This window comes from Tympanuchus pallidicinctus, unplaced genomic scaffold, assembly GCF_026119805.1.
Source record: "Tympanuchus pallidicinctus isolate F22 unplaced genomic scaffold, pur_lepc_1.0 scaffold2, whole genome shotgun sequence".
In the NCBI taxonomy this organism is placed as follows: domain Eukaryota; kingdom Metazoa; phylum Chordata; class Aves; order Galliformes; family Phasianidae; genus Tympanuchus; species Tympanuchus pallidicinctus.
Genome location: NW_026294721.1, coordinates 1,548,139 through 1,691,935, shown reverse-complemented (window position 1 = coordinate 1,691,935; position 143,797 = coordinate 1,548,139). Strand labels below are relative to the sequence as shown.

General features: G+C 45.6%; 2 protein-coding genes across 2 annotated transcripts in view; one reads left to right on the top strand and one right to left on the bottom strand.

Annotated features, from left to right (window-relative positions):
• DNAAF9 (dynein axonemal assembly factor 9) overlaps positions 1-9,839 on the bottom strand; it is a 67,387-nt gene extending 57,548 nt beyond the window's left edge. Inside the window, exons 1-2 of the mRNA XM_052681833.1 lie at positions 9,695-9,839; positions 2,446-2,525 (exon numbers count right to left, since the gene is read on the bottom strand). Coding sequence (XP_052537793.1) covers positions 2,446-2,525; positions 9,695-9,780 — 166 coding nt within the window. The 5' untranslated portion in view covers positions 9,781-9,839. The remainder of the gene's footprint in view (positions 1-2,445; positions 2,526-9,694) is intronic.
• Positions 9,840-54,816: 44,977 nt separating this feature from the next.
• Positions 54,817-142,093, top strand: ATRN (attractin). Its single transcript, XM_052681832.1, has 25 exons — positions 54,817-55,181; positions 86,691-86,774; positions 90,189-90,302; positions 98,145-98,273; positions 100,085-100,290; positions 101,297-101,465; positions 102,761-102,851; positions 104,315-104,558; positions 105,652-105,835; positions 107,452-107,606; positions 112,936-113,020; positions 115,632-115,852; positions 116,771-116,892; positions 117,671-117,809; positions 119,645-119,826; positions 121,366-121,582; positions 124,351-124,536; positions 125,395-125,628; positions 126,498-126,635; positions 132,059-132,152; positions 133,030-133,082; positions 134,158-134,252; positions 135,091-135,169; positions 135,576-135,733; positions 141,166-142,093. The coding sequence occupies exons 1-25, from the start codon at positions 54,832-54,834 to the stop codon at positions 141,193-141,195; spliced, it is 3,759 nt and encodes a 1,252-aa protein (XP_052537792.1). The 5' UTR covers positions 54,817-54,831; the 3' UTR covers positions 141,196-142,093.
• The last annotated feature ends 1,704 nt before the right edge of the window (positions 142,094-143,797 follow it).

Sequence of the window (143,797 nt, the reverse complement as noted above, 5' to 3'; positions counted from 1 at the left end):
GCTAAAAGGTAAACTGTGAGCAACACAGTTTATTTTTAAAAGCGACAGTGTAATTTAGGTAGGTCAATATACTGTTTTCTTAACAGACTGAACAGCAACACAGCCCCACTGAGGTTTCTGAAGACACATCTGACACACATCTCTTCTCCCCTGACCTCCACGTTCCTTTTTACTGTCACTTGCAATGCCTTTGTCCCCAGCAAAGAGTGCACAATGCCACCGTTCAATACTTTAAAATATCAGACCCAGGATTATTTGTAATTAGCCAAACTAAAGCTGGGGCAAGAGAAATCCATTAAGCCCAGGTCATTAAATATAGCCAGGAAAAAATATAACATGTGCTGACTGCTGAAAAAGTGTAAGATTATCTGCTTTGTACAAATGTCAGGAGAAATCAAGACATTTTTGTCAAGCCAAGTATGAATTCGAAGACTGTTTTAAAGCATTTGTAAGAAAGACATTCTTGCTTAACCAGAAGTTATGTGAGAAATTCTTCAGACTATATTAGTCAGGTCAGATTAGACAACAGTCTCATTGTGGATGCAGAAAGAGATTAATGCAGAGCACAAGTTTAACAACAAAACACTTCCTATACTTCCATAAGAGAAATGCTTATTAAGAGGTATGGTCTTATGCATGGTCTTAAACATTCCACATTACTCTGGGGCTTACTCAAAGAGATTCCTTTTAACTGATGTTTTTCAATAAAACAGGTCAATCTTTTGCTTGGGACTTAGTGCAGCTTTAGCATTACCAATAGTCAGGGAGTAATGCAGAGCCAATGGCAGAGATGGCACAACTTGATGCATTTTATGAAGTCAGGCTGGCAGCAAAAGCAAAACCAAGATCTTTATCTTGCATAATTAAATTCCATTGACACAACTACCTTTATAGATCTTCTAGCTGTGAAGCTACTACTAACCTTAGACCTCAAACTATTACAGTAGGAAATGTGGGTTAGGAAGAGTTATAATATACAGACAACATCAACCTAAAAAGAAGTAGGTTCTACTATTTCTTTTGTGGCCCAAGAAAACTTCAAGTCTTCTGCACAGAATCACAGAATGAACAGGTTGGAAGGGACCTCAAGGATCATGAAGCTCCAACCCTCTGCCACATGCAGGGCCACCAACCTCCACATTTCATACCAGACCAGGCTGCCCAGGACCCCATCCAACCTGGCCTTCAACACCTCCCTCCAGGGATGGACGGGGCATCCACAGCCTCTCTGGGCAGCTGTTCCAGCACCTCACCACTCTCTCTCTCAAGAACTTCCCCCTCACATCCAACCTCAATCTTCCCTCCCTCAACTTCAAACTATCTCCCCTTGTCCTGCTGTTATCAACCCTTTCACAGAGTTGACTCCCCTCCTGTCTGTAGGCTCCCTTTAGGTACTGCAGGCTGCAATGAGGTCACCCCGCAGCCTTCTTTTCTCCAGGCTGAACAAGCCCAGCTCCCTCAGGGAGGTCTTTATAGGGAAGATGCTCCAGTCCCCTGATCATCTTTGTAGCTCTCTTCCGAACCCTCCCCAGCAGCTCCCTGTCTTTCTTGTACTGGGGGCTCCAGACCTGGATGCAGTGCTGCAGATGGGGCCTCACATGGCAGAGTAGAAGGGGACAATCACCTCCCTGTCCCTGCTGCCCACTCTTCCTCTGACGGAGCCCAGGATCCCATTTGCTTTCTGAGCTGCAAGGACATACTGCTGGCTCATGTTACGCTTTTCATCTACCAAGACCCCCAGGTCTTTCTCTGCAGGGCTGCTCTCAAGGACCACCCTTTCCAGTCTGTGTTCTTTTGTTCTTGCTGCACCATTAGAAATATATATCCATATATAGACAGATAGATAGATAGACAGACAGATATATATTAAACAGGCCACGGCAGGAAATTCTGCCTAGTATCACTTCTTAATGCAAATCATGTATCCCATTTCCCTCTGTAAGCCAAGCAGGGTGAAAAGCCATGCTTGTTCTCAACCACTGCTCTCCATAACCAAGCACATCATCATTACTAGGCACTCATAGGGTCCTCTCCAGTCCCTTTACTTCCCTGCATTCATGGAATAACCAGCCTGCAACACACCAGCCTTTACCTCTTTACACCAAAACGTCACCCGGATAGCTGACTTTTTGTCCCAAATAGATTAAGTTCTCCTATCTTTTTTCCAGTGTGGAGATGGAGAAAGATTCCTTCTTTCCTCCAGCCACTGAATTTTCTCAAGGCTTGGAAAAGAGAATTGATAATGTTATTATTGCACTAAGCACGCCCAAAATTAGCAAATAGACCTAAGAACTCTTTTAGGGATCAGAGAGTTTAATTATCAGATCGATGTCTGCTTGCTGAAGAACAATGGGCAACAAAAGTAGATTACGTTACTGTTTCTGAAATTCACGGCATCTTAATACAATGAGAAGAAGAAAGAGGGGGAAAAAAAATAACACTAACCTAAAATGCAAAGGATTCCATCAGGTTGAGATTTGCTGCTTTGTGTCAGGATGCTCTGAATGTTTCGCAGGCGGCTGCAGCTGCAAAAGAAAGAGAATTGGTCCTTAAAGAGAAAACTATAACCTATAACTTTTGTTTTTAAGCACGTGCCCTGGTTAATCTCTCACCTCCAGCAAGAACTTCTGTTCATGTTTCCCTGCACCAAGCCAGCAGTGCTCCTTGCTCTACCTTACAAGCAGGTAGCAAAGCATTGCTGGACAGGAGAAGCCCAGGTAGAGGTGATGAGAAAAGGGATTGCAGTGGTTCTGACAGCCCAAGAGGGGTTTGCAGAAGATGGGAGAGAACTCAAACACCCCCAGCACCATCAGACCACTTCCACCCTGTGTTACTACATACACAGACACATTCCAGATTTACTTAGTCCACACTGGGGAAAGCAGAAACCAATACTCTCATAACAAAAGCTCAACTCAAAAAGAGTCCAACTTTTTACTACATATTTGCTTCTGCATGACACAGTAACAGACATCACTTACATGACTGGGTTTCCAGCTCATATAAAACCCAGCACAAAACATGTTCAGAATGAATAATACTTAACACAAGTTTACACGAACTTTCCCCTCCTATACCAAATGAGACACCTGGAACATTTCCCTCACCTTTCCCAAGTAACCTTTAGCTCTTCAACTGAGCTAAATTTATGATATACAGAAATAAGCAAGAAAGCAACATGGAGTATTCCTGTTTTCACAGTTACTTAAGTAAAAAGCAAATATATCTATTTAGTGAGACTACAATTATCAAGCCCTACTTTCTCTGAAAGACAGGAAAGAGATGAAAGATGTCATTAGATGACGTTATAGCTCATCTAAATGCCATTCAAACACTCAGATGAACAGTAAAGGAGAGAGATTAGGAGGAAGTTTTTCACACAGAGGGTGGTGAGGCACTGGAACAGGTTGCCCAAGGAGGCTGTGGATGCCCCATCCCTGCAGGCATTCAAGGCCAGGCTGGATGTGGCTCTGGGCAGCCTGGTCTGCTGGTTGGTGACCCTGCACACAGCAGGGGGTTGGAACTGGATGAGCACTGTGGTCCTTTGCAACCCAGGCCATTCTATGATCAATTGACACGCTCAGCTCCAACAAAAGGCAGACCTGACCAAATAGGTTCATCCTCTGTCAAGAAAAAGCAGCATTACGTGCCCATGCAAAGAGCAGAGAAGAGCACGAAAGGGAAACATACAGGTCAGACTCTATGTTACTTCATAACAAAATATAAGACCATAGACACGTTTATTTCAGCCTTTAACATTCAACAGTCTTTGGCAGGACGTTTTTCCTTGCCTCAGTTAAAGAGGTGGTTTCTATGAAAGAAATCTTTGAAAAAGCTTCTGAGATATTTTCGACATCATTTGAAGTGTGCATCAATCGTTACATTGAAAGGCTGACATTAAAAACAGGCAACTTCTGTGTCTGAAGAAAGATGTTATTCAGAAACACTGAAGGGAATCATTAGAAATCTTCACTACACGCTTTTAAACAATACAGGCTGAACTGTGTATGAAGTCAGAGAAAAAAAATGGCAGTTTCTTGCATTTCACATTAAGCAGTCATCTGACAAAAACACACCAATGGCCCTGGGAACAAAACCCCTGACTTTCCCCACCTCCAAAGGGAGTGCTGTACGTAGGGAACTGAGTCTTCCATTTTGCCCCAGTAACACGATTACAAACAGAATCATAGAACGGCCTGGGTTGAAAAGGACCAGAATGCTCACCCAGTTCCAACCTCCTGCTATGTGCAGGGCTGCCAACCAGCAGACCAGGCTGCCCAGAGCCACATCCAGCCTGGCTTCGAATACCTCCAGGGATGGGGCATCCACAATTCCTTGGATTGCAATGAAGAATGCCCTTTGAAAAGCAGTAGGACCCTTTGGGTTTTGGGATGCTCTCCTTGAAGACTCTGATGTCCACATAGAATCACAGAATCCTTAGAATTGGAAGGATCCTCTGGAGGCCATCAGTCCAACTCCCCTGCAATGAACAGGGAAACCATGACTACATCAGGCTGCCCAGGGCCTGACCCAACCTGGCCTTGAAAGTCTCCACGGATAGAGCACCCACATCTCTGGGCAACCTGTTCCAGCGCCTTGCAGAATCACAGAATCACCAAGGTTGGAAAAAACCTTCAAGATCATCCAGTCCAACCATCTACCTATCACCAATAGCTCTCACTAAACCACTAAACCACTCACTAAACCAATAACTCTCAATACAGAATGCAAACGTTCCTTGAACACCTCCAGGGTCTGTGACTCCACCACCTTCCTGGGCAGCCCGTTCCAGTGGGCTCCTCACCACCCTCCCTGTAAAAGATTTTTATTGATATGTGACCGCAGCTTCATGTTACAGCAGCTCAAGGCTGAAGATGAGCATCAGGCACGTTTGAAAGCACAACCTACTGAGCTCTTCTAGGGCAATCCATAATTCTTGGACTTCAGCAAGCTTCGGACAAGACCTGAGCTGCAAGTTACTTAACTATGTCTACTATAAACACGCCCAGAAAGCAAGCACAGGCAGCCAATGTTGCCTTCAAAGCAGGTAAGGAATTGATGTAGGTGAAGGGAGAATGCTTCCACCACACAATTTTTAACAGCAGATGCAATTTCTACCTTGCTTTATGCCAGAATAAGAGCCCTCGTTGCTGCAAGGCTCTGTCTCTCCCTTTGTATCTGTGCTAACGATCTTGAAGCCACGTGTCAAGTCAGATGAGCTTATGGATCCAAACAAACGCTAGAGCAAGGGATTAAAAAAATATATAATGCTTTCAGTCATCAGCAAGCTGACCTGACTGCTGATGTAGGGGGGGTCAGAAGGCAAACCACAGTGCAGGGCAGCATCTGGCAACAACGCGTGCTTAGGCCAATTAAGAAATTGTTTGTTACCGTAGTGGCTTGATCTCAGAGTAGATGCCAAAAAGGGGGGGAAGAATGATAATCATTAACTTCTAAGAATTAGAAATGCTCATCTGTTCACACGTCTTCATACTGATTATGCAAAATGCCTTTGTAACAGCACTGCCTCTCACAATCTACTGAGAGACACAAGCTGTGCGTGCCAGCAAATGAACACAATTAACAACTGTGCCTTTCTCAATCAGAAAAAAAAACAACCACAAATACGTTTTTAAAATGATGCCACACCGTATTTAACATCCATTTAATTCATGTTTCCACGGTGCTTTATTGCACTCCTTGCTACCAGCTGAATTCATTCTGTGCACAAGCTTCTTTTCTTGTTGTGACCCTATGGCACGAAGGCAGCATCATCAGCATCGATCTCCTATCAGTTCCAGGTTCATCTCTGCCAATGTCTGGGATGGCACAGCTGTGGTTTCCGTGCTGTCGGGGTGATGGATGTGATTTCAGGGCAGCACTGAGCTGAGCATGTTTTGCTCCATATTGGCAGATGTTACACTCCTCCCCCACAAAGGCTAAAAACCCACACGTGATAAAGCCTGAACAGAGAGCAGCCAACATGGGGGAACACCGAGACTCCCCCTGGCAAGACCCAGCAAACCTCCACATCAGCAATCAATGATTTGAATAGATACAGGCTGGCTACCTAAGAAAGATACAGTTTTAACTCAATTAAATACAAAGGAAAGAAGGAACGGCTCCTCCTTTCTCCCAGCTCTCGCTCCCAGTGAGCTGGCTGCTACTACCATCTGTTTCCACTCTAGTCGCCAGAAATAAAATAAATCAAGTTTGTTCTTTGCAAGGTTTCTTTGCTGACCTTCCAATGCTGTTTTCTGTGCAGAGCAGAGCACTGCATTTCCCACAGTCTGACACGAATCCCCAGCTTAAAACATTTACGAAAAGAGAAACCAGAAACAAGGCTGTGCTAAAGGCTCTCAGAAATCCATCAATTTCAAAAGCAGTCTATTTGAAATTTAATATCCAGCTTCAGTAAGACTCGTGGCTTTTTTCCTCTTCTTAATTCACAAAAATAATTCTGTTTTACTGCACAAAAGACAATGGAGCTCGCTCACCTTCAACTCAACACAATTTCCCACCTATTTTCAGAGTTTACCTACAATGAACACAGGCAATTTCATCGCAAGTAGGAGATCCACCACCTTTAGAAACAGTATACCCAGCAATGTTAATTAATTAGTATTTAAACTGGATCTGGAGGAACAAACTTCAACTCAACGTGCATTATACAGGATCAAACTCCTTGCTTCTTGACTTCTGTTGTGTTCTTCTACTTATGTTATGTGGACAAATCCAACCCAAACACTTATTCACTGTAAGCAGACAGAAGACCATGCTTTATCATGTTCTGAAATCAGAAGTGCTACAAAACTAAATTTACTTTCCTGAGACTGAATTCAGTTTCAGAGCCCATTATTGGAGCATCAGCACTGCAGCCATGTGGCCACACAGTACCAAACCAGAATGCACTCCATCATCTTGAGCCCAATGACCTCCAAGAGCTAATGGTAGCAGGAGCACCACATACAGCTGAGTTCATCTCATAGCTCGACTCGTTTCCTTGATGACTTTTCCTTTTTGCTCTATCTTTCCACTTCTATCAACCACACAGCACCACATCCTTTCCAACTTTGGTCGCAGCCTGGTAGTCAACAGACCCTAAAACATCTTAGATCTCCAGTAAGGTAGGAAGCACCTAAATTTGGGAACTTCTCATCTTCTCCATCACCCCTTGAATCATAGAATGGCCTGGGTTGAAAAGGAGCACAATGCTCATCCAGTTCCAAACCCCTGCTGTGTGCACAGTCACCAATCAGCAGCCCAGGCTGCCCAGAGCCACATCCAGCCTTGAATGCCTGCAGGGATGGGGCATCCACAGCCTCCTTGGGCAACCTGTTCCAGTGCTTCACCGCCCTCTGAGTGAAAAACTTCCTCCTAATATCCAACCTAAACCTCCCCTGTCTCAGTTTAAAACCATTCCCCCTTGTCCTATCACTATCCACACTCACAAACAGCCGTTCCCCCTCCTGTTTATATGCTCCCTTCAAGTACTGGAAGGCCACAATGAAGGAGAAGAGAAGGCTCTGGGGAGACCTCAACTTGAGGTCCTTCTCTGCATAACTAAAAAAGAGAGAGCTCCTTTAAATAAAAACCTCTCTTTACCAACCTCTTAGTGGCCTATAGCAGAGGGGTTGGAACATGATGATCTGTGGGGTCCCTTCCAACCCAAAACATTCTGTGATTAAAAATAATTAGGTGAGACAAGCTATTACAAATCCTGAACCCCGGTGTAAGTACACGAGGAACACATGGATACAAACTGTTAATCTTTCAACACAGAGATGTCCCCAGCTACAATTGGTTGGGAAACCACAGCAGCTCTTCCACTCCTGCAGCACTACTCTCCCAAACACCCCACTGACTGCTCCTCTGAAGCTGTAGGAAAAAAACCCACACACTTCACCACTCGGTGATTAAAACCAGAACGGTTTAATATTAGGTATACAGGCAGAGACAATGTAAAATGAGCCCAAGTACTCATTTTGCACTTCCCCACACATAACACAGATTAGTTCTTGCTGTGCATCTGTTGCAAACGTGGGTAACTAACAACAGGGATCTGCCCACTCTATTTCACACAAAGGTAATGCAAAATTAACAAGCTCACACGGATTTTAGATGGTGCTATCTAATGGAGGCTTTGTTCAGAAATGCATGTATTCTCAATTAAAACACTCATTCACTGCAAAACACAGACACACGAAGCATGACATCATCTTCTAAAAAGGCATATCCTTCTTTGGGCATTACTCATCTTTTAGTTAAGGGGTGATTTTTCCTCTTTTCTTTTTTTTGTTGCAGAACTTTCATTCTTCCTTTTGTTGTTGCAATGCTGAGGGTCCTTGTGGTCAACCAGCTCCCAGCACATCATACAGTGCACCAGAACTCCGAACCACCAGGTGGAAGAACTCCAAGAATCATCTCTGTCCATTTCCCTATTCTTTATATAGTCTTAAGAATTTTTCCATTCCTGTTTGGGATTCAGAGGGGGGAGGAGGAAGGGAGGGTAACGGATTGTTTTGTTTTAAGTTATTTTTATTAACTGCCTGGTATCTGCTGACCGCTGGGGAAATTTATTGCAAACACCGACCTCCCTGCCTCCATCTGGGCTGCAAAAAGGCAGCATAAGAACCAATGCTGGAGAGGGAAAAAAAAAAGAGAACAGATGACATGCCTCCTACAAACACACCAAATTGCAGATGCTGTCCAGATCTCCCAGCGGAGCTTGAAAGCTTGCAGATGTTCACTGAACGTTCTCATGACAACTCTGAAACAGGATCTCAAATTACAGAAATGGCTCAGAAAAGAAAGGGGCTTGAGTGGAAACCATTTTCTCTTCCAGTTTCTGCTGGGTTTTTGTTTGTTTTTCCTGCCTGTTGGGTGTTTTGCTACCGATTATGAATTGCAAGATGCTCTCCAAATTCTAAGCTCTTTCTAAACAAGCAAGCAATGGATTTATTAAACACACATATATATATATGTTTGAAAACAGTCGATCCTCCTTTTTTTCTTTCCCTCCTGTGATCAATTTGCTTTCTAAGCACAGGCTGAGAAGGAACACAGCCATCACCCAGCAGCCATATTCACCTATCTCAGGCAAACAGAACGACTTCCATTTCTCTTAGTGCCCAATTTCTCCCTTCACATGCACGTTGTCTGCGAAGCAAAAGCACTTTTATTCCCTCCTTGAGCAAAACCAAAAGCCTGCAGTTCCTACATAGCCGTTTAGCATGGCCAGCTGGTTGTTTGCTGGCAACCTGCAGCATATTGCTTGATTTTACACCAGTGGGTGCTTCCACACCCACTATACTACATTATACTATACTATAAATGTTTGCTGTCCTCGTTGCCCTGGGCTGCAATCTGTGACAGCGAAATACTGCAGGTAATACACTACAGCTTAACACGCACACACACACCTTGAGCCTTTAAAAAGAAACACTGCTCCAGTGACCGACCGACACCTGAGCTGACACCTGAACTCCAGGCAAGCCAACACCATCACCAAACACAGCCCCGCATCCCTCTCCTGTTCAGAAACAGGACAGCAGAGCTAAAAGAGCGAATATCCCTGCCTTCCTGCCCCCACCTGCCTCTGCTTCTGCTCCCCAAATTACACTCCCCATCTCCCGGCGTTCACCAAACGCCCCCCAAACCCGTCGCTAGCACATCCCTGCGGAGTGCCCGCTACCTGACGAACGCCTCGGCGGCCCTGGGGCGGCGCGTTGAGGGACGCGGGGACGGCCGGAGGAGAAGCGAGCGGCCGCACAGCGCCATAGCGACGGCGATGCAGCGCTCGGGCGGCGGAGCCGGCAGCACTGCGGCCACTGCGCCCGGCGCGTACTACCTCAGAACGGGGGAGTGAAGGGGGGGGAAAGACCGGGAAGGCAGATAAGCCGCTCCCCGCAGCACCGCACGGCAGCAGCCTCGGTTTCCTTGTAGAACTCAGCACAGCCTTAAGTTCGATGCAGAACTGGGAAGATTTCGTCAGCTTGGCACAAACGCTGCGGGAAAGATGGCTTCTTTCCTCACATCCTCTCCCCCCCCCCACGGGGAGAATGGACTCATCCAACGCTTGCCCTCGGCGCAGCGCCCGTTCCGCCTCACAGGGGCGCGTCTCACCACACACACACACCTCCCCTCCCGTCTACTCCCCCCCCCCTCCAGTCCCCCGCGGGCTGCTGGGCCGCTTGGGCACCGATTGGCTGCGGCTGCGGTTTCTCCGTCCCCTTGGGCACGGGTTTGTTTTTTTTTTTTGGTTTTTTTTTTTTTTTTTTTTGAAAAGAAACAAACGACGGCGTGTTTTGGAACCCGTCAGCTGTGCGTCCCTGCGCTGGCGCGGAGCGCGTCCTTCTCTTCCTCTGTGAGCCGAGCTCTTGATCCTAAGCAGAGAGCGAGACGAGACCGCTTCTCTGCGCTGTGTTTTTATTCCTCTCTTTGATTTTATTCGCTTTTTTTTTTTTTTTTTGATGCAAGCAGCATAAATCCTTAAATGTACAGCGACTGGGTGCAGGCGCGGGGTGGTGAGATGTCCTCAGCTTCTCCTCAGCCGTGTCACTGCGATCTCCTCAGCCATGACAGGGGATGTTCTCAGTTGTAGCACAAAAATGTCCTCAGCCATGTCAGATATCTTCAACCACATCCCAGAGATGTCCTTTGCTGTGTCGCTGAGATGCCCTCAGCCATGTTAAGGGTCAGGCTGGCTGTGAGGAAAAGGCTCTGCCCCGTAGAGCTGCTCAGGGCAGTGGGCACAGCCCCGAACTGCAGGAGCTCAGGGAGCAATATTGGGACATTGCTCTCAGCCATAGGGTTTTGGGCTTGAGGGTGCAGTGTGGACCCTCAGTGATCCTTGTGGGTTGTTTCCAGCTTGGGATATTCTATGATTCTTTGCTCTCCCCAGCCTGGGCCATAGAGGGAGCAATCGGGGCTCCAGAGCCCACTCTCACCTCACACAAGTGATGGCTTTTTTTGCAGAGGTGTTTCCTTCTTTCCTCAAAAACCAAACTGGACTTCACTCACTACCACAAGGCAGAGAATACAAGATAAATATGCTGGGCTGTGACCCAGCTTCCCTGGGCCAACAGAGAAATGCTTTCACTGGCCTCATTGGTACAGATCAGGTGGCTTGGATGGACCCACGTCCTCAAGTTGTGTCACATCTCCCAGCCCCTCCTCGGGTGCTGACAGCGAGATCATGGGCTCTTCTATGATGGAGACTGCTTCTGTTTTGTCCCAAAATCTTACAGCCAGCAAGGGAAGATTTGGATTGTTTGTACCGCAGTAAAGGAGGCTGAGGGGAGGAGGACTCATGGCTGTCTACAGCTCATAAAGAATCATGTGTACAGAATGGTCTGGGTTGGAAGGGACCTCAAGGATCACGAAGCTCCAACCCCCTGCCACATGCAGGGCCACCAACCTCCACATTTCATACCAGACCAGGCTGCCCAGGACCATCCAACCTGGCCTTGAACACCTCCAGGGATGGACGGGGCATCCACAGCCTCTCTGGGCAGCTGTTCCAGCACCTCACCACTCTCTCTCTCAAGAACTTCCCCCTCACATCCAACCTCAATCTTCCCTCCCTCAACTTCAAACCATTTCCCCTTGTCCTGCTGTTATCTACCCTTTCACAGAGCTGACTCCCCTCCTGTCTGCAGGCTCCCTTTAGGTACTGCAGGCTGCAATGAGGTCACCCCGCAGCCTTCTCTTCTCCATGCTGAACAAGCCCAGCTCCCTCAGCCTGTCTTCATAGGGAGGTGCTTCAGTCCCCTGATCATCTTTGTGGCTCTCCTCTGGTCCCTCTCCAACAGCTCCCTGTCTTGTGCTGGGGGCTCCAGACCTGGATTCTCCTCACAGGGAGCAGAGGGGCAGCGCTGAGCTTTGATCTCTGATGCCAGTGATGGAACAGAATGGTGCTGTGTGAGGAGAGGGACAGGTGGGGGTTAGAGAAAGGGTTTGCTCCATAGGGCATGGAACAGGCTGTCCAGGGCTGTGGGCATGGCCCCAATCTGCTGGAGCTCAGGGAGCAATATTGGGACATTGCTCTCAGCCATAGGGTTTGGGTGGTGCTGTGTGGAGCCAGGGGTTGGACTCGATGGTCCCTTCCAGATTGGGATATTCTATCATTCTAGGAATACTTCCTGGAGAAGGAGTGAAGGGGGGAGAGGAAGGGGTGTCTGGCAGCATGGCTGCAGCGGACACAACATAAGCTGCTGTTCCTGAGTTTCCTGAGCTTCACTGTCCCTCTATTGTTCCAAGTTTTGAAGGCTACAAAAACTGAATGAAATCCATAACAGCTGCCAAAGAAAGGATGATGAATGCAAAGTGATGGGGAAAGAGGGCAAGCTGCTGCTGATGTTCCTTGGAGGGTTCTCCTGCCCTAAATTGCATCCAACAATAAAGCACAAAATCTGGGTAAAGTCTCTGTTTGCTTGGCCTGGATAGGGCTTTCTCATTATGCTTTCAGCCTGTGTAGCTCCACATTGGCATCTGCCTGTGGAAACAGCTGCCTTCGTACCATCTCTTGTGAATACATCCTTATTTTTAGTAAATCCCTTCTGCACCAATGGAGAAAACAATGCTGGAATGAACACTAGAGTCCAAAAATAGCTTTTGTTTGACTCGATATACGCACCTGGGGAGATCCTTCTTTCCTCCTTTTAGGGAACATCTCAGCTTTTCATCCCAAACTGGTGGCCGCTGAGGAGTCTGGAGGCTGTATCTGATAGAAAAACCAATTACCTGTATATCATGCTACTGGGATTTCCCATGCCAAACACTTCCCACCAAAATGTGTGTGCTGCTCACTCTGTTGGCATGGGAGATGGTGGCCATGGGAAGGCTTGGATATCCTTGCCCGTGCCAGCCATGATTCATCATGGACAACTTTCTAGGATGGTGGAAGCCCCATTTTGTAGTTGGAAGAAGTTTCTCCATCCCTTGTGTTCAGGCAGGCACAACCAGGCAGAGGCAGCTCCAGAAACAAAGCTGGAGGGCAGAGCTCTGGCTCTGCTTCTCTCTATGGTGCCAGGCACAGCTGATATCTGGTGGCACTGACAGTGCAACTGTTGCAAGTAACAGCATACAGAAAAGCTTTATGGCTTACACAGATCTAACAGCCAGCCTCCTATAAGCCAAGGCTGTGTCTTTCAAGGCTCTCAGTTTTATTACTTCATTTTATTTTATTTTTTTTATCCCTGTGTTGCGTCAGAAATACAAAGAGCAGCTCTCCTGCTGTAGCAGCACGTTTAAGGAAACGATTCAAACTTCCTAGAGAGAAAAAGCAAAGAGTGCCATACTTCATGCTAAACAAACAAGGCAGCCACCTGCTGTGTTCTGCAACAATTGCTTTTCCTACCTTCCATTCCGATTTCTGGACCCCGCGGTCTTTCTGGGATCCCATAAATGTTTCAGCAGAGTCCACCTTTTGGGCAGCCTCCTCAGAGCAGCGTTTGTGTTCATGCCACGAACAGATGCTCTGCCTAAAGAGCTCTTGATGAAACATTTATGAATAGCACCAGCCAGGGATAGAACAAGACTCAAGGGGGAAAATTAAATGATAAGCAGTGCTGGTGATAAATACTTCCTACCCCATTTATCCAAGCTCTCCAGGCTAGAAGATCTTAGTTCTACCCAAGTGTTATTTTGGGAAGACAGATATGAAGATTTCCTCTACCCTTAAGTCATTGTTTTGCTCTCCTTGCAAAAGGCAGCCCTCAAGTCAAAGACAATAAAAAGGCAAGTTTATTCTCCACCAAGATGAAGACTGTGTGTTTATAGCACCGGGAATCTGGCGCCCATGAAATGCAGGGTGGGGACACAGGAGATGATGGAGACGTGGCACACCAAGATCCTGCAAACACAGGAAAGAGTGCAAAAATAGCATTGCTGACCCCGACTTACCTGGGTGTCTTTGGTGCTGCTTTTTGTTAGCGAAGAGAGATGTGACGTTGAGGGTGACTGCGAGCTGGAAGAGATTTATGGGATGTACTGTGGCACAGAATCGTAGAGTACAGTGGATTGGAAGGGACTCATTACCCCACGTAGGCATGGAAAGCTGAATTTGGGGCTGTTGGTGCTAACTGCTCAAGTTGCCTTGGACTTTTTCATGAGTAATTGGAGCAGGGAAACGTATGCTGCTGAATGGGGGAAGCACTGTCCCTGGGGTAGTTCAGTGCCATGGCTTCTTCATCCCCACGTGGTCTGGGACGTCTCCAGGTGCCAGACTTCTTGATGAAAGAAGACATCAACTCTTTTTTTTGTTCTCTTTCTTTCTTTCAATCTGTTCACCTTCAGTTCCGTGGTGCTGTTCTGTCTGGCTCCGTGAAATAAAATTCAGATCTCTGTTTACTCACAGCATGACCCTGGAAGTTGGAGGCAGCATTTTGACAATGTCAGATTTACATTGTGGGGTTTTGTTTTTTATTTTCTGATGAAAAACAGGAAATAATTGTCAGGAATGGTGTGCTAGCTTCCTTCCTCTAACCTCTGGATGCTCTGGAAAGACTCCACAAGTGGAGAACACTCTGGATATGCCTTAAGAGTTGTATGGAAATTCAGATTGAAGGAACCTTGTGAGGTCTCTATCCCAATCTCCTGCTCCCAGAGAAGTCAACTATGAGTCCAGACTGGGTTGCTGAGAGCTTTATCCAATCTTGTCTTGAAAATTTCCAAGGATGGAAACAGTGTAGCCTCTCTGAGTCCCACAACCCCAAATCTCTGACACCTGCTCCTTCCCAGCTACTTGACCACATCCACCTCCATCTCAGCACTAGAGATGGAAGCAACCGACCCTACACCCACCTCCTTCCTTCCCTTTGACACAGTTACTCCAGCCTCAGATGCACCAAGGAAGCCAGGACCTGCTGTGCTTGCTGTGTGGCCTCCCTGCACCTTGTTATCTCAAGGAACAGCTTCCCACCTCTCCCAGCCCGCTTCCTCCAGGGCTCAAATCCTTCCCTGCACGGTGCTTCGCCCTTCCAGGAGTCTCCTCTGAATGTTGCCTGGGGAAACACTTCCTAAAACATGATTTAAGTCAGCAGCAGCAGTTCCTAAAGCTTTCCAGCTTGCTCTCAAGTCTCTACCTGTTGGCCTCGACCATCAGACTGGGGAGAAGCTACAACTCCAGGCAACGTACTGCCTTCAAAGGCGAAATGTGTGGGCCAAGAGCATCCCTGTGCACAGCAGAGCTCCTCAGCTGGTGGTCCTGGAGAGCACAAACGGTGCCTGAAGAAAGCGAATTTGTCAGCATGCTTAAATTTGCTTTAACTTCATTGCATCATACTGGAAAATTTTTCAGGGCTTTTCAATGATATCATAGAATCACAGAATAATGAGAGAGCTGTGTTGGTGTTGGTGCACCTCTCTTAATTTTGTTCTGCTGAACGGACTCCCAGGAGATGTTTGTGTCTCTCTGAAACCATTTCCTTCCTCTTGTCCTGCACTTTTCCTCCAAAACAGCCAGAATTTCTCTGGCATTTCCACTGATGGATTCTGTTTCCAGCTTGCAAAGGTTTCTGGCTCAGCGAGGCTGTGAGCTGACAAGGCCGGGGATGTCAGCAAGGGAAAATCTGCCTAAGCTTTACATCTCCTTTGCCAACGTTTCATATAACTGATGTATTCATGCTGCCAATGCCAACATCTTCAACTGCTTCCAACCCGCCACCACACTCAGTGCAGTGCTGTCCCTTTCCTACACAAGAAGAAATCAGAAATGGTGCAGTGATAACAGAGACCTGATTCCTCTTAATCCCTTGCTTCTTCTACAAAGGACTTCTATACCTTCAGACCCTCCCATCACTCGTTTCCAACCTGAAGTCACCACTGCCTTTCTATTCCCTTTCGACCCCCTTGTATGACATGACCACATCCCCACCAGGTTTCCCAGCTTTCAGCAAAGCAGCACCACACTGTTTGTCAGCAGCTGGGGTCAGGGGAAGGAAACAACAATGACATCATTTGGAAAGCTATTTTTTTCTGATTCGGCTTGCTCAGTGGGAAGCTCAGCAAATGCTGAGCAGCAATTTCCTTCACCTTCTATGAGAAATTAAACTTAATCTCACAGGACATCATCTGTGAAAGCACAGGTGATAATGCAAGCCAGCAGTGGTCTGGTTTTTCTTCCTCCATCCTGCTTTGGTGCACAGGAGGAAGGCTGAGCTCGCAGCTCCGTTCCATAGTGGGGCCTTGGGAACCAGTGGGGGTCCCATGACTGGGACAAAGCCAACAGCCAACGTCCTGCACCAGGCTCAGCTCCCAGCTTTTGTTCAGTGATGTATGGGTTTGAACACGTTGTACCCCCTGAGCCTTTCATTCACTGGTTTGATTTTGGGCACGGATCCTCATGATCTACAGCACTCGGCCATGCGCTCAGCAAGCTTCTCTGCGTGTCTGCATTCAGCGCTCACGAGCTGCCATGTCCCACTGTTACCAAGACAAATCAGAGGAATATGGCTCATTTTACAGCTTGCTCTACCTTGATCAGCTGTGAAACCACCCAGAAAAGGATTCCTTGCAAATCAAATATGTGGTTCCAAAGATTTGGAAGGGGGAAAATGTATTTGGTCAATGTGCTGCCCCTTGGCCTAGGGCAAAATAGAGCTTGAAATCCAACCTTGGGAAGAAAAGCTTCTCTGTTCCAAGCTATTCTTGTGAACTGTGCAGCAAACGAGTGTAACAAGCCATAAATCTTGATTCACTAATAATTTCTCCCTACCTCTAGGACAGTTGCAGCTGGAGAGTGAAACTGCAGCATGTTGTATAAAGGCTGGGGAAATCTCCACCAGGAATCAGAGCTGCTGGGCAGGCTTCAGAGAAACTCTACTTCAACCCCAGTGAGCAGTCTTTCAGCTTTTCATGAACTGAGCAGCCTTAAGAGACTTGGGAGAAAGCATCTGGAAGCAAGACCCAGTCATGGAGAGCCCATGGGGAAGGCACAGCGTTGGTGTTGCACATAGGCAGCTGCTGAGTCTCCCTGTAGGAAGTGCTTTGGCCACAGGTCTTACACAACAGTGACTTGAAATCAGTCATTTTGGCCCCAGATCTGCTTTTTGGCTGGTGTACTCTGCAGGACTTCATGTGCTGAATGCTGAGCATTGGAGGGGTTTGGCTGGAGCCGACTTCTCCATGACTTAAGCAGCTCCAGGTCTTGCATCATCCCCAGCCTCTTCCAGCATTCATTTCCCTTCCAAAATGACCCTGGGGCTCAGGGAATGGAACACCTAGAGCATCTTTGCAGCAGGGGGTCAGGAGGAGGGTAGGGGGAAAGGAATGAGAAATGGGGAGTTGCTGAGCTGGGGAAGAGCAATGGGATTTGGTGTGCAGGCCTGGGTTTCAACTCTGCTTTGCCTCAAACCTCGCTTGCATCAACCTAAGGAATTGTGTAACTGTATTGCAATAAACCAGCACCATCCTCCTCTGAAGGACCAAGATTTACTGCCCACTGGCATGACAGCAGGGGCAGCAGGAACAGAATTTCTCAGTGGGTGTCTCAGCACTAAATGCAACAGTGCAATTAGTGGGGATCCCCTAGGCACTAATTTATTCATCATCAGTAAGAGCAGCAATACCAATACACCAGCAGGGAGATTTAAACACCCGGTGCACAGGCATAAAACCCTCCCCAGACCCCACAGACGGGCTGGCTGGGCTGTGCTGCTGGTTCTTTCACACCGAGTGATGCTTTTTCCTATCTCACCCCAAACACAACAGCCGTCTCATCGCCCACAAGCCATCCGAGCCGAGTTAAATCCCACGGAGCAAATGCGCTTTGCGCTGTCACCCGAGGTCAGCAGTGTTTGACTGGCGGCTGCTTTGCCCGTTCCCCCAGAAATGAGGCATGGAGCAGAGCAGGCAGCCTGTTCCCAAGGGTTTTCCCAGCGCTCTGGCTTGCCCTCTCCAGCTTTAAGTGGGGAAGGGGCTTTGTCAGCCCTTTCCTGGCAGTCATGCGTAGCAGCAGCTGGGTTATTTATGCGGCTCTGCCTGTCAGCTGGCAGCACAATGCACAAAATGGTCCCTGGGAGCTGCTCGTGCAGGGAAGCAGGGCATGCAGGCCAAGCTGGAATTTAAATTCCATCTGAGCAGCAGCTCTGCATGCCTCTGAATAATAGTAATAATAATAAATCTTTAAGAAGCTCGCGGCCTTTTTCTACTCAGCTTCTTACAAACCTCCTTCAAAGGGAGATTGTGGTGAATGAGCAGCAGCTATTGCAGTCTTTCCTCACGTAAAAGCTTTCTTTCCCACAGATATTTTAAATGAAAACAGAAAAGGCGTCTATCAGCTCCTTTCCTCAGCATCAGATGCAGCTGTATCTCAGCTGACACGTGTGGTCACTCAGCTAAACGCCCCCCAAAACTCAGCCTAAAGACTTTACGATGTATTTGAGGTGCAGTGCTGAATACACAGGGGACGTTTGGGGATGGGACAAGAGGAGATGATTTCAAACTAAAAGAGGGGAAATTTAGACTGGCTATAAGGAAAATGGCTCTTAGTGATAAGGGCGGTGAGGCACTGGCACAGGTTGCCAAGAGAGGTGATGGATGCCACATCCCTGGAGACATCAGGTCAGGCTGGATGGGACTCTGAGCAGCTGATGGAGCTGTGGGTGTCCCTGTTCACTGCAGAGAATCAGATCAGGTGACCTTTAAGGGTCTCTTCCAACTCGAATCATTGTATGATTCTATGGAAGTGCCTACTGAGCTCACTCTGCATCAGCCTTGGGGCAAAACCTGGCCAAGGTGATACGGACACGTTCAAAGTGGAGCTGGGAAAATGGGAAGGAGAAGGATGCCAGCTCACAGCATCACTGATACACTCTCAGATGCATCAAGGAAACAAAATCCATCACCTCCGTGTAATGAGAGCACAGCAGGATCTGAGAGACTCAGTGCTCCTGTGCAAAAAGCTCTGGATGCTCCAACAGAGGGGCTGGTTGGTAATGGCTTTTAGGTGGAAGAGTGCCCAGTGTGCTGCATTTCACTGTTGGTCCCCTGCGGTTCGATCCCCTGAATCAAAATCATTTCTCCAGCTTTTGGGGCAGTTTTGCTGCCAATTTGCCTGGCAATAAAGCTTCTTGCCAATAGCCCTCGGCAGGCACACAGAAGGGGAATTTTGTCTGTAAGCCTAATAAACAGGCAAAAAAAAATGTCTCGGTCTTATTGTACAGTGCTTTTTCGTGGCTTCCTTCTCCTTCTTCACTCAAAAGGGCCCTTTGTATTCGTTTTTCCCCTAAAATAATATCGCTCATCTTAGTTATTACCAGCATTGTGAAGCTGGTAATTACCCCAGAACCATAGAATGACAGCGTGGTTGTGTTGGAAGGGGCCTTAAAGTCTCCCCAGCCTCATCTCCTCCCGTGGGCTGGCTGTTCCTTTCCAGCTCAGGTTGCCCAGAGTCCCATCCATGGCCTTGGACACCCCCAGGGATGGAGCACTCCAACCTATGCCATGATATGGCTGTAGGTCCCCAAAGAGGGATCAGGATCTGTGCACCCTGCGATCCGGGTGATGATGCTTCTCTCTCTGTCCTCAGCAAGGGGGACAACAATGGGGCCAGACTCTGCATTAAGGGCTGGAACTCAGGTAGAGCTGCAACAGCTTTCCCAAAACGAAGCAAATGGGTACAAACAGTGCCCAGGCCTGAACCCCTGGGCTTTGCTGATGTACTGCAAGAAACATATGGGGACAGAAAGGCAACCTGCAGTGTCGCTAGCTGGGAAAACAAATAAACCATAGGTGTCTTGCCTCCGTTGTCTGGTTTTATATCTGGAACTAATTTTGTCATCGTTCTGATGAGTGACGAGATAATTGCCGCAGCTGCGCTATTCAGCCCCATCCAAAGAAACCCATTTGGTCATTAATTCGGGTGGTGATTACACACTCCGAGCCAAATTTCTTCTGCATGTCACTCCATGAAGGCAGCGCCTTTACCCTGGGGACGGCTCGGCCCTCCCTGTTCAAACAGTGCGCTCACGTTTTCTTTGTTCTCCTGGAGACAAAAGAAACGCTTTTTTCCTACATAGAAATTAAGGAAACCTGTTGTCTTTCCTGCACAAAACCAGACACTTGAGATGCAATCAGAGACAATGAGAAATGAGCTATTCCTGCCCCAGAGACAGCGATCTGGCCTGATCTTCAAAATGCATGTGAAATACTCTGTTTTCGGAGGAAGGAGGAGGAGGAGCGGCGAGGACAGCGGGCGTCTGCATGACAGCTATTGGAAAATGTCCCCTGGCCAGCTGGGAGAGCTTTGTGCAGAGGAAGGGCTGCATAAGGCAAGAAAAGAGATGAAAAGGAAGGAGGGGTGAAGCCCCCAGCGCCAATCGCTGTGACAGCATGCGTGGAAATGCCTGCAAAACCCCCTCGGTGGGCTCTGCGCTTTCCTCTGTGCTTGAGCAGCGCTGCTCTGCTGGTAATTTAGCAAAGATTGAACAGTTTGACAAAGACAAAATTTAGCAAAACGGTTGGAGGTTCGGCTGGTGCAAAACGAGGTTTCGTTGCTGATTGCTTTCCGCAATGTAAAATAATGATAAGAGGAGTTCAGACTGCGCGTGGAATTGGAGACTGGGAGACTGACTCGATGATCTTGGTGGCCTTTTTCCACCTTAATGATTCTGTGATTCGATGAAAATAGGTGTGGGTTTAATGGGAATGCAGATCCTGCTTAACCAGCGCAATGATACTCACAACACTGTGGCTAAAAGAGGCTCAAGTGCAGATTGAAAGCAAAGTTCTGTGCTGAGAGCACAGAAATGAAGCTGTCCTATTGGCAGAGATGAGGAATCTCCTGTCTTTGACCTTGACGTTCACCTCGTCTGCCTTCTGCTTTGTTGTACTCGGAGTTTTTCATCCGGGCTTCCCTTGGCTTTGCCCTTGAATGGGAACAATAGGAAGCAGGCTGGCCAGTTAAACTCAATTTATAGCTGTTACCCACCTCCAAAACAAAGCAGTTTGGGTTTTCCTGCCACTGGTTGCAAGCAAACTGCTTTCTGGGCAGCCCATGAAACACAACTGGTTTCAGCAGCATGGCCAGCTTGTGCTCCCAAGGCCAACAACACAAATCTCACAAAGACCAAAAATCTCTTCTTTTTTGTTTGCTACAAGGGATGTTCTTGCAATCAGATGGCTTGCTGGAGATAGCTGGAGTTAGACAGCCTCCATCAGAACGCTGTGTTCATTTTCAGCCCGAATCCCAACGTTATTTCCCCTTCCATGAAAACCAGCACAGTGTCTTGGGAATCTGGGTTGAAATTTAAACTTGGCACAAAATCCCAACAGCTCCAAATTGCTTATGGAACTGGAAACCCACAGAGTGTGCCTTCAGATAATTGCTTGGCAAAGACGTGAAACTCATTTCTTCTTTGAAATGGACCTTACACTTCGATTGGAATCCTAGGATAGAATCATAGAAGCGTTTGAGTTGGAAGGGACCCTTCAAGGCCGCCTGGTCCAACTCCCCTGCAATGAACAGGGACACCCACAGCTCCATCAGGTGCTCAGAGCCCATTCAGCCTGACCTGAATGTCTCCAGGGATGGAGCGTGACTTTGCTGGCATGGGTTTAAGAGATGAAACCAGAACGATAACACGTGTAGTTTCACATGGGAAGGTCCTCGATCTTTAGCCTGGAGATGTGGTTGATGCCCCATCCCTGGAGAATGTCAAGGCAATGCTGGATCAGGTCCTGGGCAACTTGATTCAGCCACGTATGTCCCTGTTTGTTGCAGGAGAGTTGGACCAGATGACCTTTAAAGCTCCCTTTCAACTCTGAGGATTTTATGATTCTGTGATCCACTGCTTTCACTGAACTCAGGCAGCAGAGAGGGGCTACGGGTCACCCCTATCTTCTCATTTCAAGGCAAAAACCATTCGATGCCTTACCTGCAATGGAATGACACGGCAGCCTTTGTAAAGCTCTTGAGGCAGATGATTTGGAACTATCCAAGGGCATGCTGTGGTGGGTCATAAATCCACGACCAGCCACCAACAGCCAGTAGGGACAACTGAATGTCCTCAGCCAAAGCATGGAGAAGGGCAGCAGTTCACCAGGAGGAGCTCTGAGCTCTGCTGCCCATGATTTTCTCCCTGGTTGCTGCTGGGGAATCTTGGGCTGCAAAATAGTTTGTGGTTATTAAGTATCGTTATTAACTTGAAAAACGTTATTAACTGAGTAAAAATTATTAACTTAAACGCCGTTATTAACTTAAATACATATCTCATCTCTGTGCATTCACGGGCAGGGATGCTCCTGGTGGTTGGCTCCAATTTGCTATCGGATAGCCCCGAATGTCTGAGACTGGATACGTGGCAGGTGGGAAGTTGCATGTCTGGATCTCAGTGCCTGCGCTGCCTGTGCAGAGGAAAACTGCAGCAGTTCCTCACTTTGCAGGCACCAGGAGGCAGCAAACGCACAGTAAAGGTACAGAGCTGTGGAACAGCCCTGCTGTTGCTTTCCCTCTTCTCACTGTTGCACAGCTAGAAAAAAAAAGTAGCAAAACGTGTCCTGTTCCCGTGTTTAACTGCAGCATCTTCTTCCTTGCAGACCCACGGATCAGGGCAGAACGTGGCACTGCTTCCACCTGCAGCGTGAAACGCAGCACGACCCCAACAGGAGCACCGTGGCATGAAGAAAAGGCTGGAAACCGCAGGGAAGTGAGCACCTCCCCCGACTTCTGCACGGCTGTGATGCTCACTGTGAGGGCTCGTCGACCGTTTGGTGCCTTAAAAATCAGTGATGGGGTTCGTTGTAGTAGGGTCACTGCATCCCCAAAGCGATGCAACTCTCACTGACTGTTATTTCTGACATCCCTGAAGTCCTTGCAGTGTGTTGGGTTTGTCCTCTCAGCACAGATGTGGCACAGACATTCAAATCTTCCAGAGCTGGCTCAGAGGTGCTGGAAATAAATACCACCTTTATTGAAGTGTCAACCCATGGATTCCCTTGGGAATTTTGCACTTGTGTGCTGTAAGGGGTAAGGCCCTATGTGTCCTGCTGTGGCTGGGTGCTGAGCTTCTACTGCCAGATTAATTGGAGGTTAAAATCACCTGGGCCAGATCTGTACCTCTGCAGGAGCTTTGCAGGGCTTGAAAATCCAATTTCAAGTTATTCAAGCACTGTAAAGCCTTTAATGCTTGCAAAATTCAAGTTAAAAAAAAAAAAAAAATTAAAATGAGAGAAAGAAAAAAAAAACAACAGAAAAAGCAAATAAACCCAGAACAACACACCACCAGCATCTCTACTGGCACGGCAGGATAAACAAATCCAGCAAGGTAATGCAATCAGGTTCATGTCTGACAGGCCACAGAGCTGCATGCCAAAAAGACTCAGAAACTCACATTTGGCATTGATCTCTTGTAATTCCTCCAGGATAAAAGAAGCTTTTCCCCATCCTTGAGTCGCAAGCTTGTGTAGGATGCAGAAGAGATGGGGCTCCATTTTGCAATGGGGCAGAACAGCCCATGCTTTAATCCTGATGTGAGTTTCAGGTTTGAGGGGTGGATTCTCAGCTGCTGGAGCAATGCAGGAAAGCAACGACTCACAGTGCCTAAGACAAGGAGGCAAGCAGTTTCTGGTTTGGAAGGAAAACCAATTCCCCAAAAAGGTCCCTTCAATTCCCCAAGTAATCATGGAATCATAGAACCACTAAGGTTGGAAAAGTCTAGTCCATCTAGTCCAACCATCAACGCTGGTCCACATTAAATTATGTCAATCCCTTTCAGCTCTGCATGGACATCATGTTGAAATGGCTCATTTGCTGTGGGATGGCAGAAGGTAAAGCTGCCAGACATGACCTGTGCATCTCTCCTCTCCGGTGTTGGGCTGAAGCTGTGTGGTGGCAGATCTGAGCCATCTTGGTGACTCCAGACCAGATCACAGAGCAGAAGGAGCTGGACTGCATCCCTCCATTTAGGAGTAAGGACAGCTCAGAACTCAGTCGTTCTCCACTTTGGTTCTCTGATGCTGTTTGAAGACCACTTGTAAAATAAAACAGCAGTAGGCACCCTGTCTGTGCCTCAGCCACCCAGCCAGCAGAGAGAACCACAGTAAGCTTGACTGTAGCATCCAACAGCCCCCAGCAGACCATGGTGAGCTCTTGCATTCATGCTGAGACGAGTCAAGGCATTGCACAGCCTGGAAAAATGGAGAATATTGCTTTTCCACGTAGATTAGGTAATTCAGGATTTGGTTCTGAAGCTTGTGATTGGACTTTGGATTCTTGCCTTGTTTCTCCTTACTGCGGTGTGGAGAAAGCAGAACAATTCCATCTTTAGTTGATGAGGTTTGGGTCCTTTCTCTGCTCACTGCGCCAACCTTTGTCAGCACCTGAACAGTGAAGGACCAATAACTGCCTGGCACAAGGCTCAGCTGTGATCCTCGCTTTGAATTTGAGACCAAGTCCTGCCAACAGCTGGGAGTGCGAGCATCAAATATGGGCTGTGTGTATGAGACATGCACCTCTCTGGACCAGAACCCTGATGCCATGAAGCCTTCAGCAGCAGCACGACAGCTGCTGTTCCAGCAAGTACCAACAAGCAGAACCTAAAAGCCCCAGCGCAGCATGAGCTCCAGCAATCCCACCCTGCACTGCCACGAGGCACCTCCACGTCCCAACCTGTGAGTCTTTTTAGCCTCGTCATGGTGGTTAATGACAACAGCATCTTGGCCCTGTTGCCCCTCGCATGCTCCTCAGGCAATTCTGATTCCTATCTCACCCCCCCACACACCCCTCTCACCTGTTCCTGACAAACCCTGTGTGCTCTTTGTAGTTTGGGGCAGGAATATCGACCTTATCTTCTTCTTCATCTGCTGCAGATCCCTAGATCCCAAAGAAACATTTGGTCTGTGCTGGACAGAAGGGATTCAGCGTAACCTTTTCCTCCTACAGGCTTAGACAGATTCTCTGCTTGGCCTTTGTTACCTGTCCATGCATTTCCCTTCTCCTCTGCTGCCAGGATACAGGCTGCTGTAAGTAATGCAAAGAGCTGCCAAAACCAAAGCAGCCTTCCTTTAGGAAAAACAGAAGTCATTAAAATTAATAATAACCTGTCAGGAACTCACGATACAGTGAATAATTTTAAATCAGATCTCACTATGCTCTCTGCAGCCTGGCCTCAGAGTCCTTGGAAGCTGGAAGAAACAAGTTTCAAATAATTGTGTGTTCATGCTTGGATTTTAATTATATCCACATGCAGACACTGTTTGACATTTTATGAGCAGTTTTCTTAAAGGCATGAGCTTGGGATAACCACAAAATCTGAAGGAGGCAGCGAGTGAATTAAACACTTTACATCCAACATTGTATAATTACACTAATAATTACACTCCTTCATTTCACATACCTTAATGCTCTTTACTCATCCATCCATCCATCCATCCATCCATCCATCCATCCATCCATCCATCCATCCTCTCATCGATCCATCGACCCATCCATCCTCTCATCCATCCATCCACTTATCCATCCATCCATCCACTCATCCATCCATCCATCCATCCATCCGTCCGTCCGTCCGTTCGTCTGTCCGTCCATCCATCCATCCATCCATCCATCCATCCATCCATCCATCCATCCATCCATCCATCCTCTCATCGATCCATCGACCCATCCATCCTCTCATCCATCCATCCACTCATCCATCCATCCATCCACTCATCCATCCATCCATCCATCCATCCATCCATCCATCCATCCGTCCGTTCGTCCATCCATCCATCCATCCATCCATCCATCCATCCATCCATCCATCCATCCCCTCATTCATCCATCCATCCATGCATCCATCCATCCATCCATCCATCCATCCCCTCATCCATCCATCCATCCATCCATCCATCCATCCATCCCCTCATCCATCCATCCATCCATCCATCCATCCATCCATCCATCCATCCATCCAACCATCCATCCCCTCATTCATCCATCGACCCATCCATCCTCTCATCCATCCATCCACTCATCCATCCATCCATCCATCCATCCATCCATCCATCCATCCATCCATCCATCCATCCATCGACCCATCCATCCTCTCATCCATCCATCCACTCATCCATCCATCCTTCCACTCATCCATCCATCCATCCATCCATCCTTCCATCCATCTATCCATACATCCACTCATCCATCCATCCATCCATCCATCCATCCTTCCATCCATCCATCCATCCATCCACTCATCCATCCATCCATCCATCCCTCCATCCATCCATCCATCCATCCATCCATCCATCCATCCATCCATCCATCCCTCCATCCATCCATCCATCCATCCATCCATCCATCCATCCATCCATCCATCCATCCATCCATCCATCCATCCATCCATCCATCCATCCATCCCTCCATCCATCCATCCATCCATCCATCCATCCATCCATCCATCCATCCATCCATCCATCCCTCCATCCATCCATCCATCCACTCATCCATCCATCCATCCACAAATTATGTTTCACTGTGATTTTAAAACCCTCTCTCTGCTGAGACACCTTCCCCGAGATGAGTAAATCCCACATAAAGGTGATGGGAGTAAAAAGCCAGCCCTGAACTGCAGGGTTTGTACGGAGCTCCCGGACAGCTGAGCTGTAAATCACAAGACTTTCATGATCCTATAAATCACGATCCTAAATAGGGTCAGAGGCTGCACGTGCTACACAAAGCAATGCCAGGTCCTGCTAGGATTGCTGGATCCCATGGGAAGAAAGCCACTGTTTCTCTCCACAGCAAATCGCAAATTACTGCAAAGTCTTTGTCTCCCTGGAGCCCAGCACTGAACAAAATCAATCCTGGTCTTTTCGGGATTCTGCTCTCACCTGGCCTAGACATTTATCTCTGGAGGATGAAGACAAAAAGTTGCATTGCCAGATTCAATATCTTATTGTGGCTCGACTTGCAAGCTGCTCAGAGGTTTGCAACATGAGAAGCCCCCAGGGTCCTGGGTGATGAGATGCCTTCAGACCCCTCTGATCTCAGCTGCAGGTTTTGGCATCTCACAGCCTCTTTGCTTCTGTAGGCAGACAGGGAGAGCAGATCGTGACGGGCTGCACATTTCACTGCCTGTGGGAACAGCTGGGTCCAGTCTGAAAGGACAGAGGATGGAGGCCCCATCCCTGGATGTGTTCAAGACCAGGTTGGATGGAGCTCTGGACAGACTGGTCTAATATTAGATATGGAGCTCGGTGGCCCTGCATGAAGCTTGACGATCCTTGAGGTCCCTTCTGACCCAAGTCATTCTATGATCCTATGGTAAGAACAGACCAGGGAGGGAATTTTGGAGGATATGGATCTTTTACCAAATGTGCTTCAGGAACCAGACAAGAAATAAATAAAATGACTCAAACGCCTCTGGAAGTTCAGAGAAGTGTTTAGAACTTATTGTTTGGAGAGGATGGAGGGTTTGGTTTGAGCCAGCCCTGCACCGTGGAGCGCACTGCCTCGAAGCACAGCCCAGCACCTTTGCTCCTTGCCATCACTTGAAGCTTTTCATCTTTGGACTGAATGAGCTCGGTGTTCTTCCCAACCTTAACGATCCCATGATTCTGTAAGGTTTTGCTGGATTTAAGGCATCTTGTTCACTGCCTTCCAAGAAGTGTGAGTGAGCGTGCGGATCCTGGGCAGATTTACGGAGGTCCGACCATTTTTCATTCTCCTTGCTCTTATGAAGTGCAGACAAATCCGCCCTCCGGTCAGGGTAATTTGCAGCCTTTTATGTTGCATTTTGGAATGTGTCATTCTGTGTATTTTGCAGGAACAAGAGCAATTTTAAAGCGGCATTAAATAATAAATTGCCCTAAATAATAGCCTTGCTGATACCACTAAGGACTTGAAATCCCGTCTTTCTTGGGTTAGGAGGTAAAATGCAGCAAGGTTTACTGGTGGATACTTCAAATGTGCAAAAGCAAAACATCTGGAAGTTTAGCTGTGTGATTAAAGAACCTTCTGTGCATCTTTTAAGGTGATCGTTTGGGAGAGTTATTATTTTGGTAAATAAACCCACGGACACAAAATAATACGACATAAATAAACATGCTTAATCTTTCGCTTTCTGTTTTTTATGCCTCTTCACAAGCTGGCATCTGCAAAAGCTAAACTGAGTATTTTTATTCTCCCATCAATAACAGGGCATAAAATATAGAGGAAAATGAAACCCCAGGACCTGCTGGATATGGAGGGACTGATGGCAGAGCGAAATCTGGCTTGATATTTCCTTGTGAACAGATTAGTGAGGTGGATAAGTCCCACCCTCCGACCTGCCAGGGCTGCTCTGGTTGTGGTTACAAAAAGAAAACACAGGAAGACAGCAAAGGAATCCTGAAATGTGAGACTTTAGTGAGAACTGTTGGTGCTAGGTTCGACTGGATGATCCTGCAGGTCTTTTCCAACCTTGGTGATTCTATGATTCAACGATTCTATGAAATGAAAGTAGGTTTGGGTTTTGGGTTGATTTTTCTTTGTTGTTGTTTGTTTGTTTGTTTTGGGTTTACATTCAGACAGGCCGAGCAAAGCTGCTGTCTGGGTAAGAACACGTAAACCAAGATCCGCCACGGAACGACCGCCGTCAACTCGTGATGTTGAAATGCAGTCTGGGTGATGACAACAGCAAGGTAAGCAGCACGTCAGTAATGATGCACCCTAAAATGACCTGCAGGAAGCCCTGCTTCCCCACCTCTGCTGGAGCAGCAGAGAGGAAAGCCGTTCTGTCAGCACAAATCAAATGAAAGAACTGGGCAGACTGGTCTGACTGGTGGGGACAATGGGTGGTGGCCCTCCTTGGCCATTGTCCAAGAAGATTGGGTTGCAAGGTTGATTTGGGCAGGCAGAGCATGGCTGGGAGGTATGGGAGGGTAAAGTCTACAGCCCAGCAGCTCCTCTTCCCCATCAGGAGTAAATAACTGGGCTTCCCATGAGGGCAGCTGGTGGCTCATACGGAGCAAAAGCACTGGCCAACAACAGCAACCAGAAATCCCTGACACTTCCCCAGTCACATTTCTAGGTGCCTTCCTAGAACTGATTTTCCCATGCCTGTCATGATGAAAGATCCCTGTCCTTCTTCCCTATGCAATAATACTTCTAAGAAAACCATCCGTCTTTTTAATTTCCTTTTGATGCCAGCTCCGTGGATTTCTTCTTCTGCAAGAGATCAGTATCTAAATGGTTGTCTGATTTTTACAGCTGCACAGTTCTACAGCTGCAGGTCACCTCCAGGCTTGTTCATAAATAAATCATTGCATGTTATTATTTATATAATGTCAACAGTATGATAAGTGCAACATAAGGCAAATTCACTGTGGCAGCCAACTTCCCATCTGTTTTCTTCTTGCAGATTTCTGATGCAGTGAAATGGAACGCCTTCCCTGCTATTGTTCAGCTCTTCCAAGAGATGAAATCTAACCTCCTTGCAGCCACTTGGATCCAACCCATCTGAGCACCACCTCCTGTGTCCCAGTGCCCATGTCAACCTCGGTACTGATGCCTGCAATCACAGTGTTGGTCAACAGTCAAACAATCTGACTCATAGATCACCACACATCAGCAACGGGGCTGAGGGTTAGGAATTTCAGGTTGGATATGAGGCAAAACTTCTCTGAAAGAGTGGTGATGCATTGGAACAGGCTGCCCAGGGAGGTGGGGGGATCGCTGTCTCTGGAGGTGTCCAAGAACCGTGGAGATGTTGGACGTGGTCAGTGGGATGGGTTGGGGTTGGGGTTGAGGATCTTAGAGATCTTTCTGACCTGAGTGATTCTGTGATTCAGTGAATTACTCAAGACAGGGAGAAATTTTCCATTTCCATCTGCTAAGAAATGAAGGCTGGACACGATCCTGGGCAACGCACTCTGGGTGTCCCTGCTTTAGCAGTGCTATTGGACCAGATGGACCCAGAGGTCACTTCAAACCTCAACCATCCTATGATTCTACACTGCAGCAGGGATGCCCGCATCCTCTGAACTTACATGATCAATGCTGGAGAGACAGGGGTCAAAAGAAATTTGTTCTCACTACACCAAAAATGTCAGCAAATAGGGGTTCCAATTAGGCAGTGCCTCAGCTGCCCAATTAGACATTGTCTTCCAAGGAGTTATTTCCAATGAATAAGTAATTTTTGCTGCTGGGACAGTCTCCGGTGAGAGCTAATGGCAGCAGCTTTGTTATTTTAATTGCTTCATTTGTTCTCTGTAAATATTATCAGAAAGTGACCTTTAGCAACTATCATCGCCGTACAAAATCCTCCCCTGCCCCGAAGGCTGTTCCACAGAGCCTCTGAACTATTTACCTTCTGTTTAAGTCAGCCGTGAGATGTCTGATTCTGAAAGGGCAAAAACGGCCAGTATGCAGCGACCCAACACGTGCTGGGTTTGCACTTAACAGCTCTGCTTGTCCTTTACATATCAAAGCAGCAAGCTCTGGCTGGAAGCTGCTGGGACTTGGGAGCATCCCTGGAGCAGAGCTTGCTTCAGTCCCACAGGTTTTTTATGTGAAGGATGGAGCAGTGGTCCCTACATCTCCATATTTTCTGTAGCATGTAGTTGTTAGCAGAGCAGGCTGAAGAACTTGCATAGGCAAATCAGAGAGGTAAGCTTCCCTGAGACTGAAGATTTAATTAAATCACAGCTAGAAAACCCACACAATTGTTTTCGAGGTATTAAAAGAGAACATTTTAACATTCAAGTGTGAAGCCCTTTCATTTTCTCATTTCTTTTCTCTCTTTTTTTTTTTAATGTCAGTGTCTCGTGGATGTGAAAGAAGAGTCTAAATAGAAGCAGAACATTTTGGCTGACCAGAAGGTTCGGGGGATTTTCAGCGATGCTCACCAGGTTGCAATGTTTTCTCTGATTCAGAGCAGCAACGTGATTTGGAAGTGTGGCATCGTGTCATGCTGAAATCGTGTCCCCCCCCATAACCCACCAGTGACTGCATCCCATTTGCACATCAGGCTGTACCCGTGCAGAACACTACTCAGCCATTTAGGGATGGAAACAAAGAATGATCTTCATCTAATAGAGACATAACGATGGGCTGGGAAGGGGGCTGGAAAATCAGGTTTCTCATCTTCAGCCTTTGGAAGCTATGCCAGCATCCCTGGAGGTGCTTAAGAATCATGGAGATGTGGAACCATGGATGTGGTCAGTGGTGTGGTGGGGGAGGGCTGGGCTTGGGGATCTTAGAGGTCTTCTCCAACCTTAATGGTTCTATAAGCAATGTATCCCACCACATCCCTAGAAGTGATGGCCCTGTACAGGCTCAGGGGACATTTGTGACACTGCACAATGAGTCAATAGAGAAACCAGAAAGCCATGTGCCATTGACATGCTCCTAGGGCTGCAGGCAGCCATGCAATGATCCTTATTTCTTTTCTTCCTAAAGAAAGAGCTGGAAACAAGAAAACAATTCTATAGTGCTGATTTTTTTTTTTTTTTCTTTAATTTCAATGCTACCTGCACTGCAGTTCTGCAAATTAATCTTGTGGATGCTCACACACATCGGGACAGAGAAAAGCTCACTGCAGAGACAGCTTGAGCCACTGCTGCTGGAAGGGAGGAGGGTGTGCTGAAAGCATGGGAGAGAATCTCATCCATAAGAAATTAATCAACCCAATGAACACCTTGCTCCTTCATGAATGCAAAGGTATGCAAAGGGGGAAAGAAAAAGATTGAAATGTAATTTTGCGTGGCTGCAAATGGGAAAGAGGGGAAACTGAGAAAGCAGTGATGGGTAAGGAAATAAGGATGGTGAAGGGGAAAAGGAGAATTTGGGGGCATCCTTGATAGGAAGAATTAAAGCTCACATCCTCAGGAATGCTCCAACCTTACTGATCTATGGTTCTGTGAAAATTCAGGAATGGCTGGGTTGACGTCTGCCCATCAAATCTCCTTGTAGGATCATTACAGCCAATGCAAACCAAAATTCAACTTCTTTTCCATACTGGTGCTGTTCATTGGCTTTCCAGGCATGGGGAGTCTCACTGTGCTGCTCTGCTGGGAGCAGGAGGTCTCAGCCAAGGACAGGGCATATTTGTGCCAAATGAGACCAGAGGAGGGATGGCCTGGTGGCAAAGAAGGAGTCCCGAGAGGTCCAACTCTTCAAGAGGAGGCAGAAAGATCAGAAGTGACAGAGAGAAGCAAAGAGCTGAAGAGGCGGGTGACGTATTTGAGTGAAAATCACAGCAACCATCGCTCTCTGCGTGTCAGGCACTCTCTAGGTGAGAAAAAAAAGAGGAAAAAAAAGGATGGAAGTGGAATTTCAACCCAGCAATTGCATATTTTATCTCCTGCTTTTAGTGCTGTTAACACAAAAGAAGAAAAACCAACACCAGAAACCAACACCACCCCCTCTGTGTGGCTGTGCTAGATGTTGGTGGTGTGCAATGGGCAGTAGGCATGGTGGGGATGGGGGGAGGTTGGTGATCTCAGAGATCTTTTCCAACCTTCGTGGTTCTGAGACTCTATGATTTTATACAAAGCTGTCTCTTATCAGTTGTGGCTGTCACGGTGGGATCAGAGATACATGGCTGTCACGGTGGGACCAGAGATACATGGCTGTCACACTGTGTTTGGGCACAGGGTTGGAGCTGGTGGCCAATTGCACAGCAGCTTTAACGAAGATCTAATGATCTCACTTGCAAAGAAATGGATTTGGATTGTGAAGCCAAGCAGGCAGGAACAAAACCACCTTGGGCACCATCTCCTTCCTGCTCCAGCACGGTGGATGCTGGTGGTTGGCGATGCTGCCCGTGGCAGGGAGGTTGAAACTAGATGATCTTTGAGGTCCTTTTCAACCCAGGCCATTCTTTGATGATTCTTCGATGCTAAGGGAATTTTCAGACCTGGGCAACAAAAGGGAAAAAGTAAAAGAGTCAAAGAAATCAGAGAATCGTTATGGTTGGAAAAGACCGCTCAGGTCACCAAGTCCAACCTTCAAGACATCCCCACTGTGTCCTTTAGGAAGACTGACTGACCTCTGCTTTAAAGAAAAGATGAGATGATGCAGAATGGGACTAATTAGTCAAATGAATTAAATGACTGCAAGGTGGACCCGCAGCATGGCTTGGAGAAGGAAAGGGGAAGAGGAGAGACTGGAAATTGTGTTCCCCCTTTCTAAAAAATGCTGAATTTAGTTTTCTCCTCAACTCAGCCAACCTGGGTTTAACAGATCTGTTTAGATGCCATTAGAAATCCTCGTATACACACAGCAGCCTACCTTGATTTACCCAGAAATTTCTCTAATACACAAACTCTTTCAGTAAGCCCTTCTTTCTGGATTGGAGTTTTACTTTTAATGGGCATTTGCATGCAGGCTGGAGAGACATCACCCCGACTTTCCCCTTCCATCGTGGAAACAAGCAAAGCAGCATGTCATAGATTAGTTCATTTTCCATCACAAAAAGGTCATTTCCTATTAACCATCCTTGTTAATATCTTGCACCGCTTGGTAATGAAATATTTAATGTCGAGGTCTTTATGCTGCCCTTCAACTTGCCAAGACCACGAGGATGTTAATTGCAGCAAAAGAAAGACGAGACCTGGAGAGGTCAGAGAAGTGTCTCAGGAGGAGCCCGGGAGCAGCAAAAGCAGAAATTTTTGTGGTGAACATGTTATTTCCATGGAAATGAGGCGTCTCACTGGAACAGAGAGCAGGTCTGCAGCCAGCCTAACTGGCAAGCCCAACATCCCAAGGGACCCAGTGAAGACAGCTCCACCGTCAGCTCTGCCGCACCGGTTGATGCTTGTTGATGGTAATTTTTCCACCTTTATTTTACTCTCAGAATCCCTCTGTGTGGCAGCAGGAGGCTCCATTTCTCTCAGATCTGAAGCGGAGCAGCCAAGGAAGGGATTACCCTTCATTCCTGCTCTGCCCTTCAGCACGAAGAGCATCAGCGCAGGCAAGTGGATGCTGAACAGGGCTGATATGTAGGTGTAACGTCTAAGGATGTTTTTTTCCTTTAGGTTTCTCTCCATAGAAGGAATGCTATTGATTTTTCTTCTGTTGATCTAATCCATCTGGATTTCCCCTGCGCTCCTGAGTCACTTGTAGCTCAGCAGAGGCAGCGACGACAAGTGATGCTGACCCAACTCCAGCTCCAAAACGAACCCAACCCTCCCAGAGCCCTCAGCCTTCCTTTGCAGAGAGAAGCTTTCTGCCTCTTCTGCTGCCAAGTGGGATTAGAAAAAAATATCTTTTTTTTTTTTTTCTCTGTGACCTGTCTGACTTCATAAATCATTCGTGTAATTCCTGGCTTCTTCGAGATGAAGTGGGTTCAGTTTAAAGCCGTTATGATTGTCTGTGGGCCAGATCTTCAATAGACAAAAGAATGGTTCTTGTTGGCTTTAAGCACAGATTTTGAGGCTGAAGTGGATTGTTGTGTTCGTGTAATTGGGCTCCCAAAAGAATTCAGGCCATAGGATTTGGCTGAATTAATTTGCACCTTGAGCATGCAAGTTTCAGAATGGAAGATGCTATGAACTGGATCAACATGAATCTTCCCTGCCTGTCCATGGCCAGGAGCAGCATCACAGCAGGCACAGCGTGCTCCATCCCTGGGTAACTGCAGGCTCATCTGCAGGCCCCCCAACTTCTGTTGGTGGTCAGAGGATCCCAGCACACCTCATTCACACCAGCTGCCATCCCCTGTTTCAACTCCTCCAAGATATCCCATCCCTCCCAAGGTGACGCCCCTGCCCCTCTGCTTTGATCACACTGGGTATAATTTGCTGGTGGGACCAAATGAAGGACAGAGAGCGCTGCTCCTCCAGAAGCCATGCTCAGCATCGCACTCATCATCCATTCCCGAGCCCTTGACCCTCGTGCACCTTTCTGCTTCTCTTTAGTGGTGCATAAGTACATTAATTTTGTACAAAAAAAAGAGAAAGAAAGATCCCATTTCTTTGGCCAGCCCTCCTCTGTGCTCATCGCTCCACAGAGCAACTAGGAATGTCTAACAGGACCCAACCATCAGTGCTGAAACTAAAACCCATCTGCAGATCACCAAGGATGGACAACCACTTCCCCCTTGGCATTTTTAGGCCATCACATCACACCATCCGCAGGGACAGACAGCTCTCCCTTTCACAACCAGGGTGATATTTCTGTAAAAGTAACTCTAAATGCAATAAAACACAAAATGAGGATGAGAGCTGCTGTAGGTTTATTTGGAGGGCACCAAATTTCTCCTCTGCCGGGCTCAGCTTCAGGACATCTCTCAGGTATGTGCTTAATTGCAAATCCATGCTTAACTCCTTCTGCTGTGAGCACCAAGGAGAATGCAATCTTCGATTTCCAGGGCATTAATCTGGAACTCTTTATGGACCCCAAGCAAAGGGGAAGCACTTAATTTCTCACCAACAAACACATTTCTTTGGTTAATAAAATACGACTCCACCTAGAAGGACTCGAGGAGTCCTTTGATTTGCACTCCTTGAGCAGAAATCAAGCTGCCTCCAGCCGTCCTTGGAGAGGAGTAGTGGATGGGGACAGAATAACTTTATACAGCTGCTGGTAATAAATTATTAAAACCTTTATGAATACAACATATTATCTGTCCCAGTGCCTTCAGGCATTTTCTGTTCCTTTTGTGCTTTCAAAGCAATTAATCTTGCAACTTCTTACTGCTTTCAGAGCCGGTATTACAAGTCTGGAGTATGTGTGAAAGAGGGAGAAATTGCAGATGGCAAGTGGCAGACGAGCTGTGGCGGCCGTCCTGCCCATTGCTGTGGCTTTGCAGGACAGGGCTGTCCTCAGCAGGACGTCTTCTGGAGTTGTGCCTACTGGAAAAAGCAAGTTCCCCATGCTGGGACTTTCCTCCTTTTCTTGCAGAGCTCTTAGAAAGCACATCTTCCTTGCCAGTCCTCTATTAATCATATTATTCCCAGCTCTCTCATCTGTGTGACCCCTGCATCACTTATTTCTTCTTGGCAATGCTTGTGTACTTTCCAGGCACTAAACAGAAAAGAGTGCTCTTATATATATGAGTCTTCTCCTCTCCTCTCCTCTCCTCTCCTCTCCTCTCCTCTCCTCTCCTCTCCTCTCCTCTCCTCTCCTCTCCTCTCCTCTCCTCTCCTCTCCTCTCCTCTCCTCTCCTCTCCTCTCCTCTCCTCTCCTCTCCTCTCCATCACATCAAGATGCCACCCAACCTTTTCTGGCAGGGCAGAAGTGATTTAAATTCAAGTGCTTCCATCCTAACACTGTTTCTTTTGATTGTAGTGTGGGGTTGAAGCCACCCTATGGAGTTGTGAGATCAGTGCAAGGTAGGCTGATGGCTTCACCAGCAAAACAGGGCTTTCCACCTGGAAATCTGGATTCAATATCTCTGTAGGAAAAGGACAGCTTGCAAAGCATGGCTGCAGGGAGAAGCATCCAGGAGTCAGCAGGAGCAGCAGCACTGCCTAGATGATAATGTTCTTGCTGGCGATGTCCCTGTCCCACAGCAGGGTTGTGGAGCAGTGGGGTTTGCAGAGCAGCCAGGAGATGGAGCCCACATTCAAGGCACCAGGGCTGGAGCTGGACTTCTCACCCTGTCAACCCACAGCAAGTGGGGACGTGCAGCTGGGCCCTGGGGTGCTGAGAGGAGAGGAGTCCCTGGGCATCCTTACACTGAGGGGTTGCAGAATGGCTTGTGTCACCTTCCCATCTTCTCAAGGGTCCCTCACATGTAAGCAAAGAGCCACTGTTGTGATATTCTCAGTAGCACCAACATCTCTGACCACCACATGCAACAAGTGACCCGAGCACAGCCCCCAGGCACGGTGTGACTGGTACATGGAGTCCATGGGTGGCCTCAGCCTGCAGGGAACCAAAAGTGGGAGAGTTCCAAGTGGGAAACCACGTGTGTAAGTCTGGGATGAAGACATCTATAATTTACTGCCTATAACAACTCATCCTTCTCTCCAGAGAGCAGTGTTCCCCAGCTGTTAGACGTAATTTATGGTGACAAGTGATCAAAGGAAGTAAAAATCCTTTCTAGAGCTCATGGACCTGAATTGGGGTTGGGGTATAAGTGCTAATACACCACTAAGGTACAAGGGCTGGATTTCACAGAAACATAGAATGGCCTGGGTTGCAAAGGAGCACAGTGATCATCTGGTTTCAACCCCCTGCTATGTGCAGGGTCACCAACCAGCAGCCCAGGCTGCCCAGAGCCACATCCAGCCTGGGATTTCACCAAGTCTTTTGTTGTTGTTGTTGTTTAATACCATTTTCACAGGAAAATGGGATTTTCTTGGTCTGGGCAATCCAACCACCAGCTCCTCTCCATTTCAAGGTTTCATCCAAACTGGGCGAGTCGGATTGCCCACAGCAATTACTCAGCTTCTCAAAGCCCCTGCGAGGTCAGATAGTGATAAGGGCAAGGGGGAATGGCTTTAAACCGTGAGAGGGGATGTTTAGATTAGATGTTAGGAGGAAATTTTTCACTCAGAGGGATGTGAGGCCCTGGCACTTCTGCCCAGAGCTGTGGATGCCCCATCTCTGGTGGTGCCCAAAGCCACGGATGGGGCCTTGAACAGCCTGAGCTGGTGGGGGGCGCTCAGCCCACGGCTGGGGGTGCAGTTGGGTGGACATTGAGGTCCCTTCCAACGCAGCCATTCTGTGATTCTAGGATTCCTGATTCCCTATGGACCAGGAGAAGCCCTGAGCAGGGAGATGGAGCAATGATCCCAACCCAGCACATGGGACCCTGGGGTCAGGCTGGCTCCAGTATAAAACATTTCCTGGTGAATCCTGCTTCCCTCTATGGAGAAACGTCCCAGCACATCCCGCCGCCCGTGGGGCCCCCCGCTCATAATGCCCTTTTATAAGGCTTCACAAAGCCCTTCTTGGTTCACATCCAGGCTGTTAGGAAAGGTTGCCAAGGGTGTCTCTGCAAACAATAAGGGGCCTCTGTTTGTAAGGCGGCTGTGGTCACAAACGGTTTTTTTGTGACCTCCAAATGAAAATAGCTTCTTCTTTCCCAGCAGATCTCCTAATTCTGTGTCTTCAAGTCACATCTGATTGCTGAAGCATACAAGGGCCATTCTGCTAGCAATGATACTACTCGGGGGAAGAGAGTCCTCTCGTTTTGCTAAAGTCCTTGCCAGCTGAATCCTTGCTGCAAGCTTTTTAATTGCTTGTGGAGCCCGAGAGCCTCAAGGAACAGTTGGCTTCACCTGGCAGTGCTCTTCCCAATGTGTCTCTGCCAGTCAATGCAGCAGGACAGACATCCTGCTGGACTCCCTGATGATGTGCAATTGAGTGGACCAGGTTGTGCTTGGCCTCATGTGCCAGTGCTCCCAGTTTGGGGCTCTCATAGGGTGCTCCAATAAACTTCCAGCTGCGGCCACTGCTGCACATAGCTGTTAGAATTTATTAAGCATTTTCATGAAAGCAAGCAGCTCTTCCCAAAGCTCAAACAAATGTCCCTCCAAAGTGAAGGTTCCTCAAAATCTCTCTAGAAAACATTGTCATTTCCTGCAGTTGAACAGGACTTTCCCTTTAGGGTCTCTTCTGTGTTTTCCGTTGCCCTGCGGTCCAACAGCTGATGGTACGCAGGAAAGTACCAAAGCAATGGTGTGAAGCATAGAATCACAGAACCAGGTTTAGATGTTGTACGTGGGGATGTGGTTTAGTGAGCAACATTGGTGACAGGTTGGACTGGATGGTCTTCAAGGTCTTTTCCAACCTTGGCGATTCTATGATTCTATTATTAAGGTTGGAAAAGAGCTCTAAGCTCCCCAAGTCCAACCCCATCCCACCATCAGTGCCACATCTCCATGGTTCTGGAACACCTCCTGGGATGGTGACCCCACTGCTTCCCTGGGCAACTGTGCCAGTGCCTGATCGCTCCTTTGGAAAAGAAATGTTTCCTGACATCCAGACAGAAAAAGGAAGGGAAGCATGGAGATTACAGACAGCCTGCTGAGCCCAGCGGATGAACATGCTGCCAAAATTCCAAGTCTGCAGCAGAGCTGGGTTTCCTGGGAAGAGGAAGGCAGAGCTTTGATTGTATCCTTTAAGAAGTAAGTGTTAGGACTGCCCAGACATGGAAAAGATGCCATTTGGAGCAGAAAGATGTACAGCTCTCTGCTACTTTCCAGCGCTGACTTTCTGCCAGCACATGGGTTCACATGGGGAATTGGGGATAAATGCAGGCTTTTCTCTCCTTGGTTGAACTGCTAAAGCCCTGTAGAGCTGAGAACACTGCTCTGCAGGCAGACAGACCCGGGGATGAAAGATTTATGAGCACATGTTGCTGTGTACCCATCTGACCGATGCTTCTCATCCCGATGTGCTTTTCCAGTCTCGCACCCTAAAGAGCGACATCATCTATTAATTAACCTAAATGGTGGAACACATGCTTTCCTCTTAGCGAACGATAAACAAAACCAGATGACCCGTGAATGAAAAATAAGGTGGTGACATGCTCCAGGCAACGTTGTTCCATGATAAAGAGATACCGTCACTGCAGGATGGATGGTCTTGCCATAAAAAATGAGGCAGGGGAGAGATGGGCTTGGCTTACAGACATAGCTTTTGAGCAACCTGACAAGAGCTTACATAAATCAGTGCAGGAACTCATCAGGGCCAAGAAGGGACCAGAATCCACAATGGCAGTGCAGCGCTGAGCACCGCTTCCAAGAAGCGACCACTAGCTTTGTGCAATGAGTTTCGTGGCCTCCACAGATTGCAGAGCTGTCGTGGTGAGTAATTGTCTCCTTTCCTGTTAATGTTGGAAGGATTCGATGGTGGAGACAGAACCCCTCCCTTCCCATTCTGTGCTAGGTGTGGGATGAACTGCTTGGACAGAGGCTTGTTCTGCTGGCGAGTCCTCCGGGATTCATCTCTGTGTAATATAAATCCATTTATATTGGGAATATTCTCTCCTGACCCACAGTAAAGGGTGACTGATTTCCAGCCTGAAGAACAGCACCGAGGCAAAACAGACCACAACTCTCTGTGCAAACTCTGCGAGTTCAGATGTGCCATAAATTCATGACCCTGCTAGCTCTAGGCAGAACTTGCAGAGGAATTGGAAAGATTTGTCTTTAGATTGTGCTGAGTTCACTGTTTTTCTCCCATTACTGCTTTAATTGTTGTACCTAAAGAATGTGGAGGAAAAAGGAGCAGCAGCAGCAGGATTTATACTTCAGCACAGCTTGCTTGTCAATCCTTCCTTTCTTGTTCTCTATGGCTACATGAGATGTGAATATTTATCTCAATGTTCATGAGATTGATTTGATTTAGGTCTGCAGGAGAGACACCAGAAAGATGTGACTGCTGGTCTAAAACTTTCAGCCATCTCTGATCCAGGCTGGGATGTCACAGCTGACTGCAGCAACTCAAAACGTGCAGCAAGCCTGACCAGCCCCTTTGTGACCTCCCAACAGGAGAGACCTTCTTCACTGGTCATTGCCCTGGATGTTGCTGCAAAGCCAGTTCATGGAATCACAGAGTGGTTTGGGTTGGAAGAATCCTTAAAGCCCACTCAGTCCCAAATCCCATGGTCAGGGACACCTCCCACCACTCCACATTGCTCCAAGCCCCATCCAACCCAGCCTTGAGCACCTCCAGGGATGGGGCATCCACAGCTTCTCTGGGCAGTCTGTGTCACTGTGCCATCATTCTCATGGTAAACAATTTTTGGCCACCTCACTAACGGGGGTTTTATCACCACGGCACAGCCTCAGCCCTTGACTCCTCTGTTATTCTTTCTAGCTCAGTCTTAACTATGAGCTCTCCAGAAGGAGCAGGGAGGTAGGATGAAACACCATCATTTCTATGAAATCTCAGTGCCTCCTGGGCTGAGATTGGGCTATTTAGGAGAAGCAGTGCTTGGAGAGAGACAGCAAGAAGAAAGATTTTTACTGCAGGGTGATACAGAGAATAATGAGGGAAAATGGCAACGTGTCTGAGATGCTTGCAGTGCAGGGTTCTGCTGGCATCATTGATCTAAACACAGGCACAAGTAATAGCACTGTCCACGAGAGAAAGAAATCCACACCTGCGTGCTGCACGGATGTGTGACATGGATGGAAGGGCAGGAACCAGGAATTGTGCCCTTTTAGCAGTGCCAGAACATGGGGCTGCTGCAGTGGTCAAAAGTATTTCCAGCAATAGGGCAGATCTAGCAATAGGGCGTTGGTGTTGCTTTATCAGGACATCCCCTGGTAACATCTACCACCAGCAGCTTTCGAACCAGAAGTGATTAGAAATACCTGTCAACATTTGTTCCTCCACTAAGAAGGAGGGACGTGGTTTGGTGGGCATGGCAGTGATGGGTCAGTGGTTGGACTGGCTGGTCTCAGTGCTCTTTTCCAACCTTACTGATTCTGTAATTCTATGATTCTATGATTCCAGGAAGGATGCCCATTGCTTCTATACAGCTATGCAGTCCATAGGTGCTATTTCCTCTATGAGGGTCTCCATCACGAGCTACTGCACAGAATTTCCTTTGGGACACCACAGTGGCAACCACTTGGTGGTTCTCCTCCATGGAGAAGACTCTTCAGCTGTGCTATCAATGGGACAAATATCCCAGAAACCTGCAGTGTTCCCATTAGTTTTCTTTGGCCAAACACAAGTAACATTGTGGAATCATAGAATCATTAAGGTTGGAAAAGACCACTGCACCCAACCCTCAGGGCCAAGGGTGCCAGGAGCAATGTGGGTGCAGGAGATGAGGAAGAGGATGGAGTCACCAGCAGTTCAGTGCTGAAAGAAGATCTCTGATAGGAGGAATTATAAAGCAAGTGCACAGGTGTTAGTGCAGCAGTTCAGCTCTGGCAATTCCTGACTGCAGGAAAGGAGAGGGTTAAAAGAAAGCAAGGCCTCTCTTGGATGCTCTCAAGGACAAGCTGCAATCTCCCCAGAAGGCCTCCTACCCTTTTGACCAGCCTGGAAAGAGAATGTCTCTCATCATTAAAGTCAATTCTTCCAGGATGGCAAGGAGGGGCATTTTCATGGCTGATTAGCTTTGTGAAGCTCAGGCCAATTCAGCTGTTATAGGCAGATATATTGCCTTTCTGCCTTGCAACAGCCGGAGCAGGCAATCAGTGTGCAGAGAGTGGGAGCCACAAGAACAGATCCAGCTGGGAACTGAATAAAGTCACTGAGCTCGAAAGCCACATTTGAAGTCCTAAAGTTTCCTGGCCACGTTCTTGGTCCCTATTCTGCCACTCTGCAGTGGATAACCATGCCCTCAACCGCACCTGGGGAACTATGCCAGCCTGCGTACAATGGCTGAAGGCAACAAATCCACGGGATCTGGGTGGAGGATCTCAAGACTCATACATTAGAAACTGATTCTCTTCTCCAGCACTGCTCTGTGAAGCAGTGAAGAAAACCACAGGCATTGCTGAGAGCTTCTCCAGCCCCCAAACTTAGAGCCTTCCCAACAAGTGGATGTCAGCTTCCAGTAATGTTGCTCCAGAGGCTTCTTCACCCAGCTGGCACTGAAGCCTCATTTTCTTGATCACGCCATAAGAAACATTCTTCTGCTGACTAACCTCAATGTCACTCATTTCAATTTAAGTTTAATCAACTGGGATGACATCACTAGTCATCCCAATGGGTTCTCCATCCTTTTCTCTGGGAACAAGGACTGACTGCTGATAGCTTCTCACCCCAAAGACTTTGTGTTCAAAGAAATGCCCATCCCAAAACCAAAACGAGCTCCCCTTCCAAAGCCTGTTTAATCCTTATGCCTCTACCATGGGTACCAGGCTGAAGCAAACATCAGCAGTCCCAACTCGTGGACTGTGTGTCCCTCAGCAGCTTTCTGAACTTCTCTACCCATCAGCCAGGAGTCCATCGTGGTCTGTTTGCTCACACAGAAGAAGCTGTAAAAAAGTGTATAGAAATGGGAAGAATACATAAGTGACAGAGCAGCTCTTGCAGAAATATCCACTCTCCCGTGCAGATGCTAGACACTCATTGATCATGGCATGGTGTCTGTGTGCAAATTGAAGGGTTTGGGTGTTAAAGCTATGGCAAAGGATGTGGAAAAAGGCTGGCATCTGGATATCTGCAGTGATACACTTCCCCTTCACCTCTATCCTGACATTTTTATAAGGCAGTGTAAAAAATTTTATATTCAACAGTGGCATTCACTGTTTATTTAAGTAATAACCGTCGAGCTCGCAGACATTTCCTGGAGATAACCTTCTGGTGGGGAGCTTTCGTGCTCTCACTGCTCATCAATCCCCAGAGAATATCCTCCTTTGACACCATTATTGAGACTGCTATACGAGCACCGCTGGGACTCTGATGCCGACGCTTAATGGTGAGTTGTTATTTTTCAGCACTTAATTATGGCCGGGTGCTTGTTGTGTGTCGCTGAAATCACTCCAGCGCAATCATCCCCGCTCCCAACCCTCTGTTCCCACCCGCAGCTCCCAGTGAAACCCATTCGGCTCTTTGTTCCGTTTGCCCCAAAGCAGGTCGTTAGCTCCTGAGCAAAGCGAAAGTGGAAAAAAATCATCAAAATAATTCATGTGCCCGGCTGTGAAAAAGAGCCCCTTTCCATGATCATGAGATTTCTGTGCGAGCCGAAGGGCCGTGTGCTGGCCCGAGGGGCAGGGTTATTTATGGCACCTCTCCAACAGCACACTGGGACTTTTCCACAAACCATCACTGCTGGGGTCATTTTCCACCTCATCCTTCATACACATCGTCCTCGTGATTCCATCCTCGCCCTGCCTCGCAGGCTGAGGCCCGTACCAAACAACAGCTCCTTCTTTTCCATTTTAATTCCTTTCTCCAATGAGCTGCATCCTTTGCAACCCCCAGAGTTTGGTATTTTTGTCTGCTTTTGCCTTAATTCTCACTATTGCTTAGAAGGACATTCCTTACTGAAGTTTGTACGCCACAGAAATTCAGCACATATGGTGTCCTCTGTGAAGGGAGCACAGGAGCATTTTGGCCACCAGCCGTATGCCTACACTGTGCTCGACAACAGAAAAGTTCAATACTCTTGTCACCAATCCATTGCCACTAGAAGTGCATTGATCTCTTTTAAAGCTAATGGCAGGATGCAATGTCCTCGTTCTCATTACCAGATGTGACTCAATAGTGTTTCAAAGAAAACATATGACCGTTAGTCAGTGAAAGTGATGTGGTTCAACCCAAAAGGAGTCAGCTGTCAGCTTCTGGTGGGATACCCTTCTATATAGGGTTCAGGCCAGTTCCAAGCTTATGGTCACAAGCGTATGGGCGAGTGGTAGATTTTAAGATTCATTGTGTAGGTCTGGAGCTCAATGGAGGGCTTCTGGCTTGAGAGATCACCCCACAGCATGCTGCTAGGGCAGCTCTAGGCTTTCCAGACATCATTCCACCACGTTCTGTTGTCTCCAAGCTCTCATGAGCTGACTTCTTTATCCCAGAATCCCTAAAGCCGAGGTTGGAAAGGACCCATCTGGTCCAACTGCTTAAGCATAGAATCATAAAATAGAGTCATGGAATTGGAAGGCACCCTTAAAGGTCATCTGGTCCAACTCCCTTGCAATGAACAGGGAGACCCACAACTCCACCAGGTGCTCAGGGCCCCATCCAGCCTGACCTGAATGTCTCCAGGGAAGTAGTGCTGGTAAGGGATCTGGTGACCTCATTCTGAATCAAAATCCAGGCAAAAAAGAATTTTCAGCTTTGAAAACTGCTGAGAGTACTGTCCTCAAGCGAAGAGGACACATCACAAGCAGCCCAAGGCATTGCTGAGCATCTGAATCAGGAGTACTGGAGCTCAGACTGTGTTATGGGGAAGATGTAATAGATCATCCTCATTGAGGATCAAGAAATTCTGATAGGGGAGCAACACTGCTGTGCTTTAGTTTGTAGTTAAACGCAAGTGAGATCCTTGTGGGCAGCTGAAGGTATCTGCTGTGCAAAGCTGTGTCTGTACGGATTGCTCAGACAGCCTTTGCAACCGCACATAGACAGACCTCTTGGAAATCCCCTGCTGAACTGCCTACGGTTCTCTACTGACCACAGAGAAAACTTCTGGGACTCAAATGGAGACATCTGTGCTGTCAATATCTCATGAGACATGAGAGATGAGTCCCAGCCTTTGAGCAAGAGGCAGCAGTATTGAAAAAATATCCAATAACGTGGAGCAGATGCAGCACTTCTGGGTTGGAGCAAGGACAGCGTTCATGACTTTGCAAAGGCCATCACCGCCCACTCATTGCTGGAACACGGTTCAGCCAAGGAATGCATTTTCTTGGCTCTCCCCGACGGTTCCAGGCTTAACCACAACAACTCCTTCACGCTGATCTCTGCATGAAGCAAGCAAACGTGCTGGTCATATCGATCGTCTGTGTCTCAAAGCTGTTCCTTCGAGGTGGGTATTATTGTATGTACTTAAATAGCGTATTTATCTCCCAGCACCGAGCGCCAGCTGACTCACGGATCTGCAGATAAAGCCTCTATCCGGGGTTGTTTCTAAAACACACAGTACAGCTCTAAAGACACCTCTTGGGAGCATCTCGTTGCTGGAGAGCTCCCTTTCCACCCGCATCTTCTGCTGCAGCCACCTTTGTGTGCACAGCTTTTCAGTCACTGCACGAAGCATTTCCACTCTTTCCACACTAACCTCCATATGCAGAATGTGCTGAACAAGGTTGGGTTTTTCCTCTCCCCCTACCCCTCTTCCCTTCCTGCTGCCTCTGTTCAGACTGGACACACACGGTAACGATGCTCAAAGCAGCAGAAGAAAAGCAGCAGAGCCTTTCCTTGGATGAGTCACAACAGATTTTACATTTTAATAATGTTAAATCCAAAAAAAAGGAAAGAAAAAAAAAGAAGCAAACCCAACTCCCAGCTCTTTTTGGCTTATAATGAGACACTGTTTCCTCCCAAGAAGCCCGAGGGATTATACAGCAATATTCTTCTTGAGCCAAATGCTCTGCTTCCTCAAACAGCTGCTCAGGGCACACTTTGCAGCACAGTGCCCTCGAATTGTGCCACAGCATTGAGCTGTTCCAGCGCCCCGGGGACACAGAGATGTGAGACCCATGGGGTGCAGGTGGGTGGGAGCACAGCACACTCCTACAGTGCTCCTGGATGGAGGCACACAGCCATAGTCCCTCCTTGCCTCCAATTCCTGGAGCCTACCACTCATACACTGTACTGGAGTCACATCCATTCCTTGTTCTTCTCACCTTCCCTTTCTCTTCCACCACAACCCCTCTCCTGCAGATTTTGCAAGGACTCAATCCTCTATGCAGAGCCCATCTGCCCGCAAACCCCACACCCTGCTCACACTGCTCTTGAAGGAGCGACACTGACTGAAACAAGTGCGGAGCGAGCATTCCTCCTTCCAAGTTTCTCTCACTCATAAAATTTCTTTAATCCTCTGTTAAGCCCTGTAATATGTAGGTATTGGTGGCTGTGCTGGAGTTAAGTAACGTGAAAATATTAATCTTGCTTTAGTGGCCAAAGTTGGTGACCAACTATTTATTTTCAAGCCCCGAGCGCTGCTCCGAGGTTTTGAGGGCTGGGAGGGGTTGCACCTGGTGATGCCTTCCAATCTCAGGTTTGCACAAGACAAACACATCCCCAAACACTGTGCGTGCTCTGTATATAATTGTGCACACCCCTATGTATCTTTTTACTCCCCGGTGATGTTCACACTGCTTCTAATACAACACTTGCTTCCACACTGTCATTAACTTGGGCTTCGTTAAACCAATTATGCTTTGCACAACTATTTTTGCGCTGGGGTGCAAGAGGCATTGGGAGAACTGGTTTCAAACCTGGATTTAAAATCAGTGGCTGCATACTGGTTTGTCTCGTCGCAATAGGAGGAAGTAGAACAAGTTGATGCAACCTGGAACCAAGTTCACTGTCTGCTGTTTCATCAGGGCATGAGGAGGTTTCACTCTTGTTAAACTGCAGGCACAAGTTCAACCACAGATGCAGGCACTCCCACGGAAGTCTGACCATTCAGGCTCTTAATTACACATGGAAACATTTGGGTGAAATGTAAATTAATGCGCTCTGTGTAAACCAGAGGAACTTCTGGTGAAATCAAACAAGATTGAGGTGGTTGGACAACACAAAATCATAGAATCACAGAATGGCTTGGGTTGGAAGGGATCTCAAGGATCATGAAGCTCCAACCCCCTGCCACAGGCAGGGCCACCAACCTCCACATTTCATACCAGCCCAGGATGCCCAGGGCCCCATCCAACCTGGCCTTGAACACCTCCAGGGATGGACGGGGCATCCACAGCCTCTCTGGGCAGCTGTTCCAGCACCTTACCACTCTCCTCTTACAGTTGGACCAGATTACCTTGATTGTCTTCTCCAACGTTAATGATTCTATGATTCTGCAAACACAATGCCCAGCCCATGATTAAATCAGTTTAAAGCAGAATAATTTCACTCAAGGAAAAATTAGGGCAAGGCCAGGTTCTGGGCCCTCCAGAGAAGTCAGGACATATGGGGAGTACCCAACACACGGCCTTGGTGATGCTGAAGGAAGTGCAGTGTTCCTGTGGCGAGAGGTTGAGAGAGTTGGGGCTGCCCAGCATGGTGCAGGGGAGGCTCAGGGGGATTCTATCCACGTCCATAAATCCATGCAGGGAGGTGCAAGGGGACAGAGACAGTGCCCAGAGTCAGGCCCATAGGCACTGGGCACAGCCTGGAGTCCAGGAGCTCCCATCAGCACCCGGGGGGGGTCAGCAAGCCTTTAGCAAGCCCCCACAGGCACCAGCTGCTGCCACAACCCCAATGCCTCCAGCTCAGACTCCAGAAACGCATTGCAGCCCAGCCTGTCTTCACTGTTTTGTCGGGGTTTTGCTTCCAACGCACGAAAATGCCTTGCCTCCCTTTGTTCCTGCCCAGAACGCACTGAAGAATCACGGCGGCTCTTCTCCTTTCAGCCCCCAGCTGAACGTGCCACATTGTACCGGGCTGCCTCTGAATGCACGTCTCCATTCTCTCCCTTTTGCAAGGAGAGCAGACAGAGCTGTTTTTATAGCATCCCCAGACTGCATCTGATTCGGTATTGTTGGTCAATGGTCTTTCAGTCACTTCCCACACTCGGGACTTTGCTCTGTGCTTGCAGAAAAAGGCTGCTGTATTCAGAGCGCTCTTTGCAAAGAGCAGTCTGGATGGGGTGGCTACACTGGGCAGAAGGACTGCTTGCAAACAACACATTTCTTTTTAAATAGAGTGGGATTCAGTAAATTTACACTTCTGGAGTAGTTTTCAAATATATCTGTAAGAAATGGCTTCTCAAAATGATTCTCTTCCCAAGAAGTGCAAGTGACTTCCTTTTGAGTTATTATTTTCTTAATTTTCCCTCTTTTCGTGCAACGCTCTGAGTTTTGCTATGAAATTCAAAGTCATCCCAAAATACGCAGAGATTTCAGAGCAGTGGCTTCACAGAGATGATGGCTCTGTCCTGGGATCCCCACTTCCCAAATCCAGACCTAGCCTCTGTTCCAGGCCCACGCACACCCACATTCTCCCAAACACACGCTCTGTTCTCACAGCCACCCAACTCGAGGCGATCGAATGCTGTTTTTCAGAGCCTGCACATCTTCCCACTAACACAGGAGAGATATATGGGACAAATCTTTCCATAAAGCTCTTTCAAGACAACCTGGAAACTGGAGCACTTTTGATCAGAGGCAGCTCAAGGCAGACGAACGTCATCCCGATAAAGCTTTCTAAATTTCGGTCTCATCAGGAAGGCTGGCTCAGGTTTGGCCAGTGTTTGAATAGAAAATCTACAAGAGCAGATGTGCTGCGAGTAACTCAGCCACCGCAGTGCCTTCCACTGAGCTGGGCCACATAGCATTACAGAATTGTATAGCATGAAAGGTGGGTTCTTTTGAGTGAGGCAGAGGAAGCATAGAATCGTAGAACGGCTTCGGTTGGAAGGGACTGTAAAGATCATCTGCTCCCATCAGATCAGCTTGCCCAGGGCCTTGTCCAACTTGGCCTTGAATGCCTCCAAGGATGGGACACTGACAGCCTCTTACAGCCTGACTGCAGCTTTGTAATATTCGGTCATTCTCTGTCTGAATTTCTGCAGCCACAATGAAATTTTATTATGAGTTTCCCCCGACTCCAAAAATAAAAGGATCTAAAGCATCTGTGCACACACAAAGTATTTTACAGCTACTCATCATTAGTCATCACACCTTTGTCCCCTGCAGCACTTTATTTACTATATTACACCCTTTATTAAGCATTTTCTCTAAAGAACTTTGGTCACTACGTTCACATATAAAAAAAGGAAAAATAGAGGTAAATCAGAACTCTAGGAATCTCCAAGCTTGTGCCTATATGTGCTGTAATATGTGGATCATAGAATCATAGAATCATAGAATCACAGAATGGCTTGGGTTGGAAGGGACCTCAAGGATCATCAAGCTCCAGTTCCCCCCTCACAGGCAGGGCCACCAAGCTCCAGATCTAATACTAGAACAGGCTGCTCAGGGCCCCATCCAACTGGCCTTGAATATTTTCAGGGATGGGGCATCCACAATCTTGCCATGAGCCCAACATGCCCATGGCAGGATTTCCCTAATGGTGTTTGGAAGGAAGATCACACAGCAGCTGTTGAGCACAGAGCTCACACACCTCCCATATAGCCATAGTGGTGGTGGTCTGCAATGGTCCCGGTGATGGATGGATGAATATTCTTTTCCCTTCTCCTGTCTTTGTAGTGCAAGGAGGGTATTAGGGTGTGCAGCAAGGACACGCTGTTGGACTGGCCTGATCCAGGTCTAACGAGGGCAGCTGGAAGGCCATTGAGAGAAGGGAGGATTTGGGAGCATGGGCAGAGGCAGGGGGGAAATCAGGTTGGGTGAGGAATAGAAAAACTGGTGATGCTGGGTTGGGAGCTAATTGGGAATAGCTGGTGTCAGGCCCTCGGGAAGGGAGTTATTCTGGAGTTCAGTTCCTTGGTGGAGGAAAAATGCATTTACAAGGTGCTGCTGGGGCTTTGGCTTCACGTGGTTTTTGACCCCAGGTATTGCTCTGACTCGACCCATTGGAGCTGCAGAGATAAAGAGGCAGAGGGACGGCACCTCTGCTGTTTACACTCCCAAGACACCCAGCCCAGCCCTGACTCAGCCCTCAGCAATGATGGTCTGATCCTATTAATATCAATGGAAGTCTTCTTAACGAGGACATAATTTCATCCCAGAGGCCAATGTGTTAACGAGCGTCTCTGGCTATCCTGTCATTGGGCATGTGAAGAGGGTAGCAACTTGACTCAGACACTGTGCAAATATGTGCACAGTAAATACGCATTTAATTTAAATATAGTGACAACGTACAGGGTCATAAAAGTTTGGCAGCAAGAGTGAAAAAGGGACGAATGCAGTTTATAACTCAGCGCTGGTGGTACATTGCCCACTGCAGCCTTGTCTGCAATCAACATCCAAGGAAACGCTTGCTTACCAATTAGCTGCTGCTTTCAAGTTGTGTGACAGCCCCCTAAGTGTTATCCTGATGACATTTTTTTTTTGCTGTGATACAAGAGACTCCTCCGTCTCTCAATAAATCCTCTTGCTATGCATGGTTTGCAAAAACACCATTGTCTTGCTGAGCCTGCTGCCAGGAAAGGGCGTTTTAATCATTCTACTATGTCTATTACAAAGTATTTCTGCTTTCCAGAATAAAAATAGCCTTGCTTGCCTTCTGAGATAACCAAACCCCTCCCCTTCCAACCCGTATTTGCGTGTTGGAAAGTTGCTTGACACACACACACACAGAAAAACAGACTTTGTGAACATTCTTCACATGTTAAAATTGGACAGATTAAACTTAATTTAACAATAATGATCTCCCACAGTTAATGTTTTATTCCAGATAGCAACAGGGCACAGTGTGATCCCTAACAAGGTCAGGAAAGGATTTCTTCTGTTGTGCAACGCTCACGGATGTTAGTCTTCTCTGAAGCATTTGAGATTGGCCACTGGCAGCTGATGAATGCAGAAGGAGCTGACAGATCAGCGTGCCATGTTGTGATAACACTTTCACCCTGCTCTCATGTGCCGGATGATCCCGTACAGCTGAGCTGATCCTCCTAAAGCCTTCATTTAAGAGCTGAAGTTTGCTTGGTAACACCAACCAACCGATCAACTCACTCCAGCACAGATCTGATTCGTCAGTTATTTAGTGGATTCTTTTTTTCTCTTCATTTATCAATTTTAAGGAACAAGTTGCTATAGGAAAAGGGTAGGGAGAGATACAAGGAGAGATGGCATCTTGTGTTGTGCTAACAATTTTAGGTTGAAAAAATCCCCAAGCCATGTAGCACAAAAGCTCTTCTCCAAGTTTGATGCAGAGAAATTCATCTTGAGGATGCGAACAGATTGCCTAAGTTTATTCTCATTGCATCAATCAATGTTTTTACTTTCATCCCTTGTGTTTGGCAAGAAAGGGGCAAGCAGGTGTTCTGAAAGTAAAAGTATTATTCTCTCCGATAAATACAGGTGGGCAGATCTGGGCAGAGGATGGGGATTTTATTTGACAGCAGATGCTGACCCTTGGCCACAGCAGTTAATATCTCCGTCCCAGAGAAATTTGCACCTGTGGGAGCTCTTTGACTCTTTGACTTAAGCTGGCTGGATCACAAGGTGGGTGCATCTTGGAGCCAGGCTGGCTTGTGCTGGCAATTCCCTGGGCAGTGGCAGGGCAGTGGCTGGTCCCTGAACCCCCCCAGGGAATGCTGGCAGTTGTCTGCAACCCAGGAAAATACATGTATATAGAAATATCCCCTCTTTATGGTCCAGAGCGTTTTGGCAGTCTATTTCTCATGTGACCTTTTTTTCCTCCCTTGTCTATCAAGTAAACCCCAGCACAGCATTTTTGAAAGAAGCCAAGATTTTATCCACTTTCCTAGGCCCGAAGCAAAAAAGGCAAACAGAAATTTCATTAGAGAGTTGCTTGACTGTGAAGAAGACACATACGTTCCAGTCTTAAGATTGTTTTCTTTCCTATCTGCTCAATACCTGTCTTTTCAGTATCCCTGGTAACTCACTTGGAAGTCACTGAAGCTCCCACGGAAGAGCCTCTCTCAGCTCAGTTAGCCGGCAGCTTGATTTGTAAATACAAACGAACCACTTAAAGGCAGTGAGTTGGCTATTTTGTCTGGTTTGTTGTCTGTCTCTGCATTGCTGTGCCTAAATCCCGCTGGCCCTTTTTACGGGGAAAAATATGAGTAAAATTTCATTCAATCTCAGCTGCTGTCTTCTTTCTGCAATCGAAACAAGGTTAATTAATTAAGTTAATTACCCAAGTTATGAGACTGGGTCTAAGGAAAAAGTATTTTTGGCCCTGGAGGCAACCAGGGTCAGTCTGGATGGGGCTCTGAGCAGCTGATGGAGCTGTGGGTATCCCTGTTCACTGCAGGGGAATGGGGCCAGAGGGCCTTTAAGAGTCTCTTCCAACCCAAACCATTCTATGATCCCAGCACTGAGATGTCACTTGGGTGAACCCGAGGCACTGTTTGACTCCACCACCTCCCTGGGCAGCCCGTTCCAGTGCCTGACCACTCTTTCAGAGAAGTAGTATTTCCTAACATCCAGCCTAAATCTTCCCTGGTGCAGCTTGAAGCCATTCCCTCCAGTCCTATCACCAGTTACACAAGGGAAGAGGCTGACCCCCAGCTCACTATAAGCTCCCTCCGGGTAGTTACAGAGAGCAAACCCTGAGCCCATGTTCTGCCATTCGCCCTGGTTGTGTGAGGAAATCCTGAGGCTCACCCACCATCACAGGCTGGAGAGTCTATAGCATGTGAAGGAAACTGCGTACAGTTTGGGGCCCCTCACTATAAGAAAGGCATTTGGAGTGTGTCCAGGGAAGGGCAGCAGAGATGTAAAGGATCTGGAGCACAGATCCTGTGAGGAGAGGCTGAGGGGATGGGATGGCTGAGCATGGAGGAGGATCAGGGGAGACCTCATGGCTGTGCACAACTGCCTGACGGAGGCTGGGGTGAGGTGAGGTCAGCTTCTGCTCCCAGCTGACAGCGTTAGGATGAGTGGTGACAAGGGCAACAAAGCTGGTGAGGGGTCTGGAGCACAGGTCATATGAGGAGTGGCTGAAGGAGCAGGGATTGTTCAGTGTGGAGAAGAGGAGGCTCTGGAAGACCTTATTATTCTCTATAACTACCTGAAGGGAGGTTATAGTGAGCTGGGGGTCGGCCTCTTCTCTTGTGTAACTGGTGATAGGACTGGAGGGAATGGCTTCAAGCTGCACCAGAGGAGATTTAGGCTGGAAATATTACTTCTCTGAAAGAGTGGTCAGGCACTGGAACAGGCTGCCCAGGGAGGTGGTGGAGTCACTGACCCTGGAGGTGTTCAAGGAACGGTTGGATTTTGTGTTGAAGGACATGGTTTAGTGAGAGCTATTGGTGAGAGGTGGATGGCTGGATGACCTTGAAGGTCACAGAATCACAGAATCACAGAATCATCCGGGTTGGAAGGGACCTCAAGGATCATGTAGTTCCAACCCCCCTGCCTAGCAGGGCCACCAAACATACACATTTAGATCAGGTTGCCCAGGACCCCGTCCAACCTGGCCTTGAACACGTCCAAGGACGGGGCATCCACAACCTCCCTGGGCAGCCCGTTCCAGGGCCTAACCACTCTCCTTGTAAAGAACTTCCCCCTAACATCCAACCTAAATCTTCCCTCCCTCAACTTGGATCCATTTCCCCTAGTCCTGCTGTTGTCAGCCCTTTTGAAGAGTTTACTCCCCTCCTGGGTGTAGGTTCCCTTCAGGTATTGATAGGCTGCCATGAGGTCACCCCGCAGCCTTCTCTTCTCCAGGCTGAACAAGCCCAACTCCCTCAGCCTACCCTATAGGGGAGATGCTCCAGCCCCCTGCTCATCTTAGTCGCCCTCCTCTGGACCCTTTCCAAAATCTCTCTGTCTTTCTTGTACTGAGGGCTCCACACCTGGACACAGGACTCCAGATGGGGCCTCACAAGAGCTGAGTAGAGAGGGACAATCACCTCCCTGTCCCTGCTGACCACCCCTCTCCTGATGGAGCCCAGGATCCCATTTGTCTTTCGAGCTGCCAGAGCGCACTGCTGGCTCATGTTAAGTCTCTCGTCCATCAGGACCCCCAGGTCCTTCTCTGCCGAGCTGCTCTCAAGAAAGGTCTTTTCCAACCTCGGTGTTTCTGTGATTCTTTCTCTGCGACAGCCTCAAGCTGTGCCAGGGGAGGGTCAGGTTGGATATTAGGAGGAATTCCTTCCCCAAAGGAGCGGTCAGGAAGCAGCACAGACAGCACACCAACCTCCACATTTCATAGCAGCCCACGCTGCCCAGGGCCCCATCCAACCTGGCCTTCAACACCTCCAGGGATGGACGGGGCATCCACAGCCTCTCTGGGCAGCTGTTCCAGCACCTCACCGCTCTCTCTCTCAAGAACTTCCCCCCTCACATCCAACCTCAATCTCCCTTCCCTCAACTTCAAACCATTTCCCCTCGTCCTGCAGTTATCAACCTTTTTCACAGAGTTGATTTCAAACTGAAAACACACCACCACCACCACCACCACCAAACCTAAAACTTTCTTTTGACATTTATTTCTTTTCTTCCCCCTTTCAACCTCGAGGGCTCGGAAAAACGGCTCCCAATCACGGGGCGCCCAACTCCCCCCCGCCCCTCAATCGCCTCAGTTGAGGTGAGAGGCGGGAACGGCGCCCGCCGCGCTGTGACGTCATCGCCCGCGGCCCGGCGGCGCCTCCCGGCTGCGCGCTCCCCCTCCCCCCTCCCCCCGCCCCCCCCTTTCCCGTCCCCGCCACCTCCTCGCGGCCACCGTAGCGGCGGAACACCCCCCCCTTCTCCCCTCCCTCCGCACTCGCCGGCCACCGTCCCGGGGAGGAGGTGCCGTGGCGGCGGATGGTCCGCGTCGTCCCGCCGCCCCCCGGCCGCCCCTCCTCCCGCAGTCGGCGGCGGCGGCGTCGGCGGCAGATGGCGCGGGAGCGCGGGGCGCGGCGGGGCCCGGGCTGGCGTGGAGGGAGGCCGAGACGTTTGCTTTTGGCTCTGCTCTTATTGCTGTTACCCGCCGTGCCGGGGCTCGGGCCCGCCGCCGCCGCTGCCGCCGAAGAAAAAGAAGAGGATGGGGGAACGGCGAAAGAATGCGACAAACCGTGCGCTAACGGCGGGCGGTGCCAACCGGGCAGCGGGCAGTGCGAGTGTCAGCCCGGTTGGGTGGGCGATCAGTGCCAGCATTGCGGCGGACGCTTCAGGTGAGGTCGGGGAAGGGGTTGAGGGGGGGTGACGAGGAGGTGCTGGGGTGCGAGGAGGCCGTTCGAGGGCTCTCAGAGGAGTAACGGGGTGTGAGGGGGGGCGGGGGGGTAAGGCACGAAGAGCCCAAGTGGGGACTCACCGGGAGGTGTTGTGGTGTGAGGAGCAAATATTGGAGCTGAGGAGGGGAGGGGAGGCTGTCTGGGGGCTCTGGAGGAGGTCTGAGGGCTGGGTGTGGGTCTTGCAGGGCGCAGTGAGCAGGTTGGTGTGTTTGCAAGGAGCTGGGAGCATATTTAGAGGCTTCCAGAGTGGTGTGAGAAGTGGATTTGGAGACTCCCTTTCCCAAGAAGCAGGTATTGTAGTCGTAGGGATCAGAACTGGGAGGTTTGTAGAAGGGTGATAGGGTGTAAGGGCTGGGTTAAAACCCAGCTTTCAAGTTGCAAGGAGCCGATCTATGGGCTCACAATGGGGTGGCAGGGGTGTGAGGAGCCCATCTGGAGGTTCACAGAGGTGGTGAATCTCTGAGGTTGGTTGTGGAATGCATGAGGGTAATGGGGAAGAGAGACAGACCCCAGCCAGGATGTTAGGTGTAGGGTTGGTAGTGCTGTTAGAGTAGGGATATTGGAGGCTTGGGTGTTCCCAGCTGGGTCTGGGAGCCGTGGGAAGTGGGTGCAGGGCTGTGGGGAGGAGAAAAGTGGGAGATGGTAGCAATGGATTGGGAGCGATTAGGTTTGATTTGTGTATGGGCTGGAGAGAGAGTGAGGTTAGGCTGATTGATGGGAGAAACGTGGTGGGGGGATTGGGGTTGTATGGGAGTTGGGTGGAGTAGGGGCAGGATCCAGCTAGCAGCAGGTTGTGGTGGGACAGGAAGGTGTAAGGCTGAGGGGGGGGGGGGGTGGCATGGGGAGATGCAGCTTTTAGGGTGGGTAAGAGCAGTGCTGGCTGTTGGGGAGGGACAAGGGAGTGATGGATTGGTTTGCTTGGGGATGAGGCCAGAGCTGAACCAACAGCACTGGGGCCGGTGTGCAGGGTTTGCCTCTGAGCTGGAGCATTTTGGGGGGGGGATATAAGGCTAAAAAGTGGTTCTTGGCAAAGCAGCCCTGCTTGCTTTCAGACAACATGCATGTGAGTGTGTATGGTGCTGAGGAGTGCCTGTGGGGTGATCTCTGGGTTGTACTGTGCGGATACAGCAGTGTTGAGACTGTTTATGGTGGTGATGGGATGCTGAATTGGGCTGTGTCTATCCCACTGTGTGCCAGATTGGAAATCCATGCAGAAATAGGTTGGGAGTGCACCCTGGCTTCACTTACTGTTTGCAGCAGAAGCGTCTGTAAGATGGTTACCTGCTCTGCTTTTAGCAGTGTGTGTCTGCATGTGTTAGGTGAATTCTCAGCAGGGTTGATTCTTGAGGAAGAAGGAAATGAAAACGTTATCCTGGGCAGCGCTGCCTTCTGGGGGAGCTCCTATGGAAAGCACCATCCGCTCTCTGGTGATGCTAAATGTAAATTTGGGGAAAGAACAGCTGCATGCACAAGGAAAAACACTTTGTATGCTTGAGAAGTTGAGGTTCATAAAGATACCTATAATTATTACTTTTTTTTTTCTAATTTATATTTTTATTTACATGGGATGGATGTGCGATGCAGCTGATCATAAAGGGATTTTCCAAGGAAACTCTGGAAGCTGAAAGCTTCCTTTTGAATGTTTATAGCCAGCATCATGATAAGTATTTCCCTCTCATCTAGAGAGCTTTTTGAGATAGCTACTTATGCCTTAGCTTCCTCAAGTACTTGAGGATATTTGTAAGTTGAAGGGGACCAAATCTGAATAGAGGCAGAGCGACGGTGAAGTGCTGCTGGGTAACAAAAGAGCTGGTAGACGTGAGCTGCAGGCTGCTTTTGTCTGTTTTGATGAAGCTCCTTGTTGTTTCTTCACACACGCTCCAGTGTAAAATTTCCACTGAAAATATCAGCCCATGTTCTTCTCTCCATCTACTTCATTTACCTGTTTGCGTGTTGGTTTGTGAAACGAAGTTCCTTGTCATGTTTTTAGACTTTGAGCCTTGAGAAAAGTGCCAGCGAAGGTTTCTCAGCAGTGCTCAGAGCTTTGCAGCCATTGCTCATGTGCATTGAGCTTATACCCTTTCCTCTGTCAGAAATGGCATTGCAGCTTTTCTTTCATTTTTAATTACTTTTTGTGGTTGCCAAGAGCTTGGCTTTAAAAGATTTGCAGGTAGGAATAGGAAGTACGAGGGCAGGTGAAAATTACTTTGTAAGCGTGGCATATTCCACATGCTTATCTGCGTGACTGTGAATTGTAATTAAATTCGGCATGTTAATCACTTTGTTCTTTATCTAGATGTTTGTGATGACTGTATCTGGGGTCTTGGCTGGTTTATGTTGTGTGCCAGAGCTGTCATGACACACAGCCTGTGCTTCACCCTCGCTTCTTCCTATGTTAGCAGCTGCAACCTTGTGGCTTCGTGCTGCAGCCTGTGAACATTCTCTCTTTACACTGAGAGCAAGTCTTAATAGTGGTTAGAAATAAGGTTAGCAATCCAAGGGTGGACTGTTTTCTTTCTTTCTCAAACCCTGCACAGGGGAGATCGCTTGCAGTGCAGTGCTGGGGATGTGTTTCTGTTCTTTCTGAGGATATGCAGTGTGCTGTGACTTCTGGAAGATGATGTGGGAGAAGCTCACCTGCATACGGTTATGTTGGTGGTAGTTTGTAGCTGGAGGAGGCTCAGCGGAGACCTCATCACTCTCTGTTGAGGTTAGAATGAGGTGGGGGTCAGCCTCTTCTCTCTGGTAAGAGTGATAGAATGAGAGGGGATGGCCTTAGTTGTGCCAGGAGAGGGTCAGGTTGGATCTTAGGAAACATTTCTTCTCTAAAAGAGAGGTCGGGCATTGGCACAGCTGCCCAGGGAGGTGGTGGGGTCACCGTCCTTGGAGGTGCTCCAGAACTGTGAGGATGTGTGGCACTGAGGGATGTGGTCAATGGGCATGGTGGGATGGGTTGGGATTGGGCTTGGTGAGCCTAGAGGTTGTTTCCAACCTGAGCAATTCTATGATTCATGGTGCACTTGGGTGTGTGTAAGGATGAGGTTTCAATTAGATGTCCCTCTTCAGGATGAGGAAGCAGTCACCTCAGTTTGTCAAAGGCAGAGCCCCAAAGGTTTCACATAAAACTTTGTGAAGTTTTCTTGTTCAAGAGGTAAAAGCCAGGCTCTGTGACGCTGTTGTAAATGACTTTATTGGCTAGAGGTTGTATTCAGGGTTCTTGCCTTCTGAAAAGGTAACTGTGCCAATTGTGTCTGTAAAATCAGAGTCATTAAGTTTGGAGAAGACATCTAAAATTCCCAACCCATCCCCACCATGGCCATAACCACGTCCTTCAGTGCCACGTCTCCATGGTTCCTGTACACCTCCGGGGCCAAAGACTCCATTGCTGAGCAATCTGATGTATGGTTCTAGTTGGAAATGTGAACAGTTTGTATTTTGAATTCAGAATCAGATAGCAAATGTTTCCAGGAAACTGAGTTTTGTGTGCAAGGGGATTCTTCTCCTTCTCTGGTAAAACTTGTTTCATTTTTGGGGTGGGAGATGGAAAATGCAAAGCAATGCTTAGCAATGGAACAGAACAAGGGAAGGAAAATATCAGAGATGAGCGTATCTTTTAAATGGCCTTTTTATTAATTTAATGGAGGCAGTTACGGGCTGCTGATTGAATGTTATGAAGGAGTCTGCGGTAAGGCAGTTTCCTTGGCCAAAGAATATTACAGAGAAGAGGGATTTTATCTGCAGAAGATTTGGGGTAAATCATCACCTGAGAGAGTTGCAAGCTGGCAGAGAACTGTCACAGTTCCCCTTGTTCAGTAAATGGGAACGTTGGTCGAAAGCTGGTACGCAGAACTGCTTTCTTTACAAAGCTACCTGATGCAGTTCGGAGCCTTAGGAAAGTCAGAAAGCAGCTTAATAAATTAGAGGATGTTGGCAATTTGAATCAAATCATTTTAAGTGCTGAAATTAGATTTGGGTGCTGCATTTGTTCCTGATCCCAATTCCATTCTCTCTTATCATTGTGCTTGAAAATGATTTTCTCTTTCACGTTGCTGAGATTTTACTACGGTTGGTCAGAGAACAAAGACTCCTATGTGAAATAATGCTGTATTTTTGACAAAATATCTAAGTGCATTTATACTCTGCTGAATGGCCATTGTTGTGCAATGATGCACAGGTTTTCTTTTGCCTCTTGTGAGGCCCCATCTGGAGTACTGCATCCAGGCCTGGAGCCCCCAGTACAAGAAAGATGCAGAGCACTTGAAACAAATCCAGAGAAGGGCCACTCAGATGATCAGAGGGCTGGAGCACCTCTCCTATTGAGAAAGGTTGAGGGAACTGGGCTTGTTTAGCTTGGAGAAGAGAAGGTTCTGGGGAGACCTCATTGCTGCCTTCCAGTACTTGAAGGGAGCGTATAAACAGGAGGGGTAATGGCTGTTCATGAGGGTGGATAGTGATAGGACATGGGGAATGGTTTTAAACTGAGACAGCAGAGGTTTAGGTTGGATATTAGGAAGAAGTTTTTCACCCAGAGGGTGGTGAGGCACTGGAGCAGGTTGCCCAAGGAGGCTGTGGATGCCCCATCCCTGCAGGCATTCAAGGCCAGGCTGGATGTGGCTCTGGGCAGCCTGGTCTGCTGGTTGGTGACCCTGCACATAGCAGGGGGTTGGAACTGGATCAGCATTGTTTTCCTTTTCAACCCAGGCCATTCTATGATTTAGGTGTTTGCAGTATGCTCACTTCTGACTGAAGTAACAAGGAGGTAACAGCAGAAAACACAGGCTGGAAGAAAGGCAATGCAGTGCACGCTGCGTCCACTGTCCTCTCTGCTTCATGCACATCAGATGTTGTCACCGTGGAGCACAGGTAGTTGGAACCATCGAGCCGCTCACAGCACAACCCAGGAGCAATGGGAGCAGTATCTGCTTGCCAACTGCTGAGCACTGAGAGCTCCAGGACAGGCACAGGTAGAGCATCATATCTCTGTGCCACCCAATTCCAGCAGCACACCGCTGCCCCCCACCTTCCTGTGGGGATTTCCTTGGCACCCAGCACATGGGGCATTTCTGTCCCATTTCTCTCTCAATATCACCCCGCCAACTGACTCAGTTTAGCAGAAGTTGTCTGACACTGCTCTGGGTTCTTTCCATTATTTCACAAGCTGTTTTTTATTTCGTCGCAGTTCCAAAATAGACCCACAACCCAACTGGGTGTTCGTTACCATCTTAAACAATTTACAGTTAACGTAGATGTGTGACAGATCTCTCCTTCCTGGCTTGTTTCTCTGCACATTTCAAACCTCGAGCTTACTGTGCGTAACGTCTGCGTCGATGATGATCCATGCTGAAAACCCACGATCTGTTGAGATGATGTTGCTGCTGACCAAACTGCTGCATTTCTGCATTAGTTTATGGCCCCCTTGGGTGTTCTTCTCCTAATCAGTCAGTTTCCTTCAAGGAATTCTCTTTTTCAGTTTGAAGTTCCAAGCTCAGCACTTGGAATTGGCTCCTTGATCTGGTGGAGCTTTGCTTTCTTTGTGCACTCAAAGTTTTCTTTGCAAGCGGTTTTTTAGGAGCTCTTAAATCATGCTTACTAAGCCACGGTGAAAAACTACAGTAGAAATGCAGAAGGCGGGATTGAGAGTTAACTTGATTTGGTGAGCAAAGTGGTTTTAGAGGAGGAGCAAGCCTCTGCAAACTGAAGTTTGCCCAAAGAAGAAGGAGCACACCCATTTTATTCATAGACTCATAGAATGGTCTGGGTTGAAAAGGACCACAGTAATCATTTGGTTTCAACCCCCCTGCTGTGTGCAGGGTCTCCAGCCACCAGACCAGGCTGCCCAGAGCCACATATTCCACAGTATTCTAGCACTTTGTTCTTGCATTGCTGTATGCTGAAGGCTGCCCACGTAGCCTCCCCGGTGTCTTGAAAACAGAGTGGAAAACTTGATAATCAATAATGCAGCACAGGACAGACACGATCATTTGCTATTGTGCATGGCTTTGAATCCAATAGTCATGAAGCCACTGAAGTGCTCAAGCATTGGTGATGTATGGTTGTTGCTTCCTGCTTTTGTTCCCTTGCTTTGTTTGTGGCAGATTCTCAGGGAGCTCCTTTGGATTTGAGATCACTGCTAATGTGCTTTCCTCCCTTTCCTTAAAGTAAATGTTTATTTGATATCTCTCTGGACAAATGGTGACACAAGTTGCCAAAAGGATTTCAGTGGGTGTGTTGCATGCACAGGATTCGGGCATGATTCTGACTTCTAAAACCTTTATTCCTTGGGATTCTCAGAAGGAAAGGGACCCATCCTGGTTGTGAAATGGGAAGGGATGGCGAAGGGACCTGAGCTGCACACTGAGCAGTCCTGATGTAAAACCTCATAAGCTGAATTTAGTGTGTCACAACAGTGGAGGGCTTTTAGAAAACTGCTTGGAAGGAAATGCACTAAGAATTTGGGGCTGGTTGTAGCCTTACTCATGTGGAATGTGCTAAGAAGGATTTGAATGGCAACTGATGGGCTGAGCGATGTTCCTGGTAAGGAAGGGCAGCTGGCTGCTAGACCACATGGGATGAAGTACTTGAGGGTGCCCTGCATCTCATCAGTGTGCCTGCTGCCCGTTGTGCCCTGATAGGGTAAAACTGCAGTGTCACCAGGGTCTGAATTTTCAGTTCTCTGAAAATGCAGAAGCAGAATTCACTTGATGTGAGGGTGATAGTTGCCAGCTGAGGTTTTCCAGCATGTAAGGTGACGATGATGATGGTTTTCTCCTGCTGGGTTTGTAGCTGCATACACCACACCCATCATCTCACATGAGCTTAATGGGTGTCACAGAGGTACAGACCAGCACTGTTGCTCTATGTAGGTAAGGAGAGCATTACACAGTCCACTGAGGGGGAGAATTATTTGCACCTCTGCTCAGCTCTGTGCAGGGTGTGCAAATGCAGAGATGACAATCCCACTTCTGCTCTTTGCATTCTCTCTGTGTGTCTCATTTTCCAAGAGCCTTAGTTTTTTGTTTGCTAGCTTCTCTGCTCTGAAAGGATACGTAAGAAGCATGGTGAAGGTAGGAGAAATACCCTTTGGAAGAGTTTCTTATTAGTCTGTGTTTGTATTGCATGAAAATTTAATATCTGCCTCTGAGGTTGTGCTTGTCTGCTATAAGAGGCTCAGCACAGACAAATTAGCATTCCTGTAAACTCATTTTATGCACTTAAATACAGAAGGCCAGGACTATTTTTTCCATTCAGAAAATTTAGCCTGGATTTAATATCATTTCATTGTCATAGAATTCTAAAATGGCCTGGGTTGAAAAGGAGCACAGTGCTCATCCAGTTCCAACCCCCTGCTGTGTGCAGGGTCACCAACCAGCAGCCCAGGCTGCCCAGAGCCACATCCAGCCTGGCCTTGAATGCCTGCAGGGATGGGGCATCCACAGCCTCCTTGGGCAACCTGTTGCAGTGCTTCACCACCCTCTGTGTGAAAAAGCTCCTCTTAATATCCAACCCAAACCTCCCCTGTTTCAGTTTAAAACCATTCCCTCTTGTCCTATCAAGAGGAAAGAGTAACCGTGCCTCCAATGCATACACTTTGAAAGTGGTGTTATTTTTTCCTCCTTGCTGTTGTTCCCCTCCTTAGTATTGCCACAAAGAAATGGCACTGCAGCACATTCTGCTTTGGTGAGTTGCTGCTGATGTAAGGTATGGCTGTGCTCGGTGTTGGGGTGTTTTCAGTATCTTTGTGCACCCAGTGTTATATCCTTCCTTTCACAGCTCTGCAGAGCTCTCAGCATTGCTCTGATGGTGCTGTCACCAGATTCTTTGCATGTGATTGCCTTATCTGGAGAAAATCTATGCCCGAGGTTCGCTTTGCACACAGGTTTTGGATTTCAGTGTTTGCCGTGATCAAGAACGTGTTTGCATTTTCTAAAACAAACTTTCCAAGACAGCTTTGTGAGAGCCTTTCGGTAGCACCGTGCAGCACGTTTGCTGTCAAAGTTGTGCACCAGCCTGTTTAATGATTAATTTATGAGGCTGGTACCTATTAATGCAGGCCAGAGGGTGTAGTGTGAATTTTAGAGCCATCTCGGTGCTTGGGATCTCCAATATCTGCTGTTGTTACACAGCTGTCATCCTTATTTTTTGCTATCTGAGATAAGGAAGGGGTGTAATGATGAGGTCAGTTGCTTGTGGTTTTTCTTTTTCTGTAGAAAAAAGTGAAGCTAAGTTTCTTGTTGTGCAAGATACACTCTGTGCTTCCAAATGCCTTTATTTATAGTTGCTTCTTGCATGCCTGACAGTCTGTTAGTGCACTTCTGAACTGATTGATTTATAGCATCCAAACACATAGCAGGGAGGTCCTTCAATGCAGGTCAGTCGGTGGCTGCTTCTCACAAGCGCAGGTTGCAGAGATCCTTTCAAGTTGCTGTTTTTCATTTTGAGAATGGCAATGGGTGTTTAAATGTGCCCTCGTTCAACTACTGGCGTATGAATCATTTTGAGGAGGTGTTGAAGTAGTTCAAAGTCGAAAACAAGACTTCTTTCCCTATGCACAGTCCCTCTGAAACGTCCATTCTGACACTGCTGGTAACGTTGGGTGGTTTGTTATTTGTTTTATTTTTGTGGTTATTGCTTTGCTGTTGTGTTGTTTTGTTTTGTTGGTGGTTTTTTTTCCTAACAGTGAATATGCTGATATTTTATTAACACGTTTTGAACTCGTGGTATAAATTCAGACAAAAATCCAACCTCATTACTTAATAGCATCCAAGTGTGAATTTTTGGATCGTTTGCTGCTGTTCTCAGGAACCTGAACTGTTCAAGACTTCACATGCAGACACTTGTGGTGTGGATATGTGTGTGATTCCCTAATGGCATAACTCACACTTTGCCCAGGTTTGATATTTGACATGAAGGGGTGGGGAGGTGGTAAAAGTTGGGAATGTGGGGACCAGCTTGTAAAGCTGGAGGGGATTCCATTATAAGAAGTCATGGCTTTAAGTTGCACCACGAGAGGTTCAGGTTGAATATTAGGAATAATTGCTTCTCTGAAAGAGTGGTCAGGCACTGGCACAGGCTGCACAGGGACACAGGGGAGTCACCATCTCCAGAGATGTGCAAGGGCTGAGGAGATGTGGCACTGAGGGATGTGGTCAGTGGGCCTGATGGGGTGGGCTGGGGTTGGACTTGGTGATCTCAGTGGTCTTTTCCAGCCTTAACAATTTTATGAATAGCACCTACAGAAGGGGGAAATGGGGTGAGTGGACTTCAGTCCTGAAAAGACAAAGAGAATGAATAAAGTCCCAATCTAATTTGGAACATCGGTTGGTTTTATAGAGTGCATGAGCTACTATGAAATTTTGGTAAGGTTTAGCCCTTGGTGGGCTGGCTTCTGTTCTGTCCCACTTGTGAGGCCTGCACTGAGCTCAGCTGCAGCGGAGATGGGAAATGGGTGTGAAAATGTGGGCTGCCCTTTGTCACAGCTACTCACCATGAATGCAATGCAAAGATGCTTAGTCTTCATATTGTGTGAGCTGTGGGATTCCCCTCGGAAATGAACTGGCACAGATTGCCCAGAGATGTGGTTGATGCCTTGTCCCTGGAGACTTTCAAAGCATGGCCCAGGAAGCCCTGGGCATCCTGCTGTAGCTGTGCTGTCCCTTTTCATTGCAGGGGAGTTGGACTGGATGGCCTTCAGAGCTCCCTTCTAAGTCTAAAGGATTCTATGTTTCTATTGCAGCCGGCGGTGGTGTTTCATTTCCTCTTCAGTTCTGCCAGAACCAGAAGTGCCACCATAGCAAATGATTTGTTTAGTTTAGAAAACATGCAGGGTGTAGCTTGAGCATCCATAGGATGCAATTGCCTGGAGAACAACTGACTGCACAGTTTCAGCAGTAGAGCAGAACTACAGCTCATCTAATCTTCTGGGTGTACTTTCCCTATCGATGAAAGAAGGATGAGCTATTTATAGGTTCAGAAGATGTTCTGATGAAGATGTTATTCTCACAGAAATGTGAAGGTTTAAAAGCAGTTGTAGTGGCTGGTTTGCATGGCAAGTGGTATTCCAACTTTTGCCTATTGAGACAATTATACTGCCCTACAGAAGAAATGTAGTTAATGTTGCTATAAATACGCCTAAATCAGTGTCACTGAGCCTTATGAAATAGGATGTTCTGTGTTAAAAGGGAGGAAGTTTAAAATGTGATCTTAATTCCTCTGTTCAGCTCTGAGAAGAATTTGTCATGTGGAATTTAAAGAGAAAAAGTCCTGATGCGAAAGTCGTGTTATCTGATCAGAGCAGATCGAGGCATCAGAGCATCTTTTGTGCCCGAGGTTTGCTGCTCTCAGTACAAGATGGGTGTGTGTGAGAGCAGCGTGCGTGAAATGAGATGCTGTGTTGAAGAAATGATCCATTTTCTTACTGCCTGAAACCTGCTGGTCTTTCAGCATCTCAAGGCGCGTAGGGCTGGAACAACTAGGATAAGAGGTAATAGCCTTAAGCTGCACCATGGGAAGCTCAGGTTGGATGTTAGGGATAATTTCTTCTCAGAAGGCAGTCGAGCACTGGCACAGCTGCCCAGGGAGTGATGGAGTCACCGTCCCTGGAGGCGTTCAGGAGCCATGGAGATGTGGCACTGAGGGACTTGGTCAGTGGGCATGGTGGGATGGGTTGGGGTTGGACTTGGGGATCTTAGTGCTTTCTTCCAACCTTAATAATTCTACAGTTCTATCATGAGTGCAGACATGAAGGTGGAAGGTCTCACCCTATGCAGATGTATACTTGGCCTCCTCGAGCAGCAAGCTGGGTGTTAGTATGAGGTTTACCAGGATTGGGGAGATCTTGCAGGACCCTCCCAGGCAATGTTCTGTGGGGCTGGAGGGACCCCCAGGAAAGGCTGAGGGAGGAAGGTTTTTCTTTTTTTTTTCTTTCCTGTAGGTTGAGGAATTGTAGTTCCTCATCCTGGGAAATCAGCATAGCTACTGGGCTACAAGCATAGGCTGTGCCATGGGACTCATGGTGTGCAACTGCTGGCATCTAAGTATTTTTCCTGTTCGCTTTTTGTAACCTTTGCATTCCTCCCCAGTCCATAGGTCTTTGTGCAGCCTTCCAAGAAGGATCAGTGGTTCTGGTCTCCAGACAAAGCATTTGAGCTTTTCTTTATACGCTGTGAGGAGCAGAGCAGCGTGCTTTGCCTGTTGTCTTACAGACCCACTGCAGCTTGGAAATGGTAGGGAGTGTCCCCTTGTCCTCCAAAGACCCCATATCTGTAATGGTACCTGGAAGAGATGTTTCTCCATTGTGTCTACTGTGAAGTCAGCTCTCAGAAACAGTTTGTTTGCTCTTATTATGTGTGTGTTGAAGTACACAGTGGACATGATGGGGATGGATCTACGGTTGGACTTGATCTTAGAATCGTAAAGGCTGGAGAAAACCTCTTAAGATTTCTGTTTAACCTCTAATTGTATACATTTCTTGCTGCTTTAACCTTATGTGCCTTATTTAGATTTCCTTTTAGGAGGAGGTTTTTCACACAGAGGGTGGTGAAGCACTGGAACAGGTTGCCCAAGGAGGCTGTGGATGCCCCATCCCTGCAGGCATTCAAGGCCAGGCTGGATGTGGCTCTAGGCAGCCTGGTCTGCTGGTTGGTGACCCTGCACACAGCAGGGGGTTGAAACCAGATGATCACTGTGGTCCTTTTCAACCCAGGTCATTTTATGATTCTGTGATGGAGTTCTGGGCATCAGATCTGCAAAAGGTTGGACTTCTCATAGCTGAGCTTCTTGGCCTTCTCTTTGGAGCTGTGAGTGCAGGCTGGTTACATCTCTCTGCCTCATGGGACTACAGCACTGGCATTGCTTATTCCTGTAGTGTCTTACAGCACAGCAGCTTTACAAATGGTGTGGCCAGAAGCAACAAATTTGCACTAAAAAATTAGGGGTAGCCAGATGAAGGCCACTTGCTGTCAGTACTGGAGGAAATGCACTGCTGTGAATGGTTTCTGTGGTATCTGTCTCACATCTGAAGAAGAAAAGCTTCTCATTTTGAGGCTAGCAAGCGACATGGAGAATTTTTATGTTCTAATTTACACGTGTAAAGGTGCTGTGTGTAATAAACAGAGTGCTGGAACCCCTGTGGGAGTCTGAGCTGTTGACAGGCTGAGGATTTACAGCAGGTTGGGATTGGGGCTTGGCACAAATTGCTTTTACTTTAATCTCCAGTTAAATGAAAAAATGATAGCTATGATTTTAATGGGGTTATAACATGTATACATCCAGTGACCTTCTGGCAGGTCGGCAGAGGCTCTCCTTTCTGCTAATGACTTAGAGTAGAAATCACTTGATAGCAAAGAAAACTTTCTATAAGCCTTTTCTTTTGGCCAGAAATAACTCTAATATTTAGGAAAAGTCTTCAAAAACAAAATGTGGAAAACTGTAGCCCTGATTTGTCCGGTTTTGCTGTAACAGCTGTGTAGGCTGAGAATAGGAGGAGTTGCAACTTTGTAATGTCTTTTGTTGTTGGCAGTTATCTTCAGGTTGGGTAATAGGAAACATTTCTTCTCACAAGGAGTGGTGATGCATTGGCACAGCTGCCCAAAGAGTGGTGGAATCCCTGGAGGTGTGGAGATGTGAGCCATGGTCAGTGGGTCTGATGGGATGGGTTGGTCTTGGTGATCCTGGAGGTCTTTTCCAGCCTTAATGATTCTGTGATCTTCACCTGTCTTGCAATGTGGTGCAATTGCCCACGTGTGGACTCGGAAATAATTGTGCAGGTCAATTCATGTTCCTTCAGTGTGTAATGTCATAGAATCATAGAATGGCCTGGGTTGAAAAGGACCATGATGATCATCCAGTTCCAACCCCCTGCTGTGTGCAGGGTCACCAACCAGCAGCCCAGGCTGCCCAGAGCCACATCCAGCCTGGCCTTGAGTGCATCCTTGAATGTCCTGGTTAATAATGGGAGGACATATCAGAAAGAGAGAAGAGCAGATCAGTGATGCGAGTTCCAAAGTAGTTTCAGTATATCTGTGTCTATAAAATGGCAAGTATCTTCTTGTCCTCATCTTGTGAGCAAAAGTCTGTTTGTAAAGTAAAATATCTACAAGGCACATTTGCTGTCACTGATACTGTTTGAGGCATTCCCTTACGTGTGCAATAAACTAAACCAACGCTTTCCATTTGAAACATTTTCAAATTAATCCATGCTTATCATCTAAAAATACAACTGAAGTGCTGCTGGGAGCTGCCTTTGTAGGAGCACTACCCATTAATGGTTTGGGAGGTGACCACACTAAGGCAGGCGCCTGGAATTTGAGGTGGCACGAGTATGATGATGTCAGTATGCTGATGCAGCCTTATTTCAGATGATCCTCAGAAAAATATTTCTCCTGCAGCTCAGCAGCTGCAGATGGAGCCAAAGTGAGCACGGCATCCATCTCTGCTGTCTTTGCATCCCAGTGGTATCAACAGCAAACCTGTGGCAGCAAATCACAGCAGGGCTGAAAGCATGGAAAAGGAAAACCCCGTGCATTCCCGTGTCTGTTCCTTTCCAGTTGGGGTTTATACCCTGATTATTTCTTCCTTCTTTTATTTATTTATTGTTTTTTCAGTGAAGATTCAGTTAAGCAGGGTATGACACGTTTCCCTTCGCGAGTGAATTCAAGTGAGATGGAATTACGGGATTGATTTATGAACTGGTTAATTGATTCAGCACAGCCAGTGCTTTGCAGCCCTTGCGGACTGAACCTTCTGAAGCAAATCAGTGCCGTGGCTGACTCAGTCTGCAGCTGATAATTGAGAGCCTTTTCCATATCCTGTTCTGGGGAATGCAAGAACCCTTTCCCAAGGCCCCAAACTTAGGTCGCAAAGCTCATCGTGAGCATTGGAGATGAGAATGTGGCACGTCTGCACGCATATCGTATTACTTATTTGTACTGAGGGAGTATGTAGGAGTCCTAGTCATAACATTTGGATTGTGTTTCCCCTAAAATAGGCTGTGTTGTAAGTTGTCTCGATTATTTGTAGCAAAGAGATTCACGTTCACTGGTTCAAATAAAATGTTCTGCCTTTTTCATTGCTGCTCTTTCGTCTTACCGCCTTGGTCGTGTTTTCAGAAGTTATGTTGAATTCTCTCTATCATTAATTCACTTTTAACATCTCTTCTTCACGTCAGCATTACCAGATTTTGCCCTTGAGCAAACATACACTCGTAATTTTTTAAGAGCAGTTTTAAAGAATTACAAGAGTGAGGAGCTGGTCATAGAGAGTAATGTTAGGTGAGTCTGCAGGGTGCAGAATGGCATTGTGTGCTGTCTGAAAATTTCTGTTCAGGTGAACTTAAGGACATGGTTTGGTAGGTCTGGCAGTGATGGATTCATGGTGGAACAACTGTTGACGAGTGTTGATAGTGATGGGACAAGGGGGAATGGTTTTAAACTGAGATAGGAGAGGTTTAGGTTGGATATTAGGAGGAATTTTTTCACTCAGAGGGTGGTGGGGCACTGTTACAGGTTGCCCAAGGAGGCTGTGGATGCCCCATCCCTGCAGGCATTTGAGGCCAGGCTGGATGTGGCTCTGGGCAGCCTGGGCTGCTGGTTGGTGACCCTGCACATAACAGGGGGTTGAAACCAGATGACCATCGTGGTCCTTTTCAACCCAGGCCATTCTATGATTCTGTGGTTGGGTTTGATGACCTCAGTGGTCTTCTCCAGCCTTATTGTTATTCTGACTTATCCAAAAAAGGCTCACAAACAGTAATTGGTCCTTGAATTCTTATTTCCCAGTGCAAAGCTTTTTGTAATGAGAAGTAAAATAAGAAGTGAGGGAGGGAAAATGTGAATATTGCTTAAAGCACAGTCAGTGTCTCCTGTATGCATTGATCAGGTCTGGTTTGCGTTTTTAACCCCTTGTCACTAACAAGAGCTGTTCTGCCCTTAGTTCAGGGGTGTAGTTGGAGCTTTCATTGAGACTTTTAATGGCTATCTATCAGCAAGTGCTCTCACCTGCAGCTGTTTCTTACCCACACGAGGAAGGAGTCATATCACAGCGTGTCTTGGGTGCAACATTTCGATTACTGGAGGTGCACTTTGCCAGGCATGTGGTGCTCCTCTCGTGTTTTGGAAAAATGGAGCAAAGGACTTTTTTCTTCTTCTTCTTTTTTTTTTTTTTGCAATGAAGCAATCTCCAACGTGTTTTATTTTCTAATTGCTCACATGTCAGTATTTTCCTAAATGGAGAAATATTTTTTGCATTACAATTCTAGCACTGTTACTATGGAACAACAGCCTCAAATGGAAATGATTAAAGGCAAATGATGTGTATTTGCTGTCACTCAGCACTGGTTGACACAACAGCAGGGTGAATGGGGGTTTCTTTTCCGGCCCTGCTTCCCATCAGGGCTTCAATTAAGCACCATTCCTACCTCCAATTCACACTTTGACCAAGTCTCAACTTCTGGGGTACAAGAACTTCAGTTGGGATTGTATTCTTTTTAATGCAGTCCTAAAATTGCTAGCACAAAGCCACGGTATGGCTATCGACTGGTAATTTGTATGTGAAACTTCCCTACCTTGAGACTATGAATAAAACACTCATCTTGGCAGCGTACCCATGTTTGGTCAGTGTGAAAACACGTCTGAATTAAGCAAGCTCCCAAGTTCTGTGCAGCAAATTAGAGGCAGGACAAGGCTTTGGGGCTTGTTTGGCAGAGCAGGATCTGCTTGTTGACAAGTCGCAACGCTGCTCATGTAGAAATAATTCTGTCTCTAGAGCAGTGAGAGTGAAGAGCCCTGGGAATACACTTGGTTCACAGTTCACGATGGACCCAGGTGGATCGCAGGCAGGAGGCAGCTCTGAACCAAGCCCATAATAAATGAATTAACTGTGGCTTTTACTACCTGCTCTCCGTGTGTGAATTGCTTATTGATTATGGTGCCAACCTGCATTAAGAGTATGAAGTCCTTTGCCTTATCGAGGTAGGAAAGTGGCTGTGCAAATAGAATCTAAATTCTATTGGGTTCAGGAGCAAGAGCAAATAGTGGTAGGTTTAACCCATATTTTGTACAAACTCCCTAAAAGTATCTCATTTCCTCCAGAGGTATCTGGACAGGCTGATCGATGAGCTGAGGCCAACGGGATGAAGTTCAATGAGAGCAAGTGTTGGATCCTGCCCTTCTGTCACAGCAGCCCCATGCATAGCTGCAGGCTTGGGGCAGAGTGGTGCAGAGCTGCCTGGGGGGAAAAGAATCTGAAGGTGTTGGCTGATGGCTGATGGTGAGCCAGCAATGTGCCCAGGTGACCGAGAAGGCCAGTGGCATCCTGGCTTGGTGTCAGCAGTAGTGCAATCAGCAGGAGCAGGAGGGGATTGTCCCCCTGTACTCACACAGGTGAGGCTGCACCTCGAGTGCTAAATTCAGTGTTGGTCCTTCACTGTAAGAGTGACGTTGAGGCCCTGTGATGTGTCTGGAGAAGGGCAATGGAGCTGTGTGGGGTCTGAAGCACACGCGGGTCTTACGGGGAGTGACTGAGGGATGGTTCAGTCTGGAGGGGGCTCAGGGGAAGCATTGTGGCTCTGTTCAACTCCCTGAAAGGAGGTTGGAGACTGGGGTCGACCTCTTCTCCCAGGTAACAGCAATAGAATGAGAGGTGATGTCCTGAAGTTGTATCAGGGCAGGTTCAGATTGAATATTAGCAAACATTTCTTCTTCAAAACAGTGGTAATTCACTGACATGGCCTCACAGGGAGTTGTGGGATCACCATCCCTGGAGGTGCCCAAAAACTGTGGAGATGTGGCACTGAGGGATGCTGGCATGGTGGGGTTGGGGTAGAGTTGGACGTAGTGATCTTATCTTCTTTCTTCTTTGGAACATCTGCCCTTCTGACTGGTCATCGAGGTGGAGGAAAAATAAAAAATAATGATGTGATTTGTTATGTGGTTGATAGGAGTGTTTAAATATTGCTGATCCCTGTTGCTTTTGAGGTGTAATTGCCCATTGACCTGCATTTGAAACCAGTGGCAAAGGCAGCGTGTGTGTGTTGTACCTGGGGCAGCTACTGCTTTCTCACCTGTAATATTTAACTAGTGGGGAGTGGCTGATGTGCTTTAATCTTACAGCAAAAAGTTCAGTCCCAGGGAATGCCATCTCTTGGTTTGAGGCTTGTTGGATGCTTGGAATGCTGCTTGTTAAGCTGGAGGTGGGAAGCACAACCCCTAAGCAAAGCAGACGGAGAATTGGAGTATTTCCACTTTCTCTAAAATAAGGATTGTAATTAGGGGGAACAATTTTGATAACAAACTGGTTCGAACAGCCTGGCTTAATCTAAATGAAACCAAAATGCTTTGAGCAAGTTTTGTTTCCCTTCTCCTAAATCAGACTTGAATAAATAAATTAAATAACGAGACGCCAAAAGCTCGCAATAGTGCTGCAGAGCTGTTGGCAAGCAAGAAAGCATCTGTTTCTGCAGGTGGGATAGAGGGGAAAACGTTTGGGTCTCCATCCTCATCCTACATTGATTTTGAGTCAGTGTGCAGTGACAGCTCTCCTTTGTCCCTGAGCTCAGAATGACAGTCTGGAGAGCTGGGCAGCCTGGTCTAGTGTTAGATATGGAGGTTGTCAGCCCTGCCTGCAGCAGGGGGGTTGGAGCTTGATGATCCTTGAGGACCCTCTCAAGCCAAGCCATTCTATGATTCCTTGCTGCTTTCCTGGGAATTGCCTTTGCTTTTTGATCTCTTCTGTGTGCTGTGATGCAGGAGGGCTGTAAGGTGCCCTGTCATGGGAACTGTACCTGGGGGAGCTCATGCAGTCCTGGTTCTTGGACAGGCTCAAATGTGGGACTTGTAAATTCTAAAATTGCAGAGAAAACATTGTAAATCTTCTGATTTTATTTTTTTTCTGGGCAATTAGAAACTGTTGCGAGTGAAAACTGTTGCCTGTGAAAACTCCTCCATCATGTCAGCAGTGGTTGCAAGTGTCAAATCTGAAAATGCATCTGCCTGCCTTTAAATTAGAAGACAGCAGCCATGTGACTTCCTGTTTATTCTTTGCTTAAGTAATCTTCTCATTGAATCATTAAGGTTAGAAAAGACCTCTAAGGTGATCAAGCCCAACCCATCCCACCACGCTCACTGAAACCACGTGTCTCCGTGCCACATCTCCATTCCTGAAGACCTTCAGGGATGGTGACTCTACCACACCCTGGGCAGCCCATTCCAGTGCCTCACCACTCTTCTGGAGGAGAATTCCATCCTAATACCCAACCTCAACCTTCCCTGGTGTAAGTAGTGGAAGACCAAAATGGTTGCAGGAGATATGTGCCTCTGCTGACCTGTATCTTTGTATTACATGTCAAGGAGAGATTTATTACTATGATTGCTTCACTCCTTATCCCTTTTTCTATAAATGAGCTCTGGCAGATTAATTTGAAGTGCATCAGACAAGAGGAAATGACTGACCTTGTGATGCATTGGTGCCATTCACCTTTAATTGTTGGAACTGCTGGGGTTGAGCACTCGATGTCAGTGAGTTTCACCTTCTACTCCAGAGGACTCTGTACAAGTGCTTCTCTTTCACCATTCAGGAAGGAATAATTGAAGTCTCATGGCTTATTTTTTTGGTAATTTGAAAGCAGGAGGGAGCTCTTTCTTAGAGAGTGTAAGGGTGCTTGTAGTATTAATCTCTCACATTATGTACTGGGTCATCTTGGTGATGAATAGAAGTAATGAAATGGCAATCATAGAATGGCCTGAATTGAAAGGGATCACAGTGATCATCTAGTTTCAATCCCCCAGCTGTGTGTGGGGTTGCCATCCAGTAGAAGCTGGGGCAAGGCAAAAGCATTCCTGTTTTTCTTGATGTTAAGAGGAACGGAGTCAACAGAGCAACGTTTGGTGCACAATATCTCACTAATGTGAATGTACTTTTCCTATAGATGTTACCAAAATGAGGAAAGAATTCGTGATAAATAATGATGTAAGATTTTATTTTTTTTATCTTTCCTTGAGAAGTGGCCTTTAAACCATGCTCAGTTTGGTTGTGAAGTGAGAGGTTATTTCCAAACTTTGCATAGGCAGTGTTGAGCCATTGCCTTTGTTTTTGCTGCTACAAATCTGCTGGGAGCAGATGGAATTTCATTTTTTCCCACTCCCGTCCAAGAATAACTCCTTTTTGAGGCATTTCAGAGGCAGTGGGAAAGGTGCATATGGCAGGTTTGGGGATGGAAATGATGAGTTTTGCAGCTACACCTGCCCCGGGGGTGTTCAGTATTGCTGGATGGCTTCAAGTTCTGCAGACCTGCCACGAAAATGCCTGGAGGATGCCCGCAGTTGCCTTATTGTCTAGATTGACTCCAGTGTTCATTATGTAGCTTATCTATTGGGTCAGTTGGACTCTTCTTCAAAACCTTTTTATTTTTAAGGAAAGATTTCACTTCAAGGCCAGGCTGGATGTGGCTCTGGGCAGCCTGGGCTGCTGGTTGGTGACCCTGAACATAGCAGGGGGTTGTAACCAGATGATCGCTGTGGTCCTTTTTAACCCGGGCCATTCTGTGATTCTATGATCTATAGATGAAGGCGTTGGCTTACTATAAGGAAAGAAGGAAAATAAACTTGTGTGCACACCCTCCCTCAGTGCTGAGCAGTCTGTGGGCTGGTGGCTGTGACCCTCCCTGCACTGCTGAGCTGTTCGTAGACAAACTGCTCACGGCGCGAAGGAATGCGAACAGATCCTGAGTTGCAAAGATATTTTGGCATGTCTGTTGCTAAGGCTGCATTGACATAAGCCATAAATTCTGCATTATGTGCAAATCGCTGCCTCGTTTCTAAATTTTCAGCATTAACTCAAAAAGGAAAGCTGTTTCATAGAATCATAGAATGAATCACAGAATGGCCTGGGTTGCAAAGGACCATGATGATCATCTGGTTTCAACCCCCTGCTATGTGCAGGGTCACCAACCAGCAGCCCAGGCTGCCCAGAGCCACATCCAGCCTGGCCTTGAATGCCTGCAGGATGGGGCATCCACAGCCTCCTTGGGCAACCTGTTCCAGTGCCTCACCACCCTCTATATGAAAAACTTCCTCCTAATATCCAACCTAAACCTCCCCTGTCTCAGTTTAAAACCATTCCCCTTGTCCTGTCACTATCCACTGTTATCAACAGAACACAAAAGAACACAACAGTTTCTTGGTCTTTGCATGGCTAACATGCATGTCAAGCTGCTTCCTTTTTTATTTTTTTTTTTTAATTAGGTATTTAGTGGTGATTAGCTTCTTTGTTTTCTTCTTTTTTTTTTTCTTTTAAGATTTTCTTGCAATTTCCTGCATTCCAGTAAAAGAAGCAGGGGCTGGGCTTCAGTACCTGTCCTGTATGACTAGGAAAGCTCTCACAGCGATCCAAATTTAGTGATCCTAATTTGGAGTACATTGCCACAGCTGCCCAGGGAGGTGGTGGGGTCACCATCCTTGGTGGTGTCCCAGCACCATGGAGATGTGGCACTGAGGGACGTGGTCAGTGAGCGTGGTGGGGACAGGTTGGGATTGGGCTTGGTGATCTTAGAGCTCTTTTCCAACCTCAGTATTCTTTGATTTAACAAGTAGCAATGTGAGGGATGCCACTGTCGAGGCATTGATGCTTGCTGGGCACAGGGAAGATGAGGAACACGTTCTGATGTTTGTAAATCAGTCTGTGTCTTCTCATGGAGCGGAGATCGGTTGAGTTATTGGGTACTGTTCACATCTTATTTATTTTCCTGAGCTCTTTAATGAAAAGTGATGGTTTGAGCAGTGTGGGCTTTCTTCATTCTCATGAGATGTCAGTGGAAAAATTGAGGCTTGCTGGTAGACTGAGTGTGGCTCAATCACTGTTACCAGCAGTAGAAGTTTTGATTTAAGGCATTGAGGTGAATTCATCAAATCTACATCAAATCTGGCCTTTTTCCTCCATTCATTAAGCCAGAATCATAGAACTGTATGGGTTGGAAGGGACCTCTGGAGGTCCCTTCCTGAAGCAGCTCAGGAAACATCCATGTGGGTTTGGATATGTCCAAAGAAGAGTCCCTCACCTCTGTAGGCAGCTGTGCCAGGGCTGTACCACTCCCAAAGGAGAGAAGCTGTTCCCTGTGTTCAGATGAAACTTCCTGAGTTCCAGTCTGTGCCTGGTGCCCCTATAGCTGTTGCTCTGTATTTGAGTATAGACTCTAAATGGGCTTCCATCTACTGGATGTGGAAAGCATTGTATCAAAAATCCTGTTCCTCTCCAGTGGCAAGTAAACGAAGGATTCGCAGATCATTCATAAAGTTCATCTTTCAGAGGATTTTCTGGAGGTTTTTAACGTTGCCTAATAAAAATCCACATGCAGGAGCATTTGCACATCTGGATTTCTTCACAGTTGTACTTCACAGACGTTATAAGCAGCGAGATTCCTTTCACAGTTGAACAGACAAGTTGGTGTTAATATGCAGACGTGTGAGAGTTGCATTTGATAAGAAATTACTTCTTTGCGTGCTTTTTCCCTACCTTGTTTTGTGTGTGTGTGTGTGTGTGTGTGTGTGTGTGTATATCATGTTGACAAGATCATAGAATCACAGAATGGCCTGGGTTGAAAAGGAGCACAGTGCTCATCCAGTTCCAACCCCCTGCTGTGTGCAGGGTCACCAACCAGCAGCCCAGGCTGCCCAGAGCCACATCCAGCCTGGCCTTGAATGCCTGCAGGGATGGGGCATCCACAGCCTCCTTGGGCAACCTGTTCCATTGCCTCACCACCCTCTGTGTGAAAAACTTCCTCCTAACATCCAACCTAAACCTCCCCTGTCTCAGTTTAAAACCATTCCCCCTTGTCCTATCACCATCCACCCTCGTAAACAGCTGTTCCCCCTCCTGCTTATATGCTCTCTTTAGGTACTGGGAGGTGCAATGAGGTCTCCATCTCTTCTCCATCATCTCCAAGATGATTCTTTTATGCTATTATTTTATTTTGTTATTTTTTCTGCCTTGTATTCTTTAAGTTAATGCACATGAAGTTTTGAGGCCAACTATATCCTCATCCAATACAGACGTACACACTTTAGTTGACTCCTTTTGCCTCTCAAGTTTAAGTGTAATGCACTGTGGTGATTTGGGCTCCCATGGATGTTGTGCTCTTCCTACAACACGTGGCATCCTGGAGATCACTCAGCTTATTGATGGTATAAATAGGCTTTCAGATATACTATTAATCTGTTCCATTTATAAACAGAGTTTTCTTCCTAGTTTGTTCTTGGATGCTTAGTTGTCAAAAGCTGCGTTTGTGCATCACTGATGTGAAGAATTGAAACCTGTGTGGCTTCCTGCATGTTATCAGTGTAAAAGCTCTTGTGAATATTCAGTAAGAGCAGCAGCAAATCAATGTAAACAAATCCAGGCTGCCCCAAGCACGTGTTTCAGCCTGGATTCCTCTTTCCCCATCGATCTCCTGCACTTTGCATGACCTTTTCCACATCACTGCAGCCAAAAGACTGCTTTAAATGTGTTAGGGATTGGCACTGTGTAGGTTCACAAAACCTTCTCTGGACCTTAGGATGTCTGTGTTTTATTTGTGATCAACACTTGCATATCTGCATCAAAATCCTTTTCAGCTCAAATTCAGCTCAGAACCAAATGGATGTTAACCTTTACACCAAACTGTTTGCTAACTTGCATGAATTTTAGTGTTTTATTTTTCTTTTAGGAGCATTTCCCAGCAGGTAACACTGCTTGGAAGTTTTTGTATGTCAGGATGAAATAAAAAGAATTATTGCAAACCCACATTAGGAAAGTGGGTCGGGTTGTGATATTTATTTATAGAATGTCTCAATATTTTCATTTTCCTTTTTTTGCCACAAATGACTGATCTTTGGCTTTAGCTTTCTGTAAGTGCTGCTGCTGGTTGCTGTGCTCTGCATCTGGCCTAGAAATCAGTGGTGCTGGATGTAGGCAAGCTTGCAGCTGGACTAAAGGGACCTGAATGGTGAGGATCTTCTGCTCCATGAGGGTGAGCTTCAACTCCTTTCATTTCAGGAAGCTGAAGTCAGCAGCTCAGCCCGATTTCATTCACAGTACGGCACGTGTGCCACCAACAGACTCTTTTTCCTAAGCTTAAGAGTAGGAACGGTGCCTTGAGAGCTAGTTCTTCAGCTAGGAGAGAATATTGATGTGCCTATTGCTCATCTGGAATGGGATTGGTGGCCCTGCTGGATCTTGATGGTTCTTGAGGTCCTTTCCAACCCAAGCCATTCTATGATGCTATAATCATTTGTGTTTCCTTAAGCCTTTGAGCCAGCAAGATCTGGACTGGTTTCTGTAGGTATCTTTACTCGGTTTGAGATTCTGTGTACACCAAAGGTGCGTGTAGATTTGTTTCTGTTAAAATTACACAGATTGTAATTTACCCTTAGACAAGTTAGAGCTCCTGGATGAATGAACTCATTGATAAAAGCAGAAATTCTTGACTTAGATTTTTGCCTACAATTAGCTTCATCTTTATTTTCTAATCAGAAATTTAGTAGTACACTGCTGTATTTTTTTCTGTACTTTCCACCAGAACGGGATGATGAATTTAGATAAAACATTCGGGCTGGATATGAGGAAACATTTCATCTCTAAAAGGAAGGTCAGGCATTGTCACAGCTGCCCAGGGAGGTGGTGGGGTCACCGTCCCTGGAGGTTTTCCAGAGCAGTGGGATGTGGCACTGAGACTCGTGATTATGGGCACAGTGGGATGGGTTGGGCTTGGGGGTTTTAGAGGTCTTTTCCAATCTGAATGGATTTTATGATTCTTCCCTCACCCCCTTAGCTTACATCGGATACCTTGTATATTACATGAAGCCAGGATCTTGGATAATGCAGTGCATTTGTTTGATCATCCGGTGGCAGGCCTTGAAGAGACCTGTCTGGCTCAGGAGCTCTTTCATCATCAAATTCTGATGATTCTCTTTGAATGTTATCCTCTCTCCCTACTTTCCTCTTACAGGGAGCTCACTTGGAGGGTGATGCTGAAGCAATTAGTGGGGTGAGACTGTTTGTCAGAGCTCTTGGCCAAAGGCTGTAAGGATTCTTATTCTTAAGGATACTTATCTTCCTTTTCTTCTGCCAAGTTAGATGCTGTGTGATGCACCAGCTCTGTTTGTTACTGCTACAATCCAGCAGCCTCCAGGCCCACCGGCGAACGATGGGAGTTGAGTCGTTTTAGGCAGGGTGAATGCTTGCAGCTAAATTATCTTCATTTCAAAGAAGTAGGCCAAGAGCCAATAAATGGGTTTGTGAACAGATGGGGAAAGCATAGAGCAACTGTTAGAGCAGCTTCATAGACAACTGCAGGAGCTGACACCGCCTGCACGGCTCTCGGTTCAGGTACAGGAGCTGGTTGAAGGTTGGCTTCAAAAAGAGGAATCCAAGTGGCCTTTCAACATGGAAATATTTCCACATATAATACAGACACTGGAGAGAATGTTTTGAAAACAAGCACTGAATCAAGATTGGGATCACAGAATTGCTGAATGGTTGGTGTTGAGCTGTGGAGGCAGAGATTGGTGTCTGGATAATGGTGATAACAAAGCAAAGCCACAGAAATCTGCACCTCCAAGATAGTGCTTATTTTAAAAAGAGGATTCTGTGGGGTAACAATGATGTTATTGTATGGGGTTTTTTTCCCTCAGTCAATCTGAATGGGGAGAACTTGATAAGATTCGGATTTACGCTGCAGCTTGGATATATATTCAAGTCAACAGAGACCCGAGCTCATGCACTGAACAGAGCCATGTGCTGTCTGAGATGGGGCTGGAAATAAAGGTAGAAGGATAGGAGATACAGGTGGATAAGAAAATAAACATGTGATGACCTCAATTTGACTTTTGTTGCTGGACTAATTTAGGAGCTAGAACGTCAGCTACAGCAGGTAACTGATGCCACTGTTATTGCAGTGTCTGTAACCTGTGCCTGTGCAACACTGGTGAAGTGGTGATGTCTTTTGGGATCTGGCATGGATTTTCAGTGCTTGAATTGGCACTGGGGGAGAGAAGTCAACTTTGTTATTTCTGTTGTGAATGATGACCTGGGTAATTTGATGTGTTCTTATGCAATTTCTTGATGGATATAATTTCCTCAACCTGCAAATACGAGTTGTAAGTAAGAGTGGAAGCAAATGTCTTCCATAAAGAGGAGTTGAATCATAGAATGGCCTGGGTTGAAAGGAGCACAGTGATCATCCAGTTCCAACCCCCTGCTATGTGCAGGGACTCCAGTCAGCAGTCCAGGCTGCCCAGAGCCACATCCAGCCTGGCCTTGAATGCCTGCAGGGATGGGGCATCCACAGCCTCCTTGGGCAACCTGTTCCAGTGCCTTACCACCCTCTGAGTGAAAAACTTCCTCCTAATATCCAACCCAAACCTCTGCTGTCTCAGTTTAAAACCATGTTTAAAATGCATTAAAGTGAGTTTTCAGATGAAATACCGTTGAAATCCCTTCCCCTCCCTGGCAGGAGAGCTGGTTGGACACAGGAAACTTAATGAGATTAATGAGATGACTGGGAAGAACTGCAGGCTTGGGTTGGTTTATTTGGGCTGAGGAGGGGACGTGGTTTGAGATCAGCCCTGATGCTGAAAGCAGGCTGTGGGTAGTGGCAGCAGGCAGCCTCAAATGGGACAACTGCGAGGGGCATTTATTTTTGGTGACAGCGGGAGAGCAGAAGTCAGGAATGGGAGCCTGGTGCCAATCATAGAGGGGCAGTGTTGGAAAATAACTTGGTTTCTAGCTTGGTGATTTCACGATTTATAAACCTGTAGGAGCTTTTGTGCTTTCTGATCTCTCCTAGGCTGCAGGCATTGATTCAGGCTTGTTTGGAGCTCGGCAACTTGTTGGATTGAAGCAGATATTTCGTTAACAAAGGGATTTAGCATCAGTGGCTGTGTGGATTCCTTTCACCTGCTGTAATTTCTCTGACTCTCCTCTCAGACCTTGCTGGGCTTTTCAGGCTCTGCCCTTATCTCTGATCAACAGCCAGGAAATCACCTCTTGTATCTTAGAAATGTCCCACAAAAGGGCAGAGCTAACCTCTCCTTTGAAGAAACTGTGTTGCCTGTCTTAAATTAACTGTGTCAGTCACTGTGGTTGTTTCTGAAGCAAGCTCTTTACCCTCAGTTTAGCAGAACCATGGAGGCAGGATGAAGCGAGGTGCCATTAAGTGCAGAAGTGACCTCCTTGGGGAAGACAGGCAGAGAAGCATGGAGAGTTCAAATGGCTGTTGAGGAGAGTCATCTTGTGGGGTTGGGACCTTCAGATCCACCTCCCAGGGATGGAGGACACAGTCTGGACTTCCTGAGATTCATACCCTGGAGTAGTGGAAGTCACAGGTAGAGCTGTCTTGAACCCATTGCAGAAATGGTAACAACATGGAGGACTGACTGCGAAAGCTTTGGAAGAACAAACTGTTATGTGACTTTGGTGAGGAGAGATGTGTGAAAACACAGAGTTATTTGTGCTCTTTGGTCGTGTACCAAATAGGTTAAATCCTTATCAGACTTGATTTGGCAGTGATGCCATCTGTGCGAGACCTGGTGTGGAAGAATGATTTTGAGCTGTACGTACGTTTGGGGATCTGAGGTGTTAGAAATTCATGAAATACATGCATGGATGTTGTTTCTCTCTTTATTTCATAGACTCATAGAATGGCTTGTGTTGAAAAGGACCACAATGCTCATCCAGTTCCAACCCCCTGCTATGTGCAGGGTCACCAACCAGCAGCCCAGGCTGCCCAGAGCCACATCCAGCCTGGCCTTGAATGCCTGCAGGGATGGGGCATCCACAGCCTCCTTGGGCAACCTGTTCCAGTGCCTCACCACCCTCTGAGTGAAAAACTTCCTCCTAATATCCAACCTAAACCTCCCCTGTCTCAGTTTAAAACCAATTCATCCTGCATGTGGCTGATTGCTTTCCATGCCCATACACTGGGACATGTAGGAAACCATAGGATATATCAGTGTGTGGTTTTTGTGTTTACTTGGTGTTCTTTTAGAAAATGAGCAAAGCTAAGTTGTTAATCAATTCAGGGTGGAATGCCATTGTTCTGTAATAGGCTGTAGCAGCCCTCTCTTTATTGGGTGCAACTTCAAATTAACCTAAAACAATGGCTTCTAATTGTGGTGTTGTTGGGGAAGAAAGGGGAGGGAGGAGGAAAAACTCACTGCATGCATCAGCCTCTAGTTTTAGCATCTTCAAAATTAGCATGAGCAATTGGTTTTGGGGGTTTTTCCTGTTTTTAGCAGAAGGAATCTCTGGTGGGAATGCTGGAGTTCTGTCATACTGTAAGCAATGGAAACCAATGAGATCTGCTGAGAATCTCAGGCAAAATTAAATATATTCAACACCTCACTGCCAGCATGTAGTGGCTCTTTAATGTTGCAGTGTATTGGAAAGAATACAGAATTTGGGTGGTACTGTGTGGAGCCAGGAGTTGGACTCATTGATCCTTATGGGTCCCTTTCAACTTGGGATATTCTGTGATTCTATTAACAACCTCAAACAGTGATTTACTCTGAAGCTACGAGCTCCTCGATGCTGTTTAGATTTATTAGATAGTAATTAGAAAACAGCTTTGAGTCTTCACCTCACTGTGCAATTCATGGCTCTGTAGGGACTTTGTCAGTGTACAGTAATTTGTATTTAACAAATACACACAGCATTGCTGACACTATTAAGAGCCTGGGTGAAAATCAGTGAGGAATCGACATCAGCTGTGAGGAGCAGCGTTAGCAGTGGTAACAGCCCTTCAGTAGTGTCTGCATGCATGTTACTATTGATATCTATTTTAAAATCTTGGGTTTTTAACCAGAAACATGCAAGAGTTTTTCCACTGTGGTGGTGGTGGTTTTGAAGTCAAAGTCGTCGCTCTGGAGGAGTTCAGTGCTCTATCTGTGCTTTGCTAAAAGCGTTATCTTTGCACTGCGTGTGTTTTTCCACCGTGCTCACCCATCATAGAGAGCACCTGAAGGACTTTGCTGCTTTCTTTCGTAAGGTGCAGCACCTTCAGGCCGAGTTGTGCTTGTGGAGAGTACTGTCATGGGCTGTCCAATTAGCCAAGGAAAATGGGAGTTGCTGCCTCTCCAAACTGTATGCAGTTCAGTTTGCATTTGAGTGATGAAATTATAAATATGCATAATAAATTCAAGGACATGAGGATACTGGTGGAAAATACATCATAGAATCATAGAATGGCCTGGGTTGCAAAGGACCACAATGATCATCCAGTTCCAACCCCCTGCTGTGTGCAGGGTCACCAACCAGCAGACCAGGCTGCCCAGAGCCACATCCAGCCTGGCCTTGAATGCCTGCAGGGATGGGGCATCCACAGCCTCCTTGGGCAACCTGTGCCAGTGCATCACCACTCTCTGGGTGAAAAACTTCCTCCTCATATCCAACCTAAACCTCCCCATCTCAGTTTAAAACCATTCCCCATTGCCCTGTACTATCCACCCCCATAAACAGCCATTACCTCTCCTGTTTATAAGCTGCCTTCAAGTAGTGGAAAGCCACAATGAGCTCTCCCCAGAATCTTCTCTTCTCCAAGCTAAAACCTTGGAGCTAAAAGATGCTTCTCAAATCCATGCTGGAGGCATTAGTAGCTGATGTGTCCTAACTGTAGTATCAGCTGTGGGGATGTGGCACTAAGGGATGTGGTCAGTGGACATGGTGGGGTGGGTTGGGGTTGACCTTGGAGTCTTAGAGGTCTTTTCCATCCCTTAGGATCCTATGGTTAGAGTTAGGGTAGTATGGTTAGGACTTAATGATCTTTAAGGCCTTTTCCAACCTGAGCAATTCTATGATATTCTCAGGATTTCACATCTGTAGCACATAGTAGGGTAAAAGACCTCAGACTGTGATGGTGTTGGCAACAGGTTGCACGGGTGTAGGACTTTTTTTGATGTGCATCCTGAGAGCAGCTAAACCCTGTGAGTAGCATGGAAATGTCCCACACTGAGCAGCTTTGCTCCTGGAGTGCTTTTCCTCCCCATTACTCATCCATTCTCTTTCCAAGCCATATCTGGAAATCGATAGATAGGAAACCCAACCAGTACCTGGGCTATGCCCTGGTTATCAGTGCTCACAAGTACGGAGCATGGCAGCATCATGTGATGTGAAGGGGAACTGAGTTTGTTTGCTTTTTTAACTAGAGCTGGAGATTAATATAGCTTCTTCTATTGAATATAAAGATAAAATTCCAGCTTCTATTGCTTAGTTTTTGTTTCTATCTTTCTTGGAGCATATATCTTCCAGTGTTTGTACAGCGTCCTACCCACGCCAGCACTGAGAGCATTGCTCCAATTTCTTCTCCTTTTGGAGGTTTGAACTTTGATTTTATTATTATTATTATTTAATATCCTTTAGTTATCTGTAGTGGCAGCAGCTTCTAAAGCTTAGCAAGGAATCTGAGTAACTTACAGGTAGGTATTCAACAGTGTATCAAGGAAGTAGGATTTCTTATTTTATGTTAATCTATTTCTATTTTTTTAAACTAAATCCTCTGGTTCGTTTTTGATTTGCCGTTGTATGATTGTAAATTATATGGATGCTGAGACTCTCTGAGATCAGGCACGGCTGGTATTTAAGAGTTGTTTTCTTGTAGCGTTGCTCTTAATGGCATTTCAGTGGTGAATGATTTAATAATTGTTGCCAGAGAAAGTTGTTCAAGGAGTTTGCTGAGCAGAGGCTCTCTGAGAGCTTGGCAGGGTGCATAAGGTTGTTTTTCAGCATGCAAAACTTGCTCAGGTTTCCAGCGTCTGTTTGCTCTTGGTTCCATGCAAAGTGCTGTCAGCACTGACATGGTCTCATTCCTACCCTTCCATGATTATTACGTATTACAAAAGGACTTGATGCTGTTTTCTACAGTTAGAAATTTCCATCTGTTTTTTGCAAATTCCATACCAATAGATAGGTAACTTGAATTTTCAAAGAACTGAAGCTTTAAAATGTGGTGTGAATATCATAGAATCATAGAATGGCCTGGGTTGAAAAGGACCATGATGATCACCTGGTTTCAACCCCCTGCTATGTGCAGGGTCACCAACCAGCAGCCCAGGCTGCCCAGAGCCACATCCAGCCTGGCCTTGAATGCCTGCAGGGATGGGGCATCCACAGCCTCCTTGGGCAACCTGTGCCAGTGCCTCACCACCCTCTGGGTGGAAAGGCTTCCCAGTATCTAACCTAATGAACCTTGCGTGAACCTAAAACAGGTAAGATGCTGAACAACCGTTTTGACTTGGTCAAGATATTAGATGATAACATTAATGGATCACCAGAAAGACCAAGCAAAAGATTCCAAGATATCATTTCTGGGATCTCACGGTATTGGTTCCTTCCTTCATTTTTCTTTCAAATTTGATTTTTCAGAGTGTTTTTTGTCTGACTGAAGCTGTTCTAAGTAGGACAAATGGAATTTGCTGAGAGGCTTTGTGCTGGTGATGGGGTGTCTAACCTCCCTTGGCAGGAATCCAGTGCCAATGCTCTGCCAACACGTGGTGGTGGGATGTCCTCAGGTGCTGCTTCCATTTCCTTTCATCTTTCTCAGGGGATTTGTTTTCAAATGGGTTTTGCTTCACTTGAGCATTTTGTGAAACTGATCTGGAATTGATAATTAATTTCTCTGAGCTGGCAGAGTGGCTCTTGGTTTTATCATCAACCCATGGGTCTCTGGGCTGAGGCCAAAGATGAAGGATCTCAGTGGCTGGTTTTGGGGAACCCAAGTGGTAGAAGGGATCTGTTGTCCCAAACTCCAACTGGATGCCTCTGTTACCTTTTAGATATTGTGGTTGTCCTCTCAATCGTCTGTGATCTTTGGAGAAAATGTTGAAATCATGGAGGAAATAAGTCATAGCCAAAGCCTGTGTGTTGCTACCTTGAGGGAAGGCTCGGGTTGGATATTAGGAAACATTTCCTCTCCAAAATAGCAGTTGGGCACTGGCACAGGCTGTGCAAGGAGTGATGGAGTCACCTTCACTACAGGAGTCCAAGAGCAGTGAAGATGTGGCACGGAGGGTCATGGTTTAGTGGTCATGGTGGGGATGTGCTGGGGTTGGCCTTGGGAACTGAAAGGTCTTTTTCAAGCTCAAGGGTTCTGTAATTGATTTTGTGCCACTGTATATGTGTTTAGCTGTTATATTTCCAGTACGAGTGATGAGGATGTGAAAGCAACCTTTGCATGTCTTTGGTCACTCTTTCCACTCTCTGTGTTAGGCTTTTCTGGTAGAAAAACCAGCACTCTGAACTCATTCTCCAAGGACAGTCATCAGAAAGCATGTAGACTTGAACAGGAAAATCCCAATTGATTCACATTGCATCGTTTTTAAGGGCTCTTCAGAAGGTGAAAACCTAGCGACAGATCTTCTAAATTCAGGATATCCTTTGTGAATGTTGTAACTTTGAAGATTAAGGCTTGTGTTCATTATTTTTTGTTTACAGACTCACTGAACCTTCAGGGTACGTAACGGATGGGCCTGGCAACTACAAATACAAAACAAAATGCACCTGGCTAATTGAAGGAAGGTGAGTAGAATCAACAGCTCTGCTTGCAAACAGTGTTGCTTTTGTTTTTAGATCTCACAATCCTTTTCTTAATTCTTTTGGTTTTTGTTTTTTTTTTTGCTATTCCTAAAACTACGTAGGGTAGCACTTAGTTATTCTTGGAAAATGGGTTTGTTTTGTTGTTGTTGTTGTTGTTTGTGCAAATTGCTGTCTGAATTTATGGCTTCCTGGTGTAAAATCTGCTTTGCTTTGAAACCACGTGGAAAATCAGAATTAATGCACCTGTCTGAGTAAATAAAGGTTTACTACTTATTCAACCATTATTGCAGTGGGCCATGTCAGGATTCAGTCCATATAACTTTAGGCAGCATGAAAAGAAAAACCAACGCAGTTCAAGCTCATGGAGAGACACTTTATGTAATGCTGCACTTGAGATTAATATTTTTTTTTTCACATGAACTTCAGAAGACCTTCTTTGCGAAGATTTGAGCTGGGAAAAGTCCCTTAGACCTGTTTCTTCATCTCTCTGTTGCTGTATATTTGATCTTTATATTGCTTGCAGTGGTCCCTTGCAGAGGTTTTAGCAACATCCCATATAGCATGTACTCTCTGACTGCCTTCTGAGGGATGGGGCAGCAGATAATGGGTGTTTTCCATAGTAGCATGACTGTAAAATTCATCTTTATACTCAACATAGCTTTGATTGGTCAGTTTTGATGCTCTACATTAACAGCTGTATCTTAGATCACATTCCATACTGTTCTGTGACACTGTAAGCAGAGTGGTATGTGGATAGGATCATGTCTTATGAGAGCACAGACTACTTCATTTACATTTAACACCTTCTATACTCAGGTCTCTCAGCATCTTGGATGTTTAGAACTTAATAAAAGACCAGGGGTATGTTTTTCTTTTAGTCTTTTCTTTGGGATGTCTGATGGGTGGGGGTGGAATGGTATTCACTTCATCCACTTCAAGCATTTATTTTGGATGACTGATTTACCTTTGAATGTGTTGGGTGCTTATGTTTGTAAGGGCCAAGCTGTTGGAGAGATCCATCCAGATCCAGAGCACTGCAACTGGGGACCTACCACCAACTGTTAACTGGGAGGAACCCAGTGCTTTGATGTGGTTGAGCTCCCAGTGAGATGCCCTGAGTGGCAACACCTCTTCATTTTTGCAGATAGTAAAACTGCAACTGCATTTGCTTTAGAATTACAAGTTAAAAAAAATGTTTTTAAAGGATGTTATTACAGACAAAACAGCCTCTGCAATTCCAGTACAGTCAGCATAACCCTCAGAGCTTCTTATTTATTTGATTTTTCCTTTAGAGGATAATTTGTCTCGTGTTCTTATCGGAATGGAAATGCTTCTCACAGGTCCTTGATAAGGTCACCATAACCAGTTCCTTCAGCCTCTGCTGATCCCTGGAGGCTTCTTGGAGAGCTACCACTTTGTGAGGCTTGAAGTGAGACAGTACTTTTGTGGTCAGGCATTCAGAGAGATGTCCTTTTCCTGCTTCTGGTTATTTGTACCCTGCTGTCAAAAGATGCTGGTGAACAGAAAGACCACGCTGATTGAAACAGCTGAAACAGGCACCCCTGTGAAAATAACCCAAGCTCTCTGCCAAATATGACATTCCCAGAGAGGTCTGGACTTGGAAAACAGCTTCTGCAGAGCTGTTAAATTCTGCTAAGTGCCTTCACCTCGGTGCTAGCACACTGGTATGTAGAGGCCTTTTGAGGTTAGCAAGTAAAGGCACAAGCTAAATAAGCAAAGACACCAGATACATTCAGATGGAAAGGAAGCCACGTGTTCCTTACTTTTTCACACCACTCCTGACTCTTGGCTGCTGTGTGTGCTGCTGTGTCCTCGTGCCGGGGGTGTGAAAGGCAAAGCAGATGTGGTGCAGCCCAGACATCCCATCTGAGGCTGAGCCTGAAGCCCCACGCCATGCAATTCTGCAAACGAGCGCTCTCTGTTAATGAGTTGCTAGCTCTACTGTAGGTATTCTTTCTTTCTGCTCTGAAGCTTTTATTGATGAAGTATTCCACGCTTCTCCACAGCTGTCATGCCATTAAAATAGAAGCAAACCCCCTACAATTTCTTAGAGTGCTTTGTTTTGAAAGGACGAGCACTCTCTGTACTTTTCCTTCAGCGAGACGTTATCCTTGAGTTACACCTGCCTCTCTTTTTCCAAAGGCATGGAGAAGATCAGCGTGCCTACCAAAAAGCATTCTTTTGCAGAACAACTCCCTAAAGAATTCCTCTTCTGTTAGAAAGAAGGACTCGATGGCAGGCTGACATTGTATTAATTTCTTTGATTAGGATGAACAGTGATTTCATCTGTACCCAAGGGCAATGTACTGTTGAGAGATCCTAATCACTTTCATCTATCCTTTTCTGGCCATGGGTGGGAAGAGGCAGCGTGGCTATGGATTCAGAGCCTTTCATCTCAGGTCCAAGCACAAAGCTGGTGGGGTTTTCACCCTCCCTGAGCTGAGCGTTAATGAGATTTCTGCTGTGGCTCTGGAGGGATTCTCTTTAGATGTATCTTTACGTGTGAGCAGTGAAATTAATGGTATCTAAACGTTCATTGCACGGTTATGGCTTTGTGGGCATCTTTTGTGCATCGAATGGAAGGAACATTGGTGAGTAAACCAAACATTTTTCTTGCTGATGCATCTCAGGTCACACCTCTACATTCAATTGTTGAATGGTTTGAGTTGGAAGAAACCCTTAAAGGCCATCTGGTCCCATTCCCAGAGCTCCAACAGGTGCCCAGAGCCCCATCAGCCTGACCTTGGGTGTCAGCAGGGGTGGAGCACCTCCACCACCTCTCTGGGCAACCTGTGCCAGTGCTTCGCTACCCTTATGTTTCTGATTTCCAGTTCAGAAGGACTTCTTTCAAGACGGCTTTTCAAGATCCTGCAGAAGTGATAGGGTGATAAGTTAATAGAAGAAAGCTTTCTGCCAACTTCCAGGCAACTAAATAGTCTGTCATAATTGTGTCAATCTGCAGAAAATCCCTTGAAGTAGGAAAAAAAAGGATTGTTTAATGGTGGCTGTGATTCTTTACATGTATTGTATGTGCAGATTTTCTTTGCTTACCCCTGCAGAGCCCTATCATTAGAGGTAAAGAGCAGTGGGCTGGTTGTGCGTGCTCTTCAATTTCTGCCCTCTGTGGTGGGGGAAGATTTAAGGACACAGTTGTTTTTCTGACTGTAAAGAATCTGTTCCCTTAATAACAGTGGAGCGTGCGTGCCAAAAATGAAAGCCATGACATGTTTGATGCATCTACATTTGCACTAAAACTGTTTCAGTCTTGTTTAGAGGCATGCTTCACATTGCAGGAGCTTGCTGGAAGGACTTTGCTGTGTGTGTGGAGTGGCTAATTCCAAATCTTTTAATTCTTCTTTATTATTTTTTTTACAGGCCAAACACAATCCTGAGGCTTCGATTCAATCACTTTGCCACAGAGTGCAGTTGGGACCACTTATATGTGTATGATGGAGATTCAATTTACGCTCCTTTACTGGCAGCTTTTAGGTAAGTTCACTTGTTAAGAGTCTTAACTGTAAGCAGTGCTATTTCTTTAACTTGGAGCCTGAATCAGATGTGGCTTTTAGCAGCATAAATATGTTCCAGTAACCTAAATATATAATACTGCCAGTACAGCACATACAGTGTTCTTTTGTGCAGTCATCGGCAGCATCAACAATTATGGAGTTGTTTTTGCTTTTACAATGAACAGATCATGTTACTACACTGTAGCATGAAAGTATTAGTTTTTCCCTTCCAAATCCTGATTATTTTAGGCACAGTCATTGTCATCTGGTTGTGCTGGGGGTGATTTGGTGTGCTGGCTCCTTCAGAAGCATCAAACTGCCCCATTTATTGAGCATGACTGTGACTTAAGTTCAGCTTGTGGCATGTTCACGCTGACACAAGGCAGAAGCCAATTAATCAGTGCTGCAGCCATGTGGTTCTTACAGAACAGCATCTTGGTGTTCAGAAACAGCAGTGGTAAGTCAGCCTATAAACCTCCAAACTCTAACCTGAGGTTAAAGCAGAGCATGCAAACAAAGCGTTAGGGCCATCTCTCCCCATTTGAAGAGAAGAAGAAACCACCTCTCTGCTAAAAAGAACCTGGAATCCCTCTCCTGGTATCATGTGCTGAATTGATATGCGTGAAGAGGAAGAAATGTCATCTTGACTCAGAGTCATTTTGCTCTAATCGAGGTAATTTTTAATACGCCGTTGAAAAGGTGAAATGATCGTGATTTGTGCCTGCAGTTCCTGGTGTGTTTTCCAAAAATTAATAGGCTTTCTAAATTGAGGTTAGAAGTAGTTCATAGCATGAACAATTACAGTTCAGACTTGAAAATCATCTGTAAATCACTGGGAAGTCTGTGCCCGAGGACAAGCAAGCGTGAGCTTAATACAATAACATTTTTGAGGTAGGAAAAAAAACTCCATTTTTTTTTTCTTTTTTCTAATTGCTTCTTTAGATGACATTTGAGTTTCATCTTCATTAGTACTGTGCTGTGTTGTTCACTAAACCAAGTTCAGGAAACAGCAGATGCTTCTAATTTTGATGAAGTGCGAAAAAGGCATCTGTTGAAAAATACTTTTCTCCAGTACAAAAATAAATGCTCTACGATTTCTCAAGCAGTGTTCACATTTTATTTATTTTCTTGGCTCGTATTAAGTTTTAACATTAACCAAAGCCATCTTTTGCTCTTCACTATTTTTGCACCGTGCCGGAGGACTTGCAAGACTGAGCTTTGTACCTCTGGGCACTGTCAGCTTTCTGAGTTTGTTGATAAACACTGTAAATTCCTCCCAGAACTCTCCAAGGCTCAGCTTTTTTTTTTTCTTTTAAACCTCACTTCCTTCTCTGCTCTCATTAACTTTCTCAACCTTCTGATGTTCACATGCGTTTGTTTAAAATATGATGTTTATCCTGGAGATCCTCAGCACTGGGGCTATGGAACAACTGAAATCAGTTTTATCCATTTTAGCTGCAAGAAAGAAATTTCAGAGAGTCCTAAAATCACAGAATGGCCAGGGTTGAAAAGGACCACAGTGATCATCTGGTTCCAACCCCCTGTTATGTGCAGGGTCACCAACCAGCAGACCAGGCTGCCCAGAGCCACATCCAGCCTGGCCTTGAATGCCTGCAGGGATGGGGCATCCACAGCCTCCTTGGGCAACCTGTTCCAGTGCCTCACCACCCTCTGTATGAAAAACTTCCTCCTAATATCCAACCTAAACCTCTGCTATCTCAGTTTAAAACCATTCCCCCTTGTCCTATCACTATCCACCCTCATAAACAGCTGTTCGCCCTCCTGTTTATATGCTCCCTTCAAGTATGGAAGGCTGCAATGAAATTTCCCCAGAGCCTTCTCTTCTGCAAGCTAAACAAGCCCAGTTCCCTCAACCTTTCCTCACAGGAGAGCTGATCCAGCCCTCTGATCATCTTATTGCCCTTCTCTGGACCTACTCCAAGAGCTCCAAATTCCTCTGCCACAAACATGTACGTAGAATATCTGCCATCATCTCTTTACTGAACTCCTTTACTGAACTCCTGAGTGTGTGAGGTGGTCCCATCCTGTACCGTGCTAAGCTTTGCTTCCATGAAGCGTTGTCAAAAATGCATTTGCTGGTTTATACTGGCAATCATAGGCAACGTAATGCTGTTTAAATATTTTGCTTCACATACACTATAAGGGAGCAGGGAGCTGATTAAAATCCAGTGTTCTCATCCTCACTGAATGGTGAAATCTGAATAGCATACACTCTGTCATCTGTGAACTTCGTTGCTGTTATTTTTTGCTCCATGTTAAACGTTTACTGGAGCTGCTCTTGAGCATTTACCTTTGTTTTGGGCTGGTCAGCATGCTGTGTTCTTTCTGCTCACAACGACCTCTTTCTGCAAGACCTTTGGCCGCCCCGAAGCACCTCACTGTGGTGTTGGGCACAGATGGATGGTCACAGTGACAGCACTGACAGATGGCACTGGCTGCCCCATGGACATTGCTGCCTGTGAGCTGCCCTGCCATCCTCACATGGGAGCAGTCCCCTTTCTCTGGCTGCTGCCCGTCAGATTGGCACTGCCAAACCCAGCTTGAGACAGAACATGGGGTGGTTGCGTTGGAAGGGACATTCAAGGCCCTAACCCAAAGCCAGGCCAGCTTGGATGGGGCCCTGGACAACCTGATTTAGTGTCTGATTTAGTGCTTTGCAACCCCATGTGCAGCAGGGCGTTGGAACTGATGATCTTTGAGGTCCCTTCAACCCCAGCCATTCTGTGATTCTGCCTTCCTCATCTGTTTGGCCCCTGGCCATCAGATTGGTCACTAGCTGGACGTGCTCCAGTCTGTTTTGTGCTGGGGACCTCAAATTGGAACCAGTGCAGTCTCATGAGACCTCTTGGTTCCACTTCCCTCAGCACATTAGTTAGAAACTTCCTGTTCTTTGCTTCTCCTCCTTCACTGTGCACGCATGTTATGTCTCCTCTGACCCCACTCCTGTGTTAGGGTTTGTTTTCCTTCCACTCCCCCAAGCCTCTCTTTCAGTGCCATTAATCATAACTCGTATTGCTGCCATAGGCACGTGTAAATGCTCGTGCTTTCTTTTGCTTTGTCCTCAGCACCCTTCCTGAACCACTCTGCAAACCCTGCTCACACCCTGCACTCAGTTGTGTTGTATTGCTTGCAAGCATTAATTGACCTGCTGCACAATGTCCCTCACTGGCAGTTACCCTGTATGCTGCCTGTGAGGCAGCTGATGCTTTGAATAAGTGTGATTTGCTCAGTCAGAATGTCTCTGGAGTGGAAAAGGCCACTGTGGTCCCCAACTCACTCTCACTGTGCCCACTGTCCACATCCCTCAGTGCCACCGATGCTGTGTGCCCCTTGCAGGTGCTGCAGCAGCAGTGCTTATTGCTGTCCTTAATGAAACAGGGAAGATGCTTTCAAGAAATAGGCTTGCTTTGGTTGTTGCCAGCTCTCAGTAATCACTTGGGTTGGTTTTTGGTAATTGGTATTGTACCAGTTTTGTCTACTGAAGAGCCCACTTCTGGGAGTCATCTCCTCGCACAAGCACGTTAGCTTTTCCTTTAAGAACAGAAACTTGAGATCTGTTTCCTTATCCTCCTCCCCCGTTTTCTTTTGGCATTGATTTATTTTTAATCTGCTGTAACTTCTATTTTGGGTTTGTTTATTTTACGCTTGTTTTTTTGCTGTGGGGAGCGTGGCTAAAGCACAGGGAGTGCTTTAATAAGGTGCAGTTTTGCACACATGTACCCAGATAAACTAAAAAGAATGATTTTGCACTCTGTGTCAGGAGACTGAGAAGCCAACATGCCATCAAGTTTTGGTGTCACCTTCATCCTTCTGCTTCCCTGTGATGTGAATCCTGCATTCCCCCTTTTCTGTACACAGCTCCCATCTTCCTCCTTGCTAAGCCTTTTCATCTCTGCCTTCCTGGCAGGTTCTGTCTTGAGGGTGAAGGATGAATCCGTGCTCCTCATCCTGCTACCATAGCAAATGAAGGAAAAGGAAGGAAGGAGATGCTCTTCATTTTAGCTAATTCCTATTGGTGTGTGGTGCAGGAAAAGAGATCAAGGCACAGTGTGGGGTGATGGCAAAGTTGGGTGCCCTACTGTTGTTTTCGCTGACTCAACAAGTCCAGTGCATAGCAAATGGAAGTGTTTCGGGCCAAAACAGGGGCTTGCCTTACAGCTTTTAAGAAGCAGTGCCATTGGGCAGCTTGGCTGAGTAGGAGTATTTGTTTGCTTTGGAGTAGTGGTGGTTGCAAAATGGTCTGCAGCTTTCAAAACCAAATGGAAGTGGCGTGTTGTGAAACAGAATGATCTTGGCCAGAGCCCGAGAGATTCTGGATTGTTGTTTAAGGGAAGTTTTCCATAAGCTGTTATTCAGATTGTGCCTGCAGGATTTTTTTCCTAAGGGTTGGAAAGGACCTCAAAGAGATGACCAACCCCCTGCTAAAGCAATTCCCTACGGTGGGTCATAAAGGTCAGCATCCAGATGGGTCTTGAATATCTCCATAGAAGAAGACTCTGCAGCCTCTCTGGGCAGCCTGTTCCAGTGTTAAACTTGTGCAGGTGGGATAAATCACACAGGTCGTTCATTTGAATCTCACTCTACCACTCAATACCCGTGTAGCAACATAAAACACGATTGCTTTCCTTACCTGTCTGTCTGTCTGTGCCTTGGAAGTGCCACCAGCACACAGAGAATGTCCCTCGTGCTCTTTGTCGTCAGGGAAGCAAAAAAAGGTAGTGAGGAAGGAAGGAACAAGGAGAACTAATGCTGTGGAGGTACTTGCCTTCTTACCAAGCAAATCCCCAAAGTGAGATTTCTAAGAGAAAATGACCAACACAAGCCTGGCATTTATATTATTAGAGAAGATGGTTTGAGGGGGATAGCGTGTGCTTTCATTCCTGCTGTTTGTTCTGTCCTTTGGTTGGTGTTTGCTGCTTTGCTCTCCCTGCTGCAGGGCCTTCCAGCTGAATTCCTGCGTCGTATCAGGGATATATGTTGCAAGGATGAGACCAAAGGAGAATAAAACAGAACAAAGGAGTTTTTGGTCCCCGAGCTGTAGTTTGCCTTTCCCTCAATTCTATTCAGATGTCTGTTTTCCTGCGGTGGAGGCGTGCTGTCCTACAGTTTGCATTACAAAGGAAAACTGTATATGAAGCAAATAGCAAAGAGAAGTTTATTAGGCTTTTTGTTCTTTGATATTCTGGGAGACGGCCTTTTGGGAGAGATCATCTGCAGATCAGAAGTCTGAAATTTCAGAACGAAGCTGGCACCTCTGATGCACGTAGAAAAAAGCAGTGTGTTTTGCCTTTTAATCCTGTATCCTTGAGATCTGAAAGGGAAAAATAATTGGCCTCCTCACAAGGAAATACGTATTGAGCTCCATATCTGCAAATGTGCTGCTGTTGTTTAGCCAAAACACGGGGTGAGGTCACAGCATCATTATGGCATGTTGGTGAAACGAAGCATGAGGTTGGGTCAGTGGGATGGGATGACTTGTGCAGAAAGGACCATTGTGCAGGCTGGATATTTACCCTGACATAGGTAATGTGTCTCTGGCATTTGTAGGGCAAACACCCCCCCCGTTGTACAGCAAAAGCCTTCAGTCGGGATCTCTGCAAGCACATCATTATATTGTATTACAAGCACAGAAAAATTTAGGTCACAAAAAGTGTTTTACAGGTGGTGTGAATGGGTTGCTGTGGTCAGCTGTGGGTTCTTTCCGTAGGTGCAGAAATGCACTTAACCTGTGCCAGCAGCCATCTTCAAAGCTCCCTGTTCTGAATAACTCTGAAACGAGGAAAAATAAGATCTTTTAAGGGGAAAGACTCTTTTCATCCTTGCTTTTAGCTGCTCTTGCCCCTGGATGTGCAGGATCCCTGGAGTGCAAGCTGGGTTCTGCTTTTCTAGGACCCCATATTTGTGCAATATTGGAGGCTCTGCTTTCAGAAAGCTTGGGCTTGGCCTTTGATGGAAACAGGACGCAGACTGCGGGGGAAATTACTTCTGTGTAAGAAAAATAGCAGCCAGCTATTAATAGGTGGTTGTAGATAATATACTTTGCTTAGGTAAAGGATTAAAAAAAGATTCAGTAGACCTTCAGAGTTATGCCTGCTCTTGTGTCTTGTGTAAGGGAGGGATTAACCTTGTTTTGTGGGTGTCAGGCTTCTGTTAAAAGAGGGATAAACATTCCCTTTCAGATAGAAGCTATTTTGTGCAATAGGTAAATTGTGAATGGTTCATTTTTTTTTCAAGAGACATTTATTCTTGCCAGTTTACTTCAAGTATTTAGACAATATATTCTATAAAACTGTACTGTGCCTGCTTGAATAGAATCAAAGACTTATCTAGGCTGGAAAAGACCTTCAAGAGCAGCAAATCCAAGCATCAGCGTGACCCGTGGAGTCCCATCCCTATGCCATATCCTTCACTGGCACATATCTTGAATGCCTTCAGGGCTGGGGACACCACTACTTCCCTGGGCAGCCTGTTCCTATTCTCAACCATTCAGTGAAGAAATTCTCCCCTCTCTCCAGTGTGGTGCGTTTTGAGAGCATTTCCTTGTGTCCCATCACCTGTTGCATTGAGATAAATGGTTTTGGCCACCATCCTCGTTTCTGTCCACTTCTCTCCTCAAACTGGAAGGATCTGTCAGAACTTGGAAGCCTGTTGGGGTTGATCAGAAGCATAAAATCAAAGGATGAGATGGGGATAAGGAGCGTGGCAGCCTTTCAGGTTCAAAAGGACGGGAAGAATGGATGTGATGAGTCAGATAGAGCTCTACACAACAGGAGGTGGCAGAAAGTGGTGAGTGAGGGTGGTTATACTGACTTCTCACAGTGGAGAAGCCCAAGCAGATGTGAAGCCAGCAAGGGCTTCCCTCTATCACTGCAGAGTTGAATTGCTGATCTGCCTGCTGCAGATGATCCAGGCAAAGAAAAAAGCAAATAGATTGCATTCTGCAGGTCAGAAAGTGCCTCAACTATGGGTTTCCAGCAGCTGGATAACTACACCACCAGCATGCTCTGTGCTTGCTTCATTTGTTGCAGTCTTTCCCAAGGATTTGCTTAGAGGGAGATGCCTGGTTTGACAGTCCTGTCATTTGGCTTGGTACAGCGGGTACTGTGCTTCTGTGACATTAATTTCTGTCTTGAAATGTGTCACCTTGTTTCAGGAACAGACCCTGTTTAAACTGTTGGAGAATAAGCAAGAGAGGAAAGTAGGTTTTTATAGATATAGGAAAGCAATGATTGCAGACAGCTTCAGGGTTACTCAAACCGAACACTTTTATTGTACATTTATCTTTCAGAGGAACCCACTTGGCTACTTCAGGGTTTTCTATTTGCATTCCTTCTTCAGTTATTCCTTCTTTCATGCCAAAATCACGCGTGCTGACAGCAGTGGTAATGCTGTTTTCAGTGCCCTGAGATTTGTTAGGACTCTTTGGTTGGTAACGTGGCCTCTGTTTGGCACATAATTAAGACGTGTGTTAATAAACTGGTCCCTTTGGAATGCAGTTTTCTCTTTCTGAGAGGTCTTGTGTGTTCTTAGTTCATTTGGAATGGGTTTGTTGGAGTGTGCTCACAAGTTTGATATATTTTCTTTTGAAATGTTTAAGGAGCTCTGTTGAAGAAAACCTGTCTAATAACTGCCCTGTGAAAATGGTAATTACTGTATGCAAATTCGTTATACTTGAAATAGATGCAAATAAATACTTTTGGTTTCAATTTTCTATTCATACCTATATGCATACTGTGTTTGCTCTCGTTGTTTTGCTCCCTTTTGTTTCATTTCTACCTTTTTTTCTTTTCCTCTTTCGCAGTGGTCTGATTGTTCCTGAGAAGGACAGCAATGAAACGGTCCCAGAAGTTGTAGCTACTTCTGGATATGCTCTTCTGCATTTCTTCAGTGATGCTGCTTATAATTTGACAGGGTTTAACATCACATATAAGTAAGTGGTACCACTCCAAAGTGATTTGTACATTGCATAAATGTTGCAGGTTGAGCAGAAGGAGGTTTCCTCTTCCCTCAATCTTGTCTTGGAAAAAGCAATTGCCACTGAAGCATGTAATTACGAGCAGATACTTGAATTTAGATTCTATCTTTATTATACTCTTACACTGGCTAATAACTGTAATGTGCTCAGCATCAGCTTCAGTTGTCAATTGTGAGTGTGGGCAAATGTTTGCTCAGAAAGGACATCATAGTATTTATATGATTAGATGTTATGTGATCGTATTCAGGCAGGCAGAACTGATATATTGTGTGTCCTTATGCATTTTGCAGAGATGCTTCTGCACAGAAATGCTTTTGCATTAGTGCCTGCATTTCACTTGGGACACTGGATGGGACCTATTACTGAGAAACCTTCAGCAGTTAACCGTGGAACTCTGCTTTTAATTGGATTGAATGGCTGAATCTGACTTCTTATTCTAGAATGGTTTTGTTCTGTTTTGGGTTTTTTTGTTTGTTTCATATTTAAAATAGGAAACATATACATATGCTCATACAAATGACATATGTGCTGCACCAGGAGGCTTTAATTTGGGTGTAAATTTAAGAAGTTTTTAGCTCTATCTTCAGAAAGAACCAGCTGCAAAGTCCTCGGTCACAACCGACTAAATTGAGTTCGCTCAGTTTTGAAGCCAGTTTTGGTGCTTTCCTCCTTTTTAAGCACTTCAAAATGCAGTCAACTGTTTGAAAAACGTGGGGCATCCAGAAGGAAACGAGCTTTTGCCGTGTTGCCTGAAACACGGGAGCTGAAGCAGTTCATTTCGAAAGGTTGGCTGATACCATAAACCCTGACACCATCTACTGCCAGCTGTCAGCATTGCACTGATGCGGTGGTGGTGAAGCTATAGCTGTAGGCATCCCTGTTCATTGCAGGGGAGTTGGACCAGATGGCCTTTATGGGTCCCCTCCAACTGATAACATTCTGAAATTCTATGAAGTTCTCTCCAAGCGTAATCTGCCTTTATAATTTTCTCTATAACTTCTTAATGTGTCTTTAACTCTTGATGATTTCAAACCATCTTCAGGTACTGTTTTGTGTGTTTTTCTCCTGTCAGTTCTAGTTACTAGATTTCCTCTTAATGTTTTTGAGGAGTAATGATTTATTTCTTTTGAGTTTAATGGTCTTTAGAGTTACTACTGGAGGCAGATATTGTGAAATCATGGGCTTGAACCCAGTGATTCACCTGTTGCTTGACAGTAAGAACATTGAGAAGTAGTCCTTGAGTTTTTGGGCAGTCCTTGAGTTGACCCTTTGGGTCCTCAACAAGAATGTGTCTGATTTTGCCTCAATTAAATTGCCAAAGTTATAGAATTAGAAATGATTCAGAAGAAACACACCTTTGGCTTGGGATTTGTCTGAAGCATGTTCATTGTATAAACAGATCCTAGAACAGCATCTGAATGTGAGCAGCTTAAGCCTACACTGCAGAGCCACCACCAAAGCCTTGTGTACTGATGGAATTCTTCACTTACTGTTGGGGATTTTGAGGCAATTTGTTAGCAGTACAACTGGCTGAAAGTCACCCTGGTCATTTTACATAGGTTTAACTCATGAAGTTGGGCAGCTCTGCACATTATAGGTACAGAACAAATGCAGGTCCATCACATCGAACTCCAGATGATTCTTGGTTTGCTTAATAACAAACAACTGAACTGCTGTATTAGCTTCTGTTCAGCATCACTCTTGTTCTAGTTAATAAGGGGAGCCTGTTTCATTACTGATGAACCTTCTTTCCCTGACGTTTGCAGTTTCAATACGTGTCCCAATAATTGCTCTGGCCGAGGAGAGTGCAGGCTCAACAACAGCAGCAATGCTCTTGAATGTGAATGTGCCAAATACTGGAAGGGAGAAGCTTGTGATATTCCCTACTGCACAGATGACTGTGGGGCACCAGAGAGGGGATTTTGCAACTTCAATGATACTAAAGCATGTGTTTGCTCTGCAGGCTGGCAAGGTAAGTCTGAATATTGTGAAGAACCTCTTGTTAAGAGGATGTATGTGGTTCTTGGAAGTGTTTGAGACTGTTCTTGACAAATGTTTATGCTTTAACTGGGAAGAAAATCAAGCTTCCATCCAGCTTCTCCTATTAACAGATTGTTGGGAAGAAGTTCTTGTTAGCAGCTGTGCTACCATACAAAGCCGCCAACTTGACGTGTGCAAGCATCAGATTAAAATGAAATTTGAGAACAATAATTAAAAAAATAATAATCAAAACTGATCCACCCACAACCTTTAAGCCTCAGGGAGCTGGAAGATCCAAATTGGCCACCGTGTGCTGCTTTTTTTGATTGTTTTGTGAGGATCTGAAGCGTGGATGAAATTCTGTGGGTCCTCTAGTTGGACTCAGTGATCCTTGTGGGTCCCTTCCAACTTGGGATATTGTGTGGCTTCTCCAAACTTTCCTCTTTTGTGGCTCTTAATGGGGTCCCACAGAGTAGGAAGTAGCTCTGAAGGGAACCCTGCAGTGAAGCTGCTTTAAGAGCAGCAGAAATATAGATAAAACAAGAAGTGAACAGTTCATAAAAAACATGGCACTGGAAAGGGGAGGAACAAAAAGCAGAAAAGACAGCAAACAGTGCTGTATGACCCTTGATTGTTGGGGCTCCTGAGAGTACATGGCAGGCAGAAAGGTGGTGGGAGATAGATGGCCTTGCGTTGTCGAGTGGGAAGGGGTCTGCACCATCCCCCTGCCATCACAGGGACAGAGAACAGAGCTGGGTGTCTGCTTTGCTTCATCACAGCTTTGCCTGGTCTGGATCTGCTTTTTCCTTCTACAGCCTCTTGTAGTATGTGGTTGTGGTTCCATCACAGGAGTCCCTTCACACCACATCCATTGTAGATCATTTCTGATGAGCACAACTTCCACCAGGCCGTGTTCTTTGCCACCAGTGTGCGGGATACTGACCTCTAGCTGAAATGCTCACTTTGGAAAGCATTTAACTTCTAAAACTGTTTCCTAGGTCCTGGCTGTTCAATTCCTGTTCCTGCAAATCAGTCGTTTTGGACCCGTGAGGAATATTCTCTTCCAAAACTTCCTAGAGCATCTCACAAAACCATCATCCACGACAATAAAATGTGGATTGTTGGAGGCTACGTCTTCAATCATTCTGACTCTCAGAAGGTTTTAGCGTGAGTATAAACCCCAATCACAGAATCTCAGCACAAAAACAGAGATCTGAGAATTATTTTTAGAAAATGCTACTTGACACGCTGTGCTTTGGCTTATGCTCCATGTCCAAGGGGAAATAACAGTAATAAAACTTAAACTCAAGGTTGGAGGTGTGGGAAAATGCTGATAAAGTAGGCAATATTGGAGAAGAAAAGTATAAGTTTCTGTTGCTCTGTGAGTTTTTGGTTCATCTGCTTGTGACAGCATTCAACTGTTTACTGTATGTTTTGTAGGCTGGCTTGTAAATTACATCTAGCCTTGCAGTCCAATTTTGCTTCTGTTTTATTAGCCCTTCCTCATATTGTGTCTGTCTGTATTCAGTGTTTGATTCCTTAATGAAGACACAATGATTCCTGGGGATGTGAATGTTTATGCGTAGGGAATGGGAAACCAAACTGGGAATGGCATTTAGGATGATGCCATTCATGCAGACTGTTTGGGATACTGAACGTTAGCTAGGATACCAAATAATAATTGTGGTTCCTCATTGGAATGCCCCATAAAAACACATTCAGGCTTTCTCTTGAACTCGATGTCATTTTGGGAGATCCAGGCAAAAAACTGAGTTTTTCACTTCCATTGACCTAAGTTAGAGCTGTGCTTTTATTTAGCAGGAGTTACAGGGCAGCTGCAAATGTGTACATTATTGTAAAATAGTTGCAGATTGCATTCATGGTTTGCTTTTTCAAAGTCATGCCTGATTTTTCAACTGATAACCTGTGCCTTCATTACTTTCTCAGAGATTATTTTATCTTGCACAGCTGTAAGTCTGGCAAATACAGTTCATTCGTTTATCTGAAAAGCCAGAGGCCATTTTCAGGGTAGAGTTTTTATCTTATTTCAAGTTCTCTGAAAGAATATGCTTGAATGACAAAGACATAATTAAAAGTGCCTTCTAACAGTGGCAGTTTTATTTTTATCAAGTAATTGGAATTTACCTGGGCTTCAAGTAACCTTTTTCTACTCTTTGGGATGGATCATCTGTTGTAAGTTAGCATAGAAGCAGTGCATCATCTCTTGGTTCTGCAGGAAAGTTAAACTCAGGGTAAAGCCAATCAAGATGTGGATGCTGAGTAGACTTGATGGGATTTTGTTTTTTAATCCATAACAGTGTGTGTGCATACTTGGTGTATGCTGAAATCTTGATAGGACTTCTGTAAAATAAAAGAATTTCCAACACCTAGAAAGAACAAACACGAATTTTCTCAACTTGGTATCAACTTCTCAGGAAATCTTTTCCATTTTTACTACACAGGTATGATCTTATTTCTGAAGAGTGGCTTCCACTGAACAACACTGTGAACTCAGTAGAGATGAGATACGGTCATTCACTGGCACTACATAAGGTATGTTCAGTGCTTTTCATCCCAACCCCAACCATCCCTTTCCACAGCTCAGTCTTGCTTTGGGAGAAACTTCTCCTTCCAGGATTTGTCCATGGGTAATGCAGTCTGTGGTATGCAGGGAATCCTTGGCTTGGGGTCCTAGGAGGCTGTAGTGCCTTTGCTCGTGTGTTCCTCCTTTCCCACTTTTCTCAGACATTCTGAGGCTTGTGTAAGATGTGTGTGATGGTTGGGGTTTATTGGAGTTCACCTGGTTCGTAGAATCATAGAATGGTCTGAGTTGAAAAGGTCCACATTGATCATCTAGTTTCAATCCCCCTGCTGTGTGCAGGGTTGCCAGCCACTAGAGCAGGCTGCCCAGAGCCACATCCAGCCAGTTTCCCAGTTGCCTTTCGTGTAGACCACACGATTGCTGTGAGCTCCCAAGGGTCTGGTTTTGAAGCATCTGTTGTCCAAAGCACAGTAGGAGAGCTGGTGAATTAGGGATTTTTGGAGTCTGTTTTGCAGTAGATCCATGAATCTGTTCTTCCAGCATCTAAAATAAATGGATTTGACCATTTCTTACCTCATTTCTCACCTGCAGTGTCTTCCTGTGGGTGCAGACCACGTGAGAGCAGAATGGCCAGGACTTTGGCTTGCTGGTTCATTTGAGAATAAAGTGACCTATCACTTTGTTGATCCTTGATTTTTTAGATTGTTAAGTAGCTTATTGCAATGGAAGCTCATATTAAACATAATTCAAAAAACTTGAAAAAGTCCAGACAGCACCATCCACAAACAGAACCCTGGAAAAAAACTGAGAAAGATGAGAATCCCTGGCTGCAAGTTACCAGTGCATGTTCTGAGGATAGAAACAGAATCACAGAATGGCCTGGGTTGAAAAGGACCACAATGCTCATCCTGTTCCAACCCCCTGCTGTGTGCAGGGTCACCAACCAGCAGCCCAGGCTGCCCAGAGCCACATCCAGCCTGGCCTTGAATGCCTGCAGGGATGGGGCATCCACAGCCTCCTTGGGCAACCTGTGCCAGTGCCTCACCACCCTCAGTATGAAAAAGGATAACTGTTTGGAACTCAGACACTGTAGTATGTTCACTGTCAGCGACAGGCAGTTCTTTTCTGCAGTTTCCCAAGCAGCACCAGCTATAGCAGTAGAGCTTCCCTTTCCAAGGTTACCATCTTGTTAGCAGCAGAGTGGGGCTCCTCTGGACCCTTTGTATTCATGAGTCACTGTGAGACATCTGGAGAAACCCACAGATAAAACTAGAGAAGATTTCAGGAGCTTCACTCTTAAAGCATGATTAATAAAACTCTTCATTCCAAAAGCACTTAATTTCTATTTTTACCTGGTAGACAAAATTTTGAATGTGCTGACAACAGAGGAGTTTCCATCTTAATTGCCTCTTTTGCCAGGCTGGTTCCTAAATGCCAAACCCATTGGGCTCATTTTAAATCTCTCTTCTTTTAGGATGACATATACATGTATGGTGGAAAAATAGATGCCACGGGGAATGTGAGCAGCCAGCTGTGGGTGTTTAACATTCCCAGCCAGTCCTGGACTCAGGCAGCACCAAAAGCCAAGGAGCAGTACGCTGTGGTTGGCCATTCAGCACACATTGTCACCTTGGAGGATGAGAGCGTGGTCATGCTTGTCATCTTTGGGCACTGTCCCCTTTATGGGTACATCAGCAACGTCCAGGAGTACAACTTAGGTGAGTTTGGGCCCCACCTACCATTTGTTAGCAACTGGTTTGGAAATTGCTGAGATGATGCATATCCAGATTGCAAAACAGAGGGGGTGGCTGCGTTCTTCTCCTTTGAGTTGTATTTATGAGAAATTCAGTCCTACTTTTAGTGTTTGTGTAGCTGTGTGAGCAGACAGCCATGTACTTCCCGCTTTATACAGCTTATTGGATCCCAAAGATGAAAAAGCTGTAATTGAGAGGTGAAGCAGGATAACTGTGAGACATCTAAATTCATTTTCCTTTCTCTTTCTTGCAAAGCAAACATTTTCAAAATTACTTCTGCATCCTCTGAGTACAAAAATGGATGTAACAATTCAGACCAAGCATCCACTTAACTCGATATCCCAACCTCTGTAGCAGTCATTAGTGAATCCTTAGGGGAAAAGGAGAATAACTTTCTGGACTCCCATTTGTCCCATATATCTGGGAACAGTCCAGACTCTGATTTGAGGATGCAGAGATTTCCACTGTTAGCGGTGGAGAAGCGTAGGAAGCTCTCCAGATGAGGTGCTGCCTAAGGCAGCTGCTCAGAAATGGCTCTCTGGAGGCATGTCCTTGTTCTGCTGACCACGTAAGGAACGTACCAAACAAATGTTATTTCAGTGAGCAAGAATATAGAGTCATTAATCACATGTTAGTTTTTAACCAGAGTGCTCTTCATAATCATCCTTAACTTCTGTGCAGTCTGGCCTTAAATATTTAAAATAAAAGTGCTCTCGGGTACAATTCTGAATCAAGCTGCAGTGCTGTCATTTTCATGTCACTGAGATGCAATATATTCCTTCTGTGCTTTTTATCTCTCATTTACTTAGCTTGTCTGCAACATTTAATAAGTGACTGTAAAAGAGATTTTTCTGGTCTAATTAAAAACACTTGGCAGTAATTCTTCGCAGCATGCTTACTCCTTGAAGGAGAATATTTTTGGATGTCAAATCATAGAGAAGGTATCTAATTCTGAGCCAAGTGAAACCCAGTTTGTTTCATCATGAGATTTGTCGATAGGTTACTAACAGAGGTAAATTAACTTGTGTTTTGTCACTCACTTTTTTTCATTTCTCAGCCACAAACACGTGGAGCATCTTACAGACAAGTGGAGCTTTGGTACAAGGAGGGTATGGTCACAGTAGTGTTTATGATCCACATACAAGATCCATTTATATCCACGGAGGTTACAAGGCATTCAGTGCCAACAAATACAGGTTAGCAGATGACCTCTACAGATATGAAGTTGATTCCCGGATGTGGTGAGTACTTCTTGTTCCTGTATGCATCTCACTGTTGTGTGTAGTGGAAAAGAGGATGGGTTTTGTGATAAGGGTACAGTTGCACATAGCTACTTGCATTCAGGACAGTGTGCTCTTCTGTCTGTAAGTTTGATGCCCCTTTATGACAAGAGAATCATGCAGTCACATATAATCAAGGCTGTGAACAAGCCAAGAAATCCTTTTTCATCTATCATTGTATTAAAGCTGAAAGGAAAACTGTTTAATGGTATTTTTTTGCCAGCACTTCAGACCATGCATATGAACGTGGCTACTGTAATCAAGTGAGTGGTAATTCATTCTGCATTAATCCCACACAAGAATTTCTATGCATCCCCATTTTCTTCCGGCCCCTAACTATTTGAAATATTTGTTTCCTAAACTGACATCTTCTGTGATTGCTTTTTGCCCAGAGGTGAGTTTTATTATACAGCTATAGCAAAACTTCACAACTTTGAGCTGTAGAGGCGAAATACATTTTCGTCAGTGTTGTGTTTGTCTTAATTTATTTTTAAAGGCTCTGTGTGAATACGAAGGCTGGTATTTGAATGGCCATGTGTCATTTTGAGTCACTATCCCTCTGTTTTTTTGAGAGTTTAAAGTAGTATTTCTGCAACAGCTGTTGGTGAGTTTTTACTGATGAGTGAAGTAACTAATTGCCAAAAATCTGCCTTCCTGCTCAATCGCATGCAGCGACAACCACACTTCCTATCTTGGTTCATTTGTTCTTCCCGTTCAGCTTGGCAGATCTGGCTGAATAGGCAGAAAACATCATAAATGGGACAATATCTGCCCAAAGCATTCAGCAGCAGCTTCCTTTTATGTTTGTTTTGTCAGCCTTGTTGGCTGGCAGGGCAGGCAGCAGTCACCCTGCAGCAGGGCACCTAGCGGTGTCTGCTTGTCCTTATCTGTAGGTTTCTTGCTCTGCCAACTCTCTCTGATGTTCCATGGATTTCATGGTAAGTTAGGGCAAAAAAAAGCCCTCTCCTCATCCTTATCAGTGACCCTTTGTGTTCAGTGCTGTTAATGATGCTGATTAAAGGTGAGGTCATTGGTAACACGATTAACGCCAGCCCTGATTTAACCGTGGGTGAGGCATTGAGCTTTGCAGGTGTTAAGCTGCAGGCTCTGCTCTTGGCAAGTACACGGATGATGTCCCTGAAATATTTTGTTGGTTTTGAGCAAGAAATGACACCCGATTTTAAAAGAAATGATTTAGATTACTATAAATTTCTCTGGACTGGAGTCTCCCCAGACAGTGTCCGTATCAGCACGTTTTAATTGACTGCACTCAAAGCTGTGTTAGTGTGAAAGCTCCACAACCCCTAGGGAAAGAATTGATGATTAAGATCCATGGCTTTGGAGGGTTGCTTTCCTAGATGTATTTCTCCTATAAATGGGAAAGCAGATCAGAATATGAGAGTGAGATTACGGGAGGAGTCGAACAGTCCGCAGAGAAAGTTGTTCAATCTCATTAGAGAAACTAATTAAATAGTATCCTCCGCCTCTCAGTTTCCTTCTTCAGCTTGGATTTATTATTTGGTGCCTTTGCCAGGTACCTATCACATTCATTAATCCATATCTTTCTATTTCTGAAGGACGATTCTTAAAGACAGCAGATTTTTCCGCTATTTGCACACAGCCGTGATAATGAGTGGAACCATGCTGGTGTTTGGAGGGAACACGCACAACGACACCTCCATGAGCCACGGTGCCAAGTGCTTTTCTTCCGATTTTATGGCCTACGATATCGGTAAGTTCTTGGGGGAAATAAGAACAACACAAAATATCCTTGGAGATTTTAGAAGAGCTGCCTTCCCGAAGCCTGATTTACATGCTGGGTGTATGGGAGCAAACGCTGCTAAGCATACTGCAGAAGAATGTTTAATCAGGAGGAGCACATTAGCTTAGTGCAGATTACCAAGCAAATGAATTGCTGCAGAGATTTCTAGGCAAATACAGCAGCGTTTTGTTGGCCAACAGTTTGTACGCCACCTTAGACATTAAAAAACATCCTGAACAGAGCACACATTCTTCTGGTGTCTCATCCCAAAAGCTGTAGTGACGTTTTGAGTGTGCTTTAGAATCAGATAGAATGGCCTGGGTTGAAAAGGACCACAGTGATCATCTAGTTTCAACCCTCCTGCTATGTGCAGGGTCACCAACCAGCAGACCAGGCTGCCCAGAGCCACATCCAGCCTTGAAAGCCTCCAGGGATGGGGCATCCACAACCTCCTTGGGCAACCTGTTCCAGTGCCTCACCACCCTCTGTGAAAAACTTCCTCTTAATATCCAACCTAAACCTCTCCTGTCTCAGTTTAAAACCATTCCCCCTTGTCCTATCACCATCCACCCTCATAAACAGCCGCTCCCCCTCTTAATCTCTGAGTTAAGGAGGAAGCACTGTTTGGATGGTAACAAGCACCAGACATTGCTAGAGCTCAACTCGTCCATTGTATGCTCTTGTTTGAAGTGAGGGCTGTCTCTCTTGCTTCACTGAGCTGTTTGCAATGTCAGTTTGTTTGTGTGTGCTTTGTAAGCATAAATGTCCCCGTAAGTAGTATTTAATCATAAAGCCAAGCAAGCGGATTTTATTTGGAAGGATTAGGTTTTGGTGGGGGTGAACAGCCAGAAGAGGGCAGCATTTATTTGTGAATGTGGAGTCCACAGGCCGCGTTTAAGAAAAGGAAGAAAAGGAGATGAAATTCTATAAAAGGAAATGCATGCACAATCCAGATAATTCACACTGGCAAAAAACGCCATTCTGTACTCACATCACATTCTGTCTTCTGCTCCTTATTCCTTGAAATGAGGGTTCTGGTGATTTATTCCCAGAAATGATCACGTAAACCTGCTTTCCTGGAAGGACTGTCTGCTGAGATGTCACTCCTGTTTTGTGAAGGAAATGTGCCAGTGAATGGATTACTTTGATGATCAGTCTGGCATCCTTGTGCTATTTTGCTATCTGGAATTGTTCCCCGACTTTCTTTGATATCGCATCACCTCCCTGTGCAATCTGTTGTGTGCTCTTAGCTAACTTTATTTTGAGTTTTTAACTTGAGAAACATTCAGTATGTGAGGTATTTTGACAAGCGCAAGAGAGTAATCTCTATCAGCTTGCATATCAGTGGGGATAGATTTTTCTTAATACATTTTGCTGTCTTCCCTCACCCAGTGAACTCCATTAGGTGTAAAACACAAATGGCACAAATTTGAAAAAAGAAATGCCAGTAGTGAAGTTCATTTTGATTCAGTGCAGTTAACAGGCAATTCCTTTTACAGGAACTGCTCATTGCCAGTTTGCCAGCCCAGTTTTTTACCAATTTTATGCCAAGAATTATAGCTTGCGTTGATTGCAATTGGCACGAGAGTGATGGGAGTCCTTCTCGTGCTCTTCTGTCTCTCATTCGTCGGGGCAGAGACTCTCAGCTCAGATCGTGGCAAAAACAGCTCTTCAAAGGAAAAAAGATCACTTCTTCTTTCTCCTTCACGTCTGGGCAGCTTTACTGGCATGGTTTGCCTTGTCTCACTGAGAAACACTATGGAAAATGGACCAGAAGCGCAGCCAGGAATGCGTTAGAGCCCTGGTAGGAAGAGTGGAGAAAATTGGAGTTCAAGTTGAGGAAAGGCTTCAAAGACAGCTCTTCCTTATAATTGTGACTGTTAATGGTTATTTCTGTAGTGACTTGTTTTATTTTTCCTTACCATGTTTTTTCTTCCTTGCCCTCCCCAAATTTTCAAGTAGTCAGGCCACGCGCGTTGGGTTTTGTGAGGACATGCCTTCTGTTTTGTGGCATGCAGAGGTTCTTAGAGGGTTTTTAGATAGATCTGAGAAGGCATTGTTGCTTCTTATCCTTTTACCCTGCACCTGGCCAGGTTGGGGCTTATCCTTATGCCAGTTTTGGAAGGTATGAAGATAACAATGCAGCGGGCTGTACATGAGTGTGTTTCTCATTGCTTCTCAGGATAAGCTTTGGTTGTGTTGATTTTCAGGTTGGGTGAGCACTTGGGTAGAGCAGCCTCACAGTATTTTTCCTGTGCCCTGTGCACCACGATGACTGCTTAGCACTTCCCATTCTCCAAATCAGTCTCTCTGGCTGGTATAGAAGAGTTTCCTAGCATTTGTTTCTCTGGGTGGACGAATGCCTTCATCCAATCCTCTTCTTCCCTCGATTCATAGCAGCAGAGGAGACGAGGGTGGGCTGCAGCCCTTGCATCTCTTTATGATGAAATCCAGCAGCGAAATGCAAAGGTTGTCCTTTCCAAAGGGTCACATCCCTCGTGTATGGGATGAATGCAAAACAAGAATAGTAACTTCTCAGGCAACTTGTCTCAAAACACGGAATCACAGGGGTTGGAAAGGACCTTGAGGGACCATCAAGTCCAACCCCTCTGCTAAAGCAGTTCCCTACAACAGGTCGCACACGTTGGCATCCAACCAAGTCTTGAGTGTCTCCACAGAAGGAGACTCCCCATCCTCTCTGGGCAGCCTGTTCCAGTGCTCCGTCACCCTGACTGTAAAGAAGTTCTTCCACACGTCAGTACAGAACTTCCTGTGCTCAAGTTTTAGGCCATTGCTCCTTGTCCTATCGCTGCACAGCATTGAGAAGAACCTGGCCTCATCCATTTGCCTTCCACCTCCCTTAAATCTTTATCAGTGTTTATCAGATCCCCTCTCGGTTTTCTCGTCCCCAGGCTGAACTCACAGCCTTTCCTCATACAGGAGATGCTCCAGGCCCTTCATCACGTTTGTGGCCGTCTGCTGGAATCAGAGATCCGTGTCTTTTTTGGAACTGGAAAGCCCAGAACTGGACACAGGATCTAAATGTGACCTCACCAGGGCAAAGTAGAGGGGGAGGATGACCTTCCTTGACCTGCTGTCCACGCTCTTTGTAATGCATCCTAGAATCCCATTGACCTTCTTGGCCACCAGGGCACAATGCTGGCTCCTGTTGTCCACCAGGACTCCCAGGTCTTTCTTTTCAGAGCTCCTTTCCAGCAGCTCTTCCCCCAACCTGTATGCATGTGGTGATTCCTCCCCAGGTGCAAGATTCTACACTTGCTCTTGTTAAACCTTATCAAGTTCTTCTCTGCCCAACTCTCCAATCACAATTACTGTGGTTTAAGTAATCATTCACTTTCATTTCTAAACAAGTTTTAGCTTTGTTGTTTTCCTTTGTAAAACACAGCAGGAAATATTCATGCAAAACCTATGCTCGTGTAATGGTCTCTTCTCCCTACGGGAGAGAAATTAAAACTTTTCTTTTTCCCTTCAAAAATTCAGTTCTGATGCCAGGATTGGAAGGAGGCTCGATGTTTTTGTAGCATATGTATTCTATTTGAGTAACATATTTAATAAAATCCTCTGCATTGTAAGCTTTAGGCTTGGCTTAACTTCTAAGTCAGGAAGAAGTATAGTCTTTGCAGTTTTAGAAGCAGTCATTTTTTCCTGTACTCGCTCTTCTGTTAAAGATGGGAAAGAAGCTTAGAAAGCCAAACATTCCAGACCTTCTGTTAATCTAGAAAAATATGTTTTTTGGCCTTGCATAACTCACAACTTGCTGGATAAAAGATTGCAAATCTCTGTCCAATTCTGAGGTCTCCTGTTGGAAATTGAAACCATGCATTCTTGTTCCATAGGGTAAATTCTTCAAAAATAGAGCAAGTGACGTTTAAAAATAAACTTCAGAGTCATGATTTACCAAGTGTTAAACCCAACCAACTGGGTCATACATCTTCTATTTACTGGCACTCTCAAACAAAAGTTTCCGCAGGTGCACAGTGGAGGATCAGCTTTCTTACCCAGCAACTCTCCAATTAAATTTTGTAAAGTAATGAAGCTGATTTTCTCTGCCCTCTTGATTTATTTATGTAGTGGTTTGGGCTTGTGGACTTCTTTTTTCAGAGGTTCACTCCCTGTAACAACAGTTTTATCTTGCATTAGAAACTCTGCGAGCGTTTTGGGGCTCTGTAGATCTTTACAGCAGATTGACTTTTCTGTCTTAATTGCATAAATTGCATACAACTGCCTCTGGGACATTAACCCCCAAGGTGATCCCATTCCCTTTGCGAAGCTGAAGTGCTGTGAATTGGACTGACTTCTCCTGCTTTTGTTCCTTTGATTGCTCAGTGGGTTATAGGTTTCTTAGGTTGTTTTTTCTGTGCCGCCTAAAGGAAGAAATTACCTGAGAAGCCAAGTTAGAAATGAAGCAGAACTTATAAATGTTATGCTAATAGAAAAAGATGGAATAATCTCACATTATATTAAAAGAGAAAAACAACCAAAAATCCCGAAGCTATGATGAGTGAAAAATATTTTTAAAAACATGGATATCTACCCTCTAGGAACGTAATTGCAGTGAAAAAGAAGAGGAAGATAAGTCTCTGTTCTCAGTGATGCTGGTTTGAGGGCAAAACTGCAAATAATTCATGTCTCAACAGATAAAAATAGAACTTGTTATGCAATGAAATACTCCATTTGCAAAGGAGAGAAAACAACTTGCATTGCTGCCATTTGATTACACGTGATTGCCAAAGAGCCAACCATCTATCATGGAATCATCATACAATAGCCTGGGTTGAAAAGGACCACAGCACTCACCCAGTTCCAACCCCCTGCTATGTGCAGGGTCACCAACCAGCAGCCCAGGCTGCCCAGAGCCACATCCAGCCTGGCCTTGAATGCCTGCAGGGCTGGGGCATCCACAGCCTCCTTGGGCAACCTGTTCCAGTGCCTCACCACCCTCTGGGTGAAAAACTTCCTCCTCATATCCAGCCTAAACCTCCCCTGTCTCAGTTGAAAACCATTCCCCCTTGTTCTATCACCATCCATGCTCATAAACAGTTGTTAATCTATGCCACACGAGGCCACAAAACTGGACTGTTCAGGTGGTGGTGCAGAACAACCACATCTTTCCTTACCCCTTCTGTCAGCTGGGGCATGGATGGGAGTGTTTGGCCGTGCACAAAGCAGATACTGCAGTGTTTTTATCAGCTGCCCCATTTGACTGGAGAGATTTTTGTGTTTTGTGTACAGGCAGAATCATTTCCTGCAGCTAATCTTCTCCTCTCTTTAATCCTAGCCTGCAACAAGTGGTCCGTTCTTCCTCGCCCGGGTCTCCATCATGATGTGAACAGGTTTGGACATTCTGCAGTGCTGTACAACAGGTGAGAATCCAAACAAGTGTTTTTCATAGCTCAGTCCCATTTCAATACATTGGTGCACATTTGTGCATGCGTTGAGATGTTTATGTGTGTATACTTAAGGACACTGAGACTGGAGAAGTGAGATTCAGTGTCAAATCTGCTGAAGTTCTCAGATTTCTGCTCTCTCAGTGTCTTCAGCAAGCACCTCTTTCTATCAGTGCTTCTACTAATGCATCTTCCCAGTTCCAAAAAGACAGGGATCTCCTAGAAGGAGTCCAGTGAAGGGCCACAAAGGTGATGAAGGGCCTGGAGCATCTCGTGTATGAGGAAAGGCTGTGATGTGGGTCTGTTCAGCCTGGGTAGAGAAGACCGAGAGGGGATCTGATAAATGTTTGTTCATTCATCATTTTCTCACATTTTTTTATTTCTTTCTGCCCTCATTTAGCTTCATTGACCATTTATATGCCCAAATTCATATTTTCCCTTGTGGTTTCTAAATTGCCCATGCTTTAGATTCCAAATTGCCCATGTTTTAGTTTCCACCACGTATCCTGTGTCGCTCTTTACCAGTGATGTGATGTGCAGTAATTAGGTGAAATCATAGATGAGATTCCTGCTGTTAAGCATTATATCACTGTAATGATATCCACACCTTGAGGTGAACAGCTGTTGCTGTGCTTGGCTCTGCAGAGCTCAGTTTCAGGGCGTCTTCAGGGATGTGGTATTTCTGAGGAGTCTTCCATTCTGGTTCCCTGTCCCTTTGAGTACAGTATATCTAAATCAGTAACATTATTTAAAGCACAGCTTAAGTCAGTTTGAGAATACTGACTTTAAAAGGAATGTGTGCTTTCAAACAGAAACCCTTGTTTTTGGAAATCTCACTATACCTGTTGCTGTATACGCTGATTATCAACTGTCTGTTTGCTGCCCTCAAGAGCAATGAAGCCTTTGCATTAATTGTCTTCTGAAATAGGATGAAAGTAATGCTAACAATTGTTTATTATTCATGCAAAACTTCAGTTGCAGAAACTCTTCTGTGCTATCTCACTGAATATAAGTTTACAAACATTGATGCACAGGTGTTGTTTTTTTTGAGCTGCGTTTTTGTGTAACCGCTGAAACTTGATGTTATGCCTGAAGCAGTTGTGATGTTATAGGAGGTTTAAAAGAAAAAGAAAACAAAACATCTTTTCCCACCCTCAAAACATGAGGGGGAAATGGATCTCTGCTCAGTTGATAACAGCCATAAAAATATCTGTGGTTTTGTCGCAGCAGTGCGGCAGTATGTGACAGCATTGAATTGTTTTGTCACAGTTCCTGACTGCTGGTTTAATAGTGCAATACTGTCTCCCCTGTGTCAGCCTTCTTCCCTTTCTTGACACTGTTTTTACAGGAGGATCGTTCATTCCTGCAGCATTTTATATATATGGTCACATTAGTCAGGTGTCACACAGAATTGTGGCATCATTTTGGGTAGAATCACAGAATAGTTGGGTTGGAAGAAACCTTAATGCCCCTCCATCACTGGCTCCCCACCAACTTGGGCTGCCCAGGGCCCATCCATGGCTTTGGGCACCTTCAGAGATGGTGCACCCACAGATCTGGGCCTCACCACCTAGTGAGTAAAGAATTTCCTCCTAACGTGTCAGATGTTATCTCCCCTCCTTTAGTTTAAAGCCATTGCCCCATGTCCTATCGCTATCAGACTGTGTAAAAAATCACTCTCTCTTGTGTTTATAAATTCCCTTTAAGTAATGGAAGGACTCAGTGAGTTCTCCCCAAATCCTTCTCCTCTCCGTGCTGAACACCCCCAGCTCTCAGTCCTCCTCCATAGCAGATCTCCTCCAGCACTCTGAGCATCCTCATGGCCTCCTGGACATGCAGCTGCTCCAACAGCTCCCTTCTTGTGCTGGAGGCCTCACAAGGGCATTGCAGACAGGACAGTCCCTTCCCTGCCCTGTGGCACCCCTCTGCTGATGCAGCCCAGGGTATGTTGGCCTTCCAGGCTGTAAGCACTGGTACACAGCCAACTTCTTATCCATCAGAAGCCCCAAGTCTTTCTCTGCAGGACTGCTGTCAATGACTTCTTCTCCTAGGCTGTAAACATATCTGAGATTACCCCAACCCAAGTGCAGAACCTTGCCCTTGTTGATTCTCATTCAGCTCTCATGGACTCACATTTTGAGCCTGTCCAGGTCTGTCTGGATGGCATCCCTTCCTTCTGTTGTATCAAAAGGCTTCCTCTCCCATATAACAGCAGTAGGATGAGAGGTAATGGCCTCAGGTTGCACCACTGGAGGGTCAGGTTGAATACTAGGGGAAATTTGTTCTCCAAAAGAGTGGTCAGGCACTGGCAGAGCTGCCCAGGGAGTGGTGGGGTCACCTTCCATGGAGGTGCTCCAGAGCCATGGAGATGTGGCACTGAGGGACGTGGTCAGTGGGCATGGTGGGGGTGGGTCAGGGTGGTACTAAAGGATCTTAGAGGTCTTTGCCAACCTTAATGATACTATGAATTGCACCTCTCAGCTTAGCGACATCAGCAAACTTCCCGAGAGTAAACTCAATCTCATTACGTCTGTGCCACTGAAAAAGATGTTGAGGAGAAACGTTTCTTTACTTGCATTTTCTCCAGCACCATGTATGTATTCGGAGGCTTCAACAGCCTCCTGCTGAGCGACATCCTGAAGTACACACCAGAGAGATGTGAGGCCTTTACTAACGAGACCTCCTGCACGCAAGCAGGACCTGGTGTGCGCTGTGTGTGGGCTCCTGCCCGACCCGGCTGCGTGCCCTGGGAAATGGCCACAGTGCAGCAACAGCAAAAGGTCCTTGAGGATTGTCCTGCCAAGTCAGGTATGTGCCACATCCTTCCTATTTCCCTTTCCTCGTCTGCTTTTTTCTTCAGTGTTGTTCATATGTACGCTCCCACACCGCACAGGCGGCATCAGGGTTGCTGCTCTGTAGGTGCTGGCCCTGAAGTCTGACCTTGTGAGAGCTTTCTGTTCATTGTGAGGGGAGGGGGGACGACCTGGGCCTGCTGTGTTACCCTGAGACAGCAGGATAGGTGGTTTATGTGCTTTCTGTCACCTTCTACGCTCTTATCTGGGTTGGGGCATAGAAAAAGAGCGTTATTTTTAAGGTCTGATTCCTGTGTTCTTCAGATGATAACTTTTTAACAACTTTTCAACACTTTATCCCAGTGCGTTCATTGCTCTGAATTGAATTACATGAACCTCGATTCTGTAATAGATTGCAGCCTTTAATTATTTAAAAGAAATTGATGTAAAGGGACACTGCTTTGATGGGCTCTGAATGTACAATAAATTCTCACAAAACACAGGCGATAAGCAATTGGAAAGATGAAGTGGAAAGTTCAAGCTTTGCATGAAAATGCTGCACATAATTGAAGGGCAGGCTTTCAGCAAAATGGGCCTGCAGTGGGAGATTTCCCTGTCCTTGGGAAACGTCCTCTGGCATGATTTGCCTGTGCATTGATGGAACACGCGTGCCCCATTGCTGCTGGTGGGCTTCAGTGTCTCAGTGTGTTTTCTGCTGTTGTGTTTTGATTGCTACCTGGGCACTAAAAGCAATTGATGAATGCAATTCTCTCTCCGTTGAGTGAAAAGAAAGAATCCCATTTACTAACTGGTTGGTAAGAGGAAATCTCCAGGCGCTACTGTTTGGTTGTATCTTTTGCTGTATGTAATCAAGTTCTTAGAGCTCTGTCAGGAAATGCCTGTTTTTGGTCATGCAGGTTTTTTTCTTTAATAGTTGTAGACAATGAAAAATGTGATCAGATTACAGACTGCTATAGCTGTACAGCAAACACAAACAACTGTCAGTGGTGCACCGACCAGTGTATCTCAATGCATAACAACTGCACGGAGGAACAGGTAAAGTCTCTCTAATGCTTCTGTAGTTTACGTTTTGCCTTTGAAATAACAATTGTTTTCATCTGACAGCATGATGACCCCCATCCTTTTGTTATTTCCTGTGCTTCTGTGCCTCTGAACTGCTCACACCCTTGAATTCTTCATGTGGGTCTGAGGGCTTTTTGTGGGACTCCCCAGTCCTGAAATGAGGAGGATCATCATCACTGTAGAATCTTAGAATGGCCTGGATTGAAAAGGACCACAGTGATCATCCAGTTCCACCCCCCTGCTATGTGCAGGGACCAGACCAGGCTGCCCAGAGCCACATCCAGCCTGGCCTTGAATGCCTGCAGGGATGGGGCATCCACAGCCTCCTTGGGCAACCTGTTCCAGTGCCTCACCACCCTCTGGGTGAAAAACTTGCTCCTAATATCCAACCTAAACCTCTGATGACTCAGTTTAAAACCATTCTTCCTTGTCCTATCGATGCCTAAGGACAGAGGGGAAGAGATGAATCTTTTACTGTCAGGGTGATGTGGTTATTCAGTAAAGCTCAAAGCCATTTGAATTTGCTGTTAGAGCCCTAGAAAAAACTCAGCCCTACCCCTAGAGGGAACAGCTTTAAGGAGGCAAGTGCTAATCTAGGGGAATATCCTGAAAGCACACCTCAGTGTTTCCACACTGGAACATATAGATTGCCTTGCAGATCTGAAACGTGAAGTTGAGCATGTTAGTCTTTATGACTGTTACAAACTGATGTTATTTGGATGGGAAGCCTCATTGGTGCCATTTATTTTAGGTTCCCATTACTGCTTATGAGAATTGTCCTAAGGATAACCCTGCCTATTACTGTAACAAAAGGACAAGCTGTAAAAGCTGTGCCATGGATCAGAACTGTCAGTGGGAACCAAGGAATCAGGAGTGCATTGCTTTACCAGGTAGGTATTGCTTGAGTTTATGTAAGCAGCTCCACATTCACCCAATCCAAAAGTATTGGTTGCGATGTTCATCTTCTTTTTTGGTTGGTTCTCTTTTTTTCTTGTTTCTTTTGCTTCTGTTTAAAACAAAACTCCCAACCGGGTGACAGTTTACTGCTATATAGGAGTAGTGTTCTTTAATCAACCCAATTTTAGCATGAAACTCTATTTCAAGTAAATTTAGGAAGTCTGATGGAATATTTTTCAGTCCCAATTGTCTGAAGAGCAGTGTAATCATTTGTATAATTATTAGCCTGCATTTCATCTCTCTCTCTTTTCATTTGATGAAAGCAGCACTGTTGATATAATAGGTTTCGGTGAGGCATTAGGTTTAATAATGCATGCCATTTGATTTTAGAAACTAGAATTGTGCAAAAGCAGAATGTCACATACTGGACGTGTTAGGCAAATAACACCTAAGTGTATGAGGAAAATTCTCTTATTAGCATGTTTCCAGTGGGAGCTCATAGCAGTTGTTTATTAGGCTCCTCCACAGAAAGGATTTTTTTTTTTTTCCCAGTAACTAGAAGAGAATTATAGCATCTTCAGAAATTGACTGAAACAGTTAATAAAATATCGTAGAATCGTAGTATCACAGAATGGCCTGGGTTGCAAAGGAGCACAGTGCTCATCCAGTTCCAACCCCCTGCTGTGTGCAGGGTCACCAACCAGCAGCCCAGGCTGCCCAGAGCCACATCCAGCCTGGCCTTGAATGCCTGCAGGGATGGGGCATCCACAGCCTCCTTGGGCAACCTGTTCCAGTGCTTCACCACCCTCTGAGTGAAAAACTTCCTCCTCATATCCAACCTAAACCTCCCCTGTCTCGTTTTAGAACCATTCCCCCTTGTCCTATCACCATCCACCCTCATAAACAGCTGTTCCCCCTCCTGTTTATAAGCTCCCTTCAAGTATGGAAGGCTGCAATGAAATTTCCCCAGAGCCTTCTCTTCTCCAGGCTAAACAAGCCCAGTTCCCTCAACCTTTCCTAGTAGGGAGAAAGAGAGAAAAACAACGTGGACAGGACCTTAAAAAAGGCATGGGGGAACTTCCCCTGGTAACTCTGGACACGTCCAGGTCTGCTTTCTGCTAGTCTGGGGAAGTGAAGAGACATCAGAGAAGAACTATGAAAGTGAAAAAAACATCATCTCTAAGTGATACTGATGAAGGATTTGGTGTGTTTAATTGGTTGTAGAGAAGGGAGCGAGGTGATCATATTTGTAAAAAGCCCATCTGAAAATCCAACTCTTGATAGTTTTCAGATGAATTTAAACTGAGACTTTGATCTGGACATCAGCTCTACAGAATGGTTTGAGATGGAAGTGACCCTTAAAGGCCATCTGGTCCCCCTGCCTGCAGTGAACAGGGACACCTGCAGCTCCAGCAGGTGCTCAGAGCCCCATCCTGCCTGACCTCGAGGGTCTCAGGGATGGGGAACCCACCACTTCTCTGGGCAACTTCTGCCATTGCCTCACTAGAACATCTTAGGAGTCAGAGGAATAATTCTTGCAAAGTGTAAGGAGTTCTTCTCCACTTTTCCTTTGAAAAGATTTCACTGTTGGATGTTCAAAGAAGTGCTTTGTCAACCTGTTGCCAGTAACCAAGTGGTGACTTTGACTTCAGAGCCCCTACACAGCTTTCTTCTGTGTCTTACTTGTACATCAGTACTTCTGAGCGTGTCAGTGGGTCATGCTGGGTTGGATGGGGCTGTAGAGCTCATTTTGGTGGAAGATGTCTTGCAACTCAGAACACTGTGAAAGTCATCCCCACCTCAGGTTTTACTCTTTTCCTTCCTTCAGAGAATATCTGTGGAACAAACTGGCATTTGGTCAGCAACTCTTGCCTGAAAATTACAAATGCAAAGGAGAACTACGATCACGCCAAGCTGTCCTGCAGGTCCAGTGGAGCTTCGTTGGCTTCTCTGACCACCCAGAAAAAGGTGGAATTTGTTCTGAAGGAGCTGCAGAAGATGCAGTCTTCGGTGAGCACTTCTCTTTTATGTCCTCTGACTAATTAAGCTCTGGCTGTGGAGGAGTCCTTGCTGAGGCACGGTGTGCTCTCTGTGGAGCAGACATGCCTCTTAACTGAGAAGGACCGATTTTTCCTTTTGAAATTCAACATACCCTATGGGTGTTTTTGAAGTGAAATTGTAGAGAATGTAAATGGGAAAGATAAATACAAACATACACGGTGCCTCAAAGGTATTGCTTTCTGTAATGAAATCACACACACATTTCCCTTGTGGGATACATGGCTGCGAGAGGAGTGCAAGTGGTTCTCTTGTGACATCTACACAGTATTTTATAAATAAAGGTCCCTTTGGGGGCGCCGGAGGTGTTTAAAATAAAGCATTTAAAGCTATTTATTCTGCTCAGGAAAGCACTGTTTCAAATGTCAGCTTCTTAACTCTGCAGACCTGCTTGGCTTATTGGGAGTTATTTACGTTTGATTTAGTGGCAGGTGCTTTGCTGTCTGAGCCAGTGAGGAGTGAGTTGGAATTCATCCATCCTCAAGCAGCAGGAAAATAAATATTGTTTTTTTCCAGCCACTTGCAGAAGTGCAGAGGTATTCGGGGCAGGTTGTGAGGGGTGCTTGAACCATAGCAAAGAGTGGTGCTTTGAGGCTCTGAAAGCTTGGTCTGAAAGCATCAGCTTTCTTCATCCTGGGTCTCAGGCTGGCAAGAGGTTTTTATAGGAAAGACCAGACTGGAGGCAGTAGGATTGCTGCTTCTGTCAGACAGGAGCATACTTCAGTATTGAAGAGAAATATTGCCCTGTTGAAACGAGCTTTTCCTGCTTTGATTCCCTGTGTGAATTTTCAAGTGATGTTTCAACAAGTGTAGGGTTTTTAGAGGGGATTCAGCTGAACCAGTGTAAGTTAAGAGTCAGTTCACTTGAGGCTGCGTGTTAACTCTTAAGTGAGGAGAGGAAGCCAAGCTCTGGACACTGCAAAACAGCTCCAGGATTGGTTAAGTATCATGTAAATTCCTAAAGATGCATTAGCAACCCTTCCTTAACAGCACTTGCTCCTTTACATTGGAGGAAAAACATTTTCCATGTACATATTATTTCTTGCTATGGTATCCTTTAAAATGTGAGCCCTAGGAATGGAAATATTAGCCCTTTTAGTTGGTATTAAGTGGTCAAAATGTGGGTAATGGTTTTGCTGAGGGACAGCTGTAGTAAAGAAGAGCTGTAAAGCAGGTACGCTTCATCATTTAAGTTGTGTAGGGGACTTGCAGCTAATTTCATAATGAGCTGGTGTGAGTGACTTGTGCTCCTTCTGTTGCAGATAAATAGAAATATAGTGTAAAGAAAAAATGATAATTGCTGTTTCCAAGAGAATTTCTCTACTTCTGTAGCATTAAATTCAGATGGCACTGAGAAACGCGTATCTCCCCCATGCGTTTTTGCAACACCTAATTTGTCGAAGTTCCTTACGAGCACTGTGTGCTGATGTTTGTTTTAATACCAAAAAATAAATAAAGCTGTGTGATAACTTTCCCCCTCTGTGTTTCTAGTCCAAAGCATTGACTCCGTGGGTTGGCCTGAGGAAGATCAACGTGTCGTACTGGTGCTGGGAGGACATGTCACCCTTCACCAACACCCTGCTCCAGTGGCTCCCCGATGAACCCAGCGATGCTGGATTTTGTGGTTATCTAGCTGAGCCTTCCAGCCAGGGACTGAAGGCAGCAACGTGCATCAATGAAGTCAATGGCAGTGTCTGCGAAAGGGCAGGTAACACTGGCTCTGAGAGTATGGCCCTTAGAATCATGGAATCCTTAGAGTTGGAAAGGACCTTTAAAAGTCACCTAGTTCAACTCCCCTGCAAGGAATGGGGACGTGCGTAGCTAGGTCAGATGCTTAGAGCCCTGTCCAGCCTGGCCTTGAATGCCTCAAGGGATGGGGCATCCACCACCTTTCTGGGCAACCTGTTCCATTGCTCACCATCCTTATTGCAAAAGATTTTTTCCTTATCCAACCTAAATATACCCTCTTTAAGCCTGAAACCATTTCTCCTTGTTCTGTCACCACAGGCAGTGCTAAAAGAGTCTGTCCCCTTCTTTCCTGGAGTTCCCTTTTAGATACTTAGAAGGTCTTAGAAGATATTTAGAAGGTCTAATATTAAACGTGGAGGTTGGTGGCCCTGCATGTGGCAGGGGGGTTGGAGATTCATGATCCTTGAAGTTCCTTCCAACCCTGTCCATTCTGTGATTATGTGATACTGAAATGCTGCTCTCAGGTCACCTTGCAGCCTTCTCTTCTCCCCCTCCTTAGGGGACAGGTTGATATGTAGATGTTTGTCCCTGAGAGTAAAAAACATCCCATTTTTTATCCCATTTGCATCATGATTTTGCCAAAGAAAAATGGTTCTGAAAATGTGTCCTGTGTAGGTATTCCAAACAGGGATCAGAAGTTATAAATAGCTCTATGCTTACATTGCTAACTGTAAAATTCATAAAGTACATTAGAGTTTAATTATTTTTCTCTAAATTGCATACCTGATTGTGACATTTAGGTTAATTACGGTACGGAGCAATCTACTGTTGAAAAATAAATAAATAAAAGCCACTTTCCAATTGAACTCCCTCCCCTGCCCTCCCAGGCTCCATTGCCAGAGGAGGATTTTTATCAAAGTTTGAAATTAATTGGGCAAGACACTTTGCAGATAGGAGAACTTTGAAAAAGAAGCTGTTGGCTTTTGGGAAAAGTCTTCTGGCTTTGTTAGAACTGCATATCATTTTTAAAAATGGTTTGGTCTGTTAACTCCGCTCAGTTATTAGAGCTGATTATTTCTGAATACCAATTAGTGCCTTTTAAATTTTAGGAAAGTTGGCTTATTACATAATATTCATAAGTGAGGTGCACTATTTTAAGCTGAGCATCATAGAAGCTCAGGGTACAGATTGTGAATGTGGAATCCTGACTCAGAGTTTTCTCTTTTAACTGAGAGCTTTTTGAATTGTTTTAAGCTTTCACTTGGTTTTATGGTCTGAGAGCAATCACTTAAAGCTGATGATAAAGCGTTGGAGCACACCAGCAGTTCCTGACTTAGTTCTGTTTTCAGTACTAAGCTTTATGTGTGGAACCAATCAAATAACTTAAAACCCATCCCAGTGTGCTTAGTTTATCATGGGGGTTCCTTCCCTGTCTAGCACTGGCAGGCACTGCAGGGAAGTGGTGGAGTCCCATCTCTGTCAGTCTTTTCCAGTTTAGATGATTCTGATTCCCAACACTTTGATTGGGTAAATAGGAAAGGAGCACATCAACAAACTTGTTAAGATAAGCAGTGTTATAAATATGATCTTTAAATTGTTTTCCGACCACTTTTGAAATCATGAGCATTCATGGATAAGCACTCATAGTAAGAGAAATGGTTTTACAGTCCTTATAGTCTGATTTTTGGGTGGTGCTGGGTGGAGCCAGGAGTTGGACATGTTGATCTTTGCAGATCACTTCCAACTTGGGATATTCACAGAATCATAGAATCACAGAATGGCCAGGGTTGGAAGGGACCTCAGGGATCATGAAGCTCCAACCCCCCACCACACACAGGGCCACCAACTTCCACATTTCATACCAGCCCAGACTGCCCAGGGCCCCATCCAGCCTGGCCTTTAACACCTCCAGGGATGGACGGGGCATCACAGCCTCTCTGGCAGCTGTTCCAGCACCTCACCACTCTCCTTGTAAAGAACTTCCCCCTCACATCCAACCTCAATCTTCCCTCCTTCAACTTAAAACCGTTTCCCCCTGTCCTGCTGTTATCAACCCTTTCACAGAGTTGACTCCCCTCCTGTCTGTAGGCTCCCTTTAGGTACTGAAAGGCTGTAATGAGGTCTCTCAAAAGCCTTCTCTTCTCCATGCTGAACAAGCCCAGCTCCCTTAGCCTGTCTTCATAGGGAGGTGCTGCAGTCCCCTGCTCATCTTTGTGGCTCTCCTCTGGACCTTCTCCAACAGCCCCCTGTCTTTTCTGTATTGGGGGCTCCAGACCTGAGTGCAATACTGATGAGGCCTCCCAAGAGCAGAGTAGAGGGGGACAATCAGGTCCCTGTCCCTGCTGGCCACCCCTCTTACCAATGTATTAAATATCTCATGGACTCATAGAACCATTCAGGTTGGAAAAAACCTCTAAGATCAAGTCCAACCATTAAAGCATCCCCTCCATGCCCACTAACCCGTATCCCTCAGTGCCACCTTTACCCTTTTCTTGTACACCTGCAGGGACAGTGACTCCACCACCTCCCTGGGCAGCCAGTTCCAATACCTCACCATTCTTTCAAAGAAGAAATTTCTCCTAATATCCATCCTGAACCCTCCATGGCTCAACATAAGCCCATTAAGTGCCGTTGCATATTGTCACACTGAGCTCTACCACCAAGACACTACCAAAGAAATATGCCACCTTTACGATGCTGAGCTATTTTCCAGTCTTCATAACCTACTTTAGGGGTTTGTTACCTATGGGTTTTTGGCTCACAGCTGACCTTTACCTCCTCCCACAGCCAACCACAGCGCCAAGCAGTGCCGCACGCCCTGCGCCCTGCGCACCATGTGTGGTGAGTGCACGAGTGGCAGCTCTGAGTGCATGTGGTGCAGCAACATGAAGCAGTGTGTGGACTCCAACGCCTACGTGGCCTCCTTCCCCTACGGGCAGTGCATGGAGTGGTACACCATGAGCAGCTGTCCACGTGAGTCCTTGCTTTTGCTTCCAGATGGGTGGGAGAGGTCTGGTGTTGGCCAGCAGCTCTGATCGTTGGGTATCCTGTACCACTGTGTTCATGGAGGTCTTCAAAAACACAGCCCTGGGAGCTTGGTGTGTGCAGCTCAGTCTTACAGAATCCCCTGTGTCGTGTAAAGAGTTGAGGAGAATTGGGGTCTGATAAGGACACTATCAAATAAACTCAATGGCGGATGGTCTTCAATGGCAGATAGTCTGGGCTTTCAAATAATGAAATCTCAAATTTCTTTTTCAGTGCTTGCTTCATTATTTGAATTCTTACCCTTCCAATTAAAACTCTTACACGATTTCATGTGATTAACTTCTGTTTGCATCTGTTCTGTATCTTCCATGTGGAATCATGAAATCTAAAGTATGGTTTACATATATGCTCTGATTTATTGCATGTCCCACAGTAGAAATTTTGTGTTTAAAATAATTTTCTTTTCTTTGTTGTTTCTTTTGCTTTGGGATAACTCATTTCTAATTTGAGGATCAGGCAGAGATGAACTCTAGCTGGGAACCCTCAGCTCTGATTTCAGTGTGTGCTATTTAATGGTTAGATAGACCTTATGTTGGTTGTTTCCTACCTTATGTTCCATTGTTTCCTAATTCACTGCTTGGTTCAACCTTTGTTAATTAAGATTCTAAAATAAATATTCTGATAGGAATGAGAATTGATACCTCTTGCTCTGCATATCAGAATAAATATTTACAGGCTTTGGGGAGAAAATTACTCTAAGTCACAAAAGGGCTCTCCTTAATCATTGCCTTTTTTTTGAGACCGTGACTTATGTCACAATTTGATTTTATTTCATCTTTTTAATAGCTGAAAACTGCTCAGGCTACTGCACGTGCTCTCACTGCCTGGAGCAGCCTGGCTGTGGTTGGTGCACGGATCCCAGCAACACTGGCAAGGGGAAATGCATTGATGGCTCCTACCGAGGTGCACTCAAGATGCCAACCCCATCTGCAACAGGAAAGCAAAGCTTGGAGCCTGTCCTTAATGTCAGCATGTGTGCTGGAGAGCACAGTTATAACTGGTCCTTTATCCAGTGTCCAGGTAAGTGGGTGAAGTGTAGCACAGTTAAATGCAGGGTGAGCAGCTTCATACCTGTTAATGGAAGGAGGAGGAGAGCTTGGAAGACACAAAAAGGAACACAGTTTGAGATGGGAAGAGTTGATCTATCTCCAGAACAGCTGCAGAGATTTGCTACCTGAAGACCTGCCTTCAAGAAATGTGCAGATGTGGCACTTAAGGATATAAAGTTATAAAATGGCCTGGATTGGAAAGTATCTCAAAGATCATCTAGTCCCAACCCCCAGTGGTTGGATGTGGTTTAGTGGGCGTGATGGGGATGGGTTGGTGTTGGACTTGATGATCTTAGAGATCTTTTCCACCCGTATTGATTCTGTGATTTAGTTTTTTTCCCTAATCCACGCGTTGTTCTTGTGAGATTTTTCCCTTTCTTTGAACCTTTACTGAGTTTTTAGCTTTTATTTACATATTCATTTTAAGGTTTCTTAAAAAGAAAGACGAGTCTTTCTTTGACAGTTGATTTAGCTATTAGTAATGTTTTAGGAGATGCTGAAATAATGTTTTTGACACTAAGTACATAGAACAAAATTACTGAATTGCTGTTGAAATCTCTCTTCCCCATTCATCCTTGTAAACCCATCCCTCTATCTGCTTCCATTTCCATCCGTCCAATATTCACAGTAGTGATTTAGAGTTCAGTTTTCTGTTTGCTGCTTTAAATTTCAGGTTTTCAGTGCACGCTTCTCTTTGAGTTTATGTATCTCTAGCAAGACTGCAAGAACCTCTTTGAAAGTTGGGTGAAGTGGTTTCATTCAGCCTCTCCAGAAGTCACAGACTGCTGTGTGCAGGGCTGCCTTTGAGCACAGATACTCATCCTTTTCTGTTTTCTACAGCCTGCCAGTGCAATGGGCACAGTAAGTGCATAAATGAAAGCATCTGTGAGAAGTGTGAAAATCTGACAACTGGCAAACACTGTGAAACATGTATCTCTGGCTACTATGGTGATCCTACTAATGGAGGAACATGCCAGCGTAAGTGATGCCTGAATTCTTCCTTTGCTGAATGCTATGGTGTTTTATTGCTCTTTACTCATTCCTCTTCTATCTTAACTGAAATTATATCCCAATAATACATTTCTTTCCTGCAGGCAAGGCACCATCCTTGCTTCTTTGCATCCAAGATGCAGAAATGGCTTGATGAAGTTCTTTGACTGGTGTTGCACAAGATTAAAATGATTTTCCCCTCCTTCGTACATTTCAAATGACCACACTGAAAAATGAGTTAGCTTTGGTGTTTGACAATCCTGTTTTGAAAAGAAATGGTGTTAATCCCAATGTCTTGGACAAATTTCCGCTTATCTCAGTTCCACTTTCTATTACATTTGCTTAATGTGTTGTGCATTTATTATTATGAATGCCTGCTTCATGAAAGGATTGCCGTATTTCACTGAGGGGTTGGCTGGGTTTCAGTTGAGGATTAAGTGATCTCTGTTAAAATTGCGTTTTAAGTTTGTAACATGCTTTCGGTCTCTTTGGCACAAAGTAATTTTTCAGTTGTGTAAGATCCAGTTAACAAAAATGGAAAGAATCCTTTCTTGAAAGACCCATACAGTTTCCTTCAGTAATACTGGGAAATAAACGTGTGAGATTTGGTGCTCTGTCCTCAAACCTTTCAACGGCATTCAGAAGTTGTGTAGTGCTGTAGCTTGGGGACACCAGTTGTAAACCAGCATCCAGCTGTGGTAGAGGATATGCAGATGAAAGAGAGGATGCTTCTTGCTCCAAGGAGCTTTAATGGAATGCAGTTAGGTGGAGTAATTATAATATGACACAGTGATGGAAAGAGTAGAGCATAAATTGCATTGTTGGGGGTGAGAGTTGTATCAGCAGTTCTGTGAAATGAATGTGAGTGGTTTGTAGGCACCCTGGAAGAAGTAAGTGAAGGTCATTAATGAAGGGACACTGAGGACTTCAGGTTGCTCCTTCCAAATATGGAGGCAATCCAGGGGAAAAAGAAACATTTGGAAATCCGTCTAATTATGTTTGCTGGAAGCAGCATCATCTTTTTTGGGGAAGATGAGAGTCAGCAGCTGGAGAATGCATGGAGGCCCTCAAGTCCAAACTGAATGGGGCTGTGAGCAACCTGGTCTAGTGGGAGGAGTATGCCTATAGCAGAGGGTTGGAGCTAGATGATCTTAAAGGTCTCATTCAACCCAAACCATTCTGTGATACCATGATATGAAATTTTGACATGCAGCACAATGCTCCTGGTACAAAGGAGAAAGTGCATGTTTGACACTTTTATTTTACAGTGTTATCTGCAAGATTAAATACAGCTGATATTCTTAAATTCGTTTTGAATGAATAAATTGAGGCAGAGCTCAATGTACAATCCTGCTCTGAGCATTCAGATTTAATCGTTGCATCACAGTGTGCCTTTCTGTATTTGTTGCATTTCTGTGCTTGTGAAAACTCAAGAGTAAGTTACTTTAGACTCTTCTGTGTGAGGACTGTCCAAAAATAGTTTCTTGTCAAGATAATGTATGATAGACTGAAGTCAGCCAGACGCCTGACAGAGAAATTAGAAAATGTGTTGGGAGACTTTGGAGCAGCATTCATTCGCTATCTGATGAAACTGGTAGCTCATGTCAGAAGTGCTTTGCTCTCAAGTGCTTTGAGCCCAGGTTTTTAATTTGCTGTGATTTAATGCTGTTTGCTGTGATGGTAAAAGAACGAGGGAAGCAGGAGGGTGGGCAGCAAGACCTGTGTGGGACAGAGGAGGTAAAGCGAGAGGAAATCATCGTATCTGATGCAGCCAGAATGATTGCTGTTAACTTGGAAGTTTTGCTCCATGAAAAGGATTCTGGAGGGGAATGCTTCGCATGAGGATCAGCTGATGGACAGGGGAGCAAAATCCTGCTTTCTCTCTCATTTAAGCTGCCATTTCTCCTTCTTTTCCCATTAGTGATGTGCTGATCCCACTCTTCTTGGGCGTGGGTGTGCAGTGCTGTGTGCTTCTCTATTTGGGAGAAAAAAAATCATGAACTAATACAATCATACAATCATATCAAAAACCAGATGATCGTTATGGTCCTTTTCAACCCAGGTCTTTCTATGATTCTGTGATTTGAGAGCCCCTGGTCACATCTGTTCTGGAGACAGTTGTTGACAGCATCATGGAATCATAACCAGGGTGGGAAGGAGCCTCAAGGATCATGATGCTCCAACCCCCACACCTCAGGAAGGGCTACCAACCTCCACATTTCATAGCAACCCAGGCTGCCCAGGGCCCCCTCCAACCTGGCCTTGAACACCTCCAGGGATGGACGGGGCATCACAGCCTCTCTGGGCAGCTGTTCCAGCACCTCACCACTCTTTCTGTCAAGAACTTGCCCCTGACGTCCAACCTCAATCTTCCCTCCTTCAACTTCAAACCATTTCCTCTTGTCCTGCTGTTATCTACCTTTTCAAAGAGTTGAAATACCATCTCAATGAGCAGGTATTGAACACTTAGTGTGAGTTCAATCCAGGGGTCATAAATATCCCCAAAATGTCAAATATGCAGTACTGGTGAAACATGGGTGGGACTATTTTCAATTCTGATGAGATATCAGGAGGCTGAGAGACGCCGTAGGGTCAGTAGTAGCCTTTCAAACATGTAAGGCTGTGCAGAGTGAAAAGCAACAGAGGAAGAGGAATAAGAGTGAATAGAACCAGATGCCTTTTCCTGCTGCTCTGTTCCACCAGGGCAAGTGAACTTTGCTATCTCACTTGTGTTTAAGAATTGTTAGCAAACTGCTGTTACCTCTGAAGGAATTGTTTGCGTATCATCACAGGCTTTGGTGTTTGCAGAGCTGGGCAGATAATAACGAAGCGGCAGGCAAATCATTGCTCAGCAGTTGCTTTTAGGAAGTGCCCAACGTAGAGCAACGTTAATCAGGAAGGGCAGGAATTGCAGTACATCAAATGTAAAAATAGCTGCAAGGTGCTTTCACTGCATTCAGGATTTTTTTGAAATTTCTGATTAAAGTTTCCCATGAAAATATGCTGGTAGTAGATAAGGAAGTTATTTGCAAGAGAAGGGAAGGTGCTATTGTGCCAGCAATCAGATTGCTGCTGCGACAGCGCTTCCACGTGCATCTGCCAAGCGTTTGCTGGTGGCACAGTGGTGTCTGTTCCCTCTGGCTGCATGGGAACAGAAGCACTTGTCATGGGGAGGTCGGTCAGATGGTGGTTGCGATAGGGGTGCTGAGGCTTCCCAAAGGCAGGAGGAGGTGATGTGATCCTGTTGACCATCTCTGGATGAGTCAGAGACTTAGGGATTGTGAAGAAGGTGGAAAGAGGCTTGCTGCAAGGCAGGTCAGGTTGATTGTTAGGATTGCACAATCCAAAAGTCATTTTCAACAGTTGTGACATTCTGCTTTGCACTGGGGAGGACACAGCTGGAGCACTGCACCCAGTGTTGGGCTTCCCAGCTCCAGGCAGACAGGGAACTGCTGGGAGAGTCCAGCAGGTGGCTGCAGAGCTGGTGGGAGACTGAAGCACCTCCTGATGGGGGTGGATTGAGAGCCTTTGGCTGTTCACCTGGAGAAGAGAAGGCTGAGAGGGATCTGAGCAGTGCAAAAGTCAACTGGATAAGGCCAGGATCTTTTTGGTGATGCCCAGTGAGAGGACAAGAGGGCACAAACAAGAACACACAAAATCCATCTGAACATGAGAAAGAACTTCTTGCCTTTGATGGTTGCTGCCCAGAGAGGTGTTTTAGTCACTTATTTTAGAGATACCCAAACCCACCTGGATGCTTTCCTATGCAACCTGCTGTAGGGAACTGCTTTAGGGGGGTTGGACTGGGGGATTTCCAGAGGTCCCTTCCAACCCCTGTGGTTCTGTAGCCCAACAAGGTTTCCTAGTGCCTTTTGTTAATAGTTTGTTTCCAACCTCTTTATGTCCTGAAAAGTCAGGAGAAAATCTCCCTTCCCTGTGTATCTTCCAGTCCTTGATCTCCAGTAATGGGACTCGTAGGAAAATGTGTGAATAGGGCTGTTGTTCCAAATAGACATGTTGGGATGCTAAATCTAGCCATAATTTTGTGACTAATGAGTGAGGAAGGACCAAGTGTTAATGCTCAACATGCTGTTGTCTGCATCTAAACAACACATAGCTTGGAACTTCTTATTTTTACATGCATTATTGTTGAATATTGAACAAATTTCACTCAGCTTATGTATTGCAAGGCAGAAAGAAGTAGAAGACATACTCAGTAGTATTAAGAATTATTATTTTTTCTAGTGCCACTAATGAGAAGTGTGTTTGCTTCACGGAATACAGTGATTTTGTCAGATCTTCACTCGTCCACTTGCTTCCACAATAGCCCTTTGTGCCTCTTGCTATTTTGTTCCGTGGTGCTGCTAGGAAACCACTCATCCACAGATGAGAAGCACAATTAAGCATCTGTGATACAATAGAGCTTCCCTTACATGCCAATACAAAGGAGGCATCAAAAGGATTCATAAAATAAGGTCCAAGGTGGGCAAGAATATTCGGGATGGGGACTTCATCTGAGAACCTGCTGGTACATTGTGGCACGTGCCTTGAAGTGCCTTGACGCCATCCTTTAAACCATGCAATTTCAGCAAGCTCAGAGAGCACAAATGAGGGATCTTTTCTTTATATCCTTTTCCCACTTCTCACGGCTCCAGGTGCACACATCTTCCAGGCCATCACCAGAACAAACTCTGAAAGGCACCCATGGTCTGGGAGGAGTTCTTAGATCCGTTATTCTGACTTCGATTGAAGTTGACTTCAATGACGACTTCTTTTGTTTCATTTTTGCTCGTATCTCCTCTACTTCTATGCAAACAAAGCTTTCAGAGTGTGTCAGCACGAGTGTTTCGTTGGAGGCATATCCACCATCTGCTGGGGACACACAGCCATCTTAAACTGTATTGGAGTTTGCCCCCCGAAGTACTCAAAGCACAGGCACCAAAGATCTCACACACTGCAGATGCACTTCCTTTAATTCTCTCAACAGCAGATTTATTTCTTACAGAAGCCCCGAAAGCACCGGGAGCTTTGCTTTGCTAGCAGAGAATAGAGATCACTGTTTTCTCTTGGGTTTTGAGTTTAAATGAAATGTGTTAGCGAGCCCCAAATAATTTGAAACTCTGCCTTTTTCCTACCCGTTATGATATCCCTTGTGCTATCTGGCAACACGAGAGGAAGTTAAATAGATTTTGGAGGCTGAAGGGAAGCATTCGGATTGTGGTTTCATACAAAACGTCGTCCCTGGAACCATTCCATCATCTGGTTCTATTTTTAACAGCCCTGAGAAACCAGAGAGCACCCAAAGAGTTTTTGTGTACACATTAATTGTTGACTTATCACCATTTGGATCTAATTGCTTATGAAATGAAATGTGTTTTGCTTTGTTCAACCTTGCACCCTTTTCCCACCAGCTTGCAAGTGCAACGGCCATGCCTCTGTCTGCAACACCAACACGGGGAAGTGTTTCTGCACCACCAAGGGAATCAAAGGAGATGAGTGTCAACTGTGAGTTCCTTTCACTTTGTTGTTCAGAAGGGCCGTGCTCACACTGGCACAGAGCCCCCATGTGCTTTAATGACTGTATTTATGATGTCTGTGCCCATCTCTTCCTGCTGACAGTTGACTAAATCCATTGGCTGTGCAGCCAGCTGTGCTTCCACCGGGGAAAAGCAGGAACAAAACGATTGCCTGGAGATTTCCATTTTAATGTTTCCATTGGGGATGTTGTGCAGAATGGATGGGAGGAAAAATAATGCCTCCACCCCATAGGATGTGCACACCGTTTTGCATCATCCTTAGCTTGATCTTTCTAATTGGGTTGATTTTCACTTTCTCTTCTGGGGGAATATAAATATGTCTGAAATAAGACTTTGACACTGGGGCATTTTAATGGAGCTGTTTCAGAGCAACGAATTTGCTGGAGGTTTCTCTGCAGCACAACAGAAATGCTTTTAGTGTAACGTTAGTGGAAGTAATTTCATTTCAAATAATTTCATTGGCGGGTTTATTTTTAAAGCACTACATTAGCAAACATGTGGAGGCATGGATCCTGAAACGGTCATAAATGCAAATGGAAACTTCAGATTTTGACTACAGTAATACAGGTCCATCCATTGCAAAGAGCTATTAAACACATTCCAAGTGAATACGAAGTTAGTTTCCTTAATTTTGTATTTTAGTTTAATTCCGTTGTAGTTTGTTTTGCAGGGATCTGGCAGATTTGGGTAATTTCTTCAGCAGCTCAGTACAGCTCAGACGTATTTTTTACTTTTAATTGCATGGTGTTATTGGAACAGGTGTGTTTTCTGATTTTCAGCATCTGGGTATAAATAGAACTGGGGAAAAAAAAATAAATAACCTTCAAAACATTTGTTTTCTTTAGGTGCGAAGTAGAAAACCGATATCAGGGAAATCCACTTAAAGGAACGTGTTACTGTGAGTACAGTTGGGATTGTGTTTGTAGATAACAAATGTTTGACATTTAAAATATCCTGTTTAAAACTCACTCACCACAGATCAGCTCGCAGTCCCAGAGATTAAGGCCGAGGCTAGAAAATGCTCTTTTAGAATTCTTGCTTTCACTGAAGAAAATCAATGCGCTCTTCTTGATGCCTCTATTGGACTTTCACAGCAAATCTTTGAAAATTTCTCACGTGACATTCAGATGAATGGTGGTTTTCTGGAAAATACTTGGAAATGTATACCTAACAAGTCAGCATCAGAGCAGGTCTGCAGATTTTTTGTTAGTGGAACGCACTGTTTTTTATTTATTTTATTCCATGTTAGAGTGTGTAAAGCTTCAAAATCCCCACATTTCCTCTGAAATGAACAGTTGGATTCCTGTGCAGCTCCAGGATACTTTGCCAAGGTTCAGATTGCCTAAGGGAAACTCTCCAGCTTCTATTTTGCAAATATTAATGATCAGCACATTGGCAGGCAAGGAGAGATATCATTTTAAATTACATAAAGGTACGATCTCGAGCAGTGTTTTTGTGAGACACAGAAGTTGCCAACGTGCCATATTTAACAAATTTAAATTCCATTTGTGTTGCAAAGCAAGGATGCGACAGCAGCTCGTGACAGTCACTTTGCAAGGGTAACTCACCATGCTAATGCAATTAGCACCAAGCTGGTAAAGTGAGCAAAAAGGAAAGTCAGAAATGCACGACTCTCACCAGAGCAACTCTGTGCTGGTCAGTTTCAGTCCCACCAGGTTCTCTTCTTGCATGGAAATTTCTATTTAGTGCTTTGTCAAAGTTGAACATAGACATTGGATGGTTGCCTAGCTTGTGTCTACCCAACAGAGGGTCCTAGGAGGCATCAAGAGGAAAATAATAACAAGAGTTTGTCCCTTTTGTGTGAAATCACAGTGGTTGGACTCGTTCATATCAGCATAGTGCTCCTAGGTGTTCTCTTGTGCTAGATGTGCCTTAGTAATATTATCCTTTTCTTTGTGGAAGTTTGTTCTGTTCCAAGACCTGCAGTAACTTGCTGTATGCATTCCTTACAGATACTCTTCTCATTGACTACCAGTTCACCTTTAGCCTTTCTCAAGAGGACGATCGCTATTACACAGCAATCAACTTTGTAGCAACACCTGAAGAGGTAAACTTTCTACTTTCTCCTGAAATATGGAGTCACAGAATGGGGACTGGAAGGGATCTTTAAGATCATCTCGTTCCAATCCCTCTGCTGTAGGCAGGAACACCTCCCTCTAGACCAGGTTGCTCACAGCCCCATCCAGCCTTGCCTTAAATGCATACAGGGAGGAAGCATCCGCAAGCTCTCTGGGCAACCTGTTCCAGTGTATCACCACCTTCACAGTGAAGAATTTCCTCCTAATACCTAGTCTACATCTACCCTCTTACAGTTTAAAGTCATTTACCCTCTTCCTATCACCAAATATTATCCTTTGGCTGTGTGTTTGTTTTCCATGGCCATGGAAAAAAAATATATATATACTGTTGCAGTACTGGGAGTCTCCAGCTGTAGTGTCCTCAGTGTGCCCAGTTCCACAAAGTTGCACGAGAGCTGTGCTTGGCCATGAAATTTGAAATAGTCATGGGAAAATTTCATACGAGCCACAGTCGGTTTGTTATGGTTGTTTAAACAACTGCTGAGCAATTCTAGCTCTGCTTGTTGCTCAGCCCATACCTCGTATCTCTATTCTTCTTGTTTCGTTTCATGCACATGACTTGTTTTGTTCTTTATTACGTTCTCCTTGGGGAGGAAAGTACTGCTTTCAGAAAATGGAAGTAGTTCTGCAGGCTGTCGTTTGCTTAATGTGATGATACTTGATGTGTTTGCTTCGTATAAATAACAAACTCCAAGTTATTTTTCAGTGAGGGTTTGCTAGGAAACAGTACAGCGAAATTGCTCCTCTTAAAAACTGTGGGTATTTCTGTTGATCTGTATTTTGTTGGTTTTTTTTTTTCTCCTCTAGCAAAACAGAGACCTGGATATGTTTATCAACGCATCGAAAAACTTCAACCTCAATATTACTTGGGCAACAAGCTTTGCAGGTAAAATTGGAAGTGATCTAAGTTGTTTGGTAGCTTGCTTCAGTTACCAGTTTTTGACACATGCAAATTTTGTCTTGGAAACATCTGCTTTAACCTGTGAACTCGCTGTGTGACTTTCTTTAATGCTGTGCCTTCAGGGCAGGAGTAAAATGTTAAAAAGAGGTATATTTTTCCATCTTAATAGTGTGTTTTGGGAACAGCAGAGGAGAGCTAATTTAATTTTTAGTAATGCAATATTCTGGCATACAGTGGTTTTGATAGCACAGAGCAGCTTAACGTGGTCGTGTTTAGATGAATAGTGAATTTTAGAGCATTAGGATTCTGGGTGATTGGCCCTTTTTATGTGTCATTTGAAACATGCACTGAAACGTGGTTTTTTTTGTTACTTCTTAACATCTGAAAACAGCTGGCACGCAGGCTGGGGAGGAGATTCCTGTTGTTTCAAGAACAAACATAAAGGAATACAAGGACAGCTTCTCCAACGAGAAGTTTGATTTCCGCAACAATCCAAACATCACCTTCTTTGTCTACGTCAGCAACTTCACCTGGCCAATAAAGATACAGGTAGGAGCTCTTTGCCTGTGTGCAATTATTCCTATGTACTTTCCCTTTCTCATGAGCAATGTGGCAATTCAGCTGTGCTGCATGCTGTCCAAGCCGAAGCAGCTCTTGGTGTAATCCTGCAGCAGACTTCTTCTATTCCTGATTAAGAGCACAAGGGTCGTGTTGTCTGCTATTACCTCAGCCCAATGGGTCTGAAAATGGGCTGTGAAATCAAGTGGGATGCTCGTTTATTTACTGAGCTATGCTCTATTAAGGGCTTTGACTTTAAAGGTGTGGATTCTGAGGAAAGCAAACGAAGAGTCATAGCCACAAAACCAAGCCTGGAATGAGAAAACAGAGGAAATGTTCTTAGTGTCTCTTTTTAACATCATGTTCTTTAAAGGCTCCGCTGGAGGGCCATCCCTCTTTCTCCTCATGCTGCCGGTGGTACCTGCAGAAGAAGGTGATGCTCATTCTTCCCCTTAATGCAGTGCAGTCAGTTAACACACATTGCCTTAGGTGTCAGGCTGTCTGTGGTGATAATGCTAATGCTGCACAAGCAGTGGATGAAGCTCAGTGGATCATGAAAATGCTCGTAGATCACAGAGTGCAGTCACAGGCACTCTACAACTGCTGCTGCAGCTAATAATTCAGGGCAGCCTCGGGCACCTGCTTGCTCTGGGCTAATTCAGGTATCAACACAGTGTGCTCGGAGTGATAGGGGGTCCCTGTGAAGGACAAAGCTATTGCTGGGTCTGGAACAGAGATCACAAACAAGGCTCTATTTGTGTGATTAATGCTTTTTTAAAGAAACTCGGTCAAATTGTAGGGGATCAAAATCATCCTTCTCCACCCTTATTCAGCCAGTGAAGCCAATTACCAAGTGAAACCTGGAAGCTTCACGTGGATTTGCATGGTATTTTAGACACAATTATTGCACAAACTCATCGTTGGCATCAGTTGTTGCACAAAGTCACCATTGGCATCGCTTCCAACAAAGACAACACATGTTACCATGTTGAGTAAAGAGGTGAGGTTCACTTGAGAAGATGGCATTAAGCTGTGCTGATATTTTTCAAGTTTTTTGTTCTGTAATTTTTTGAAAATATTAAGAATACTTGTGAAAGGTCCACATCATCTTCTTGTAAAGATGGCAGTGTTTAAACACTTTGGAGACTGTGGTGTTATTTAGAAAACAGTAAATTTGATCCCCTGACTTTGGATTGCAGTTTGGGTCCTTTCAATATTGCTTACAGTATGGATAAATATTATCTAGTTTCTGCTTTATAGATTGATAAAGCCCTGAGTTTTAGATGTGAATGAGTTTGGAGAGCTGCAAGTTTGTCACTGGCTGCAGAAGCAGCAAATAGTAAAGCTGATTGTTTCCATTACGGATTGGAATTGCTCTCAGGACAGTCCTGTGTACAAACCTGGGCACTTGCTCTATGGCTGATGTAAATTTTCAAGCTTCTCTTTTATCACATTGGTAATTGCAGGTGTCAAGAAGAAATACGTGATTTATTTTCCAACTTACAAGTTGACTGATACAGATGTTGACTGTTGGCCTTCCATAATGAGTGCTGGACTGTAGCTTACAATGAATTATTTAGTTTGCTATTTCTGAACGCAGAGCTGTGTGTGAGCACTTGTAGGTCTTTAAGAACAGTGCTGTTCCTGTTCCTTAAGCTTCACTGTGATCAGTCTGGTCTCCACCCTACCTGTGCTTACAGTTTTGGTCAGCCTCATTCAATGTTATGTGGCTCAGCTCTTACCATTTCTTTGTGCAGCGACGCTTCTGTGTCTTTAATGGACTTTTCTAGGTCCTTTTATGGCAGTAACTTGTGTTCTTCCTTCTCATGCCTTCAGTGGTTAATAGTCCTTATTCATTTTAACATGGCCTAATATACTCAGCTCCTTCACATCCTTTATTTCCAACTGATGAGCTCCCTGGCTGGATGGCAAACATTCTTCTCCATCCCTAATAGCATCATAAAACGTTATCCTGCTGCTGTTACTGCATAACATTGCCAGTCCTGAAGATCATCTAGATTTTCTTCAGTATTATTCTTTCCTATTTACTGACAATCCCCTTCAACTTTGTCAGCAGAACATTCTTAACACACTTTGTCAGGGGTCTGCCGTTAATAAATACATTGTTCAAAGCCTGTCCAACTCAATCCTTGAACTAATTTCTGCCCACCATCTTTATCTTACCCAGGAATTTCCAGTGCAGCCTCGTACTGAAAGCCATAATGAAATTAGGTGATGGCTTTAAGCTGTGCCAGGGGAGATTCAAGATGGATATTGGGAAACATTTATTCACTGAAAGAGTGGTCAGGCAGTGGCACAGCTGCCCAGGGAGTGGTGGGGCCACTGTCCCTCTGGATGTTCCAAAACCACGGGGATGTGGCAATGAGGGCTGGAGTCATGGTGGGGGTGGGTGGGTTGGGATTGGACGCTGTGATCTCAGTGGTCTTTTCCAATTCATGATTCTCTGGTTCTATGTAACTTGCATTCTTTGAGCTGCACTTCCTAGGTCTATACAGTGTTTTTACAGGCAGAAAGCATTGGGTCGGCAGAACACAGTTCACCACTCCAACTCTTGACGTGTTCCAGTTTTTGTTCTTCAGTTATTGCGTTCAAACAACCTTGCATGCTGTGGGAATGGGATGTCAGGATTCTCTCTCCTCCTCTAAACACACTTCACGTTTTCTGTAGCCCCATGCTTGGCTGTAGATGGCTCTGACCACCTTGTTACCATTCCTTTTGGAGTGCAGGGGTGAATGCTGTCTGCTTTCACTGACTTTGACCATAGGAAAACATTTGTGTTTTGTATCCATCTCATTCTCTGTTTATAAGCTCATTCCCGTTAGGTGCTTGGCCTTGCCGCCCATGTTCAGTGTCCTTGTCCTTAATGAATGCTCTAATTCAATTGTAAGATTGTAGCTGATTGATTTTAGCCTCCTGCCTATCCTTATAGCATACCCTCTCCTCCTTCCCTTTATATTTTCCTTTTCTTACACGACTGAAGCATCTCTCCCCATTTTGTTTGTAAGTTACTGAGGTCTAGCACAGCTTGACATTCAGCAGTTCCTGTTTTATCTCTGTACCACTCACAGCTTCTAAGACGTTGCTAATGAATCCCATCCACTCTGTAGTTTGTGGATTCTTTAATTGTTCTTAATGTCCTCTTAGAGGTCAGTTCTCAGTTAGTTTTCAAATAGTTTTGTATGTTTGACCTGATAGAAATAGTTAGATGGCTGCTTTCCCCTTCCTTGTCTCCTTGGTCCACTTGATTTTAGTGTCTGACTTAATTTCTCACTGTTAAAAAGAGTGAAGTTTGATTCTTTTACACCACCTACCTTCTTTTATCCTTAATTTAATCTGAGTGCATGTGTGTGCATTCAGTCCACGGTAATATTATATCACCAGCTCTCCTTAATGTCCTTGTTACTTGCCAAAATAAAGTCCAAAATATTGTCAGCTCTTATTGGCAGAGAGACATTTTTTGCAAAGAAGTCTGGCAGTAACAGCACATCCAGGAATATATGGTCCTTACAATTACTCTTAACATATGCTCTTCAGTTCATAGCTAAGAAATTTGGTTCCCCAAACTGCTGTTTTTCTGACTTCTTTCTCTGGATACCTGTTGGTGTCTGCACTTAGGAGGGTCGTCCCGTCTTCACGCAGAGCCTACAGCCATGTAGACCTGCTTTTGTCTGGTGTCATGCAGTACCTTTGGTCCATTCTCCATCTGATATAACCGTGCTCTTATATCTGATGCCACACAAAAGCTTTATTGCACTGGCTGCTGAGATACTCTACAGTTTGTTACCACACCTCTCACACCAGCCAGCAGTGCTCTTTTACTCCAATAGTTCTTTTCCATCCTCCCCATCTTGGTAAGAGCAGCTGCTGAGTAGGAGATGGTATTATGGAAAGTTACAGCTTCATATAGAGAAAAAACTAGGGAAAATATAGTGAGAAGTATATATATGATTTATCTGCAGGGCTTGTAGTGTCCTTTCAGGTCTTGTGCAATCTTCCACAGTGGATTGAGCTGCCCTCAATTGCCCTTAATTGCAACCTGTCCTTTCTATACCACTGTCCTATTTGCTTTTTTTTTTTTTTCACAAAGTGTGAGCTTACTGTACAAGTTCATCTTCAATCAGATGAAATAGAAGATAACTCAAGATATGGATTTCTGGAACGAAGACTTCCTCGCAATTGATCCTTGATTGGGGTTCATTGCAGGATTTAAGATAGAGCCCCAGGATGACTGCTCACCTGGTGACCACTCTGCTTTCCTCACTGCTTCTTCAGGGCTTTTATCCAGCCCTTTCCTCTATTCCTTCTGCTAGTTCTTTTTCTAAATATTTCCTCTGCAGCTTGGATTTGGTCCTCCAGGTCAAGAAGACTTGTTAATTAAAGCTACATGTTGCAGATGGCCAGGATGCAAACTGGTTTCCTTATCTTAGAGACTGCCACCTACAATTCAGCCCGTTGCAGTTGCACTCTTCAGCTTTTCGGAGCTAGAGAACGTGTTTCAATTCACCTTTGGAAGCGAGAGTGTTTTTAATATAAGCAGTGTGATGCTGCCAGACTGCTGTTGGGAAATGCAGGGAAATATTCCCTCCTTGTGTGCACATCACCTTGCAGCACACACATTTTTCTGGGTCTGTCCCTGGGCAGTAAAGTACATCCAGCTGCTCGTGATTGAGGTCTGTCTCTCCTTTCCTCTCTTGCTGCCTTGCTGAGTGAGGACTTGGGTATAAATGCTCTTTGTGTCAGAGATAGCTGTGTCCCTGCCAGCACCAAATTCTGGCTTTTTTTTTTCCCTCCTTGCTCCACCTCTCTTCAAAACCACTTGAGTTTGGATTTTATTTGTTAACTACATTGGTTTGGGATGTCTCTCCCTCCCTGCCTTCTGACTCGAGATGATTATTTTGTAAAAGAAGCAAAAGCTGCAGAATGCAGAGAGCCTTCAAAACTCAGCAGTCTGCTTCCTACTAACTTTATCAGAGTAGTTCCTGCTTATGAAAGCGACATTACGGAGCTCCTTTAAAGTCTTAGCTTGCCAAGCTTCCCTAAAAACTCAGGTAAGGACTTGTCAGAAACGTCTCTGTATTTCCCCTCTCTGCTTTGCAGCTCTTTCTGCTCCTGCATGCAGTCCAACACAGCCATGTCGTCTTCAGAAGCATCGTGCAGACCACAGCTGTTCACCCTTCTCTCTTTTGCTTGGAAAGCACTGCCTGAAGGGTTCCTTATCTGCCAGTTGAAGCAGTGCATCTCTTCCCTCCCTGCCTATTTTATGTATGTTCTTAATCTACGTTGCATGTTTTGTTATTCACTCAAGATGTATGTCTTTAAAAGAAGATATAGAATGTTGCAATAAGGAGCAAGGAAATTTGCTGCGGTAACTTGAGAGCAACTTGCATGGGTTTTCATTTCAGGTGGCATTCTCTCAGCTCTCTGGGATGTGAAACTGAAGTTCTGGATCTGAGAAGTAGCTCGTGGCGAGAGCTGGAAGCTCTTTGATGCTTGTATTCCTGCTGGCAGTGTGTTTATTTACATGGGACGTGTTGCAGAAGTCGATCTCTCCAGAGTGTAATTGGTCAAAATTAGTTGCTAACGGAGTTAACTTCCACCCTTTCAGTGGCTCTGAGCTCTGTGCCATTACAGCTCAGTCCTATTGGAGCTTTCTTCAACTCACTAAATATGAACTTAGAATCATCAAGGTTGGAAGTGACCATGAAGATCATCCAGTCCCACCATTAACCCATCACACCGTGCCCATTAACCATGTCCAACACAACTTGTGGTTCCACCTTGTTTCTTACCCAACTTACTGCTGTCATTATCCTTCTGTCCCATGTGATTTCAAGCTTTGCTCTCCCACGGTTCAGATCCACCCTCTGTAAAGCTTTTTACATAGATTGCTGCTTGCTGAGTGCGTGTAGGAAGCTTAGGAGCTGATTAAGAAAAAAACAACCAGTTTGTAATTGTGTCATTAACTGGCGATTGCCTCCTCTCTTTCTCTCGTGTTGGTTGAAGTATTTTAAATTGAACGTGCTTAAACGTTAATTATAAGCCAAATGTTTCAAGGGACAAAAAGAGGTGAAGGAATTTTACAGCCTTTTGCATACAAAATAAACAAAATCTCACTGCTCTGCAATTCATCATCGTGTTGGGCTTCGGGAAAGTGTCACCGTGCCGACGCAGCGTCACCGCGTGCGATGCTTGGAGGAGTGCTGCCATGGCATTAAACATCACCCACTGTTTGGGGCCTCTGCGAGATATGAGGAAACTTTCAAGTCACTGAAATTGCTGCCTTCTAGCATGATTTAATAACGGCTGTGCTGGAAAAATAGCTAAAATTGCCTCTGCTGCCTACATTTCTTTAATTTCGCAAACTTCAGCACGGGCTGTTGAAGCTTCTTTCAGGGTTCCTCCAGCTGATTTATTTCACAGCTGAGGGTCTATATAGTCTCTCCTAAAGCTTTATTCCCTTCTATGCTGAAAGTTAATGGAGTGTGGATAGCTTAACTCAGTCACATAATGTGTTGTCATAATTATTCGGGATATTTCAAACAGGCTGTTTACAGTGATAGGAAAATGTTTGCGAACCCACTCAAAATGTTGAACTGCTGCATAGTTCATCTCCTGAAATTGTGAATGGTGAACCGAAAGGTGGAAACAATTCATCTCTGTTAAATTGATGGCTGCTTTACACGGAGCTGCCAGAAGTTCAAGCGCAGGAATTGTAACAAATGGCAGAGCCAGCCGAAAATTGAGGACAGCCTGAAATCTGCTGTAATTAAATCAGCCTTTTATTTGCAGAGCTTGCTTTTGGTGATAGGCCAGATGACTGTCACCAACCTGCACGTGTAGACTTATGTGTCCACACGCTTCCCTGCTGCTGTGTGTGCAGAGCCCCCATGGTGTCCCAAGATGTCAGCTTCTCCATGCAGTGACGTGCTGTTATTGAATGGTCTATGACTCGTAGAATCATTACGGTTGGAAAAGACCACTAAGATCATCAAGTCCAACCATCAGTCCATCACCACCAGCCTCGGACCTTCCTTTGGTGTTCTCCTGTCAGCTTTTCGCATTGCTTTTGTTAAATTACTGTTGGCATAATGTTACTAGGTTGGCTGCGTCCAACTTCTGAAGCAAGGTGCACATCTTGGTGCTCCAGATAGAGCAGAGTAAGGTTTCACATTGATATGAAAATATGTTTGCACTCAGAATGAAGCTTAGTGTTTTGGACCAGTGGCTACTGCATCTGCAGCCTTCTCTTAGCATCATAGAATATCCCAAGCTGGAAGGGACCCACAAGGATCCTCAAATCCAACTCCTTCTTCCCTTAGCTGTTGCTCTGAGGGAACCAACTACATTCTGTTTATTCCTGCACATCAGAGGATTTCTGCTCTGCCTCTCATTGCAGCTGAACAGCTTGCTGTGGGGTTGTATTATTTTTGCTAATGGCCTCCTTTGACCTCTAAAACAGTTCCTACTGGTTTACATGCATTCTCTGAAAACGTGTATAGGAGCGTAAGGAAGCAGATTCCCTGTGTGTCTGTTTGGCATTGCAGAGCTGGCAATTACGAGTAAATGTGTCTTTTTCTTAAGCCAGAGGATATTTCCTGTGTTATTATGTAGGCAAAGTTCACATGGAGCCATATGCTGCTGTTGTCAGCTGTATTTCAGAGCAGAGAGGAATTATAAAGTAGGCTGAGGTTCTTGCAAGGAATGGCTCTCTGGCTGGGTGAAGCAGGCTCATTTCCCCTTACGCTGAACAAGGCTCTCCAAATAGGAAAGAATAGCCAGTGTTTTATAAAGTGCCATGAATTATATTCCCAAAAAGCCTTTGCAACCTTCAGACAAAGCTCTTACTCTCATCTCTGTCATCATTAGTTTAATGCCTCACGGTTCGTGTGTAGCAGAATGCAAATACTGAATTCTTCCACGCTCTTCTTTTTCAAAGGAAATCTTCATTAAAGCAGATTTAGATTAAATTTCTTCTTCTGATACCCGATTCCCCATCCTGCTATTTGTATTGGCGGCGTTGCCCATAAAACAGGT

Bases quoted from the DNA above. Each gene is read 5' to 3' on its own strand.
- ATRN (XM_052681832.1), top strand. From the start codon at position 54,832: ATGGTCCGCGTCGTCCCGCCGCCCCCCGGCCGCCCCTCCTCCCGCAGT. The intron at 107,607-112,935 runs GTAAGTTCTTGG...CTTTAATCCTAG, and splicing joins TTTTATGGCCTACGATATCG to CCTGCAACAAGTGGTCCGTT. The intron at 113,021-115,631 runs GTGAGAATCCAA...CATTTTCTCCAG, and splicing joins TCTGCAGTGCTGTACAACAG to CACCATGTATGTATTCGGAG.